The sequence below is a fragment of the Odocoileus virginianus genome, chromosome 2, assembly GCF_023699985.2.
Source record: "Odocoileus virginianus isolate 20LAN1187 ecotype Illinois chromosome 2, Ovbor_1.2, whole genome shotgun sequence".
In the NCBI taxonomy this organism is placed as follows: Eukaryota; Metazoa; Chordata; class Mammalia; order Artiodactyla; family Cervidae; genus Odocoileus; species Odocoileus virginianus.
In genome coordinates, this window is record NC_069675.1 from 40,786,114 (window position 1) to 40,930,292 (window position 144,179).

Genomic DNA, 144,179 nt, shown 5'->3' on the forward strand with positions numbered 1-144,179 from the left:
GAATCTGCCTGCAATACAGGAAATACAGGAGATTTCGATCCCTGGGATGGGAAGATCCCCTGGAGTAAGAAATAACTACCCACTTCAGTATTCTTGCATGAAAAGTCCCATGGACAGAGGAGCTGGGCAGGCTACAGTCCAACGCATCACAAAAACACAGACACAACTAAGCAACTAAATATAGCACACAGCACAGACCCAACTCGAGGGAAAGAAAAGATGGTGGATTCTGACCTCTGTTTCCAGGCAACTCCAGGGCTTTTCCCAGAGAGCCAGTGCCAGGAAGATGTCTGTTCACTCGTCCTTGAAAATCATCAGGGATGTGCAATTTGGAAAGGCCTGCTCAGGATGGACACTTTGAGGGAGAATCTCAAACCAGCTGGCCTGGTCCCTGAAGTCCACCACCAAAAGCTGCCTAAGGACATGCTCCTTTTAGCTCAAGATCAACCAAGCTAAAGAGCCAACCACAAGCACCGCTATCTTGAGCTATACAACTTCAGGGCAATAATAAAGGCGTGACCTTTCTGCTTCATTCCTTGTATGTGTTCTCCTCTGTCAGAAAGTCAGCAGCAGAGGCACTAGAATGACATTGAGCTGCAAGTCTAGAGACCTAGATATTTATACTGACTCATCCCATGCAGTTGTGTGACTGTGAGGGAGGCATTTAGCCTTTCTGAGCCTTAGTCTCACAGTTCTCTTCATCTAAAAAAAAAAAAAAAAAAAAAAAACCTGGCCTAAAAACTCACATAGTTCTCAACTTCAAAAATCCTATGAATAACAATGTCAGAAGGTAACATGGACTGAGCTCTTCCTTAATGCCAGGCACTACTGTGCATAATTTAACTCATTTCTCAATAGCCTTATAAGTGTTATTATCCTCATTTAATATATAAGAAAGCTGAGACCCAGGGTGGTTAAGTCATTTTCCTGAGTTGGTAAGTGGTCAGGTGGGGATTTGAACCCTATGAGAGCATATCAATGGTATAGCATTTCAATGAAAGCCATGGGCTGTTTGTCCATATGCTGTTCTGCCTAGGCTAAAGACTTTCTAATCTAGTGCTTCTTCCACTACGCCAAACAGCTTCTTGTAAGTTTCCTGAAGGAACTCTGTCTCCAGATCAGTCTCAGAGAAACCAAAAAGGGGTAACATGACCTCAGATTTCCAAACAAGTTCTGATGATTGTTCCATCTTCAGTGGGCTGATATGGGCAAATGGAACTTCTGGTCTCTGGTTCAAGCATGCAAATTCCACATAATAGATGCTCAGCAAACATGGCACATATATTGTACACAACAGATGCTTGATAAAAGCTTAGCATGATGCCACACACACTTAGGGCTCTACAGAGTCCTGGCACTGAGATTAGGAAACATGGCAGGCTATGAGTTGAAGTGGATGGGAAAGTTACCTAAACAGCATCAAAAAATAAAATAGTAAAAGGAAGCCTACAAAGATATTCTCAATACCAGGAGCTTCAACCCAGAGGATCCCTCTCGCATGTCAGCTCCACCACTATCCCTACCAGCACTACCCACCAAAATCCACAGTACCTCCATGTGCCTGAGGGGAAATGTGTCTTCTAAAAGGAAAGTGTCCTTGAGCCTAGGCTTCCTGCCATATTTCTGCCTTGGACTTTGCATCTACTTTTTAACTGGGGGAGGCAGGAGCTGATTGGATTATAGGAATACAAATGGATTAATTTGGGGTGGATTAGATACATCACAAAACATAAGTTTGACTTGCATTAACATAAAAATGTCATAAAAATGTAGATGCTGAGGCAGAGCTTATTTGTGATGCTGCTAATGCATTGTTACTCCAGCAAAAGATGTACACAATATTTACACCATATCTGACCACATAAAACATGTCATATACATATGCAATTTTTCATTATGTAGACGGAAGAGAGCCAGAGGGCCCTTCAGAATTCCAATTCTTGAGCTCCTGATTTTCCCTTCTTTTTTTTTTTTTAATCTTTTTTCCCTTTTCAAGAAACAAATACAGTTTTAAACCATCATTACTGTATTTTGAACAGTTAATATTTCATATCGTGACATCTCTACTCAGAGGTAACAGGTTTAGTTGATTACTATTTGTTTATAGAGTTGGAGAAACCTGCAATCACAGGGAACATGGAAGGATTGCAATTAGATCTATTGGCTGAGAGCTGCACCTCGCCGACCCACGGTTAAGTGGTTAGCGCTATCAAAGAGAAAATGCCTACTGACAGCTGGCACATCTGCACATAATAACACGGGCAGAACTGACATGGCCACTGAAGGCTGCTGCTCTGCTCTGTACCCAGAAGCTGAAAACAGATCATGCTTTTTAATAGTGCATCAACACATTTCTTCTGAATTAGCATAATCATGTGAGTTCTGGGAGGAAGCGGGCACATCTTGGCTAAGCTGCTGTGAATTCCTCAAATTATCCAAATAAAAAAGGATATTTTCCCCCACAAACCTGAGTCTATACTCAGCTTCTAGTTTATTAAAAAGGGAAAGGACAGGAAGAGAGCGATTGAAGAAAAATGGTTAATCTAAGTGTTTTTAATAAAACACCAATGTCCCATGTGTGACAGCATGGACACACAACACCTGAGGCGAGAGAGGCAAGGGCAGAGAGGGTGGGGAAAAGTAGTTAGCATAAATACACAAACAGGATTCTATAGAAGTGGAAATGATGATGAGAAGTAAAGGTTCACTATGTGCCTGTAGCTTCATAAAGAATCTACAGAACCCATCACCTCCACAGGCCAACACTTCTCTCTCCAGGCACCCAGCTCTTCTTTCTCCACCAATCACTTTAGAGATGACCAAACAATCAGGATTGAGCAGCTCAACTGGGAACTCTATCAGACATAGAAAGTGAAAGTGTTAGCCACTCAGTCATGTCCAACTCTTTGCAACCCTGTAGGTTTTAGCCAGCTAGGCTCCTCTCTCCATGGGTTTTTCCAGGCAAGAATACAGGAGTGGTAGCCATTCCCTTCTCCAGGGGATCTTCTCAACCCAGAGATCAAACACGGGTCTCCTGCATTGCAGGTGGATTCTTACCATCTGGGCCACCACAGAAGCCCAGGTCAGCTCTAAAGAGCAAGTCAGCAAATCCCGAGGCTGCCCTGGGACGGGAAGGGTGTCCAGGGTCCTGGTGGCCTCTACTCCCAAAACAGGGGCATACAGTTCCCAGAAATCACAGTTTCCCTTCCTGCAGCCAACTTCTGTGAGACTCAGGCCATACCAGCCTGCAAAGAAACTTTCTGAAAATTAGAAAAAAGGCACACACTCTTGACAGACTAGTTAGAACAAGGCAGCTCATTCAGTGGGAGAAAAAAAAAAAAAACAAACAATAAGTAAACTAAAAAAACCAAATGAAGAGTAAGAAGAAAATATTTAAAGAACATAAAAACTCTGTGTGTGTGATTGATTGAATAAATTTTGAAACACAATGAAGTACTATGCAACTATTAAGAAAAAAGCAAGCAAAAAAGGGAGATCTACATGAACTGGTGTAAAATGATTTCCAACATATATTATTCAAGGAAAGAGAAAAATACAAAAGGCAATATTCTGTATGCTATCTTTTATGTAAAACTGGGGGAGAAAATAAATCATACACAAATCTGTTTTTCTTTTTTTCCAAAAAGAAACACAGGGAAATCAAGTCAGAAAACAATGAAATCAGTTACCCATCACTCCCAACTAAAAGAAATCCAGAAGTTCCTTGAAGAAATGGAAGATAACAAGGTTGAGAGAGAGAAGATACAACAAGATCCCAGAATATCCGCTTAATCAGAAAGTAAGAAAGTGCTTTTAAAAATGATGATGGCATGTTCAAATAGCAGGCACTTGAAGTGTAGAAGCAAAAAAAAAAAAAAAAGAAGTGTAGAAGCAGTTCCCCACTGGCCAATATCTGATAATTTGAGAACCAAAATAAATAACAGATTATAAACCACTGGAAAGAAAGAATGAATCCATGAGTCAATATTGATTAGAAAAAGCTGAATGAGAAAATGAAGGAAACTTAAGGGCTCCTCCTTTCAATAGAACTCTGACCAATAAATGTAAAGGAAGTGGTAGATTGCAAAACTGCCATATGCAGTGATTGGTAAATAAGAATTGTCAATGGATGTGAAATCTTGAGGTCAAAATTTGATTAGTTGTAAGATAGTTACATGCTCAGAGTGGGTCCCCAACAATGCTTATTAGTTACAAGGGTAAAAACAGTAACAATGCAATGGAGAAACCAGACAGTAGTTTGATTAGATATCAAAGCATTAGTTTCGCAGTCGTGCCTGACTCTTTGTGACCCTATGGACTATAGCCCGCCAGGTTCCTCTGTCCATGGGATTTTCTAGGAAAGAACACTGGAGTGGGTTGCTGTTTCTTTCTTCAGGGGATCTTCCCAACCCAAGGATCGAACCTAGGTCTCCTGCATTGTAGGTAGATTCTTTACCATCTGAGTCAAAACTTAATATCAACAATAAGGGTTGCATATCATGTGTCTGTGAATGTGTTAATCTGAGAAGTACCTATACACAACATCGTCTGTAAAATTCTGGCCAAGAATGAATAACCTGAGCCTAAACCAAGAGGAAATATCAGATAAGTTCAATGAGGAATGTTCTGTAAAATAACTGGTCTACATTGTTCAAAAATGTCAATGTAATGAAAGACAAAATAGCATCAAAGTACTGCTTTCAATTAAGAAAAGAGAAAAGAGACATGAGACTGGACTGGATCCTGTAACTGAGGTAAAAATAATGCTATGAAGGACATTATTGATATAATTAGCAAAAACTGAATATGGACTATAGATTAGATAAAAGCATTGCTTTGCTTTCTTATTATTTGATTAAATTTCCTATTATTTGATGACCGTATTACTTGAAAGAAGAACTTTGCTCATAAGAAATATATATTGAAACATTAAGGCACAGAGTATGACACCTACTGTCACATGATTCGGGAAGTGCTACCCATGATAGATTGATGTACAACCAGGGAGCCAAAACATTAAAAACCGGGGAATAAATAAAAGGCATATTTTTCTCTGTAATGTTCTTGCATCTTTTCTCTAAGTTTGAAATTTTTTCAAAATAAGATATTTTCAAGCTAGGAGAGCTTGAAGAAAAAGAGCCCCCTCTATAGCGCCCAAGCTAGAACTAGCACTAGCAGTGTTGAATTTCACCAGCACATACTTCTTCAGTCAAGAGCCTTCTCTTCGAGCAAATCTCTCATAGTCATACCCAGTAGCCCTAGGGAGGGGTACCTCCATCCTTCCAATTAACCCTCTACTTGAGCTTCTCTGAATGTCTCTGTTTCTTTACAATTAAATGACTCCTGACCAGTTAATCCTCAACCTACCAGAGGGAGGGAGCAGCCCTAGCAAAGGCCTTGAGTCGCTAAGTCGTGTGTGACTCTTGCGACCACATGGACTGTAGCCCGCCAGGCTCCTCTGTCCATGGGATTCTCCAGGCAAGAATACTGGAGTGGGTTGCCGTGCCCTTCTCCAGGGGATCTTCCCAACCCAGGAATTGAACCCAGGTCTCCCATACTGCAGGCAGATTTTTTACCAACTGAGCTACAAGAGAAGCCCCACGGTTGTACATGTCTCCTCTACTCTGGGAACTTTTGATGGCTGCATGCGTACATGCCTGTATGTGTGCTAAGTTGCTTCAGTCATGTCCAACTCTTTGTGACCCTATAGATATAGCCCATCAGGCTCCTCTGTTGATGGTTGCAACCATGTCTTATTCATCCTTCTATCCCAAGTGACTGACACACAGAAGATGCTTAACAAATATTTCAGTGCTGAGCGGAGTTAGACTATGTTGACTGTGGGGATTTATACCACCATTAGTGTTAGCAAATCAAGGGAGCACACTCCACAGAAGGCTTCTCAACCATGCTCATGCCAGCACTCTCTCCCCAGACATGTGCCAGGAAAATGCTGGCATGACAAACACTAGCATTATGTCTCCACCTGATGGCTTAGACACTACTTTGGTGTGTTTGATGTATTTTAAACTAAGTGTGAAGGTGGAAAACAGGTAGAGAGGAGCTCGAGCCTCCCTGCAACTATTTACCCTATACCTGGGTAGCAAGCACATCAACAAAACGGTATAAGCTTTCCAGGAATTGGAGAAGAGAAGAATCAGGTTAGTATCCTTGCAGATCCCCCCTCCCCAAAGAATTACTGCCCCATTATTACAAAGAGGGAGAGCTCCAGTTCCCACAGACAATCAGAAATTCCTGGGCTCTAATTCCAAGCATTAAGAATATCAAGTCCTTCAGATTCTCATTCTGACCAGGCTTGACCAGCGTAGGTAACCCCCATACTCACAATGGCCCAGAGAGAGTAGAAGAAAAACCAGTAATGGGCCACAAAAATAAGCTTCTCCATCCAACTGAGGCCTTTTCTTGGGATTCCTTTACAAGTTCCGAGTCCCAAGCTTTGCAGGAGTTAATAAAAACAATGAGAGTCTGGATAGAAGGAATGGTTCTTGAAGAATTTGGAATTGACAAGACCAGAAATAACATGAGTCAACCCTATTTCAACAAGGATATGTCACTACAAACTTGACTGGACCAAAAGCGACTAATTTTACTACCCACCCAGAGAGAAGAAACAAGCCAGTCTTGAGTCAAAATTCTCTTGGTTGAAGCCAAAATGCTTTTTCTATCACTATTTTAACCATTTTGAGGTTACACGGTAGTTACTACTTTTGCAAGTAGATAAAGAAACGTCCTAAGACAGTTTTAGAATCCATCTGTGTGATAAGTGGATGTTTTCCAAAATCTAGAACCCAGGAAGTGAATCCAAGTGAGAAGGACATTATAGAGGTCTTGAAAAGTTGAGTTATTCAGAGAGCTCTGTCAAAACACCTAGTTCCTGCTGGGATAGTTTTAGGGGAAATTCTTAATTGGATGGAGAAAAAGACACGTCCATGGAGCCTTTAATAGAGCTAAAACCTCCTTGGAATACCTCTGCCACCAACTCTGGCTTGTCACCTGAGGGGAAGGAAAGCCTCAACAGAATAAAAGAATGAATAGACCCTAACAGTGATTTTGATGAAAAACTAATTAGGAATATAACAAGGAGATTATTAATTCCTGCCAGAATCAAAATTACAGACCTTATCATGTTGGAAACACGAGCATTAGAAAAGAACAACTCTCAGACCACACTTTGAAAACTGCCACCTGGAAGGGAGCGAATGATGAATCTGAATGCCCTGAAGGGAATGGGAGACAAACAGGAAGGTTTCATGCTAAAGAGACTATGCCACCCAGACTTCTGAGAAGTTGTGGGAGTAAGAGGTCCTTAAACTGTTTAGATGATCTGGAGAGAATCAGAGTGAGTGATAAAGGATAGAATCAGAGCTGGCATGAGGCAAATGCTGACTCAGGGTAGAAGAGTGAGAAGAGGGATGGGAGGAGGGATAAATTAGGAGGATGGGATTAACAGATCCAAACAGCTAAACATAAAATAGAGAAGCAACAAGGGCTTACCATATAGCACAGAGATATACACAGTATCTTGTAGTAATCTGTAATGGAACATAATCTGCAAAAAAAAAAAAAAAACAAACCCACAAATCACTATGCTGTACACCTCAAACTAACACAATATTGTAAATCAATTATACTTCAATCTAAGAAAAAAAAAAATGAAACATACAAGAAGGGAAGTGGGCAGAAGAACCCCAATAGTGAAAGGAAAAGGAACAGAACTTCTCTTCAGGGTATCAGGAAAAGTATGCTTTTAGTTATGTCTTAACACTTTCCCAGAGTTAAACTGAATAGGTTTCAGGGTTTTTTCCTATTCTTTTCTTTCTAACTATAAGGATATTTTGCAATTATATGTCTTATGAGACCTGATATAAGTTTTATGGACTTTATTTCTAAGATGATAAACACTTGGGCTGATTTGATTTAGTCCTTAGTCCCAGGGACATGAACAATAAGAGAATTCCCATTTTGCATTTGGGCAAGATATGTTCTAAGACAAAATCAGTGAGACACTCATTAGCCACAGAGTCAGTCCCCTTTGAAGCTGGACCAGACACCAAGGAATCCTATACTGATGTTGGGTTCAGACCCCCACAAGGCAGCAGCCCCTTCTTGCTATTCTGTCCTTGTGAGCCTCAGAAACTGTATCTCTATTTTTTAAGATCATTTGTAGTCTCCTCTCCTCTCTTGCCCCTATCAAGAACTGGACAATGTTATAATTTTCTGTTACTAAAATTTTTATTTCTCTAAAGTGGTCATAAATGCTGGCTTGATGACAATCCAGAAATACTCCATATACTAAACACAAAAACTAGCTATGAAAATTGCTTGGTTTATTTTTGTTTATGTTATTGAGTTCTTGCAAATGACACAGCTGAATGTTTATCCTACCATAAGGAAATGCATTTTGGTATTTGTATTTTTGTTTTTTTGTTTCTTGAGGATTTTTTTTTAAGTTTTGCTTTAAAAGATAAGGGCAATAAAGAGGGAACTTAAACATGCGTATACCATATCACACACAAATGCAAGCATGCACGCACACATGCAAAATTTTAAATTTGGGGAAAAGTTATTTATACAACCTTCCAATGTTTTATTTTCTTCTCTTCTATCAAGATTAAAATACTTGAATTTATCAGTATTAAAGCACAAAATGAGACAGATTAGGCTTCCCCCATTTTTTTCTATATCCATTCAACCCTCCTCCTAAGATGGCTATAGGAGATCCCTGGGGCTTTACTCCACCCTCCCATAAGAGCTCTCCTTGGAAATGGCAGCCAGGGCAAGCTGGACCAGAATGGATGAGGACAAAGAGTTTCAGCGAGGAGCAAAACAAAGGGACTACAAGAGAAGGGCAGCTCTCATTAATACCATTAAGTTATATAAGACTTCTAAATCATAGTGGCAATAGGCAATTTAACCACATTTCATGGAGACTGCTGTGAAATGGCAATTAAATCTAGATGAATAAGTAAAGCAAATAATGGAGAAATAAGATATGAGACATATGCATGTAAGATTCCTTATTTTGTAATCAGATATAATAAATGAGAGCTTTGGGAGTTGGACTAATAATTTGAATTACACACTTCTAAGCCACTGTTGGAAGGCCTGTCTGCCCTGGACCTCAACTGAACCATTGTTGGGGCCTCACTTCTTCTTCTCCTTGATGAGAAAGAGGAAAGAATGAACGTCCACATCATCGTTTTATTCTCCTCTCTTTACAACTCTGCAGGGTAAACAGGTGCTACATCAGGTTGTGTTTTCTTAAAAGACGTTCATTAGTCTCCAGGCCTCCACAGCTCACAACACTGAGTGTTATAAAGAGATGGCTGCTGGGCTTCCAAAAGTTGACAAAACCCATGGAAAAAAAAAGTCCCGGCTGGACGTTGCTTTCTGGGGAGAACATGCAGTCGCAGCATGGAGGGCCCTTTTGAACATTTTCTGAGTAATAAAAATGTGTTATATCATGAAAACAAACAGGCTCGGAAAGAAAAAAATCTTAACGGACCACAGATCTCAAAGAAAAAGCACCAACAATTGACAGCCCCACACACCCCATGAGCAGTTTCTATTTTTGTGATTCCTGAGATTTTGATCACACGCCATTTTGAAAACATAAGTCTAATGAGGGCGTAACTACTGAACAGCATCATGTGGATCACAAAAAGCATGGACTTTGGGTAAAATTAGGTTAAAATCTTGGCTCCTCCTTTCCCTGGTGGGCATTACCTCTCCTGAGTTTCTATCTCTGAAGTAAAGACAAAATTATTGTGAGGATTAAATGAAACCATGTATGCAGTAGGCTGTCAATAAACACCTTCCTCTTGTGTTAAGTGAACAGAACTTTTCTCTGGGAGGATTCTACCTCCCAAAGATGCCTATGATGCAAGCACTAGAGTCAGGACTAGTTAACTAAGGAAAGGCACTAGGAATCTTCCCACAAAATAGAAACTGATGCTCAAACTGTAGAATTAAGATACAGACATTGAATCCTCTCCAATCACGGGACTGTGCCAGCCCCCTTAAGTGGAGCTTGTGGTCAGTGTTTGATCCTGGGGCAAGACACAGAATGGTGCATAGTTGGTTGGTTTGTTTCTCCTCAGTTTTTTCCTAATGCTACATTATATTTAAAATAAAATCAGGAAAATCTCATATTTAAAGTAGCTAACTAATTTTCATTGTTGTTTTTGTTTTAATTTTTTTAATTTATTTTTAATTGAAGGATAATTGCTTTACAATGTTGTGTTGGTTTCTGCCAACAACATGAATCAGTCAAGTTTTTTTGTTTTGTTGTTTAGTCACTAAGTTGTGTCCAACACTTCTGTGGACCCTAAGGACTGTAGCATGCCAAGCTCCTTTGTCCATGGGATTTTCCAGGCAAAAATACTGGAGTGGGTTGCCATTTCCTTCTTCCTGAACCAAGTTATACAGTATGCTATATTGCCACCATAATTTTCTCTTATACAGCAATCCTGTAGCTTACCCAAGAGCAGATTACCTTTAAGACAATTTCAGAACAGGCCCCCTCTAGTTTCAGTATGTGTTCAATGGATCCAAAGGGTTGTGTAAGGCTGAGTCAGGGGCATGACCTTCATATCACCAGACGGGCTGCCTGGGGTAGCCAGCTGCGTCCCTGGTAATGTATTTAACCAATCTTGGCCTAAGTTTCCTCATTTGTAAGTGAGGAAGGTGGTCTGCCATCTCTAAGTTCTCATACAGCCCAAATATCTTCTAGTTACACTTCTTTTTTTTAAAACGAACTCAATTTTAACCTCTTCCCTCAGTAATACAGGTTTGAACTAATAAATGAATCCTGATAACAATAATGTTTCTAAACTTCCAAAGGGTTGGAATCATAAGATAAATTATTTTTTTCTGGTTGATTAAAGAGTTGAAAATAAACTACTAATGTATGTGAGACCCTGAACTGGATATTTTATCTATTGCCTTTCTTTTAATCTGAGCATCCGAAAGGAGAGGGGTAAGAAATCAACACATGATAAGGGCTATAGATGCCGTGTACTAGGGTCGGTGCATTATACATATGACCTTACTAGGGGTGGGTAACAACATCCAGTGCTTACAGATGCTTAAAACGCCAGGTATGAAGCAGTCACAATTCAAATACAGGACTGAACTGACAGCCTCCAAAGCTCACAGTTTTTTCTGGACTGCCTGCAATGGAGTCAGAATAGCTGTAGAAATAATATCTACATATTATCTTATGTATAATGTGGAGCAGAAATTTACTCTCTGGCTAGGCCTTAACAATTACACAGTAAAATTCTCCAGTTTAAGCCTCAAAGTTCTCCAAGGATCTTCCAGCTCTAAAATGCAATGATTCTCTGGTCAACTCAACAACCACAAAAAGTAAATGTATTAAGTATCCAAGAAGCAGGGTTCATCTCTGTGTCCAGCTGGATATCATTGCTATCTGAATCCTGTCCATCCCCTAATTCTTCTCTTTTGTCTACCACCCCTCCAGAATACTAGATAACGTCCAAAGATTCAGATACCACAGAATAATTCAAATTAATAGAATATATATTGCATGACAATATATTTCACCATTAAAAAAAAACTGGGACAATCAGCCCATGAGAGCTTTACACTCTAGTGACTTCCTCTTGCTCTTACAGCTAATCAACCGGGGCTCAAGGGGCAGCTATTTGTTGATCTTTGAGTGTAAGGTGGTGTCCTCTCTGGCCCTTTCAATTCAGACATCAACCAAAAGACCTGAGAAGTTATTGTATTTCTGGGATTTTTCTTTGTTTAAAAAAAAAAGTGCAAGAAGATATTCAGCGGAAAAAAGAGAAGCATCGACGTTTCCATTGGTAATCTGGTCTGTGTGTTCCCTGCTACTGAGCATTTTCAGAAGGCCTGACTGTCTGGGTTAATTGTTTAATGCTTTTAGTTAGAATTAAACTTTGCACCTGCTCTGACAGTGATAAATTAAATGTGCTCCTTTTCCAATACTGTTGCCCTCTTTAAGTAGAGACCAAGAAGTGTATCTCCCTTCTTCCCCGGCATTTGAGGAATCTCTGCTACACTGGAGTGTAAACCAGCATAATTTGTCACCAGAGCTAGCGCCAATTAAATTGATTGCGTTGGACTGAACTCTGGGACCCCTAATGCAAGCACTAAGGGAAAAATGGGCTCTTTTCTGCCCATTCCCCCATGTGGCACTTAGGCATAGCTCAACAGTGGAAGGCTTTCAAGGTTCAAAAGGGTTTTATTTTCAAAAGAAATGGGCATTGATCAGCTGCATTTAAAGGCAAAGATAATTCCAGAGCTTGAAGGCTGGATTTGTGTTTAAGGTCTAAATCTCTTTCTTTAACCTTGGGGGGCCAGTATAACATAAAAGCAACAAAGAGATTAAGATTACAAAGGGTTTGCAAGTGTAAATGATGCGGTGGTATTCTCCAAACATAACACAGTCCCCATTCACAAGCCCAGGCACAGGCCGGCATTTGATCTGTTGGTTTTACACCTGTAAAAACAACTCGTGTTTATTTGTCACTCAGCAAACCATTTCAGGCAAGAGGGGATAAGAAAAAAAAAAAAAGGAAAGTGGAGGAGGAGTGAACTTGTTCATACCACAGAGTTCAAAGGGGCCTTCCCCAAACTGACTGAAAAGTAAACACACAGAAGGTCAGCATGGAAGAGACAATCAGAAAATCCCCTCTCTCTGTCGGCATAGCACACTTCACACAGGAATGCGAGGAGCAGGACTCTCTGCTCCAGCCCTTGGTCATTCCCCTCATTATCCCAGCTTCTGATGTTTGGGTTTGTTATGTCACGTTCCACCAAAGAAGGCAGTAAATAAGCTCAGAGCAAATATCAGCCCCTTCTTGCTCCTTTATTTATGAGCTACCAATTATGTGTCCCTCCATCTTGCCTTTTAGCTCAACTTCCCACCATCAGTTCTAGAGAACAGTACCATTTGAGAAAGATTAGATATAAATCAAGGCTACAAAGTTAAGAGACTCAGACTCCAAATTAGCTGATTCCATCACTGCACAAGGATGAAACCAGAGGTAAGTGCACCCCTCCCCTCAAGTTCAGGTCTCTTCTCATCCATCTGCTTTCTCCCTCAGCAACATATACCTTCTCCCTTCAACCCTATCCCCTGGTTCTTCCTGGGACAAGCTGAAGCCTTCTCAGGGAAATCAAACCTTATAGCTAAACCACCTGGTAACAATGGAATGCTCTGATTTCAGACAAAGGGGGAAAATTGATGTTTATTGATGCTTTCAAAGTCAGATCAAATGTCTGGGCACCCTGAGAAGGTAAACAGTTTGGTATGAACTTAGGTGACTAAGTTTTCAGTGCTCCTTTAAAGTAAGCAAGCAAACAAGAAAACATCATTACTTAGGAGAGAGACTATGCACCAGAAGAAAAGTGGAAAAGAATAATTCAGGTGGCAGCTCTCTGTCTCCCTAAACCCCTGAACAATTCAGCTCAGGCCCCAAACTTGCATACTCTACCCAAAAAACAAAAGCCACATCTCTCTGACCAGAAAAAATGTTTAGTGTAATTACTGCTACTTGATTATCCTTTCCAAAATACTGCTTCCAACAGGGCACTCTGTGGAAAGAAAATAAATGGGAACAAAAGATCAATGTATTGTAGATAGCAAGGGCTTTGGGGTTTTTTTTCTTTTCTTTTTTTGCGGGGGAGGGGAGCTGTGCTGGGTCTTTGTTGCTGCTCGGATTTTTTTCTCGTTGTAGCGTGGGCTTCTCATTGCAGAGGTTTCTCTTGTGCAGTACAGGCTCTTAAAGGCATGCAGGCTTCAGTAGTTGCAGCACTGGGGCTCAGTAGTTGCAGCTTTCGGGTTCCCACAGCACAGACAGACTCAACAGTTGTGGCTCATGGGCTTAGTTGCTCCGCAGCATGTGGGACTTTCCCAGACCAGGGACCAAAGCCATGTCTCCTGCATTGGCAGGCAGATTCTTTACCACTGAGCCACCAGGAAAACATGGGTATTTGGTTTTATGAAAATTTTTGTTTTGATATGTACTTGTGTGTGTATGTATAAACTGACACCTAAGTGTGTGGTATTGTGCAATGATGTAAAATATATTGATAACTCTGGATTAAAACCCTTTCATGGATCATACCTTGTTGGAGAAAAAAGGCTTGCATAACTCAGTGAAGCTATGAGCCATCCCATGCAGGGCCACCTAAGACAGACAGGTCATAGTGAAGATTTCTGACAAAGCATGGTCCACTGGAGAAGGAAATGGCAAAAAAACTCCAGTATTCTTGCCACAAGAACTCCAAGAACAATATTAAAGGGCAAAAGGATATGACATCAGAAGATGAGCACCCCCCACCCTAGTCAGAAGGTGTCCAATACACTAATGAGGAAGAGCGGAAGGCAATTACTAACAACTCCAGAAAGAACGAAGCATCTGGGCCAAAGAGGAAAAAATGCTCAGTTGTTGATATATCTAGTGGTGAAAATAAAGTCCAATGATGTAAAGAATGATACTGCATATGAAACTGGAATGTTAGGTCCATGAATCAAGGGAAATCGGATGTGGTGAAGCACGAGATGGTAAGAGTGAATACTGATATCTAGCAGTCAGTGAACTAAAATGGATGGGAATGGGAGAATTTAACTCAGATGACCATTATATCTACTACTGTGGGCAAGAATCCCTTAGACAAAATGGAGTAGTCCTTATAGTCAACAAAAGAGTCCAAAATGCAGTACTTGGGTGCAATCTCAAAAACAACAGCTTGATCTCAATTCCTTTCCAAGGGAAATCACTCAGCATTACAGTAATCCAAGTCTAGGTCCCAACCAGTGAGGCCACAGAAGCTGAAGTTGACTAATTCTATGAAGACATATAAGACCTTCTATAACTAACACCAAAAGAAGACATCTTTTCATCATAGGGAATTGGAATGCAAAAGGAGGAAGTCAAGAGATACCTGGAGTAACAGCCAAATTTGACCTTGGAATACAAAATGAAGCAGGACAAAGGCTAACCAAGATTGCCAAGAGAACACACTGGTCATAGTAAATACCCTCTTCCAAAAGACAACTCTCACATAGACATCACCAGATGGTCAAAACTGAAATCAGATTGATTATATTCTTTGCAGCCAAAGATAGAGAGGCTGTATGGTGTCTGCAAAAACAAGACCTGGAGATGACTGTGGTTTAGACTCTGAGCTCTTTACTGCAAAATTTGGCTTAAATTGAAGAAAGTAAGGGAAACCACTAGGCCATTCAGCTATGACCTAAATAAAATCCCTTATAATTATACAGTGGAGATGATGAATAGATTCAAGGGATGAGATTTGGTAGATGGAGTGTCTGAAGAACTATGGACAGAGAGGTTCATAACATTGTCCTGGAGGCAGTGACCAAAATCATCCCAAAGAAAAAGAAATGCAGGAAGGCAAAATGGTTGTCTGAGGAATCTTTACAAATAGCTGAATAAAGAAGAGAAGCAAAAAGGGAGAAAGGAAAAGACATACCCAACTGAATAAAGAGTTCCAGAGAACAGCAAGGAAAGATAAGGCCTTCTCCAATGAACAGTGCAAAGAAGTAGAGGTAAACAATAGAATGAGAAAGACTAGAGATCTTTTCAAGAAAACTGGAGATATCAAGGGAACATTTCATGCAATGTTTTTCATTTTCATTCAACATATCATGCAAGGATTGGCATGATAAAGGACAGAAATGGTAAGGACCTAATAGAAGCAACAGAGATTACGAAGAGGTGGCAAGAATACACAGAAGAACTATACAAAAATGGTCTTAATGACCCAGATAACCACGATGGTGTGGTCACTCACCTAGAGCCAGATAGGAGTGTGAAGTCAAGTGGGCCTTAGAAAACATTAAGTTAAGTAAGTGTTAGTCTCTCAGTCATGCCCGACTCTTTGCAACCCCATGGACTGCAGCCCACCAAGCTCCTCTGTCTGTGAGATTTTCCAGGCAAGAATACTGGAGTGGGTTGCCATTTCCTTCTCCAAGGAATCTTCCCAATCCAGGGATCGAACCCAGGTCTCCTGCAATGCAGGCAAAATCTTTACCGACTGAGCTACAAGGGAAGCCCTAAGGAGCATTACTACAAATGAAACTAGTGGAGGTGATAGAATTCTAGTTGAGCTATTTCAAATCCTAAAAGACGATGCTTTTAAAGAGCTGCACTCAATATGTCAGCAAATTTGGAAAGCTCAGCAGTGGCCACCAGAATGGAAAAGGTCAGTTTTCATTCCAATCCCAAAGAAGGGCAATGTCAAAGAATGTTCAAACTACCATACAATTGTGCTCATGTTGCATGCTAGTAAGGTTATGTTCAAGCATAAACAATCCTTAAAGCTGGGCTTCAGAAGTATGTAAATCAAGAAATTTCAGATATTCAAGCTAGATTTAGAAAAGGCAGAGGAACTAGAGATCAAACTGTCAACATTCATTGGATCATAAAGAAAGCAAGAGAATTCCAGGAAAACATCTGCTTCACTGACTATGTTAAAGCCTCTGACTGTGTGGATCACAACAAATTGTGGAAATTTTTTTAAGAGATGGGAATACCAGACCCATCTCACCAATACCATCTCACCTATCTCCTGAGAAACCTGTATGCAGGTCAAGAAGCAACAGTTAGAACTGGACATGGAACAATGGACTGGTTCAAAAGTGGGAAAGGAGTACAACAAGGCTGTATATTGTCACCTTGCTTATTTAACTTCTATGTAGAGTATACCATGCAAAATGCTGAGCTGCATGAATCACAAGCTGGAATCAAGATTTCCAGGAGAAATATCAACAACCTCAGATATGCAGATGATACCATTCTAAAGGCAGAAAGTGAAGAGGAACTAAAGAGTCTCTTAATGAGGGTAAAAGAGGAGAGAGAAAAAGCTGGCTTAAACTCAACACTCATAAAACCAAGATCATGATATCCAGTCCCATCATTTTAAGGCAAATATAAGGGAAAAAGTAGAAGCAGTGACAGATTTTATTTTCTTGGGCCCCAAAATCAGTGAAGATGGTGACTGCAGCCATGAAATTAAAAGATACCTGCTCCTTGGAAGACAAGTTATGACAAAACTAGACGGCATATTGAAGAGCAGAGACATCACTTTACCGACAAAGGACCATATAGTCAAAGCTTTTGTTTTTCCAGTAGTCATACAGATATGAGAGTTAGACCATAAAGGCTGAACACCAAAGAACTGATGCTTTTGAACTGTCGTGTTGGAGAAGATTCTTGAGAGTCCCTTGGACTGCAAAGAAATAAAACCAGTCAATCCTAAAGAAAATCAATGTTGAATATTCAGTAGAAGGACTCATGCTGAAGCTGGAGCTCCAATACTTTGGCCACTTGATGCAAACAGCCAACTCATTGGAAAAAATCCTGATGCTGGGGAAGTTTGAAGGCAAGAGGAGAAGCAGCTGACAGAGGATGAGACAGTTGGACGGCATCATGGACTCAATGGACATGAATTGGAGCAAACTCTGGGAGATAGTGAAGGACAGGGAAGCCTGGTGTGCTGCAGTCCATGGGGTTACAAAGAGTCAGACACAACTTAGCGACTAAACAACAACTGGATAAAAGACAGTTTTAAAAGCACTAGAAAGTATTGGGAAAAACCTCAATGTACACAGCTGGAGTTTAGCAAAACTCAGAGTGGGTCAGAAAGATGTAAAATGTTCTGCAGGGAATTACAGAATGAATTGCCTTAACAAATGGAATAAACTGCCTCAAAAAACATGGAGGCAGATCACACATCCTCCCTACTGATAAGGGAAATATTAAGAAGTGTTATCTATATATGCTTTTACTATTTCCAAAAGGTTTCACTCCTTTATGTCACCAGCATCCCAGAAGGAAAGCCAAGCATTCTTTTTTCAGGATCCTCATTTTTAAAAATAGGGGGCTAGAGTGGTTAGGTGGCTTGTCCTTGGCCTAGAGAAGGTCAGTGTCAGAAAATAAACTCAAATATTTGACACAAATTCCAAGTTCTTTCCTCTTCTTGCTTGGAAAATGATAGACTGGTTCATCAGAATCCTTCCCATCATTAAGGTGCAAAGGGCAACTGTTCCCCTCCAGAATGGCCTCTGATAATCCCTGTGACCTTGTCCACCACTTCCAGCACCATCCAGCATGGTTCTTATCTGCTCCAGGTGGGTAATGTTTTCTTAGTGGCTCCATTACAAGTCTTTCAAAGTTGGGGGCCAGGGCATTCCTCTTACTGAAAGTGAAAAGTGAAAGTGTTAGTCACTCGGTCATGTCTCACTCTTTGCAACTGTAGCCCACCAGACTCCTCTGTCCATGCAATTCTCCAGGCAAAAATGTTAGAGTGGGTAGTCATTCCCTTCCCCAGGGGTTCTTCCCGACCGAGGGACCAAACCCAGGTCTCTTGCATTTCAGGCCGATTCTTTACCATCTGAGACACCAGGGAAGCCCAAAAAGGAGACAGAAGCCCTTGGCTGATTGTGCTGGCACATTCCAGTCTCACTGACAACCCCGGAGCAGGACTTTTCCTAAAGCTGTGGTATGTATGCTCAGTTGCTCAGTCATATCCGATTCTTTACAAACCTTTGGACAGTATCCCTGCAGGCTCCTTGTTCATGTATTTTTCAGGCAAGAATCCCGGAGTGGGTTACCATTTCCTCCTTCTGCAGATCATCCCAACTCAGAGATTGAACCAGTGTCTCCTGTGCCTCCTTCATTGTAGGCAGATTCTTTACCCGCTGAGCCATTGGGAAAAGGCTCATCTTTGCTGACTTATTATTGATTGTTTAATCAATGGACTGCCTCAGCCTCCCATACCAAGGTAGGCGTTAAGGGGAAGAAAATAACCTTAGTGTGGGACCAGGAGTGGTCAAAGCAATTGGTAAAGTTGGAATACACCACTACCACAGGGCCCATCCTTTTATTTCAAACCACCAGGCATTTAATGGGCACCTACACAAGGCCAGCACAGTGAAGAATGCTGTGGAGTTTATAGCTCAGAGGTGCAAACAGGCAAGCAATGAACTGAAATGCACAGCAGAAAGGAATGAGGGCTAACTTGAGGTCTGAAACATAGGCTGGAGACAGAAAGGAATGGAAAACGGAGGATGAGAGAGGGCTTCATGGTAAAAACCACATCTGAGCTAAGCCTTGAAAGTTGGCAAGATGTCACCAGCACAGGCTTTCAAGACTTGTCATTTGCTCCATCAGCGAGACTCATTTCAGATTTCCTGGAGCAGCAGGATCAACAGCAACAGTGATTAAAACAGGAGGTCACACACAGTCCAGAAGGACGTGCCCTGCTCGCCTTCGAGACTTCTGCTGATGTCTCGGCTGTGGAGGAGGTCGATCAGCTAAAGATCAGAGAGCCATCCCAGAGGCTGGCTGCCCAGGTCATCCTGGTGATCAGCCCCACATTACAACAGAGGAAGCCTCCCCGCTGGCTCCTGGGAGCCCGTAAAACCAACTGTAATCACACTGCTCTTTTCCATAGTGTAGACTGTATTCACCAGCAGCCCTAAACTGTGACTGCCTGGAATGGGAATGAGCAGATTAGCCTTTCAAACCTTCCCAGATCAGGTCAAAGTCTCAGGGACCAGTGTTCAGAGTCAAGCTGGAGTCACATCAAGACACCCTACAGAAAAGAAGGTCTGTGTTTTCACATCAGCGGGTTTGGGGGAAGGAGGTCCCTCCTCCTCCTGCCCTCAATTTGGCAGTTTTTCTAGTTGCAAGACAAAAATATTTGCACATTTCTCAAGTGGCTCAGGAAGCCCCTGTGAAGCAGGGAAAAGAATCCATCAACTGAGCTGTGGTCCACATGGACCCGTCATCCGGGAGCCTCAGGCTGTCTCGTTCCCTGTTCCCAGGCAGAGGGGCATCCCAATCCTCTCTCTCTGTGGAAGGCCAACGTGAGCCCCGACAGCAAGTGCCATCTCTGGGAAGGACCGCAGGGTTAGGCAGCGGTGACAGAAACCTCAGCTTCCCCCAAACTCCCCTGATCAGATTTTGAAGGCCAAGCCGGTTCAGCTAAGGAGTATTCCATGCAAATTTGCCAAACACCAGCTGAGGGGATTTCCACGCCTCACTTCCAACACAGCAGGAGAATCCTGAGCGGCAGGGTCCAGTCCTATCTTTATTTTACATTCCGGAAGCCTGAGCCGAGTTTCCGCGGGTCCCTTCGGTCATTACCACCCATTCACTTTGACCTCTTTGTGGCCAAGGATTTAAGACTTCCAAGGTACTTCTGAGTGCGTATGGCTCCTTCCCACATACATTGCCCTCTCTTTCCCCAGAGAAGGTAGAAGGATTACACCCATAAGAGACACCAGAAGACTGAAAACTGGAAAATCAAATGGTCTGGCCCAGAACCGATAAAGGAAAGAAAACTCAAATTCCAAATTCACCTTTCCTCTCCTTTTATCAGAACTGCTGTCAGGAGCCACATTGAGATCTGAATTTGTATTGTAGGAGAGCATGCATTCCCAAGTGACTTTTTGGAGGACTGTGTATAAATCTTTCTAATGCCAACTTCTTCTTTAAAAAATAACACCTTTTGTTTCTCCCTGATATAAAAGTAATAAATCTTCATTGAAAAAATGGAAATATAGAAAAGAATAAAGATCACTCCATAATCCAATATCCAGATATAACAGCTGTTAACATTTTGATATCCCTTTTTTTGTGCACATGGATTTATTTTTTTCCAAACTAAGGTTATACTCCTATATACTTAAGAATTCTGCTGCTTTACACATAACATTCTACTGTACTTCTCTGTGTTGATAGCTATTATTCTACAGCATCATTTTAAATAACTGCAAGATAATGCATTATGGGCATGTACCATCATTTACCAATCTACTTTTTGGACAGTTGAGTTGCTTCTAAGTATTCTCAAATATAAAACAGGCTGAGTGGAAATCTCAGCTATATTAAGGAAAGGATGGGCAATATGATAAAACTCCTAAGGAGACTTCATGACTATTTTTAATTCATTCTTGCTTTTATGTACATGGCATCCAGGTAAGGTTTGGTATCTACGTTCTTGGTCCTTTTATGAATAGGATACACGGCCAACATGTCACAAAGACACAGGTGATATCAGAAAGGGGAAAGAGCACTAGACTAAGAGCTGAGAGGCCAGATTCCACTGCCAGCCCATAATTCACTGTGTGACCTTGAGTGAGTTACCTACTTCTCTGAACAACACTTTCCTCATACACTGAATAAAGAAATTGAACCAGATGACTTTAATATGCCTTCCAGTCCTAACACCATGGTCCTACAATACTTTTGGGGAGATAACACTCAAACCCAAAACAGTGAACCATATATTATTGTTGTTGTTTAGTAGCTAAGTCATGTCCAACTCTCTGTGGCCTCATGGACTATAGCCCACCAGGCTCTTTTGTCCATGGGATTCCCCAGGCAAGAACACTGGAGTGGGTTGCCATTTCCTTCTCCAGGGGATCTTCCCGACCCAGGGATCGAACCCATGTCTCCTGCATTGGCAGGCAGACTCTTTACCACTGAGCCACCTGGGAAGACTGAACTGTATAGGACTGTCTATTATCAAAGGTAGACTGTGTTGGAAACACAGTTCTCAACTCTCTAACAGATATGACCTAAGTCACAGGCAAATTGTGCCCATAACAACTTATGGTTTGAAAATAATTTATTTTGTTCTAATAATTGAGAAGAGATTCGAGACTTCCCCCATGAGAAGGTCACTGTCACTTCCATCCCAGTTTGCTCTTAAGAATGAGAGAGAAGTTAGGGGATTTGGAGTTCATGCACCTAAAAAAGCGTAGGACTTTTCACCTATGTTATTGAGAAGACCCCTTAGGACTCAGTCCTGTGATTTCCAAAGTGCCCTAAAATGACATTACTGCTCCTCCTCAGCCCCTTCTTGCTCCTTCCCCGAGGAAAAGCAGACTAATTGCATCCATCTGAGAGACGAGGATCCTGAAATTAAAACGCTCCTTCTCAAGGCAGTGGGGGAGCCTCTCATCACTCAGGGCCCTGGTCCTAGGCCTGCCCACACCAGTCTAACATCAACCCTTTACTGCCTGACGTGGGCATGCCTGTGACACATGCCCCCCACACCGGCAAGTACATGGCTGTGAGATCCACTGGGCACCATGACCACTGCTTCTCTGCCAACACAGGGCTCCTCAGCAGAACCAGGGTGTAGACTGGACCCAGAGAAAGCGGGATGTGAACAGGCCAAGAAGAGGAGATGAGAAAGGAAACCCTCTACAGGGTGGGCCAAGGCCTGGAGGCTCCGTGCACCTTCTTCACAGGCCCTCACCCCGGTCTCAGGAGCTGTACTTTATCTACATTGAGGCCCTGGGGCAGCCAGAGCTGAAGTGGCAACTTTGCTTACATTCACACTTATCTCTGCTCCTGGCACCCACATGCCCTGAAGTGAACAGGAGAGGGAGTCATCATCACAAAGCTCTCCAGGAGGCTGGCGCATGCATGAGGGGCTGGCTCCATCCCATCTTTGAAATATGCAGGGTATGCTGGGGTGGACACAGCTCATCTTAATCCCTGCATCAGTAAACTATTCCTGAGGGGTTCAACCTCTAGTGAGTCAGTCCCTCCCAGCCAGCAAGAATAAACTATATTTTATCCCTAGCTGAGACTACAGTACCAAGAAAACCAAAGAGAACTGGCAGTAACAACCGAGAGAAAGAAAAAAGCCTCTGGTGTGGGATGACAGACTGATTCAAACACTCCCAAATTACCACTAGGGCCATGTTCCCAAAGGGAGCTCCGCTGGGGAGGGAGAAAAACTCAGTGGTCCCAAAACAGCCATAAACAGACATATATAGATATATATATAGATACATATAGATATAAATATGTATATATAGAGATATCTGGAGTGCATGTATATGTACACACACAGACACTCTGCGTGTGTGTGTGTGTGTGTGTGTGTGTGTGTGTGTTTACGGAGGAGCGAGAAACAGCAAGATTTTCCTTTGCCCCATTCAAAGCCTGGCTTTGGTTGAGGGGCCCACAAAACCTGTGACACTACACTCCTCCTCCCCTCCTCCAGGCAGGCTCCATGCCATCAAAGACAATTTTCCCAAATCTTGGCCATCAGAAGCTGGGCCGTCTCAGGATGTTTCTTGATCAGTTTGGAGGGACCTGGACATCTGAGAAAGAATAACTCATGATTGGTCAGCAAAAATGAGGAAGACCTGGAGGCCAAGAAAGGATAGTCCTAATTTTCCATTTCACTGACCAACTCCTGGGGGAGGCAGTGAGAACAGGAGCCCAGAATCCTAAGCTCTGGGTGAAGCTCCACCAGAAACTCACTGTGGGAGCATGGGCCGCCCCAGGGCTCAGCCCAGCTCAGCCCTCATACTGTCCATTCCAGGATGGGAATGCCTGCCCAGCCCACCTATCCAGGTGGATAATGCTACCTGGGCACCTCCAATTCAGCTGGTACCAAGGGCCCTTCCATGTGATGCTCCTTGGAGTACAGACATGGGTACAGCAGGGTCGCTGCACGATGATGCAGTACAGACTGCATACAGGTGTTCAAGCCAACACCTCACAAAGTGAGGCAATGTACTGCAAATGAGATTTTTAAAAAGAAGAAAAACACACGTACACAGGTGTATTAAGAAAGGCAATCAAAACTATAAGAGCAAGACTTGACCAGCTGTGGAGCCAACACTACAGAGCACTTCAGCCAGAGGGGAAAGTGCCTGCAGAAGCACAGAGTGTCTCCTGACAGCATCATCCAGTCCTACAATGCTTCACAGTGTCAAAGGGTTTACATATGTATTTCTCATTTTGGCCTCCAAAAATCTGTGCAAGAAGTAACTTCCCATGTCACAGATAGCAAAACTGAACTCTTCCAAACCTCAACATTCATCGAGCACCAAGTATAGTCAGGCAGAACAGTATTGTGGTCATCCTCTGCTCACACTGCCTGGTTCCTCACTTATTGTGTGACTGAGGCAATTTACCTCTGAGAGCCTTGGTTTTCACACTTGCGAAATGAGTACAGTAATTGTACTGACTCAGGATTACTGAGGCTTCCCTGGTGGCTCAGATGGTAAAGAATCCACCTGCAATGCAGGTGAGCTGGGTTCCATCCCTGGGTTGAGAAGATCCTCTGGAGGAGGACATGGCAACCCACTCCAGTATTCTTGCCTAGAGAATCCCCATGGGTAGAGGAGCCTGGTGAGCTACATATAGTCCATGGGGTTGCAAAGAGTTGGACAAGACTAAGTGACTACGCACAGGATTACTCTGAGAATTAAATGATAATACAGGGAGATTCAGGTGGCGCTAGTGGTTAAAGAACCTGCCTGTCAATGCAGGTAGACATAAGAGACTCGAGTTCAATCCTTGGGTTGAGAAAATCCCCTGAAGGAGGGCACGGCAACCCACTCCAATATTCTTGCCTGGAGAATCCCACTGAGAGTGGAGCCTGGTTTCCAGCGCACATAGTGAACAACTGTTCGATAACCCTTGGAAGTAATTAGGGCACTTAATTGAAGTATACAACTGGCAAGTTATGTGATCCTGGGCAATCTTGTGTGATCCCACGACCTGGGTTTTTCTGAACTCCAGTTTCTCTGTTTGGAGAACAACTTGGTCGGATTAGGTCAGCTCTAAATTCCCATAACAGTCTATGATTCTAAAGCACATCAAAGCATGTGATACAGCATCTCAAAAATCACCCTTCAACAAAATCGTTCTGAACGCTCTCGACCTGCCAAGCTCTGCCCTAGAAACAGAAAAACTCCCTCGAGGACCACAGAGTTTGAAGAAGCAGCCAGACATGCAGAAAGATGCTACAACACAGTAGGATCAGAGCTATCTTACAGAGGTCACAGATGGAGTCAGGCAGCAAGCCAGGGCTCGCCCTGAGCTTCAGGGGGTCTTCAAGCACGGTCCCTGGGCCTGTGGAATCAGCAGCACCTGGGAGCTTGTTAGACACAAATTCTTAGGCCCACCTCAGCGCTACTGAATCAGAAACTCTGAGAGTGGGGCTCAGAAATCTAGGAGTAAACAAATTCTCTAGGAGATCTGGACAGGTGCTAAAATTTGAGAACTGCTGCTCTAGGGTAACAGGAAGACTTTAGAGGAGTTAGCCCTTATTATCACTCAGCTTTCCTTTCTCAAATCATGGAAACCTAAGCTGGGGGAGGCACTCAGCTGGCTCCACTGGGCCCTGTTTCCTTGCCCTGCGGTCTCAAGAATGAAGAGTTACAACCAACGTGGGGCTGTGGGCAGACCGGATCCTGGGAATGGGTGACCTTTTGCCAAATGGTTCTCATGGGCAAAGCCCTGTCCCAAGAACATTACCCGGCAGCCCCCCAGGAAAGGCCTACAAACCAGATGAATTTCTGCAGGGACTGGATGAAATGTGAGGCCACCTGAGAGAAAGGCCTGGGGAGGAATGACGTGTGTGAGAGGAGCTAACAGGAGGTGCTGTCTGCAGTCTCAGTTGTTTGGTCTTTACCTCAGTGGAACACAGGGTCTGGCAGCCTGGGCCTGTACCTCTTTCCCGGCTTCTCAAAACAGCACCTGAGGACAGTTGCCGTCATCACTCTCCTCCATTCTATCACTCGTCATCCCCTTTATGTGTCACAAGAAGGAGCAAAGCAGAGGTGTATTTGGTTTTTTGTTTTTTAACATCAAGAGGGGTTTTTTCCCCCCCTAACTTAAAGAGAATCTTCTTCTGCATTTGGATAGATTGCCAACAGGCTATAAGCTCTATCAGGAATATCAAGCAATTACAAGAATCCCAGACCCAGGCTTCCTGTGCAGAGCAGGACTGACATGCTTCAAAGCAGAATCATCCTCCCCCATCCCAGCTCCCAATCTCTCCCACTAATTCACTGCCCTTCTGTCCCACAGTCCACCATGAAAGCTGGTGAGCCAGCCCAAGGTAGGCACCTTCTCCTTCTATACAGTGGGCTCAGGTTCTTTCACATCAAAGTCAGGGTCACCCTCTTGGCTTCCAGACACTAAATATGGTATCATGGAAGTCCCATGGACCCATTCACACTTATCTACCCCTACCCTTAGTCCCCCCCACCCACCCATCCATGACTCAGGAGAAGAGAGATCAAGTAGGACGGATAACAAAATGATGACTGCTGAGATGGCAAGATGGTGGTAAACATACTAGAAAGAGAACATAAAAGTACTCAGAACTGGAAGCTGGTCCAGGTAAGAGGTCCAACTCAGCTTCATGTCCTCCAGCTAAATAGCATGGCCATCCCATTTTGGTTTGGAAAAGCTGATGAGCATATCTTCGGATGTAGAGACAGACTGATTATTAACACAAAGGGGCAGCCAATGCAAGCTTCTCCACCACCAACTGGAAGTTCCTCCTTCACCCCTTTAGCTCTCCTCCATGTTCTGGACAGCTGTCTTTTGAGGGGATCTCAGCCTCAGGAGAGCAAAACTAGACACAGACTTCAGACTTGGGACTAAATGATCAGCTTAGGCCATTAATAACCCACGATTCCAGCCCCATAGGCTATTAAAGCCACTTCACTATCACTTCTCATTTGATCTCATCTTAATTCCTTTCAAATGTTTAAAAACACTTGAACTAAAATGAAGCCAACCATTCAGTCCTGATCCACAGCAAGGACAAAATTTTCCCCACAGACAGTAAAGGAATTACTGTTTACTAACATTGTGCTCTGAACATGTGAACTATTTATTTCTAAGAGCTGTTCAACTTGGAAGGGAATGTGGCTGAACTTGGAAGGGAAGGTTTGAGAAATCATCCCAATCTCTTGGCACAATACTGTCACCTTGGTGCTGTACTTTTCCAAAAGAAAATGTATCCCATGGTTTCTTTCTCTTTCTCCCTTCCTTCTTCTCTTCCTCTCTTCTTCCTTCCCTTTCACTATTTCTTCCTTTCTTTATAGTCCTCCTTCCTTCTTTTCTTTTTCATACTAAAGAAATACAAAACATTTTGCTAGAAGAGAGATTACACAGATTCAAGTGGCTGAACTTTGATGCATTCCTTTCACTTAAAAAAAAGGCATCCCTAGGCGAGAAGAGCTAATAAAGTCCCGTATCTTTGATGATAGTGATGCAACAGTACAAACAAATTATAGTGCTCAGAAAGTTTGAGAGACTGAAAAGAAATGCACAATGTGAAACACCAAATTTACCTGTCAAGGTTTTTTTTTTTATTATTATTACTGCTTGTTTCATTTTATTTTATTCTTAAAGCTGAGGTTTGCAGCTATTTGCTTCACTATAGGAAATTCCAGATCCAAGAATACTGATTTACAACTTCAATCATCACCTGACAAATACAGCCCTTGCTAAGTGAGAGCTGATCCATAACAGGTATTTCAAATTTTCATAAGCCACAACATATCAACCCTAAAGTGAAGAGTTTCATTCACAGGAAACAATTTTCCAAAATCAGCAAATATTTTTTAAAGAAAAAAAAAATGTAAAGAATTAAAGGGGAAAACCTTCCCATAAAGATAACTTCTTCCCTGAATACGACTCTCTATGTTGAAATATAGTGAGTTCTGTGATTTTTATTATTTTTATTATACCTGTCTCCCAGATCCCAGATTAACTCTAATCTTCCCCTGCCCAGGTAGGTCTCTAGGAACTGACATAGATGGGCTGGTAACCTCAGTGGAAAACCCAGAGTTAACCCATAAGTCCACAGCTTCTGCTGAGGGCTGCTGGCTGCTTACTGTCACAAAACATTGTATCTGAGCCATTCTGACATTCTACTTCAAGTTTTCATGGAGTATGAGACAATTTAAGCATTAAATTATTGCCTCAGATCCATTATGTACGTTCCCCCCCCCCAAAAAAAAAATAGCTGCTGCTGCCTCAACTGTTAATCCCTAGTCTATTATGGAAGTACAAAGATTAGAAATGCCACTCTTGCAGTAAAAGTTCTTTTTTCTTTGGAATTCTTTCTGCTACTTTTTTAAAAAACAGAAAAGTATATTTTTACTTCTTTCAAGAAATTAAATTACACCTGAAAAATGTATGTGGTTGACAATAAAATCAAAATATCTAGGTGATTTCTAGTTTACTCAGAAAAGAAGCTAAACATCTGAACAATATAAAAAAAAATGTATTTCAAAGATAGTTCCCAAGTCATACATTTATAATCTATTTAACATATTTTCTTGTAAGAAAGATCTCTTTGCACTTAAAAAAATAAGCATTTTGTAAAAGTGAAATCTGATAGCATTCCTAGAATAGCTCAGTAATTTATTTTACAATAACTTATAAATGTCAGACTTGAAAATTCAGGTTAGGGTTGTGGCTTCGGAGATTTATTTAAGAAAAAATATTTCTTCAAACAAAAATGTATCAAAAAAAAAAAAAAATTTAAGTATGGGGTGCTCCCGTGTCCTCAAATTAGTTTGGTGTGTAGGGGAGTAGGGGAGGAAATTTAAAAGAGCAGCACCTAATGGTAAAATCAGGTATTGCAGGCTAGCTCTCAGAGGCATTGGAAGCTAAGTCTGGTAAAGGAACATTAAGGTCTCAGTTCTGAAGGCTTTAAATACATAAAAAAGGACAATTCTTCAAATAAAATGTTTTCCTTGGTAACTAGAGATAAAGAAGATGATAGTGTCTTGTAGTTCTAAAGTAACTGCAAAAGCACATCAAACATAACTCTAGGAGCTCACAGACATGGCCATAAAGTTAACATTATCTTCATAAAACAGCCCCAACTCATTATTTGATGACTTTTTTATGGATATCCAAGTAACTTTCTATGGAATCAGTTGGAAAACATGAGATTGGATATAAAGCAAATTTTGCTAAACAGCAACAATTTTGTAAAGGAAAAGATACTGATAGCATCAATTACTCATGAAGTAAAGAGGCAGGACAAGGACAGTGTAAAATCATACTTAGGCTATTATGCAAAAGCACAATTTCACCACACACAGAAACCGCCAACCCCACAAAATTCAGTAATAAAAATAGTTAAGGCCATTTAGACTCATAAAAATTTGACTCCTTTTTTAAAGAGAGATTTATTATTATTATTATTTATTTTGACTGCAGTGGGTCTTCACTGTAGCACACAGACAACATGTAGGATCTCAGTTCCCTGACCAGGATCAAACCTGAGTCCCGTGCACTGGAAGCAGCTTCTTAACCTCTGGAGTACCAGGGAAGTCCTTGACTCCATTTTTTTAAAGGGGTTTCAATCAACCTTTACTAAAACACACAGTCTACACAGACAAACCATTTTAAATAAAAACAACTTTTCAGAGAATGGTATCTTTGGTTACTTACCTCTGGGCTAATTTGAAATACAGGCAAAATGTGGAGAACAATTTTTGGAAATAAACAGAGAGACCCAGATATGCTTCCATCCAGACCCCATGCCCAGTTTGTCTTATGAATTAGCTTGAATGCTGGCAATGAAGTGAGTAGAAAGGAGTAAAGTGAAGGGAACTCTGACTTCTGTGAATAAGAAGCCATGATTAAATGCCAGTAGATTATAAAGAGCTGAATGCTATGGCCCTGTGGATTCAACAGAAACCAAACCAGAGACTACGCCTTTTCATGTTAAAAAGAGAGCTTCCTTTTCTCCTAGATTACAGTGTTGAATTTAGAATACTCCAAACCTAGTTCAGAGTTCTATTCTGTGAATATCCAAATGAAAGAAATGCATCTAAATGAGGGGTGTTACTTATTGCTAGATAAATTACAACGAACAGCAGCTTAAAACTACACACATTACTGTCTCACAGTTTCTGTGAATCAGAAGTCTGGGCCTGGCTTCACTTGGTCTTCTATAAATAAGGCTGCAGTGAAGGCATTATCATGGCTGGGGTCTAATCTGTGGCTCAGCTGGACAAGTAAAGTGCTTCCTGGTCAATTTCAGTGCCTTGCAGACTATTGGACTGAGGTCTGTTTCTTGCCGGACGTCACCTACAAGCCACCCTCAGTTCTTTGTCAAGTGATCTTCTTCATAAGCAGCTCAAAACATGGCAGTTTGCTTCTTTAAAACCAGCAAGAAAGAATGTCTTTTGGCAAGACTAGTGTCATAATCTTATTTAATGAAATCACATACATGTAACCATACATATGCTTTTACCTTTGCTGCATTCTGTTGGTAGAAGCAAGTCACAGATCATGCCTCCTCTCAAGGAGACAGAATTGATTACATAAGGATGTGAATACCAGGAGGAGAGGATTATGGGGATGCCCTTGGAGTCTGTCCAGTACAAGTTACTCAAAAGCTAACTTCAGTCAGTTGGTGGTAGCTATCTGGAAAAGGAGATTAGCAAAGATTCTCAAAGCAAATGAGCCCCATCTCAGTTCATTTATTCAATGGCATCTGTTTTTTGGACATGTACTATATCCTCAATAAATGAGGAGGATGTAATAGGGAAATAGAAGAGAACAAAGCAGAAACAGACCTAGTCCTTGAGAAGTTTATATTCTAGTAGGTGGAGATGGACAATAAATAAATATGTAATATCGGGGGGTTCATGAGGGGTTAGAGAAAAACATTATACCTTGAAGATTGTGAAATCCACCTCCTTTATACCTTCACTACAGAGGCTGAACTCAGTGAGTGAAATGGCCAAATAAGACTGCAACAACTTCACTAGCCCCACTGCTATCATTTATGAGCTTTGTGGACTATATGAGGCAGCTCCCCAATTTGAGAGAATCTTACTTTTTACAATGATAAAATGGAGAGTAGGTGGGAATATGTGGTCTCAATGGTCCTTTCTAGTTTTAATCTTCTACATTTTATGGGTAGATTTTGATTTAAAACAGCAGTCAATCTGTTAAATGTTCTTGGTTTAAAATTTTTTTGAACTAAAAATACAAATTTTAATTCTTATATATTTTTCTTGTATCAAAACATTAAGTGACAATCCATGACAACTTACACAAAAAAGCAAATGTTTCCCTTATAATTTCCCTAGGTGACTTTAATTTACTATCCTTAGCCAACAAGTAAGTTATTGATTTATCAAGGCAAATTCCTATCTATTGCTACACAGTTCTCTCTTATGGGTGATAATTTTGGTCTCTCCTAATTTTGCAAATATCCAGTTCTTTTGCCAACCCCAAACACTGACTTGGGGACAAAACATGCCATGATAAAAGTCTGCTCTGGGTGAGGAAGGGATAGGATATGACATTGCACATACTTCCATTCCTGTGATAGATGCTTCTTCTTTCAGTTAAGCAGCTAACTGTTTAAACAGAAGAATGACTAATTCAAAATCCACGCAGAAAGCTCAACACTTGGAAATATGCACCTACTTCTACCTGAACTAAGATTAAGAGAAATCATCTTATAGTACCATCATCACAAAAATAAACTGTATAAAGTCGCCAAGGTCCATCTACTCAAAACTATGGTTTTTCCAGTAGTCATGAATGGATGTGAGAGTTGGACTATAAAGAAAGCTGAGTGCCAAAGAATTGATGCTTTTGAACTATGGTGTTGGAGAAAACTCTTGAGAGTCCCTTGGATAGCAAGGAGATCAAACCAGTCAATCGTAAAGGAAATCAGTCCAGAATATTCACTGGAAGGACTGATGCTGAAGCTGAAGCGCCAATACTTTGGCCACCTGATGTGAAGAACTAACTATTGGAAAAGACCCTGATTCTGGGAAAGATTGAAGACAGGAGGAGAAGGGGATGACAGAGGATGAGATGGTTGGATGGCATCACCAATTCTATGGACATGAGTTTGAACAAGCTCTGGGAGTTGGTGATGGACAGGGAAGCATGGTGTGCTGAAGTCCTTGGGATCGCAAAGAGCCTGACATGATAGAGTGACTGAACTAAACTGATAAAGTTGCAAAGTATACACATCAGGCTATCATCATGATTAGGGTTCTAAGACTAACCTTCTTATCCTTAACAGTAGTTATTCAACAATCTTTCTTTAACTCTTTATCTTTTATCTATGTTATTGTTGCTGTTCAGTTGATAAGTTGTATCTGACTCTTAGACCCCATAGATCTGACCCCATAGACTATAGCACGCCAAGCTTCCCTGTCCTTCACTATCTCCTGGAGTTTACTGTTTGCTCAAATTCATGTCCATTGAGTTCATGATATCATCTAACCATCTCATCCTCTGTCACCCCCTTTTCCTCCTGCCTTCAATCTTTCCCAGCATCAAGGGTTTCTTCCAATGAGTTAGTTCTTCACATCAGGTGGCCAAAGTATTGGAGCTTCAGCTTCAGCATCACTCCTTCCACTGAATATTCAGTGTTGATTTCCTTTAGGATTGACTGGTTTGATATCCTTGCAGTCCAAGGCACTCTCAAGAGCCTTCTCCAGCACCACAGTTCAAATGCATCAACTCCAGCAATCAGCCTTCTTTATGGTCCAACTCTCATATCCATACATGACAACTAGAAAAACTATAGCTTTGAGTATACTGACCTTTGTTGGCAAATTGATGTCTCTACTTTTTAATACCTTATCTAGGTTTGTCATAGCTTTTCTTCCAAGGAGCAAGCTTCTTTTCATTTCATGGCTGCAGTCACAGTTTGCAGTGATTTTGCAGCCGAAGAAAATAAAATCTGCCACTGTTTCCATCTTTTATCTATGTCTTACCATAATGTGATCACCTATGTGAGCTTACACTAACAACCATACTATCTACCATAAACCTGATAATGTACTAACTTTTCAGGTACGACTTAATAAGGAATCACTTTGAAGACCCAGCTGTTCACATTCCCTTAGAAACTCTTTACAAACAGCAACAGTGTTCAAATCAGAAAACATTAGACCCTATGGCTATCAAAAAAGAAAAATCTGCCAAGAATCTCATCAAGTGTTTGACCCAGTTGGAGTGTGATATATTTTTTTTTAACTTTTAAAAATTCTTCAGTGTTTTTTTTTTCCCCCAATGGAAAAGATTTTATTCAGATTTATCAATAGTCTGGTTGGTTAATTGAGTCTAATAATAAACACTACCACTCCATTTACTTACATGTTCTGAAAAAAGGTCTTTTAATCATTCTTTAGATGAGACTTTTCTTTTTACCCTTTTCTTTGTTTTCATTAGACATATGTCAGTTTTTCAACTTCGTAACTCAGTAGGGATAAAAAATCAGTTCAGTTCAGTTGCTCAGTTGTGTCCAACTCTTTGCGATCCCATGAATTGCAGCACACCAGACCTCCCTGTCCATCACCAACTCCTGGAGTCTACTCAAACTCATGTCCATCGAGTTGGTGATGCCATCCAGCCATCTCATCCTCCCTCTGTCGTCCCCTTCTCTTCCTGCCCCCAATCCCTCCCAGCATCAGGGTCTTTTCCAATGAGTCAACTCTTCACATGAGGTGGCCAAAGTACTGGAGTTTCAGCTTCAGCATCAATCTTTCCAGTGAACGTCCAGGACTGATCTCCTCTAGGATGGACCTGTTACATCAGGCTGGTACTAAAATCTAAATAAGTTTTAGGTAGTCTAGTAATATAAAGTTCAGTAGGGATCAGACTCAGCTATAAGAATAAATTAATTTTTTAAATGATATGCCAACTTTTCACATACAAAAAGATTCTTAAGAAATTGTAACTACAGATATTTTGCCATAACCACTCCTTTATTTAATAAATTTTTTTTGAAAGTTTCCTCCAGGCTAGGTGCCAGAGTTGGCACTGAAGATATCCCTGCCTTCAAGAAATTCACAAGTTAATATAACTGAGTGCCTCCAACACACATTTTAAAATTATACTTCTCATTACCTAGCAAGTGTGTCCCCAAAAGTCACAATAAAACTCATCTTTGATAAATTGAGTCATTCTTGAATATGCCATTTAAATAATCCTGTGGTACAGTGGGAATCCTTTTATTACATAATGCAAATAACACTTCTAATTTGATATTTAGATTTTTATACCTTGAGTTTTCTAAAAGCTATATGTAATTTATTTAATCATTCAGCTATGATATATTGGAAAGAACACTTAGAGGAACTAAACTTGGATTTAAGCACTGAATATAATCTTAGGCAACTTACTGTTGGCCTTATTAGTAAAAAAAGAATAACATGTCACAGGCTGGATAGGAAGAGATATCAAATGGTAGATGTGGCAACCGATGCCAGTATGGCTCCCCCTGATCCTGGTACCCATGCCGTGTAGAGTCCCCTCTCAGACTGAATTAGGACCATTCCATATGACATCAGAATGAAGTGCATATGACTTCCAAGGCTAGGTCACAACAGACACTGCAGCATTCATCATCTTCTCTTACACCACTCTTTCTGGGGAAAGCCAGCTGCCTCATCCTGGAAACACTCAAGTAGTCCCACGGAGAACCCCTGTGAAAAGCAGCTGAGGCCTGCCAACAAGAAACCAGGAAGGGAACCATCCTGGAATTGGATCCTCAAGCTTCAGTCGAGCCTTCAGACAACTACAGCCCTAAGTGACTTCTGACTTCAACCTCATGAAAGACTGAGTCAGAACCATCCAGACCCACAGAAACTGTAAGAGTTAATACATACTTCTTATTGTTTTAAGTCACTGAGTTTTTGGTAATTTGTTACACTGCAATAGATAGCTAATGCAGATTATGAAAGCTCTGTGTATATAACAAGAAGAAAAATAAGTTAGAAAGAATATCTTCTCTCATTCTCTCAACAACTATCCACAAACAGATTCTGAGCCCAGTTCTGTGCTAAGTCTATAGTTACAGTTGTGAGCAAAACACAGACCCTGCCCTTAAAAGTTTACAATGAAGCCAGGAAGATGGCCAACTAAATAATCACAATAAAGTGTGAAAACTGCCATGTCAAGGAAATACAGCATACTTTCCTGTATCCTGTACAGCTAATCTTTTCCAAGAAGTCAAGGGAAGCATCTGGAAGAAAAATTTTTGAATCTAAGAAGATTGTTGAGATAAATAGAAGAGAGATAAAAAGTTGCCTTTTTCATTTAACCAGCAAATTTGGAATAGATGAATTTAGCATTGTAAAATTCAGAACTGCCAATATCAACTTCCATTCATTCTTCCAGCCAAAATGTTCTGAGTGCCTACTATGTGCCAGGGACTGTTCTAGGCTCTGGAGTTTCATCAAAGAACAAAGAAAGAACAAAATTCCTGCCCTCATTATTGGTCTTTAAAAAAAATAGGAAACTATACTTGGAAAGATGGTAGAATAATAATGGTCAGGGTTACAGGTTTCGAACTCAAATCTGTCTCTTACTGGTTTTGTCATCTTAGGTAATATTTTTAACCTCTCTGTGCCTCAGTTTCCCCAAGTATAATAAGAGCACCTAGCTCCTGGGTGGCTATAAGAAAACAAATAAGTTAATGCTCATCAAACCTTTAGAATAACATCTAGCACATAGTAAGAGTTCAATTTATTGTAGCTATTTTTTATTTTCTTGCAATCTTACTTACAAAGCCCTCCTGTTACCAGTTGAAGAAAAGGCACAAGGTTAAATTCAAAATACATGAGATCCTCACTAAGTAGGTCATTTCTATTTCAGCATAAGGTTGACATCCTGAGTAATTTATTGCCTGAATAATTCTGAAACACAGAAATGCAAATGTATGAGAGTTCTAACCATGTTGCAGATGGAAAAATGCTCCTTATCCAAGAACTTGTTTCATCTGTTAAACAACCCCTAAAATGGGCTCTTTCTATACAATGCTAAAACAACCTGTTAAGAAATAAGAAATTTAGTATGGTCTAGTCCCAAAGAAATTGCCTTTATATTCAAATACAAACTTTAAAATAGTTTTGCATTTGATCAAATATTTTGAATGAATAAATACAGACTAAAATAATAATGTCGACTTTGAGAAGAATAAACACTGATTTCTTCCTTGTTTCCTTTATCATTTCTCTCTGGCCCAGTTTTGAACGGAAAGAGGTGGCCAAGAACAAATGGTTCCTCAAAAATGTTTCAGCCCTGGATATCTTACTAACAATTATTTCATGTGTTTCAGGCCCCAGAGAGTAGCTACAGCTGGAGCGCTTCAGTGAAGAGCGGACGATCGCAAAATCGTAGACACTAAAGATGGAAAAGACCTTCGAGGTCATCTTGTCCACTCCTGTCAACTCAGTCCTGTTCCCCACAGCAAATTCTCAGGGGCTTTCTACAGCCGACTTGTAAACGATTCCGGCACCACTGGCCTGCCACTGTTCCCCTGGAGAGACCACTCCACTGTCTAAAAGACCTTTCTGTTAGGTAATTTTTTTCCGTGATATTCAGCCCAATTTTACCTTCTCTTAGCTTCATCCCATTATTCATTGACATACTCCATTGGACCAGGCTAAGCATCTCTTCTCTTTCAGAGTAGATACCTTGTCAGATTAATTGTGACATCAGTGGCTTCAGCCAGCCACATTTACAAAGTCCAACACAGTAGCATTTAGGCAGACAGATCCTGGCTTGAGTGTCTCATTGAAGAATCTATGCAAAGAATGCCACAGATGCAAGGAGATCTCTTGTTCTTTGTCCCTCATTATCTATTTCCACAGCTTTCATGTGTTTAAGAGCAGCAATGTTTGATATCTTTGGTTGTCCCTAAAATCCTTCTCTCTATATATATATTCCTTTTTCTGGCTCCATGATGATCAGAAGGGGCCTCAAGAATGGCCCTCTTTTCAGTTCAGTTCAGTTCAGTCACTCAGTCGTGTCCGACTCTTTGCGACCCCATGAATCGCAGCACGCCAGGCCTCCCTGTCCATCACCAACTCCCGGAGTTTACTCAAACTCATGTCCATTGAGTCAGTGATGCCATCCAGCCATCTCATCCTGTGCCGTTCCCTTCTCCTCCTGCCCTCAATCTCTCCCAGCATCAGGGTCTTTTCCAATGGCCCTCTTTTAGATAGTAGTTTACCAAGGCATGGTCTTTTACATCCTAATAAGAGATCCTAATATTGACTGCAGCTTTTTGCCCTAGGACAGAACATCCCTATTCTAACTCCCTAGACTGCCTTGGATTTATAAAACTGAGAATGAATTGGTTTTAACTGGATTTTGTTCATATTGCCATGTAAGGCTTTGGGGAAAAGCCGTTAACTTGTATGTGTGTGTGTGTGTGTGTGTGTGTGTGTGTGTGTGTGTGTACATGTGTGCATATGCATCTGTCTTTGTACAATCACTCTGTGGTTTATGAATTTTATAATTATATTTTGGTCATTGAACATAGTAGTGACTGTGGAGCACATCCTGCCACATCCTAAAAAAGAAACATTTTCAATCACAACTCAATGCAGAATATCCATGCATATACATACATACCTACATATATATATATATATGTATGTATATATATATATATATACACACACACACACACACACACACACATAACTGAAAGAAAATTTCAGGAAATAATATTTATCCTCACCTAACAGGAAATCTCTATTTGCTATTCTCATCTTTTTCAAGTATTTATAATGACAGCCTCAGCCTATTAGGGCTTCCCTGGTGGCTCAGATGGTAAAGAACCTGCTCACAGTGCAGGAGAACCGGGTTCAATCCCTGGGTCGGGAAGATCCCCTGGAGAAAGGAATGGCTACCCACCCCAGCATTCTTGCCTGGAGAATTCCAGGACTCTAGCCCTATATTCCAGGGGGTCACAAAGAGTCGGACACAACTGAGGAATTAACACTTTCACTTACGCTTTTTCCTCAACCCATTAGATTGATTTTACAGCCCACTAATGGGTGTTCATTGGAAGGACTGATGCTGAAGCTGAAACTCCAATATTTCGGCCACCTCATGCGAAGAGTTGACTCATTGGAAAAGACCCTGATGCTGGGAGGGATTGGGGGCAGGGGGAGAGGGGGAGAGGGGGACGACAGAGGATGAGATGGCTGGATGGCATCACCAACTCGATGGGTATGAATTTGAGTGAACTCTGGGAGTTGGTGATGGACAGGGAGGCCTGGCGTGCTGTGATTCATGGGGTCGCAAAGAGTTGGACACGACTAAGCGACTGAACTGAACTGAACTGAATGAGTCAAAGCCAAGAGTTGAAAATCCCTACCGTAAAGCCTGTCCCCCTGACCTCAGACCCTGTGGAGCAGCTGGTGTTGAGAGATGGCCTCTGCTCTTTGCACCTGTCTCCACTGTGACTGCTGCCCAGAACCTCAAGAAGCTTCATTTCACTTTTATCAACTGCCACAGGCAGCTCCTGGTTCCCTAACCTCAGCTCCCAGAACTGAAGGAGGCTGAGAGGTAGTTATGAAGCCTGCCAAGCTGAATGGCCACGTCAGCTTCCTCCCAAGAGGCTCAAAGTCCACCAAACACACTGCATATCAGGACAGGCGGCAGCAGATTCAGGGCTAGAGACAAAAGTCCTTCCGAGATCGATTTTATAATCAAGCTCTAAGATACATCTCTATGTGGTGGCCACGATTCAACAATTCTGTAAACCTATCAATGGCAATATCAATGCATATGCAAAAATACATCTCAAAAGGGCTTTCTGCTAAATAATGTCTAGTGTCATGATTGAGGTCCTCATGTCTCTTATAAGCATTTCCTCTCCTCAGAGGACTTTTGTGTTCCCTCAGTGTTTATTTCTTTCAACTACATTACATGAGAACTTAGGGAAATGAGTTAAAAGTTTTATATGTATTTCTCTTAAACTTTCTGTTTTTCCCTTGTAATTAGTTTCATTTACTGGTTCTCCTAAAATAAGTTGAGTAAAATCCCCTCCATAATGATAATTCACCCTTTTGAAAGGGAAAGACATTTTGGGTGACTTCTAGCTGTGTGGAGTGGAAGATGCCCATTTCTGTCACAGACCAACTAAGGATAACCCTGAGTCTGGGAAGCAGAGCACTCCTGATATTGGCATACAGGTCAACCTCTTTTCATGGCTATCTGCTCTATAGAGCTTTGTATTACATGGTAGCTTCAACTAAGTAACAGGAATCTGGTAAGTCCTATTTTGCAGCTGAAAAAGCCAAGGCTCAGGGATGTGGAACAATTTACCCAAGGTCACAGAACAGATGAAGGAACTGAAATTTAAACCAAAGCTCTGAATCCAAAGCCCAGTCTCCTTGCTCTTCAAAAAGACTGCCTCAAAGTAATAAACAAGAGGGACAAATAGAAGTCAATTCCATTTGTATCAGTAAGTATTTTAAACGTGAATACTGGTCTAAGTGAACCAAAAAGGTGGCCTCTCCATTAATGCACATTGGCTTGCACATTAAAAAATATTCTTATATTAATACTACATATGAGGATTCATTATCTAGACTTTTTTTTCCATGTAAAGACACATCAGAAATCAAAATTGCAGTCAAGGTTAAAATGCAATTTGATGAATAAATTTTAACTCCAAAATGTATGTAGAGTATATAATGAATGGCATGAAGGTATAAATTAGTATACTAGATAGGATACCTGACTCACTTTCTTAAAAATAAGCAAGGATATCTATACTTCAAAAAATAAGGGATTTTCTGTATTAAAAAGGAATCCATCACTGTAAGAGTGATGTATAAGTAAAAATGCAACTCAAAACATCAGAATGCAAATTGCAAAAAAAAAAAAAAGGTAAATTGTTTGCCCAAAACAAAGGAATTCTTACAGAAGCAAGTTCACTGTGCATTTGAAACATTTATTCAATTTTACTTTCAAAGAATTGCTATGTTTTTTAAAAAGCACTACTATGTAAAATATGGTTTACTAGTATCTTTACTCCATCAACTAACCACACAAGAAAATAGCAAGAAGTTCATCCATATTTAAAATTAGCTGGGCTTCCCTGGTGGCTTAGTGGTAAAGAATCTGCCTGCCAATGCAGGAAACACAGCTTCAATCCCTGGTCTGGGAAGATCCCACATGCTGTGGAGCAACTAAGCCCATACACCACAACTACTAAGCTCACAAGCCACAATTACTGAAGCCCGTGCTACCTAGAGCCCATGTTCTGCAGAAAGAGAAGCTACCACAATGATAAGCCCACCCACTGAAACTAAAGAGTAGCTCCTGTTCACTGCAAGTAAAGAAAAACCCATGCAGCAATAAAGACCCAGCACAGCCAAAAATAATAAATAAAATTAACCTATCAGCATAGGTCTCAGCATTGCTAATAATCAACATGGTGATGAGGATGGATACAGTTCTCTGCCCCTGAAGTTTTTGACTGAAGCCAGGGGCCCTGCATTAACGCTGGAAGGCAGACCCCTTGCAGATGGTAAGCAGTGCTCCCTCTGGACACGAGGTGGTCCTCACTCCCTTCCTTCCAAAAAGTGGCTTAAACCACTTATAAATGCTGCATAGGAAAATCTTCAGTCCAACCTTGACCCTTCTGCTGAGGCCAACATGCAACATGTTTATTCATTCAAAAAGCCTCGTAAATCATTTCAGCTTCAAAAGAAACCTAGTTGAAAAGACAAACTAGGGCTAGAGAGTGAAGAGGAAAATGAGTAGCCAAAGTAATCTGAGATGGAACACAACTATCAGACAGTTCAATGAGAGATTTGAAGTCAATCTCCAGCCAAAGACACTGACTTGCAATATTTACCATCCCAGGCCTTTAGATCATTTTAAAATAATGTTGACCTCCCTCTCTGAATCTTTTAAGCCTCAGGATATATGTGGGGTAATAAAAAATGTAAATGGATTGAGAGCTTGGTTCTTATGAAGTAAGACGGTTAACTTCAAGTTAACCTGTCTAGACATGTGAATAAAGTCTTTTAAAAGTAGAAGGCTCAACAGGGCCAAGATAGGTTTTTCCAGGGCTGTCCTGTGGCTGAATAATTTTCCATGAGCTCAACTCACTTCATGGAACAACTTTAAAAATAACAAAGAAATAATAAATCTCACCATATGGAAATCTCTTTGGCCTCCACTTAATTCTCTCCTTCTCTCTTTTTGCATTAATATCATAGCTTTCCATAGGTGGTATGCAGAGAGTATCTGAATCATCACACCCTGCAAAGACTGGCATTCCAGGCTATTTTTCTACCTTGACCTACTGAGGCTGTAACTGTCTAAACCCAAACAGAGGATATCACTATGGGGGCAATTTGGTGGTTTAGTTGCTAAGTGTTGTCCGACTCAGGCAACCCCATGGGCTATAACCCACCAGGCTCCTCTATCCATAAGATTTTCCAGGCAAGAATACTGGAGTGGGTTGCCATTTCCTTTTCCATGGGATCTTCCCCACCCAGGGATTGAATACAGGTCTCCTGTACTACAGGCAAATTCTTTACCAACTGAGCTACCTGAGCAATTTAGAAGAGCATTATGATGGAGAGAATCTTCTGGGCATAAGAGGATGACACCAGTGATCAGTAATACCCTTGACAGGATAAGAGGCCCCAGCACTGGGACCCATGCTTGGGGGCCAGCTCAGCACCCTCTCTGACCTGTCCTTCCCCACAAGTACCCTGAACTCCAAAATGACCTGCCCAAATAGCCCTTCTTCCTTTCCCATATATTAACCATGGAGGGCTCAATTACAGCAACGAGCCAGAGGGCAGGGAATATCACCAAGAAAGGAGAAGATGGGAATTCCCCCCACCTCCCATCCCACCAGAAACATGCTACCCATGAGGGGCTTTCTCCGTGTGGAAAGACATGACCTTGTATCATACTGGGACTCCAGATTACTATATAGGATTGGGTATTCTAAGGACAGTGAGAGAAGGACAGGTTCTCCCAAAATCCAATAGAATGTATTTATAGACATATACACATATATGTGTGTGCATATATATAGATAGGTAGACACATATATATGTTCATATATCTATATATACATACACATTTATAGAGATAGAGAGAGAGGTTTATTTTAAGAAATTGTGGAGGCTGTCAAGTCCAAAATCTGCAGGGTAGACCAGCAGACTGGAAACCCAGGGAAGAGTTGTTGCAGCTCAAGTCTAAAAGCAGTCTGCTAGCAGAGTTTAATTTTCTGTTAAGTCTTTTTCTATTAAGGCCTTCAACGGACTGAATGAGGCCCACCCACAGTATAGAGGGTAATCTGTTTACTCAAAGTCTTCTCATTTAAACCTCAACCTCACCTAAAAAATACTTTCACAGAAACATCTAGAATAATGTTTGACCAAGCATCTGGGTACTGTGGCCTCACCAAGTTGACACATAAAACTAACCATACACAGAGAAAAATATGTTTCTTTTTGATGTTGATCATATCCCACAATGCAGGCCTGTTTGATGTACCTTTTACTTACACACACACACACACACACACACACACACACACACACACACACACACACACGTCATTGTACGCTTTGTGTGTTCAATAGTAAGTCTACATAGATTTCTACTCACCAGTAGTAAACAGTAGAAAAAACACACCTTAGCTCCCCCAAAAGATCATAAGTTCCGTGTAGAGAGAAAAAGTTTCATCTTCCATGTCCTTGTGGCATCACCCTGGTGCCAACAGATACGTAGTCTATGTTTAAGGCCTCTGTACTGGCTGATTAGCCCTCCTTCTGCAACAGTAACGCCAAGCCTCCATCTAAATCATGTTACTGTATTTATGGGAGATCAAGTTGACAAGTGTGGAATCGCTGGGGAGAGAATTCCCCTTTTATCTTTTCTTTAAATTGATACTTTTATTGATAAATATTTTCTTTTTAATTTTTGTTGGGGTAAGCTGACTTACAATGTTGTGTTAGTTTCTACTGAACAGCAAAGTGAATCAGCTATATGTAAATATATATCCTTTCTTTTTCAGATTTCCTTCCCATTTAGGTCACCACAGAGCAGAATTCTCCCTTTACTTCACTTGTAGGCAAAGCCAGGAGCAGAGGGAAAGAAAGAAAGGGAGGGAAGGAAAAAGGCCAAGCAGAAAAGCAGAAGTATCTATCACATGAGCCATTGGGTTCACCCCAGAGTTTTCTCAAGCACAGTTATGGCATCTTTATGTACTGATTCACAAACATCTATTAAGCACCTACATTGTGGCAATGTCTGTCCTCTTAAAGTTATCATCCTTATTCTAAGCAATACACAATTATATGAAATCCCTTATAGTTAGGAGGGGTCTGCAGGGTTTCCCTCTGGGACACACTCATTTCTTCCCTGCTGAGGGTCACATTGAGAATTTTAGACTAGAAGTGACATCATCTGGCCTCCAGTTTCAGCTGTGCCACTGTCTCCCTCAGCGATGTCAGATCAGTCACCCTTTTCCCTTCCTCTACTAAATAGGATGGCAATTATAATGACTTAACTACTTGTGGACATGTTATGAAGATCAGTGAGATAATGCATATGAGAGCACTTTTTGTAAAAGTGAATACAAATATAAGGTATTTCTAGAAGCTGCCCTGAAGATTTTTCCTCCTTTTAGGAGAAGCCAACAGAGGTGACAGGCAATAGCATAAGGCAACAGCCACACTAGGGTGAGACTGTGGAATTTTCCATCTGCTTGATACCTCCGCCAAGGTCCCTCAAACATGCCAGCAAGGCCTGATCCCAAATAATCTGCTCATTAGCCTTCCATATATATCTGATATTCACCCACCAAAGTGTCATGCCTTTGGGTTAAATTTCCCCCCAAAGAACCAGCATATTAAGTTATAACTTATAGCCTTTTCTATTTCAATGTGCCTTGACTTACTGAGCCTCATTCTAATATCACTGAGCTTCCCTGTTGGCTCAGATGGTAAAGAATCTGCCTGCCATGCAGGAAACCCAGGTTCAATCCCTGGGTTGGGAAGATCCCCTGGAGAAGGGAATGGCTACTCACTCCAGTATTCTTGCCTGGAAAATTCCATGGATAGAGGAATCTGGAGGGCTATATGGAGTCATAGGGTCACAAAGAGTTGGACACGACTGAGTGCCTAACACTTACACTTTCACTTTTCATTCTAACATCACCACCAGAAGAAAAGGCATAGTTGGAAAGTAGAAGAAAAAGGGGTCAGTGAAAAACACTGTTTTACAGATTGGGGAATTGAGGCTCAAAGAAATGAAGATAGTTATCTAGCATCACATAGCTAATCAGTGACAGAACTATAGCAATCTCTCAAGCCACTGTCTTCCCTCCTGTAAGTACACTTCATGCTGACAATTTCTCTGTACCAGATGGATGAGAAAAAATGCTTTGTTATTACAAATCTACTAGACCAAAGGACTCTGTTTAGCACCTAGCCAAATTACAGGTACACAACAGATACTCAATAAATGCTTTTTGACAAATTATTAATAAGACTTTATGGTAGGGCATAGTGTTATTTTTTTTCCAACTGTTTCCACATTTATAATCTCAATTTTATTTGCATAACTAATAGGGCAGGGGTTATCCAATTCAAGAATAGGAAGCTAAGGCTCTGAAAGGTTACAGGCCTTCTAAAGTGGGAACAGAGTTAGCAATCCCACTATTGGGCATATACCCTGAGAAACTACAATTCAAAAAGATACATGCACCCCAGCATTCACTGCAACACTGTTTATAATAGAAAGGACATGGAATCAACCTAGATGTCCATTGACAGATGAATGGCTAATGTAGATGTGGTACATATATACAACGGAATATTACTCAGCCATAAAAGGAAATTAATTTGAGCCAGTTGTAGAGAGGTGGATGAAACTAGAGCTGTTACACAGAGTGAAGTAAATCAGGAAGAGAACAACATCATGTATTAGTGCACATATATGGAATCTAGAAAAAGATTGAACCAATTTACAGAGAAGAAATGGAGATGCAGACACAGAGAACAGACTTGTGGACTCAGTGAGGGGAGGAGAGAATAAAAGAAAGTGAGAAAGTAGCTCTGATATATATATATATATATATATATATATATATATATACTATCATGTGTAAAATAGATAGCTAGCAGGAAGCTGCTATATAACATGGAGAGCCCAGCCTGCCACTCTGTGATGACATGGGAAGGGAGGTTCAATAGGGAGGGGACATATATAAATATATATAAATATATATATATGACTGATTTGCACTGATGTACAGCAGAGACCACCACAACATTATAAAGCAATTATCCTCAAATAAAACAAGTAAAAAAACATTAAGTAGGCACAGAGCCTAGCTAGAACTCCGGTGTCCTGACTTGCTGCCTGGGTTCTTCCATGGGCCAGACTCAACAACACTGCAGGAGCCGAAAGAGTTAATGTGGGTGCAGCTGCAGCAACAACAGATGGCTCCTTGCCTACCGACCAAGGTGACTTTCTGTCCTGAGGAAGCTTTCTCCACCCTCATGATAAGGGAGGGTACAGGCAGGTACTGGCTTTATAAGTTCAGTTTATAATGAGGAAATGCTGGGCTTGCCACCAGGGAGGGCTCACAAGGCATCCTGGCCTCTTCCATCAGGATTCTTGGCATGTTGCCCTCAGAGAGTCAGCTCTACATTGTCATTTCTCCATGGGTCATCTAAAAATTCGTGAGCAAAATTAACACCTTTTTCATATAGGGTGCACACATACACTTTTTTTTTAATATCGTTTTTTTAAAGTATTTATTTAGCGATTGACTGTGCTGGGTCTTCCTTGCTGCGTGAGAGCCTTCTCCAGTTGCAGTGAGGGAGAGGCTACTCTCTAGTTGCAGTGTGCAGGCTTCTCATTGCACTGGTTTCTCTTGTGGAGTGCGGGCTCTACGCGTGGGAGCTTCAGTAGTTGTGGCCCATGGGCTTAGCTGCCCTGTTGCATGTGGGATCTTCCTGGACCAGAAATCAAACTCATGTCCCCTGCATTGGCAGGTAGATTCTTTACCACTGAACCACCAGGGAAGCCCCCATACACACATACTTTTTACATAGCTTTGAAATTAATTATTTACATATGACTTTTTTCTAATTAGACTCTTAGACAACAATGTCAAACTCTCTGTCTTGATTTTATCCCTGTATCTCTAGCATCCCACTTGAGTAACATAGAACTTCAACAAATGTTTGTTGAAATAAAATTAGGGTGGCTCAAATACCCCTGGGAGGGGTAAAACACTAAGTCACAAACACTTTAGTCTGCATTAGTTTGGCCTGGGTCTTTAGTGAGGACAGCTGGGGTCCTAGACACTTGAGGGCACAAAGCAATGAGAGAAAGAAGAGGAGCTGGCCAAGGACAAGTCCCCAGTGGGAAAGTCCCGACCCCAGAATGTGGATATATGTGTATGTATGTATGTATTTATATGTGTTGTATGTATGTTGCTCAGCTGTGTCCCACTCTCTGGGACCCCATGGACTGTAACCCACAAGGCTCCTCTATTCATGGAATTCTCCAAGAATACTGAATACTAGAAGAATACTGAAGTGGGTAGCCATTCCCTTTTCCATGATCCCAGGATACCAGGCTCCAACACTGTGGTGAGTTTTACTCCCTTCAGTGTCATTTGAAGAACAAAATGGTTCAAACATTAAGATTCAGGACCGAAAAGTTTCAAAATCTGGTATCAACTAAACTCACGGAGGACTGTCAAGGCAATAAGTCCCACAAAGGGGCTGACAAGATCTTCCCAGGCCTCACCTTCCCCTCCCACAAACAGGTGTTCAAGGAGCAAGTCTGGCCGGTATTGTTGTTCAGAAAAGCAGGTCACAAACGACCAGGGCTATTGGAGTATACAACTAATGTCTTCTCCAGGGATAACTGGGGTGCTCATTTATCATAGTTTCAGGTCAGTTTTTCCAAAAGAAGTACAATAATGTGCCCCTCCTGGGATGAGGCCAATCTTCAGTGATCTGGACACAGCATTTCATGCAGTCTGATGAGATTACTCAGTGAGTGGAAAAGGGAAGGAATTTCCCTGTCCAACATATGGAAACAAGATTGAGTTCTGAATAAATCAAAACCATCAAGTGTTTATTTTATAGACACAGGCCACATTTTTGAGAAAGGGGAATATAGGGTTGTTGTTCTTATCTCTATGGCTCATTGTGGCATTCTTGGATTCTGTTTCTGTTCATCTGTTTGTTGATTTTAGTAGTCTAGTTCTTACTATGTACCCAACATTGCTCATAGATTATCCTATTAAACCTTCCCCTTAGATCTATATATTAGACATTCTTATGTCCACTTTCTGGACAGGAATATCAAAAGAGACAAATTAACACCTAACAGCCAGCACAGCAAAGTGATCCACATTCAGCCTTAGTTGACTCTAAAACCCTTGCATTCTCCAGAATTCAAGGACATTTATGTGTCCTACCATCTCCCTTCTGCTAAATGGGAGGGGAATCTTTTCTAAGACCAACTAGGTACAGAACATCATGTTGGTCCAGGGGTGGGAAAAATAAAATAAGTGGAAGACCTGGTCCCATCCCCTCAATGGCATCATCATAATGAATAGAGAAAGTATTCAACAAATGTTCATTACTTGAACTATAGCATATGGCTAAGGGATCCAACTCCCTTTGTATCATCTGAGATATGACAATAAGTCAAATGCATGCCCTCTGATCCCCACAAGATGAAGACTGAAAAGGTCTTATCATGCCACCTGCAAGAACTTGGAAATTACTCAGTATGCACAAAATTACCATCCATGGCTATACATTTTGAGTTCAATCATTTTTTTTCCCTGTAGAATTTTAAAATCCAAGAATTAGGAGGGTTTTCTTCCCTTTGTTTGGGAAATCAAGGTATACAAGTCATCATTTTAAGCTAGGTCAAATTTTTCTTCTTTAGGTTATTAATGTTAGGACCTTAGAATAAAACTGGAAAAAATAGAATGAGTCTATACATGAAGTAGAACCTGAATCACACACACAGTCAGGCATTTTAAATACAACAAATATTACTGACTCTTTTGCCATGGAGCACACACACTTGAGTCCAAATGCCTTACAATGGGCTATAAGACCTTTCACGGGCCTGGTTACAATCTAGCCTCCCAATCTTACTTCCCCGCTTTTCCTAAAACACACACTGTCCCCCAGTCATGAACAACTTCACTCCATGTTCCTCCAGGCTGGTGTGGCTTTGAGCACTCTGCTCCTTCTGATGAGCTGACTTTTCCCCACTCACCATCTAGTGATTTACCTTTATAAACCTTCTCCATCACCTCCTCACTAATGTTTTCCTTCACTCCCTCAAGAAATATCTTCCTCTACTCCCTGATATGTATGCATGCTCAGTCATTCAGTCATGTCTGACTCTGCAACCACACGGACTATAGCCCACCAGGATCCTCTGTCCATGGAATTTTCCAGCCAAGAATACTGGAGTGGGTTTCCTACTCCAGGGGATCTTTCTGCCCCAGAGATCAAACCCATGTCTCCTGTGTTTCCTGCATTGGCGTGTGGACTCTACCACTGTGCTACCTGAAGAGCCCACTCCCATAATACTTGGGATATAACCAAAGTAGCATGGAGCTCTGGAATGAGGCAGGCCGAGTGCACTGCTGAGACTCAGATCTGTTTGGGCTTATCTGGTGAACAGATGGGGCCAGAGTTTCCTAAGTTAGAACTGTTCCTAAGGGAGATGCAGTCAGGTAATAGAACATTCATCACTAGGGTGAGCATCACCAAGCAGGGTGGGATGTCTCAACCTCAGCCCCCAATAGACTTGTGTCTGGTTCCCAGGGACAGAAATGGCTGTGAGTAAAACCTCAAAGCTCTATTCATTCCATTCACTCCGCAAGTTGGTGGACAGTTTCCTTAGGTTCCTCTATCATTGTATGCCAGTGCCATTAGTACCACAAGAAAGTCACAGTTGAAGCAGCATTTGGGGTTCAAGGAGGTAAGGGTGGGGAGGGCATCTACAGAGGGCAGCATTCAGCAACAAAGGCCCAGAGGCCAAGGCCCAGAAAGTGGCCATGACAAAACCAGAAGGAGAAGAGAAACAGGTCACTACCCATCAGCTGACTAGGCTCAGGTGTGAGTCCACAGGAGACAACTGGCAGATGGGGGGGACAACGTTAGGACAGACTTTCTATGGAGCTGAGGTAGGAACAGAGAATGGTGACATATAACACCAGTGACTTGTTTGGTGTTGACTGAGTGTCCATCTCCTTGCCCCTTCTAGAAAGAAAATGCCACAGAGATCAAAAGAGAAGTGATCTTGCCTAAGCTTTTTTTTATATCCTTCCAATGGAAACTTACATGACATCTGACACATAGTACCTGTTACTCAAGACATGAAGGAAGGAAGAAAGGAAGGGAGGAAGGCAGATCTAGGGACAATGTTAGGGATATTGTGATCATCTCAGAAAAAGTAAACAACGTGAACAAGAACACAGAGATAATAAGAAGGACATGGGGAGAAAACACAGGCCTGATTCAAGTTAAGAGTAGATATTAGGTCTTTCTGGCTTACTAACCCTATATGCAAAACAGAAAAAGAGACTCAGATGTATAGAACAGACTTGTGGACTCTGGGAGAAGGCGAGGGTGGGATGTTTCAAGAGGACAGAATCGAAACATGTATATTATCTAGGGTGAAACAGATCACCAGCCCAGGTTGGGTGCATAAGACAAGTGCTCGGGCCTGGTGCACTGGGAAGACCCAGAGGGATCGGGTGGAGAGGGAGGTGGGAGGGGGGACATGTAAATGGGGAATATATGTAAATCCATGGCTAATTCATTTCAATGTATGACAAAAACCACTGCAATGATGTAAAGTAATTAGCCTCCAACTAATAAAAATAAATGGAAAAAAAAAAGAGTAAATATTAGGGAGTGGTGAGAAAGTAAATCGGGGTGGGGGGGGGAATGTGGGGTAGGGATGAAGAGCCTGGAAACCAGAAGGAGAAGAGATTGGTTAGATTCTGGATGGGGCTTCCCTGGTGGCTCAGATGTTAAGAATCCACCTGCAATGCAGGTTCAGTCCCTGGGTCTGGAAGATCCCCTGAAGAAGGGAATGGCTATCTACTCCAGAATTCTTTCCTAGAGAATTTCATGGACAGAGAAGCCTGGTGGGCTACAGTCCATGGAGTCACAAAGAGTCAGACACAATTAAGTGACTACCACACACAAATAAGTAATATCATATAATATTTGTCTTTCCCTTTATGAGTTACTTCATTTAGTATGATAGTCTCTAGATCCATCCATGTCGCTGCAAATGGTGCTATTTCATTCTTTTTTAAGGCTAATATTGCATTGTATATACAAACCACAACTTCTTTATCCACTCATCTCTTCATGTACACTTGGGCTGCTTCCATGTCTTGGCTACTGTAAATAAAAGTGCTATGAACATTGAGGTGCATGTATCTTTTTGAATTAGAGCTTTTATCCTTTCCAGCTTTATGTCCAGGAGTAGGATTGTTGGAGTTATCATATGGTAACTCTACTTTTAGTTTTTTAAGGAAAAAAAATACTTCATACTGTTCTCCATATGGGCTGCACTGATTTTACATCCTGGGGGGATATTTTGAGGACAAGGCACAAATTTGTTTTTATTGATTTAATTGTACAGACATGATGGTCATGTAACACCTGTTTCTTAGATGAGAACAATGAAGACCAGAGAAATGAAAAGAACTTTCAATAAGACTTGGCATCAAATAGACTCCCATATACCCGGTCTCTTTGCTGGACCAAGAATCTTCTCCCACTCTGTCCCCTTCAATGTGGGTATTTGAGTGAGTAGCCTGCCTCCAACTAGATGTCCGTGCAGTTCTCAGGGCCTTTTATAACTGAATTGCTCTGTTTCTGGCTTCACTTTCCTCACACACCCAGTTATTGAAATCACTGGTAAGACATTAATTAAGATTTTTCAGAATTACCACACTTTATCAGAATCTGCTATAAGTTCCAAAAGATTCTTCTGCAATCTGCTTTACTCTGTTCCTTCTTTGACTTGTGAACGAAGTCTGGTAGGATGGAAGGAGGCAGAATGGAGGGAGGGAGGAGAGGAGGAGAACAATTTGTTTCATGCTTAGTTCGGCAGCCCTCTTACCTAGGTTTCCCCAGCTTTAGAGGCGGCATATTTCATGGTATTTATTTGGATACTTTCCTTCCAAATTTCTTTAAAAATCTCTGAAAATCCATTAAAATGGCAGAAAGAAAACGGAAAGAATGGAGAGAGGGAAGGAAAGAAAAAAGTCTCCCAGTTTTAGGTCTCTTTGTCCCTACGGAGACAGTTTCCAAATAATTCATGACCACTTAGAACATCTGCCCCACCTATTACATATGCCCTTCAAATTGGCTTAGAATTTTACTACATCTTTGGCTAATAAAATTTTCCTGATTCATAGGGAATGCTCTCTGGGTAGAGCATGCATTGCCCCAACTCCACTTCTGAAACTTGCCCACTGTAGATAGGTGCAGTATTATTGGCTGATTATATTTTATAGACGATTTCCCTTTCCCAAAACAGATGTTTACAAAGTCTTGTCTCCATGAAAAAGTGCCAAGGATGCAGTCCTCATAAACCATTTAAAAGGAGGCAATGAGAACATTTACTGTGCAAAGGGTAGTATATATCTCCATGCAGTCCTGGATAGTATTTTTAAGGTAAGATTTAATCATAATGATAATGACTTCATGGTCATATTTCTAAAAAGGGGGAAAAAATAAATTTTTAGGTACTTTATGGTCATGTGTTATTACACTAGTGAGAAATGGCCTTTTTATCCAGGTATCCAGGTACCTGATTATAATAACAAAAAATAATGTTCTACTTTTATAGGCCCTACATTCCAAAGGCCCTTCAGTGCTTCATATCATCATCATCATTACTGTAACAGTTAATTATACACAGACTGTCTGGGTATGTGAGTAAGAACACTTGACTATAATCTGACTCACTCATAATGTTGAGGTCAGTGGTTCAAACCCTCGGAAGGATGCTGGCAAACAAAGGGGGTTGCTGCTTCACAAACGCCTCATGTCAGCAGGAATGGAACTGATGGTCTCACAGCAAAGGGAAGGCTGCAGCATCAACATTGCTGCCATGGCTCAGGCCTGAAGAGGAGACTTCAGTGTGACTGGACTGAGCTGGCCGGTAACCACTTGGTTTAGAAACACATGTGTGTTTGTGTGTGTGTGAGTCACTCAGCCATGTCTGACTTTTTGAGATCCCATGGACTGTAACCTGCCAGGTTCCTCTGTCTGTGGAACGCTCCAGGCAAGAATACTGGAGTGGGCTGCCATTTCCTTCTCCACTGAGACTACCCCAATTTCAAACTTTTCTCTTTTGACAGCACATGAAATGCAAAAAGGCAAAATGGCTGGCTGAGGAGGCCTCACAACTAGCTGAGAATAGTAGAGAAGCTAAAGGCAAAGGAGAAAAGGACATTCGAATATAGAGTTCCAAAGAATAGCAAGGAGAGATAAGAAAGCCTTCCTCAGTGATCAATGCAAAGAAATAGAGGAAAACAATAGAATGGGAAAGACTAGAGATCTCTTCAAGAAAATCAGAGATACCAAGGGAACATTTCATGTAAAGATGAGCACAATAATGGAGAGAAATGGTATGGACCTAACAGAAGCAGAAGATATTAAGAAGAGGTGGTAAGAATACACAGAAGAACTACACAAAAAAAGATCATCATGACCCAGATAACCATGATGGTGTGATCACTCATCTAGATCCAGACATCCTGGAATGCAAAGTGGGCCTTAGGAAGCATCAGGATGAACAAAGCTAGTGGAGGTGATGGAATTCCAGCTGAGCTATTTCAAATCCTAAAAGATGATGCTGTGAAAGGGCTGCACTCAATCTGCCAGGAAATCTGGAAAACTCAGCAGTGGCCACAGGACTGGAAAAGTCAGTTTTCATTCCAATCCCAAAGAAAGGCAATGTCAGAGAATGTTTAAATTGCACTCATCTCACACATTAGCAAAATAATGCTCAAAATTCTCCATGCCAGGCTTCAACAGTATGTGAACCACGAACATCCAGATGTTCAAGCTGGACTTAGAAAAGGCAGAGGAACTAGAGATCAAACTGCCAACATCCACTGGATCATCGAAAAAGCAAGAGAGTTCCAGAAAAACATCTATGTTCTGTTTTATTGACTATGTCAAAGCCTTTGACTGTGTGGATCACAACAAACTGGGGAAAATTCTTCAAGAAATGGGAATACCAGATCACCTGACCTGCCTCTTGAGAAATCTGTATGCAGGTCAAGAAGCAACAGTTAGAACTGGACATGGAACAACAGACTGGTTCCAAATTGGGAAAGGAGTATGTCAAGGCTGTATATTGTCACCCTGCTTATTTAACTTATATGCAGAATACATCATGCAAAATGCCAGGCTGGATGAAGCACAAACTGGAATCAAGATTGCTGGGAGAAATATCAATAATCTCAGATAGAAAGATGACACCACCCTTCTGGCAGAAAGCGAAGAAGAACTGAAGAGTCTCTTGATGAAAGTGAAATAGGAGAGTGGAAAAGTTGGCCTAAAACTCAACATTCAGAAAACTAAGATCATGGCATTCGGTCCCATCACTTCATGGCAAATAGATGGGGAAACAGTGGAAACAGAGATTTTATTTTTTGGGGCTTCAAAATCACTGCAAATTGTGACTGCAGCCATGAAATTAAAAGATGTTTTCTCCTTGGAAGAAAAGTTATGACCAACCTAGACAGCATATTAAAAAGCAGAGGCATTACTTTACCAATAAAGGTCCATCTAGTCAAAGCTATGGTTTTTCCAGTAGTCATGTATGGATGTGAGAGTTGGACTACTGAATGCTGAAGTATTGATGCTTTTGAACTATGGTGTTGGAAAAGACACTTGAAAGTCCCTTGGACTGCAGGGAGATCCAGTCAATCCTAAAGGAAATCAGACCTGAATATTCATTGGAATGACTGATGCTGAAGTTGAAACTCCAATACTTTGGCCACCTGATGCAAAGAACTGACTCACTGGAAAAGACCCTGATGCTGGGAAAGATCAAAGGCAGGAGGAGAAGGGGACAACAGAGGATGAGATTACTGAATGGCATCGCCGACCTGATGGACATAAGTTTGAGGGTGCTCCAGGAGTTGATGATGGAGAAGGAAGCCTGGCGTGCTGCAGTCCATGGGGTTGCAAAGAGTCAGACATGACTGAGCAACTGAATTGAACTAATTGGCTAAGGATGCCCTAACAAAATGCCACAGGCTTGGCGGCTTAGCGAATTTATTTCCTCACAGTTCAGGAGGCTGGGTGTCCAACACCAAGGTGTTGACAGAATTGGTTTCTTCTGAGGCTTCTGTTCTTGACTTGTAGATGGCTGTCTTCTCCCTTCTTCATCTTCTCATGGTCTTCCCTCCATATGTGTCTGCAAGCTAATCGCTTCTTCTTATAAGGACACCAGCCCTACTGCATTAGAGCCCACTCTAATGAACTCAGCTTAGTTACTTCTTTAAGGACTCTATTTCCAAATACAGTCACATTCTGAGGTTTTGAAAGTTAAGACTTCAACATATAAATTGGGGGAGTGGAGCATAAACCAGCTCGTAGCAGACAGGATCCCAATTCTGGGCTCAGAAATCATGTATTGTGAGTATGACTCATACAGTCCCTTCCAGTCAATCTTCAACCAAAATCTGGCCTTCTCGTTAGAAAGGTAGAATTTGCCCTGTGATTTTTCATGGCTCCTTTCTCTTGGTTCCCATTCAATGTTAAGTCCAAAGTCATCTCCTCTTTGAAGAGGCCTTCTTTGATGGCAGAAACTGATATTGTTGTACAATCTACCCCAGATCACGTTGCCCAGTTTACTTTTTTCCCAGCACTTACCACTATCTGAAACTGCCTTCTTCCTTTGTTTGCTTTTCACAGTCTGTCTTTCCCACTAGACTCTAAATTCCAAGGCAGCAGAAACCTTATCTCAGTTTATAGCTGTGCAGTTATAGGCCAGTGCCTAGCAAAGAGTCTAGCACACAGTTGGGGTCAAAATATATTTGTAAAGTAATTGACTTTAAAGGGTAACAAGAAGATAAATGATAAAAGGGGACACAGTCTGCCTGGAGAAAGGACAGCGGGCTGTTTGCCATTAGTTTTTCAGAGGCCCCCTGCTCCTTGGTTAACATACCAAGACTCAGTCATAAAGGCTCAGGGACCAGTTTACCAGCACCCAAAGGACAAATGTATCACTCAGAGGAGGAAACACATGATACCAAGCTCACCAGGCTAATGTACTAAAGAGGGATGCCTTTGTAGGAATTCACACTGAGCCGGATTGATCTCAAGGACTGGGTACTTAAAACGCATGGGACAAGCACATGCTACCCATGTAGGTAGAAGATAACCACAAAGGTGATACATGTGATTGAATATTTAATCACATCAAGCTAGGTAAAGAACTCACCTGTCAATGCAGGAGGTTTACGAGATGCCAGTTCAATCCCTGGGTCAGGAAGATGCCCTGGAGGAGGGCATGACAACCCTCTCCAGTATTCTTGCCTGGAGAATCCCAAGGACAGAGGAGCCTGGTGGGCTACAGTCCATAGTGTCGCAGAGTCAGACAAGACTGAAGAGACAGCACGCACACGCGCGCGCACGCACACACACACACACACACACACACACACACAGCTAAATACTCTGGTCTCACAATAGGAATGGTCTTGTCAATGGCACTGGAAGATGCATATTCCTATAGCAAAGGCCCCTGACTGATGTTGGCATTTGCTTTGAGGGCTTTTCAGCCAATCCCCCTTTTCAGAAGGCATTCTTGCTTTTTGGCCCAAAGAGAAAAAAGAAGCTTCAGAAGTTAACTGATATATAAACCTCACTGTTTTCATTACAAACCATCGTCTCCCCAAAATCATTCCACCAGAAAGCACCAAATCAAGGATTTATTGTGCTATACCAACAGCCAGTTTCTGAAGTGAAGAGATTATAATTAATTGAGGAATGGAGATGGGATACGTATTCCCTGGGGGTTAAAAGATTTAATATTTTTGTTTGGTTGGTTTTTTCAGTGATTTTACTTCTCTCTTCTGTGTTTGACTCCCGAGCCACCAATTGCTAGAGAAGGTATCAGTTTGTCTAGGATGAATGGCAGAGTCTGCCCAGAATGTGTAAATGATGAATGTACTTATGTTAGCTGTTATCACTCCACAGCCAGCAAGCTGGAGGGGAGGTATATTAAGTCAGATCATTCCCAAACACGTTGGGAGAAAGAGAAGATGGAATGGAAGAGTTTATTTTGTTTCTCCCAGTAGGTCAGTTTTAGAATCACAAAGTGCTCTGGGGTCACTCGGAAAATAAAGAAAACAGAATGTATCTGACTGCCGCCCAGGCTGAGGAAGCAAATCCCCAAATCACACAGAACTAGGAAGGATTTGGTTTCATTAAAAGCAGCCACTGGCATTTAGCCCCTGAAGATGAAAGCCAAAGCCCCTTAAACAGACTTGAACACAAGCTGAATTTCCGGCCAAGCCCCCGGGGTGCCAGGATTGTTACAAAGGAAGGTACCAACGTCCAGAGGTTGGAAAGAGCAGGGACGTTCCAAACATATTTATCCCAATAGGAGGAAGAAACAACATGCTGGGTGCTGCAGAGACTCTTCAATTAAACACTCAGAACAACCATACCCGGGTTCCTATTTCCATTTTACTGGTAAGGACACCAGGACCTAGCAGAAACACAACAGATGTCTTTCTGACGTCAAAATTCCATGTTCCCTCAACCACTTGGAAAAATGAGTATGTCCAAGTCAGTGGGTCAGAGTCCCACCAGGCCTTACCTCTCACATCTTCATAAATCAGACCCTCAAGCCTTTTGAGTCCACCGAAGTTTACACTCTGCTCTAGCCAAGTTTTCAGAGCCCATTACTAAAAACTTATGTCCCAGCTCAATGTCTGGGTGAGGAAGCTCCTTTACCAATTCGGGTATTCATACTGGCCTTCCTCTAAAAAGGACAGAAGTTGGCTATCCTAGATGATGAAAGGGATAAAATATGAAGCCAGGAAAAATGTGTACCCTAATGACATATGCTTTTATGTCTGGTAGGCCACAGGTTGGAAGTTCTGAACTTTCTAACAAAAAAGAAAAGGAGGGGAGATGAAGGAAAGAAGAGAGGGAGGGAGTGAAAAAAAAGTAATGTATCAGATTCATTATATCCACGAAATTAAAAAAGAAAAACATCAAATGAAATAACAACACTATATCTAACATCCCTAGAATAACAGACTAAGCGCACATTGCACAGAGCTGTTAGGTCAGCTCTGCTCCTACAGAACATTTCAGCAAAGGCAGTTCTGTAAGGAGTCAGGCCACGCCTTCTCCTACCTGCCCTGCTTGGCTCCCTGCTAAGAACACAGCCAGTGTCTCAGGTGCAGAAGTCTGAGACCACGTTCCTGTCCAAGGACATCTCACACCCATTCTGGGTTGTGAGAAAGGTCACAAGAGAATGTGCATGGCTCCCTGCAACGCCACGCCGGGAGAAAAACATCAGCCTCTGGAACTAGGATGTCAGCCCCCCTCCCTTTCCAGGCCCAAGGTGATGTTGAGGGTATTCCTAAAGGCCCAGAGTCACACCTAAGGGGGTGAAAGCACCTTCCTTCTCTTAAGGAGTACCTCTGGTCCTGAAAAAGTCACTTCCTAAGGGTCTATCTGAAGTCTCCACATGAAAAAGTGCCCACCACCAAAACCTAGTTTCTGGTTTAAAGATTCTAGTTTTTTGTTTTTTTTTTTTCTCACCGTACTTTATTTATGGAAACTCTGAAATCTCAAGGAGTGATCTAGTTTATCAGATGATTTGTAGCCTGAGTTTGCAGGCTCAGTTTAATTCTACACACAACCTTCATTTCCTGCTCCACAATTATCCCCTGTCTTCCCTCTCACTAAACCCCACCTGGAATAAACAGCAAGGGGAGCCACTCTGGCTGTCCCTCCTCCACGCGAGGCCAGGTGAGGGAGCTGCCGGAGTGTGAAGCGCCAGGAAGAAGCACGTCAGCAGGCACGACTCCTGTACCTGTTGTCGGACAGGGCTTAACAGAACGCTCTCCTGGTCTGGCTTCCCGGCATGGTGCACCCTTGGAGAGGTGAACCTGAGCTCCTTTGCCAGCCTGGGTTTCTGAGTGTCTCCATGCTGAGAAGTGTGGCACTTGACACTTGGCGGCCATGCTGCTGTGAGCACGTCTGACTCTGCACACGCACATGGAAACCAGAATGTACCTGTCACAGGTGTCAACCTCTGTCTGACAGGTACAGATCTGGCGAGTGGTCGCAACTTGCTGTTCCCTCATTGCAAATATCTTCTTTGTGACCTTTCCTCTGCAGATGGGCAGGTACCAGCCTTTACATGCTAATGTGTCCCTTTATATTCCGTGGGTCTCCTTCTAGTTCTGTGACTGTATGATGGGGATTCGTGAGAGACAGTAACTGGGGGGTGGGAGGGGTGAGTGCTATTCACATGAAGACCACGTGAAGCCTGCTTGCAAATGGCACTGACTTTTTCTAGCTAACAGGACACCAGTAAAAAGTTCCAACTTTAATAGAATAAATTAACAGACCAATTCTTTCTTCACTTAAGAATATATGACCCGTAAAAACATTCTAATTTATTTTACTATTTATTTAGGTGTGCTCTGCCTCATTTGAGAAAGAATTATAGAGAATTATGACTTTTTGTAGAGCACAGACAATTCTATTGTATTAAGTTTCTGTAACATTCATTGGGTACAATCAACTGACTACTTTTTAGGAGACACAATTTTTCATTAAGCATACCACCACTGATAGTAACAGAGTTGTTTGAGCTGCTGGTTAATCCAATGGCATCAGGTCCTTTCTTTGATAAATGGTGGCTAGAAATTCACTAGTCTTATGAAAGTTTAGAGTTTTCTCAATGAGTTTTTAATAATTTTGATTTACTGCATTATCACTTTGGCTTATCAAGACAAAATACATTTACAGCCATTAAAAATTTTATTTAAATTTATGACCACAAGGTTATTTTGTAATCATATTTTCTGTGCATCTGAAACAGTCTAAACTCAAACCTTTACAGATGAAAACAGAGTCATAGCCAAGATCTGCCTACCTGGAGTAGAAATCAGTGGGGCCACAGCTAAAAGAAACAATTACAGGATAATTTTGACAAAACAGCTGGAGGCTTAATATGAACTAGCAGGAGAGTGAGAAAGTTTTGTGGGCCACAGTCTCAGACTCCCAAGGTTTTGTGGGTTTTACTTCTAGGAACCCCAGCAGGTTCTCACAGTGAAGACCCTAAAAGCTATGGGAAAAGGAGGTGAAACATGTCAAGGTTTTTCTCCCTACAAAGGCCTATTCTCTAGGAAAGACTTTTCCTTATTCTTCATAGAGCTTTATCCCATATACGGGAAAGGTCAATTATCCAACACCAGCACCCTGAGCCTTCCTGTCTCACCTAAGTAAGAAATTAAAACACATCTGCAAAGGCCCAGAGATACAGGTCCACTAAAATACTAATATTTTATCATAACATTATAAAACACTCCCCCACACATCTTGCCACCATATCAGGAAGACTCCAGAATAACATTACTATTGAAAGAGTTTCTATGCACACACTCTACTTAAGTAGGAATTCTAAGCAAAGCTCCTTCCCCCCTCCAAAACAGGAGAAACAAACACAAGTACACCAGAGAAATTTAAGCCTCTTGGTTCCTAAAGCTACAGCATAACCCAGCTCAAGGCTAGGTTAACTTAAAATCTCACACTAAAGGCCTTTTACATGTGTGTGTGCACGCCCAGTCACGTCCAACTCTTTGCAACACCATGGACTGTAGCCCTCCAGGCTCCTCTGTCCATGACATTTTCCAGGTAAGAATACTGGAGTAGATTGCCATTTCCTCCTCCAGGGGATCTTTCCAACCCAGGAATTGAACTTGCATCTCCTGAGTCTCCTGCATTGGCAGGTGGATTCTTTACCACTGAGCTACCTGGGAAGCCACCAAAGGCCTTTTGCCCAAGTTTATTACCCAATACATCACATCTAACTTTTAACAAATTACAAGATACCCTAAAAAAAAAAAGCAATGGGAAAAAATAGTATGAAGAGATAAAGCAAGAATCAGAACAAGACTGAGATATGAAACAGATTGTGAAATTATCAGAGAATTAAAAATAACTATGATTAATATTTTAAGGGTGCCAATGAAAAAAGCAAACAACATGCAAGAACAGATGGGCAAGGTAAGCAAAGAGACGGAAACTCTAAGAGAGAATAAAAAATAAATGCTGCAAAGCAAAAATGCTGAACAGGAATGAAGACTGCCTTTGATGGGCCCATCATTAGACTAGATATGGCGGAGGAAAGAATCAGTGAGTTTAAAGAAGTGTCAACAGAAACTTCCCAGATTGAAATACAAAGAGAATAAAGAATGATAAAAACAGAATATCCAAAATTGCGGGACAATTTTAAAAAGTGTAACGTAAGCATAATTGGAATTTCAGAAGGAGAAGAAAGAGAAAATGGAACAGAAGAAATATCTGAAGTACATCAGTTCATAGAATATGTTCTAAGACCCTCAGTAAATGCCTGAAGCCATGGACAATACCAAATCCTACATGGGTCTATCATGTTTTTCTTATACATACATACCTATAATAAAGTTTGCTTTATAAATTAAGCAAGTAAGAGATTAACAACAATAACTAATCAAATGGAACAATTATACAATATTCTATAATAGAAGTTATGAGAATGTGGTAGCTCTTGCTCTCTCTCAAAATATCTTATTGTACAATTTAACGCCTTTTCCATAGTAACTAAGTCCTACACACTGTGGCCATGACTTTTGCCATTTAGGTGCAATGGTAAAACTAGCACAGATTTCTTTTTCCTTCTTCACAATTTCACAGAGAGAAGATTCATCTTTACCATAAGGCTTAGCAACCTCAGCACACTATTTTGTTTTCTTTCCTTATTAAGCCAAGAACTTTCACTTTTTCACTTAAAGGGAGCATATTACAGCTTTTCTTTAGCATATCCAAATTGCCAACATTGCTACTCAAGCACTTTGGACTCATTTTTAACTAAAATAGGGGTTACCTAAATACAAGCACAATGACACCATGACAGTCACTCTGATAATCAAGAAAACTATTAAGGGACCAATGGGTGGGACATGCTTGTCAAAAGATGATCCCCATCCCAGGTAGGACACAGCAGGGCAGCATAAGATTTCTTCACACTCAGAACAGAGTGCAACTGAAAACTTATGAACTGCTTATTTTTGGAATTTTCCTTTTAATATTTTTGGATGGCAGTTGACCACAAGTAACTGAAACCACAGAAAGCAAAATTGCTGATAAAGGTGAACTACTATAATAATGATCAAGATTTAAACAAAATTAATGACTAAACTACAGATCAGAAACCTCAGCAAAGACCAAACAGGATAAATTTTAAAAATAAAAAAAAAAAAACTCTACATTTAAGATATATCATATTCAAACTGAAGAAAGCCAAAGAAAATAGGAAAAAAACTTAAAAAACAAAACAAAAAACCTTACCTCTAGAGGAACAGGACAAGATTTAAAAGAATAACAACATACTTCTCATCAAAAGCCATGTATGCAAGAAGAGAATGGAGTGAAGTATTTAAAGCATGGAAAGAAAACACCAAACTTGAATTACACGTCCAACAAAATTTTCTTTCATAAGTGAAGGAGAAACAAACACTTAGACAAACAAAAAAACTGAGAGAATTCACTACCAAACCTCTCCTCTAAGAAATATTAAAAGATATTCTTTATGGAGAAGAAAATTATATAGGTCATGAACTCAGATCTATATAATAAAAGGAAGAGTGAAAGAAAGTGAAAGTGTTAGTCACTCAGTTGCGCCTGACTCTTTGTGACCCAATGGACTATATAGGCTGCCAGTCTCCTCTGTCCATGGAATTCTCCAGGTAAGATTACTGGAGTGGGTAGCCATTTCCTCCTCCAAGGGATCTTCCCAACCCAGGGATGGAGCTTGGGTCTCCTGCATTGCAGACAGACTCTTTACTGTCTGAGCCACAGGGAAGACCAAAAGGAAGAATACAGGAGATGAAATTTTTAAATGTAAGGTGATTTTTATTTTACTTATTCTTAACTGACCTAAAATACACCATTTGTTTGAACTAATAATAGTAACAATGTATTAGGTGATTGTAGCATATGGATAAATAAAATAAGTAACTGGAATGTCATAAAGGATGGAAGGGAAGAATTGGGGATACTCTGTTATGTGGTACCTACATTATACATGAAGTTGTATAATGATGTTTGACATAAACTTATATTAGTTGTAAAAGCGTATTGCAAACTAAAAAAAAAAAAAATGTTTAAAGGTAATAATTGATATACCTTTAAGAAAAAAGAGAGAAAAAATAAAATGAATCAGAGAGGTAAAATAATAAGCTCAAAGAGAAAACAAAATGAGTCATATAAAATGCAATTAAAACAAGCAAAGGCTGAAAAAGAGAGGGAGAAAACAAGTAGTAAATAAGTGGGACAAATAGTCAATTCCACCTGTATCAATAAGTATTTTAAATGTGAATATTGATCTTAATATGTTAGTTGAAAAACAAGATTGTCAGAGTAGATTTTTTAAGAAACACAAAACTATAGACTGTCTACAAAACCACTTTTAATATACATAAAAACTCAAGTAGGTTAAAGGTAAAGGAAGAAACATCTACCATGATAACAGTTAATGTAGGACAAAGCTTCAGTAACTATAATAATTTCAGACAAAGTAGACCTCAGAATAAAAGAAATTATCAGGGATTAAGAGGATATTTCACACTGATAACAGAGCTAATTTTCCAAGAAGACAAGACAATCCTTAATATCTATGTACCTAACAACAGTGTCAAAATGCTTGAGATAGAATTGATAGAATCATAAAAAAAGAGACAAATCCACTATTATAGTTGGAGACTTCAACATGCTTTTTCACTTGATAGATCAAGGAATCATAAAATAAGTAAGGATATAGTTGACCTAAGCAACACTATAATCAACTTGATATAACTGACATTTATAGAATACTTGACTCCAAAACATCTGAATACATATTCTTCTCAAGCTCTCATGGAACATTCATAAAGAGAAATCACTTTCTGGACCATAAAACATACCATCACAAATTTAAAGGGACAGAAATCACATAAATATGTTCTCAGACTACAATAGAATTAAACTATAAATCAAAGAATAAAGATAGCCAGAAAATCCACAAATACTGAGAGTTTAAACAATTCACTTCTAAGTAAGACATGAGTCAAAAAAGATGTCTCAAGATAAAACATATTTTGATCTAAATGAAAATACAATTTATTAAAATTTGTGGGCTGCAGCAAAAGCAGTACTTGGAGGCAAATTTACAGCACAGAACACACATGTTAGAAAAGAAGGAACATCTGAAATCAGTAATATAAGTTTCCATCTTAGGGAAGTAGAGAATGAAGAGCATTTAAGCCTAAAACAAGTGGAAAAAAAGAAATCTTTAGAAATGCAAGCAGAAGTCAATGAACTTGAGAACACTTAAATAATAAAGAAAGTCAATGAAACCAAAAGCTTCTTCTTTGGAAAGACTAATAAACTTATTAAACATCTACCAGTTTGACTAAGAAAAAAGGGGAGAAGACACAAATTACAATGGAAATGAAACCGGGGTTATCACTACTAATTGCATGGGCATTAAAGTTTAATAAAGGAATACTTTGAACAACTCCATGCCAACAAATTTGATAATTTAGATAAAATAGAACAATTCCTTGAAAGACAGAAGATAATAAAGCCTACCTACACAAGGAGAAATAGGTAATCTGGGTAGTCCAATATTTTATAAAGAAATAGTTAATAAATCTTCCCAAAAAGGAAGCCGAATGGCCTGCTGGTTTCACCAAATATTCTACCAAACATTTAAAGAAGAAATTATACCAATTTTCCACAATATTTTCAGAAAATAAGAAGCAGAGGGAAGACTTCCTAACTCATTCTGTGAAGCCAGCATTACCCTTATACTGAAACCAAATAAAAACATTACAAGAAAGAAAAACTATAAATCAATATCTCACATGAACCTAGATGCAATAATCCTCCCCCAAATATTAGAAAATCAAATTCAAAAATGTATAAAAATAATTTTAATTATTTTTAATTTAATTTTTTAAACTCATAACCAAGTGGGATTTACTCTGGGTAAATAAGACTGGTTCAACAGTCAAGAATCAATTAAGGTAATCCTCCACATCAACAGGCTAATGAGGAAAACTCATATAGTCTTGACAATAAATGCAAAAAAAAGCATCTGAAAAAATAAGTTTTATGCAGAATTCTGATAAAAGAAATCAAAAAAGACCTAAATTAATTGCCAGGCATTCTGTGTTCATGGTCCAATTATTCCCAACTTGATCTACAGATTCAACACATCCCAACCAAAACCACAGCAAGCTATTTTATAGATAATGACAAAATGAATCTAAAGTTTATATGGGAAGGCAAAGACCTGTACAAACCAATACAGTACTAAGAATAACAACAAAGTAGAGGATTCACTATAAACCTACAGTAATCAAGACAGTGTAGTTTGGGCAAAAGAATAGATACACAGAGCAATAGAACACAATAGGAAGTCCAGAATTGACCCAAACAAATCTAGCTAATTGACCTTTGAGAAAAAGAACAAACATAACCCAATGGAAAAAGTATTTCAACTAATGGCGCTGAACAGTTGGACATTCAAATATTAAATTAAATCCAGCCATAGACTGACTACCTTTAATAAAAATTAACTCAAAATGAATCATAGACTTAAATATAAAGCAAAACTATAACACTTCCAGAAGAAAACACAGGAGAAAAATCTAGGTGCTCTCAGGTTTGGCAACAAGTTTTTACATAGAACCAAAACCACAGTCTATGAAAGAAAAGTTGTATTTCATTAAAATTTAAAATTCTGCTTTGTGTAAGACATCATTAAGGGAATCAATACACAAATCACAGGCTGGAAAAAATACATGCAAAATACATATTGGATAAAGGACTGGTATCCAAAATGTACAAAAACTCTTAAAATTCAACAATAAGTAAAAAATACAATTTAAAAATGAACCTAAGTTCTGGATACCTCAGCAAAGAAGAAATGCAGATGGAAAATAAGCATACAAAAAGATGTTCAACATCATATATCAATAGAGAATTACATATTAAAACAACAATAAGACACCACTAAATACCTATTAGGATGACTAAAAGAACCAATAATATCAATAGTAGCAAAGATATAAAGCAACAGGAGCCCTCATTCATTAGTAATAGGGATGCAAAAAGTTTCAGTCACTGCAGAAGACAGTTTGGCAGTATCTTATAAAGCTAAACATAGTCTTATCATACAATTCAGCAATGATGTTCCTGGACATTTTCCAAACTGATTTGAAAACGTAAGCCCACACCAATACCTGTACTCAAATGTTTATAACAGCATTATTCACAATCCCCCAAAACTGGAAACAACCAAGATGTCCTCAATAGGTAAATGAATAAACTGATATGCCAATTCGGCAATAAAAATAAATGAGCATCAAACCACAAAAGACATGAATGAAACTTGGAAGCATAGTGCTAAGTACAAGAAGCCAGTCTGAAAAGGCTACATACTGTATGATTCCAATTATATGACATTCTGGAAAAGGCAAATCTGCAAAAACAGTAAAATGATCGGTGGTTGCCAGGAGTCCAGAGGAAGAGGAGTGTGCTAAATAGGGGAAGCACAGGGCAATTTTCAGGGCTGTAACTCTTACCACATAATGTAACAATGGATACATGACATATGTCAAAATGTATAGACTTTTAAAGCACAAAGTATGAAATTTAATGTATGTAGAATTTTTAAAATCATACAGGAAGTTGGGTGATCCCAAGGATGGAATACAGACAAAGGAATATAAAGAAAAGAATCTAACTGTATGACAAATGCATGAAACAACATCACTGAAGAAGGCAGAAGGAAAGGTTACTGACCCAAGTAACTCTGGAAATGAGTGGAACTTTCAAGACTAAAGGCAAAAAGGAACTGTATATAAGCATTGTACTCCAGTTGATAATGCTGTGTTCCACAGGAATAAGTGTTAATAATTCTGATACGACTATACATGCATACTGGAATTGAACAATTAAGTAAAAGGATGGCAAATGGTGGGAGTCAAGTTTGTCACTGTTGAAGTGAGTATATAACAGATAAGCAAAGAAGAATGCTAGAATGATCCATGTGGCAATGAATTAGAGTTACAGACATCAATATAAACTTAAGTTTAACCTAATACAGACAGTTTCACTTAGAAATATATATAGACATATGCATATATACATGAATTTGTATGTGCATATATATTTCCTTGCCCTGCCAGCTGAGAGAGCCTAGGAAAAACATCACCAAAGTAGCAATGAGTTTATCTACCATACAGATCTCAGCTTTTAATACCATTCTCCAATAAAAGGAAAGAGAGATCCTTGGAGAAAAGCTCAATTCTATGAATGGAGCAGGAAATACACAAGTCTGGAGTACCTGGTAGTGTCAAAAAGTAGGGACACGCTAGGGTAGAGGTGACATTTTAAAATGCTGAGGCTATGTCACAGGAACACAGGAGTCAACTAAAAGAGCTCCCAGTGGCCAAAATTAAAGTACTTTGAAAAACAAAATAAAGTAGTATTGGATCATAAACCAAAGTAGAAAATAAATGAGTACATACTAAATAACCAAACTGGATATAATATATAAATCTCCTATGCAAAAGAATTCCAAATTATTTATAAATACTCCCCACCTCAAGCACATAGAGCATAGTTCCCCATTCCTTTAATATAGATTTCACATAGTGACTTCCAAAGAGGACAATATAGAAAGGGGCAGGGAGTAATTTTACAGTGGAGAAATTAAACAAGTATTACTTCAACCAGGTGACCAAGGCCAATATCAAGAGTGATTAAATTATATTGATAGTATATACCCTTGATGTGATGTGATATGATGTGATGTGATGTGATGTGATGAAAATGGCAACTTACTTCTGTGATGTTCTTTCCAGAAAACTATAATAACCTCAGTCCAACTGTGAGAAAAGCATCAGACAAATTCTTAATGAGGGGTATTCCCCAACACACCTGACCAAAATTGTCCAGGTCATTCAAAACAAGAAAGTTCTGAGAACCTGTCACAGAGAAGAGGAGTCCAAGGAGACATAACTAATTGTGTGGTGGTTATCCTGGGTGAGACCCTAGAACAGAAAAAGGACATGATGTTAAAAGTAAGAAAGTATGAATAAAGTATAGACTTCAGACTTTATTTAATAAGAATACATCAATATTGGCTCAATTATTATAACAAACATACCATACTAATACAAGATGTTAACAAGGGAAACTAAGTGTGGGATATACAAGAATGCTCTGTATTATCTTCCCAATTTTCCTGAAAATCTAAAACTATTCTAAAAAATAAAATCTATTTTTTAGAAATGTTTAACACATGATTGTGTACTTTTCTGTATATGTATATCTTTACCTCTAAAGCTGTGGCTTTTCCAGTAGTCATGTATGGATGTGAGAGTTGGACTATAAAGAAAGCTGAGCAGCAGAGAATTGATGCTTTTGAACTGTGGTGTTGGAGAAGACTCTTGAGAGTCCCTTGGACAGCAAGAAGATCAAACCAGTCCATCCTAAAGGAAATCAGTCCTGGGTGTCCATTGGAAGGACTGATGCTGAAGCTGAAACTCCAATACTTTGGCCACCTGATGCAAAGAACTGACTCACTGGAAAAGACCCTGATGCTCAGAAAGATTGAAGGCAGGAAGAGAAGGGGACAACAGAGGGTTAAATGGTTGGATGGCATCACTGACTTGGTGGACATGAGTTTGAGCAAACTCTAGGAGTTGGTGATGGACAGGGAAGCCTGGGGTGCTGCAGTCCACGGGGTCACAAAGAGTCAGACACGACTGAGCGACTGAACTGAATGGATTTATTAAAAATTTTAAAAATTAAATGAATTATGTAACCTTGATTATCTATAACTTTTTTCCTAAGAAACAAACCGGTTCAAGTTTTAAGAAACTCAAACTTATCATTGTGTCTACTTGTCACTAAGGTGATAATTAAAATAACCCTTTTATGTATATTTGTAATTTTATATTACCTCAATGTGACAATATTTATTACATATTTCATCCTACGATTCATTGGTTCTAAAAAAGTTGATGAGTTTCTGTAGTACAAGTTAAGGGGTAAAATTAGACAATGTAAAAATAAATACTAAGTCAACAGGCAATAAATACTAAGGCAACAGTATCCTAAAATATGCAGCAAAATCAATGAGAAAGGCTGTGAGCTCAGCTGGCCTGATATGATCTTTCTTCTTTCTGTTTTTGCTTAAGAATTTCATGCTACATTTTCTCATTTATTTCTTTAGCATTTTCTCCCATAAAGATACATATTATTTTATGTTTTATAATCAGTTCCCCCACTGAGCTCTTCTTTCTCTACTTCTGACCTGCTGGCCTCAAAGGATGAGTTTCAAAGTACCTAAGAATCTTATTTCCTTATATTAGTAAGACCAGGGTTTACTGATGTCGTTGTTTGCTTTTGATGTACGTGGCTGATTGGCCCCTGGGAAGGATGACCTGCCTCTCCTTCCTCCCTCTTCCTTCCGCCCTCTCTTCGCCTCTCACCAATCAGTCAACAGCTGCCCCATGGAAGCCAGCAGGAAGATCCTTTCTGGTTACTGCTCCTCTGAAGAAAAAGAAAGCAGAATGTCTGCAGTCTGTAGCCTGTAGTAGGCTTGGCATTGAGTCCTGAAACAGCCCTGCTACCTTCCTGAGACAAAATCATCTATCCTTAGCCCGCTATGACCCGAGTTTTGATTGAGCTCAGAAAAGTATAAAGGCCAAGTAGTAGGGAGCACAGCTGAGAAAATTTTGTGACTTTGTGGAGGAACTAAAGTGCTAGTGGGCCCTTACTCAATATTTGTTAAATGAATAAATTTATGAATTTAGAAGCCATTGCTTAGAAGCCATTGTAATGTTTCACTGATGTGTAACTTGCACAAATCCCTAGAATAATAGCATTTTCAAGTGGCAGAAAGGCGTCAAAAAGAAACACTGTCAACTAACCCTTCTACTTTCTAAAGAAGGAAACTGGTTCCAAGAGGTCAATTAACTGGTTTAAGGTCCCTCAGCTGGCTGATCCTTAAACAGGAAACTTTTTTATCATTACCAGCATTCTAGTTAAATATACCAGGTAATGGTACACACTTGTTGATGTTCAGCCTAGTTAATCCCTAGGTTTCATCATTTCATCATGTCTCTCAAGGAATCATTTATAACTCCTTCCTCTCTTACTCTGTCTCTCTCTTCCCCTTCCTCTTCCCTCTCTGCCATTTCTCTTATGCACTTTGTGTCAACACGTGTGTTTTTCCTTTTCCTCCTCATGTATCCTCAGTTTTTGCAGTATTACTGCAGATTTAAAGAGTTAATCTTGTGATTATTACACTCTACCCCCAGGAAGACAGCAACATAAACCTCCCTATGGCTTAACAAGGATATCCATGTGCATTTCAAATCAAATCAGCAAACTAATATTTGACCTCTTTTAAATCAGAAATTCTTTTGGATCAGTTCTTCACTGGCAATATAACTAATTCAATTAGCAATCAGTTTAATCAATATGAAGAAATCCAGCCCTGATGACACAAATCTCAGGTTCAGACATGGTGCTTCCCCGACATAAGTGCATTGTCATTGCCTCAAACGTGAATCATGTTGTTGATCAGTCGCTCAGTAGTCTTCGACTATTTGCGACCCCATGGACCACAGCATGAATGTGTTTACTAATGCAGCCCTCATCCAAGAACTTATTCTTGGTTAGGCCTCACACTTTAGAATGCATATGTGAACTGTCACTTCCGCCCTCTAAATGAAAACAGAAGCTTTCATGGAAGGATCCCTTATACTTTGATATGTTCATGACAGGATACAACACAAGTCCAGTCTGGGCCCAATGTACAACTACATACTCATGTCTAACTTCTTGGTCCTGATGCCCAAGAATAGAAAGTTTTAAATGGTTCCAAGATTCTGTCATGACAAAAATTCTCTCTTTACTAGCTTTGTCTAATAAGATAATTTCTCATTTTAGCCTCCAAAGGTTACTATTTAAATTGCAAGGCAACATCCATCACTGTCAGTCAGGAACCTCCCGGCTGTAATTAACTTATCCACACTAGGTCACATGATAGCTGAGCTTTGACAGGAGTGAGGACTTCATAGTCCAGAACAGACAGCAGTACCAGAGTAGGCCCTAGATAGCCACGGATTAACTAAGGGCATGGTGGGAAACCATCAGCATTCCGGGTACTCAATGTGCAGGCCTTTAGATAAAACAGCAGTATGGAAATAGTTGACTGCTTTGTTAATAGTCAATGTTCAATTAATATTAGCTAGAGTGAATTGGAGGCTTCCCAAGTGGCACTGGTGGTAAAGAACCTGCTTGCCAATGCAGGAGTCATAAGAGGCACAGGTTCGATCCCTGGGTCAGGAAGACTCCCCTGGAGGGGAGGGCATGGCAACCCACTACAGTATTCTTGCCTGCAGAATCCCCACAGACAGAGTAGCCTGGCAGGCTACAATCCACAGACTCACAGAGTCAAAAACAACTGAAATGACTTAGCATAGCATGAAAACAGAGCGAATTGAGAGGTATTCTTCCTGGCTTCAAAGAGTTTCCCATCACTGGAAATAGTATATACACAGAGGGTGGATGGTCATAATGAGACCAATTTGGGAAGAGAGTGGTCTAGTAGTACAGCTAATGACCCATGAGTGGTCTATGACATTAATGTGCGGGGTCATGGTCAGATTAATGCACAAGGCATTAATGTGCAGGGTTTAATGGAATTAAATGGGAAATTGTAAACAGTATTACACACAGCAAGGACAAATATTTTTTGAGAAACTTTTGTTTCAGTTGTCTGTGTATACCTATGTGCCTAATTATAACCCAGAGATTGTGGTAAGAAAAGCAAAACACTGGTTTAGAAGACATTCAGAAACCATGTTTCTATTTATTCTTCTTCAATTTAGACTTGAATTTATACTATCTGGTCCATGGTGGGTGCTCAATAACTGATATTCATAATATCAATCTTAGAATTTCAACAACAATACCAGGTAGGTATTCTGATGTCGGTTTTAGGGAAGATAAGATTAAATCACTTGCCTATGTTAAATGACTTGTTCAAGGCCACACAGCTGGTAAGTCTGCATGTCTAATACTTGAACCCAGTCAGCAGAACACTACAAGTCCAGATGTGGGTTGTACTCCAAAGCACTCTTCAGAAGACTGAAGACGGAAAGCAAACTTAAAAGTAGAAATTCATCCAAAAAAATTTTGAGGCTTTGCTAGAACCACCAATGATTTCAACTTGAAAATTCTCATTATTAAAATAAACAAAACTCTGAATCACATCATCTAAAGTGGCAGGGCCCAAATGCCATCTATAGATTGGCTATATCAAAATCACCAGAGAAGCTTTAGAAAAATACAGATTCTCAAACTCCTCTCCTAGAGAATATGACTGAAGAGGTGAATTTACAAAGCCCCCAGTGCTTCTGCTCAGACAGGTTTGGAAAGCATGGACCTAGTCTACTTCCCTCCACTGAAGATCTAACAGAATTCTTAATTGGAAGAAATGTTGGATATCATCTAGCCGTTGGGTGGCAATAGGTTTCATCTTCAGCGCCAACTGCAAGTAGTAAGTAATCCTGCTTGGAGGATCAGTAGAGATAGATTCCAAATGGCATTCAAACTTGATCAGACAGCACCCCAAGATTAATTAATAATGTCTGTTATGGATGAGGAGGTGTAGAGAGGGCACTGCTACGATCCAATCCTTTTATTTTCTAGTCTTGTCTGCCCCAAAACACACTTTAGTGACAGAGGACTGAAATCCAGGCTTGCTCATTCCTAGTCTAGTGCTTTATTGAAAACAATTTCCATTGTCCATAGTCAGGCTTATCAGAAACGCTGGTTTCTAGAGTGCTTCTAGCTAGTGTATGGCAGAAAAAGCCAACATTTACTTTACTTGAAAGATTAAGGCAAGTCTACCCTAATTGTTCCTACTCATTAATGCCTCAGCCACTAAGGCAGGTAGAATATTTTATTCCATTATTAGCTATAAAATTTTAAATACTGAGATCCCTTGAGAATTAATCAAGAAAAATCATGTGTTTAAAAAAAAAGCCTAGCACAGTTTCTGACTTGGGTTTAAATTCATACTAAAGAATGTAAGATCTTTTCTTGAAAGTAGGTTTTGATGAAAATACAGAGCATAATACATAACTGGATGCCTAAAGGATAGCGGAAACATCACTAAGAGAGGGAAAATATACAAGAGAGGGTGTCTAGGGTATCAAGGGAACTGTCTACTTCACAATTGTCCCTAGAACAGCCTGTTCAGAAACTATACCCCTAACTTCCTCAGCTGGGGCCTTAGGCGAGTTACTTAGTGTTAATTTCCTCTTTGGTAAAATATGGGTAATAAATCCTGCCTCTCAGGGTTGTTTTGAGAATTTACTGAGAAAAAGCTTATGTTCCAGAAAGGGCTCAGCACATTTCGTGGCATATACAGTTAATAAATGTTTATCAATCTATGTGTTTGATTTGCACAAAGAAGTTCCTATGAACTGATCCCATGAACATCAAAATTGAGGTCTGTTCAACTAAGGGCTCTATTTAAACTGAGATCTATGGGTCATCTAAGACTAAAAGCCAAAGACAGAGGTTATTGAGAGGCAACATTCACTGTGCAATAGGCTCAAGATGTCCGAGCTGGTCACTGAGTCAAAGAATTCTGAGATGGGAAGGTCCTTTTCTTTGCCCATCTGCTACTGTCCATCCCGCTCATTAACACACAAGGAAACTCTAAACCACAAGACACTCTCAGGAGGGTGGCCATGTGTCCCAGCTTCCTGAAGCAATTTCCTAGGTGGCACCCCCAAGAAAACAGTATTTCCTGTACTGGAAAGCTCCGTTTGTAAATTAAACACAAGGTTTTATAGAAAATTAAACATTTTGACTTCTCCCCTTCTCCAGCATGTCTGCCGAATATTTCCAATAGGTACTTTTGAACAACACCTATTCTGAGGTGATATGGGTAAATGGCAAAACATTAATTTACCATTAACATAATTATAGGGTTTTTTCTGCTCTCTAGAATTTGTTTAGTGCTTGGGGCCAAATCCCTTTCACTCTCACAATACCTTCTTTGTTTTAAAAAGGAGATACTACAGTGTCTGGTTGGTGGGGGGAAAGTGCCCTTTGAAATTTCCTGTTATCACAGTCATAAGCTGCCTCTAATCACAGGCAGCACAATAAATAGACACAAGACTTCTTTAAAATGCCTACAGTCTGCTAAGAATTAAAGGTCTTCCTTTGCGTCTCTCCTCAAAATATATTTCTAAATAGTTGCTCAGTCCTAAGCTTTCCCTAATAAGGTTCCATTTAAATAAGTTTGGAAATATTTTCCTTCTCTTAAAGAAAGCCACTCAATTTGGAAATGTCAGATAAAAATACATGTACATTATAAGGCTATCACCTATTTTCAGCTCGGTTTTTCCAGGCTGTCTCTTTCCTTTCTTTCTTTTTTCTTCTGTTTGCTGTTCCCAGCAGCTTCTGGGAGCTTCTTCACCCAAGAGGACACAGCTCATCAGATCACAAACAATTTCATCTGTTTTCCTGGCAGTAGCCATTATAGGAACGAAACTGGCCCCCATCGCCTGATACAGCCCTTCTGAGTAACCCCAGCTCCCCAAACCCCAGCCCAGGCCACGTGACTGAAATGAAACCAACTTGCCCTTAACTTTGGAAAATCAGCCACTCTCCTCCTTACTGCACCATGTCAAAATTAAGGAGTAAACAGAGGTCCCCCAATCCCCCTGATTGCATTAATCATTCAAATGACGTATTAGCATTCTTCAGACTCTTCTGTTGTGCTTCCAAATTAACACCTCTAGGTTCAAGGGAATAGAAATTAACTGAATTATCTGGCAGCCCCAGATGTCCTAGCACGCTCTTCCTTCTCGCTGATTTAATATGCCTGAAGAACAGTTATGAGGCAGAAACACTGCTAATGGTCAAGAAATAATTTATGACATATGTAACAGACAACCTAGCCCCCCACCCACATTCCAAAGTTGTCAAGATTCCAGGCAACTCCCAGCTGCCTCTGCCATTGGGCATGGCCACCTTGTCCACCCTCTCTCTCCCACGTCCCCTGAGTACTGGGGTGGCGGGCCCTGCTCTAAAGCAGGCAGTCTAAGTCCCCAGTACCAGCTTGGTCACACCCAGCAGCACAGGCACAGAGATGATCCAGGCATCTGTCCCAGAGCAGGACAAGGAGAAAGGGCATGAGGCAGAGCCCACAATCAGACAGGGACTCTCTGGCATTTCCCAGCCCTGGACATGGGCAACCTTCTTGCAAAGGCATGAAAAGGATCAGTGGTTCCTCAGTGCTGTGGAAGGGCCTTTTAGAACATTGATGTAATCCTTCACAACAGAAGCCTGTTTCCCTTGGGGGTTAATCCTGTCATTTGGGAGGGTCTCCAGGGCATTAAGCTGTAATTGCTTGAATAACTCCAAGAGGCAAACAGGAAGCTGGCTCATACAGGCATTCACAAGCTTCCTCAGAGCAGGCAGGTCCTGTCCCTGGCATGGCAGCCCCTCCCAGACCAAAGCTGCATCTCCCTACCCAGTCTGAGAGAGGGCCCCATTAAAGAGGTGGAAGCCTGAGGGGTCACCCAGGAACCTTGCCCCATCCAAGCTCCCAGCATCTCCCAGAGCAAGGATTAAGGAAACAGGTGTTGTAGTTGTTGTTATTGTTTAATCACTAAATCTTTTCTGATTTTATGTGACCCCATAGACTATAGCCAGCCAGGCTCCTGTGTCCATGGAATTCTCCAGGCAAGAATACTGCAGTGGGTTGCCATTTCCTTAGGTGATCTTCCCAACCCAGGGATTGAACCCACATCTCCTGCATTGGCAGGTAGGTTCTTCACCATTGAGCCACCGTAAGTAAAGTGAAGTCACTCAGTCCTGTCCGACTCTTTGCGACCCCATGGACTGTAGCCTACCAGGCTCCTCCATCCATGGGATTCTCCAGGCAAGAATACTGGAGTGGGTTGCCATTTCCTTCTCCAGGGCATCTTCCCAACCCAGGGATCGAACCTCGGTCTCCCGCATTGCAGGCAGACGCTTTAACCTCTGAGCCACCAAGGAAGCCCTAGGGAAGGTCAATGCCAGGCATCACCAGAACACAGAGGCCTCATAGTAAAAGGCAGAAATTCAGATGCTTTCTCCATGCCTTGGTGGGAATCAAAACATCAGATGTTTATTAAATGACATAGCGGTGGCGACTACTCTGCACAGCTAGCCCAGAAGTGTATGCTGTCACTTTAAAAAAAATTGAGCCGATGCCAGGCTAGTCATGGTAATGCTCCCATGGCATGATTAGATTCATGCCCAGGGTTGTATTTGCATATGATATTCAGGGCATGATTTTTTTATTGTTCTTAATCAGAGCCGAATGTCAACAAAATAAATGAAGTTGCGAGTTGAAGTGAAATTTTTATCACATCAGGGATGTGCTTTTTCTCCCATTTATCACAGCCCATATTGAGAGAGTGAAATTTTTTGAAAATGTGGTAATCAATGGAAGAGCTCCATATGGCAGGGATCAAAGGTGTTACATAGTGTGTGGTTCTGCTTTATTGCCAGCCAGTACTGTTAATTGGACAACAAGATCAGAGGCAATATTAAAATCCAATTAAATTGATATGAACAGATTGCCAAGTGATGTACACTAATGTATAATTGAGTATCAAGCAAATGCAAGTCCCCGTCTTCTGCTTCTACCTCCTGAATAAATGATGGCGCCATAGAGGACAGAAACAAGTTTGCACATTAGCTCCACAGCTCTGGGCTCTCATTTGTTACTTTCCAAGTTGATGACTTTTGGTTTTCCTCCTAGTCTGTCTTAAAGAGACAGACCCTTCCCCTGTTCCCCAAAGCCCCTACCCCTTGCCCCCCACCTGGGGTGAGTCTTCCGCCTCAAAATAATTTTCTCCTTTTAGGGGTTGGAAATGAAATCCATGTTTCCTATGCTTCATTACATGCCTATTGCATAGCAGGTCCTAAAGAGCGTGCATTGGTAATAGATTGTGCTAGTTGTAAATGATCTGTCCATCCGGACCAGAACGCTAACACATCCTTAATGCTGTTTCCCAGTTATAAATTAGATAAGATTGCTTCTCAACCCAAAAGGAAAGCAAAAGAGCAAAGCGCAGAATGAGCACTACTGGAATACCTCTTCACACAATGAAGGATCAGAGCCTCAGTTGTGAGATGCGGATCCCAGCAGTGGATCCCAGGGCCCAGCCGGCCACCACGCTGCCAGCAGGAGCTGAAGTGGGCCTCCATTCATTCCACTCCAAAGAAGGCCGGGAAGGGACAGAATCAAGAGGAAGGCAGCCCCTCCCACTCAATTAAAGCAATTAGCTCACAGGCCTTACCAAGGCCAGGCCTGGCTGAATAGGATCCCCCTGCCCCACAGTTTGTTATCCAAGCTGAGCTCACACAAATTAATGAGGAGCAGGAATGAGTAAAGCCAAGGGCTGTTGCTGGCAAACACTCTGGGGGCCTCGTCCCTTCCTCCTGTAAGAACAACCCCAGATTACCCCCAACAATAAAACCTGTTAACTTATACAACTTTGCTTAAGAAACAAGCCTGATGGGATGTTGGCAGACTTCCCTGCTGCCAAGCAAGAACTATTGCGGGCAGCCGCGAGCTTCTCAGGATTTAAGCCCATGATGGAATGGTAAACGAGGGAGCAGACTGTTTATTCCAGCAGCCAGATTGTCTCTGGCCATAAAGTTCTGTGTTTGGAAAGTTTTTTTTTCTTCCCAGTATATTATAAAAAAAAAAAAAAAAGGTGGGAGAGAAAGGTGGGGGAGGGAGTGTTGAGCAAAGATCATATTTTGCTATTATTTATTCAAGCATCTCAAAGAAAAGCATCAACCTTCCAGATTTTGAGTTGACTTACTAAACATAAATCCCTTTCAGCATCTCAGAGAAAGGAAGAGAAGGAAGAAGGCAGCTAGAACTAGAAGTGAGGGAGAAATGAGAAGATGGGAGATATTTAAAATCAAGACTAAGGGATGGGGTTTTAACTAGTTGCTAAGTGACATATATTTTAAATCTCATCTCTTTACCAACAGGTACACACTTTGAAAGATTAGATTTATTTGTGGACCTTAAAAGCACTGAGATGGTATCTATGCTCATAAACCAGTTTGAATTTTCTTTTTCTTTTTTTTTTTTTTTTTTGGCTTATAATAGTCAAAACAAGGGGGGGATTCCTGGTCAGCAACTACTCACTAAGCAACTGTTGAATCAAAGTGATGTTTTGTTTTCTTTTTCCCAAACCCTCCTGACTTTGGTCCAAACAGCCTCATTGCAATTCACCTGGAAAGTAGAGGAAATAGAAACTCAGAGTGAAATCAGACCGCCACAGCACTCAACAACACCGTTGAAACATGTGAGCCCTCCCACACGAACCACAACAGATGAAGTTGGCGAAGGTTGGCATCCTATTAATGGAAAAGGCAAGACCAGACCATCTTCTGCCCAGAGCAGAGTTATGCTTTTCAACAAGGCAGCCAGCTCGGGGCTGCAGCTCCTCTCTGCTTCCCCATTGTAAGAGTTCACCCACGAATAAGAGAAAGGCTCCTTGGAACTGGATATCTAAAAGTTTCTTGGAATTTTGATGAGGTAGTTTCTAGAAGCTGCTGTTTGACTTCAGTAATTTGTTGGTGTCTCCTTGCCTATACCATGACTACTGGGTTGCCCTAAAAGCTGTTCCAAGAATTGGGGAAAAAATAAGACTAAACAAAAATACCCTGAAATGTATGCAGGAACTTAGGACTTTATGATATTTTAGCAAAATAAGTTGAGGAGCTTACAACAGACAGAAATCAAGTTGTTTATCTTGAAACAATATAAGCCTTGCTTGGGAACAGTGACCCAATATTCCTGGGCCTGCTCTGGGGCTCAAAATGTAGACAACCAAAGCACTGAAGAATTAGGTAATGTTGTCCCACATACAGAACCTCTCCTGGACGCCCAGCATGGTGCTATGCCTTCCACAACCTTTCCTCTTTCATCACCACAACCTGCAAGGTGGAAAACATTATCCTCATTTTTCAGAGGAAGAAACGGAGTCTCAGACAAGTTACTTCCCTGAGGCCAAACAGTGGAGAGATGGAATTCAAATTTAAACCCATCCCTGCCTCATTTTAATCCAAGTTTTCTTTTTTCTAGGCTACACAATTTAGCCTCCCAGAGTTGTTCCAAAAGAAAAGGCCAATGGTTCAAAAATCCACTTAAACTGCAAACTCACCCATCACCACACAGAGACTTGGAATCAAGATATTTCAAAAAATGAAAGATACTCCTGAAGAGACTAAGGACAGCCATTTGCAAATGTGGCTCTAAAGATACTACATTAGAAATCTGGGGGTCTAGGTGTCAGATCTTCCGTGGCTTCAGGTAAGTCACTAATTCTTCCTCCCTATGTCCTTCCACTTCCACTTCCTCCAGGAGTAGTGATACCAGCAACCTACCTATCTCTCTTAATCGTGGATTAGATGTAAACACTGAGATCACTTTAAACGCTTCAGGGAAAAGTCCACACAAATCTCCATCATTACCTATAATCACACTGTGATCATCAGGGCAGTTTCCACTTACTCTGAGCCTGCTTCCAAACAACCTGATAGATATGGCCATGTGCCATATCTAGGTATGGCCATGTGCCTTGCCTTAGCCAATAGTGAAGGTGATAAATTTCTCTTCTGAATAGACACAATTCTTGGTGTTCTTTCTTCCTTACAGCAATGATGTGGGGTGGACAGGCTGAAATGGAGCCTCCAGCACCTTAAATCCTCAAGATGAGCAGTCTCCCCATTGCCCAAGATGGACATGCAGCATGAATGTAAAGTCACAGTGATGTTCGTCACTGTGACATAGTCTACCTGACAGATACTATATAGAAGACCTATTTCTAGAGAGTACCAACAGAGGAAACAGGTCAAAAAGTAAAGAAACAATGAACAAAATCCATTCATTTAGGAAATATTTATTAGGCACTTATTTTTGTGACAGGGTGTGCCAATGTGCTAGGGATAGATTATTATTCTTGAACTCAGGAATCCAAAAGAGCATCCTCTAACAAAGAACAAGCAGTGTTCTTTCAAGGAACTGATTTGAAATCTGAAAAATATTTGCCTCTGACAGATAGTTTCAACTACCAAAATCGATTTATAGCCAAGGGAAAAAATTTCCCTCCTGAAAATTATCCACAAATCTACCTTTCAAGTAAATCTCACTAGATGTTTTTCATTCTCTTTTTAATTCTCCATAGTTTTTCATTTGCAAAGGTATAGCTAACTATACCTAAAAGAGGAAACAATCCAGACGTATTAAAAACATTCCAAGATGGTGACTACCATTTCAATAGACTTCTGCTAAAGGCTAATATTAAAGACCAGGAGTGAAAAACAAAATAGACCCTCCAACTCTGGGAAGTCAATCTTTATTACCACTTAGAATCAAATAAATAAACTTGTGGTTTTGACATTTTAAAAAGTTTGTATTAACTTCACTTTTGTTTCTGAGAAAACAACTGTCCATTGTAATGAGTTCACCCTATAACTTCCCTCTCTTTTCCATTTCTTCTGGGCTTTCTTCCCAGGTCCAGTAAGATTTTCACATTTCTAGGCGGTGGCATTCCATCATAAATGACCTAACATTATGAGCTAGAAGGGGCATTATGTAGCATAAGACCTTAAGAAAAACATTATAGGAGATTTGTTATGTGAAGAAATACAAAATTCCATAGTCTCATGACTACTTTTCAGACCTTTTCAATTTTTATAATCATTTATGAAACTGGAGTTTGCTATAATTAAGTCTGTCCATATATTAGATAGCAATTCATATCTATAAATATATATTTCATATATATATGTATATATACACACATACATATACACACACATAAGTTGACGAGACATGTGGTGTTGAAGGCAAGTCTCAAGACTAAGGTAGAGACAGATTTCGGAGTTTGAAGAAGCAACACTGTTGGAAAAAGCCCCACCTCAGTTATTCCCAATCTCTGTCCTTCAGGCAAATCCCTTCACTTCTCTGGGCTTCTGCCACTTCAACTGCAGAACAAGATCAGGCCAGAGGATTTCAAATGCCCCTTCTAGCTCAACTATCCATGGATCTACTACTGAAGTTGCCTCCAATTTGCAAATTTTATTGAGTAAATTGGGTAAAGTCTGGGTAGCTAAGATTCCAACTGTATAGAAATATACAAGCCAACAGCAAAAAAAGTAAAAGTCAAACATGAAAAAAGTTACAACATACAAATAGTAAGATTGTTAGAGATTTTTCTTTTTTCCTTCTTCTAAATTCACTTAATGTTATTGCTACATTAGTTTTATAATTTTATAAATCAATAAAAATTTTAAAAGATATCAGTCTCTGTGGAGGGGCAGTGTTTATAATTACCTGCAGGGAGTGTCAACACATGAATATAAACCCCTTCTTTGGATTTATAGGCACATAACATTTACAACAGACAAATCCATATGATTATCAATTCTAATTTTTCAAAGCCAAAATTCTCTTAAGCAACACCATTTATTTGTCTAAAGATGTCAAATAAACTAGATTGGCAAACAGTTTCATTTTTCAACTGTCTGCTTGGGCATTGCGCCCACTATAATACATACCTAATGTCACTCCCATCTCACCCTGTCTGCCCAGGCACACAAGCCTGCAGACATGACAAAGTTGGCGCGCTCAGGTTAATCTTTATGCCAAAGGTCATAAAAGTCATGTTAAGCAGAAGTGCCCAGGGAATTTGGGTCTCTCTCTATTACCTTACTCTCTCCCACTGTCCAAGTTTTGACAACATAATGTGATTACATAATAACTCAAGCAGGAAGAAAATTAGACCCCATATAGGAAACCCAGGTGAGGCCCCCATGGAGTTATCTGAGTCAGTTATCCTGCTGCATGTGAAGTTCCACAAGAAACAAACTTCTTAGCATTTTGAAGCCCTGAAAATTCCTACTCACTCCCCCATCCCAGTCCCACCCAACCAAAAGAAATCTCTTCCATGGGAGAAAATCTCCCACTTAGAAGATGGTATCTTTTCCAAACTGTACACTGATTGTAACAAATGAATTACTTCAATCACAAAAAAACTTGTTGCTCCAAAGAACCAAAAGTCAGCTGCATCTTTCTCTGTGCATTCCCATTATATCAAATAAATAAATACAAAGTTCCATCTGACCTGAGAGTTCCAAGTGCCCTGAAAAGTTCCATCTGATCCCTGGCAATAAAGACCTAATCTCAGAATAGCATGCCCTAAGCTATTAGCACCAAAACCACCTATAGTCAAATCAAAGTTAATTTTAATAGCTCTTTCAGAAGAGTTGAATAGTTTTTACATGAATTCTACATCCCACAAACCTATAAGCTCACCAGAAAAGCAGGCTCTCCCAGGGGTTCTAAAACCCTTACCTGCAAGATCTCAAATCGGGTTGCTGCCAACACATCTCTGAAGTTTACAAGGAAAGAAAATGCAACTGACAAGGACCCTCCCCATCCCCACAGTGAGTCTGACTTCAGCATTGACATGCCTCCTCCTACTTCGACAGAATAAACCACACAGAGCAGGAAGCCAAACAGGAGTCCTTGGCAACAACCAAGAATGAGACAATAGTTTCAGCAGCACTTTCATAAGCTTCTCATAAGCTTTCGATCTTTCATCTCATTATCATTTTGAAGCTGGTTCCCGTTTTCTTCTCCAGCTACTGCTCTTGCTCTTATAATAAAGAAATAAACATATTTCTATTCATTTTGGAACATACATTATCCATCTAAGATTAGGAGATCCTTAAAGAAGACAGGAAACTGGTAAAAGGAGACAGTAACCAGAGCAAGAATCGCCTGAAAATCCCTGAGACCAAGGACTGTATCATCCAACATATGACAGCGGATAAGAACATAGACTCTGAAGCCAAGATTACAAGGGTTGTAATCTCAGCTCCATCACTTACCAGCTACAATCTTGGGCAGTTGATTTCATCTCTCCAAGTCTCAGTCTCCTTATCCATGTAACAGGGATAATAATACTGACTTCTTCATTGGCTCACTCTGAGGATTAAATAAACACTTAACAATAGTATTTGGTACAAGGTAAGTGCAGTGTATTAGCTATTAATAACACCAGTTTCACCAACGTAAGTTATCACTATCCCTCCTTGAGTGTCCAAGTTCAAAAGGAAATTAATAATATCTTTATCCACCAAACTTACCTCACAAGGTGGTTGAAAATATCAAATAACCCAGTTGGAATGAAAAGTTACTTGGGATGAAATATATATATATATATATATATATATATATATATATATATTACTATCTGTAATATATCATTTTTAATACAATAATATTATACCTCAGTCAATTAAAATTGAGTCTTTCATTTCAAAGAGGTGAAAAAAAAAAAAAAAAGGAAAGCTAGTCCTCGATTGGCCAGAAACAGTCCCGTGGGCCAAGTTGAAAGGAAGACTAGAAAGGGAACATGCCAGGCTGATTTTTACTTCCAACAGTATATTTCAAGCCCGTTCTATAGAATGAATTGGGGGATGTGATGACAAAGCTGTATCACTGTGGATTTATGGCTAGTCATTTGTGTTTGCTAAAAACATCAGGACAATACACTTTCTGATCAATCTGTCTTGCTACAAGCATATTCTGAGGTTAGAAATGTTTGGGGTGCTGCTAGTGATTGCTTGACAATGCAGATTCTGACCCCAATAATTGTGTGGGGGGGATTGGCAGATGCCACTGTCAGAACTGCCCAATCCCAATGAACAGCCAGCCAGGCTAGATGATGATTTGGAGCCTGGGCTTCACAAAGGCAAGCCATCAGCTCTCCTTGAATGTTGGTTGGACTGAACTTTTGGATTGAAATGACCATTTGTGCTGAAGCCAGGTGAGCATGGCTGGAAGCACTCAGATGCCAAATGAGTCAACTTCCACCGACACTCCTAGTCACTGGTTAAATGTATCTCTCATTTTTTAAATTCTGTCATCCCAATGCTTGGCTCATCCATGCCAATGGCTAAATAACTATATGTTTTCTTTATACTGACCCTTCTCTAGAGTGCTATGTCCTGGACTATCAGCATTACTTCTACTTACATCAGAGCCCACTTACATTTCCATGTAGCCCATGTGGTTTTCAATGACAAGAGTTTCCCTCCTAAAAAGCTCCCTTTTTTAACTCACCATGCATGCAATGACAATTTTACTACTACATATTTATAGAAATGATAATAATTACTGACATTTATTTAGGTTACTTTGAGCTACACATTGACCTAAGTGCTCTATATTACTTATCTCAATCCCAAAACAAGTCTATGAGGTGAGGACTATCATTATCCCCACTCATAGATGAATAGATTAAGGCATAGGGATGGCAAGCATTGTGCTGAAGGCCATAAAACATTCAGGCGGAACATCTAGAAACTGGTAGGACCAGGATATGAGTCCAGGAAGTGTGATTCACAGAGTCCCCAATTTTAGCAAAGTACAGTATACTACAATATACACACATGTGGGAATGTGTCTCTTCACAACCGTACAACCCAAAGTAATTTCATTTCACACCAGCCCCTCTAGGAATGGTGACTCAGGTAGTCATGTCTCAGATATTTTAAGAAATTCAAGGAAGAAACACTTTAAAGCTCTTTGAGTGATAAAGCATGGGCTCTTAAGTTGATTCCAAGAATACAACTATGGATCCTTAACTATGTACAACTACATATTCCTCTGTGCTAGGTACAAACTTTCAAAAATATAATTACACCTTCCAGGTAGGATGCAATATCTCTGTCAATCAAAATGTAGGCAATAGCTGGCCAAGAACTTACTGTGCCTCCCCCTGGGAATACAGTGATGAAGACACCACTCATGAACCTGTCCAGATGGAAATTGTAAAAGACTGATAGAGAAGACAGACATTCAGGGAATGATTGTAAATAATTAAAGGAACAATGACAAGAAAGCAGAATGTACTAAAGAAAAATATAGGGTGCTTTTGAGAAAATAGAAAGAGAGAGGTAGCTAATTTCCTTTAAACTCATGGCATCCTTCTTGGAATCTGAACTGAATGCTTTCAAAATTGCCCCAAATCCTGAAATCACTTAATAAATATTTCTGAATTAATATCCGAGACAAGGGAAATGAGGTAATGCTTGCAAACCAGAGAAACACGTGGCAGTTTCTTTATACTCCCAGTGCTGGGAGAAAGTTGAAATGAGCTCAGACAGAGAATGACAAGAAATAGAGGGCACACTTTGCTGTGGTTACAGCACTAGCCACACTAGCTGGATTGTTTGGGGCCTCACTTTCATGAGGCTTAATACAATCAGGAAGGGCTTAGACACCCAGCCAGGATAAATACCCCACCAGGAGCCTGATCAAGGAGAGAACCAAAACCCAACCAGCCCAGGCTCTCTTGCGGTGCCCAGACACACATGTGGGCGGCTCCATCAGCCAAAAATGCTGGCCCCCTCTGGGGGCTTCCCAACCCCCACCAATCAACACATTCTTAAAGAAGCCTGGGGCTGCTGGAGCTCATAATCAGACCTGGGTTGGATTGCAAACATCTCTATAACGCCAGTGCTGGCTAACGTGATTAGGCACAGAGCATTAGCCAAATAAAAGGGATGGGAAACAAGGAGCCAGAAAGACAGGGGGATGAAGAGAAGAGTGGAGTATGCAAGTCCACACAAAAGCAGAAAGGAAGTGAAGAAGGGTCCTGAGACACTCCCAAACGGAGGAAATTAAAAGTCAGAGCAGCACCCAAATCTAAATCTTTTACTGTTTAGCCAAGCGGCCAGTCAAGGGAATTCACCAATATTGAGGATGTTGTGGTGATCAAAATAGGTAGAACTCTGCCTTTAACAGGCCCACAGCCTACTGAAGGGCAGACCGAAAACAAATGCCATCATAGCCCAGTTCTTCAGACATTCAGGAAGACTGTACACACTTTTACAGTAGATATTTTGGAGGAGGGAATGAATAAGCCAAAAAAACAAACAAACGACTACCCCCACTGTAGTGGTTAATTCCATGTGTCAACTTGGCTAGGCTATGGTATCTAGTTGTTTAGTCAAACACTAGTCTCGATATTGCTGTGAAGGTCATTGTTAGGTATGATCAATATTTACCATCAGTTGACTCTAAGTAAAGCAGGTTACTCTCTATAATATAGGAAGACCCAATCAGATGAAGGCATTAAGGGTAAAGATTTCCCAAAGAAAAAGAAACAGTGCCTGAAGACTGCAACGCAAAAAGCCTGCTGGAGTTTCTAGCCTGCTGTTGTATCCCACGAATTTTAGGCTTGCCAGCTTCCATAATCACATGAGCCAAAAAACCTCTCTATATATACACAGAGACAGACATAGGATATAACTGTATAGATAGGATACAATATGTAACAGGATATATCGATATATATCCTATAGGTTCTATTTCTCTGGGGAACCATGTCTAATACATCCCCTAAATTTGCTGACTGATTGTGTGAGACAGGACCTAATTCAGAACTGTGAAAAGGTGAAAATGTGTGCTTCTTAGAATGGAGGAGATAAGATCACTACAATTAATTTAACAATTATCAACATACTGAGGATGGCAAAGAAGAAGCAGGATGCTGTGGGAGGGAGGGCAGGGCATGCCCACCCCACCGAAGGGGTGTCAGAAAGCTGGGCCAGCAGAAACATGAAGCATGAGGAGGCATCGCCACCAGGGGAGGACAGCAAAAAAGGAGGGATTGTGATCAACTGAAACCTGAATGTGCTGCCCACAGACTCAGTCCCGCCACTCAAAGCCATTACCAAGTCACATGCCCACAGCCCAGCGCCTGATCAAGCCGCACCCGTCTCTTCTCTGGGTCCTGGGGGAGCTGCCTTGGAGCAGAGCGAGTCACCCCCGGGCTCAGGCCTCCAGCTTTCCCAAGAGCTGGGAGCCCACACCCTACTGCACAACCCCAAAAGGGTTAATTCCCACCTCCCCACCCCCCCACTGTAAGTAGTGGCAATCTTTCCTAATCATTTCCATTTCTATTCCTCTTTAATTCTCCCATTCCCCTCTTTGTTTTCATGACCTGTGGGAACTTGAACTCCAGCTGGAGGTAGAGTCTGCCTTTATACTTAGAGCAGATATTTAAGCAATTATCCTGTCACTGGGCCTAGCCTTGCCTCCTCCATATGGGTCGCTCCTAAGCAAGGCATTTGGTTTCTCCTTTGTTCCTGGTGCACTGAGTAAAATTGTTCCAGAAAGTCCCTGCCCTTCAGCAACAAGGCTGGTAAGACGGGGGTGAACTGAGCCGGGCACCCTCAATGCCAAAAAGCAGGCAGGGCATGGGAGAATCAGTCCCTGCGGCTCTGCACCCTACCCCACCTCTTAGAGAGGCTGTCTGTCTCCTCCAGCAGAAGAGTCAATGAACGCCTCACATCCGCTCCTGGCCAGAGGCTTGGCTGGTAGAAAGCACAGGGGTGTGAGGATGAGGTGAACTCTGCCTGCTGCCCGTGCTACAAGAGCACCAGCTGCCTGCTGGCACAGCAGTAGGAGTCAGCAACCAGGCACCCAAAAACGATCCAAGCAGACCCCTACTGGGTGTGCTGGGACTTGAAAGTAACCCCCACACACAGAACTGGGGTGCCCACAGAGAACCTCTAGTGTTCCTTCCCTATGGCTATTGTAACAAATTACCACATGCCAGGTGGTTCAAAACAACAGAAATTTATTCTTTCACAGTTCTACAGGCCGTAAGTCCAAAACTAGTAACATGGGGCCAAAACTCGCTTCAGAGAGAGGAGGAGAGAATCCATTCTTCCAGATTTTGGCAGCTGCAGGCATTCCTTGGCTTGCGACCACAATACTCCAATCTCTGCCTCCAGAGTCACATCTTGTTCTCCTCTGTACGTGTGTCAAAACTCTCTCTGCCTTTTTTAATTTTATTTTTTATTTTACTTTTTAATTGGTTTACAATGGTTTTTAATTGGTCCACAAAATTGCTTTACAACATTGTGTCCGTTTACATCATTTAACAATGCAAATGAGTCAAAACTATACACAACAGATATATATATATATCCCCTTCCTCTTGAGCCTTCTCTCTGCCTTTCATATTAGGACACTTGTGATAGTACTTAGGCCCCCCACCCACCCACCCACCTGCAGTATTCAGAACAACTTTCTAATCTCAAAACCCTTAATCACACCTGCAAAGACATTGTCATATAAGATAATGGCAGGTTCCAAGAATTAGGACCTGATATTTTTAGAGGGTTATTATTTAGCCTACAACATTCTTCTAGAAGACTTGAAATCGCTCAGTCGTGTCCGACTCTGTGCAACCCTGTGGACTGTAGCCTACCAGGCTCCTCCGTCTATGGGATTTTCCAGGCAAGAATACTGGAGTGGGTTGCTATTTCCTTCTCCAGGAGATCTTCCCAACCCAGGGATCGAACCCAGGTCTCCTGCATTGTAGACAGACGCTTTACCATCTGAGCCATTCTTACGTCTACTCTATCTCAGAGAAGAGATGGAGCCAAGAGGGATGGTGACATAGGCTTCTCTCCCACCCTAAATTCCTAGGTGTTGAGGGGAAACCAGGGTCTTAACAGACCAGCAGCAGCAGTGGCCAGCTCATTCATAGCCACAGAGGTCAAAGGGGAAAGAGTGGGGTGGCTGGGCTTTAACATACCACTATTACAATAATGGGTAGAATTAGGTCATAAAAGGAGGTCTGGGCTAAATTTGCCAATAATGTGGCTCTGAACAAGTTAACTGGATGTGTCTAATCCTCAATTCCCAAATCTATAAAATGGGCACAATAATCCCTAACTTAGTGAAAAATTTTAAGGATCACATATGAGTATTCACCATGTACCAAGCATCACAGTCAGCCCTTTGCAAATATTTTCTTCCTTAATCCTTACAGAGATGTATAAATATTACTATCCTCATTTTATAGATGAGTAAATGGAGACCCAGAGAAGTTACATAATATGCCCTAGATCACACAACTTAAAAGCACTCATTGAGCCTTGTTCTGTTGCCAACATGTGTGCGTGCTAAGTCCCTTTAGTAGTGTCTGACTCTGTACAACCCTATGGACTGCAGCCCACCAGGCTCCTCTGTCCATGGGATTCTCTAGGCAAGAGTACTGGAGTGGGATGCCATGCCAGATCTGGCTCCAAATCATAAGGCAATCAGCACAAAGAGAAGTTAAGAAATAAGAACAAAGTTAAGAAATAAGAACCAGTACAAATAAGAACCCTGGTTCTTAACCCTGGCTGCACATTAGAATCACCTGGGAGGCTACACTACCTAGATACCCCAACCAACTGAATCAGCGTCTCTGAGGGTTGGTCCAGGCATTTGATTAAAGCATCCCAGATGATCAATGTGCAGCTTGGGCCAAGAACCACTCAGTTAAACATACCCCTTTCTCTCCTCCAACTGTGTGATGGCTGGCCTTCTTCCACTGAACACACCCCACTCCAGTCAGAGCACCTGCTATGATTTCTAACTGCACATCCTCGGACCGCTCTTCTTGATGGTCTTGATACCTGAAACAAAGACCTTCCTTGCTGAGCAAAGAATATCCTCAGTTATTCATTCATTCATTCACTATAAATGAAAGCAAACTTCGTGTTGCTTTCTTTCCAGCCTCCTTAGAACAGTACCTGGCACCTAGTAGGTATCTGATGAAAATCATTATTTCATTCAGTGTCTATTGTAATTCAGGCAGTTAAAACGTTTTCCTTATTATTTACCCTGTAGGTATGTTTCTTTCCCATCTTGCCTGATTTCTTCTCCCCACTGAGACAGTCCTCTGATGACTAATGCCTCCATTCTGGGCATCTCCTGTGTGGGCCTGTCTCCGGCTTTTCCTATGGCCTCCCAAATGATACCTCCCCTCAAAAGACAGCCTCACTCTAATCCCTAGAATCTATAAATGTTACCTTTGGGGGGGAAATGTCTTTGCAGATAGTGATTAACAATTGTGAGATGAAGACATTATCCTAGATTATCTGAGTAGACCCTAAATGCCATAAAAAGTATCCTAAGAAAGAGGAGAGTGAAAAAGTTGGCTTAAAACTCAACATTCAGAAAACTAAGATCATAGCATCTGGTCCCATCACTTCATGACAAATAGATGGGGAAACAGTGACAGACTTTATTTTGGGGTGCTCCAAAATCACTGCAGATGGTGATTGCAACCATGAAATTAAAAGACTCTTGCTCCTTGGAAGAAAAGTTATGACCAATCTAGACAGTATATTAAAAAGCAGAGACATTACTTTGCCATCAAAGGTCCATCTAGTCAAAGCTATGGTTTATCCAGTAGTCATGTATGGATGCTGGAAATTAATGCTGAAGAACTGATGCTTTTGAACTGTGGTGCTGGAGAAGATTCTTGAGAGTCCCTTGGACTGCCAGGAGATCCAACCAGTCCATCCTAAAGGAAATCAGACCTGAGTATTCATTGGAACAACTGATGCTGAAGCTGAAACTCCAATACTTTGCCCACCTGATGCAAAGAACTGACTCACTGGAAAAGACCCTGATCCTGGGAAAGATCGAAGGCAGGAGGAGAAGGGGACGACAGAGGATGAGATGATTGGATGGCATCACTGACTTGATTGTCATGAGTTTGAGTAGACTCCAGGAGTTGGTGATGGACAACGAGGCCTGGTGTGCTGTAGTCCATGGGGTCGCAAAGAGTTGGAAATGACTGAGCAACTGAACTGAACTGAACTGAAGAAAGAGGCAGAAGAAAGACAGAAAAGAAGAAAGCAATGTGTCCATGGAGGCAGAGACTAGAACAACATGGTCACTAACCAAGGAATACCTGTAACCAGCCACCAGTTGCTGGAAGAGGCAACGAGCAGATTTATCCCTAAAAGCCCTTGATGGATGCACGAGACTACTGACTAGTTGATTTTGACCCACTGACAGTGATTTCATACTTCCAGCCTCCAGAACTGTAAGAGAAGACTCTGTTTGGTAGTGTGTTACTACAGCCATGGGAAACTAATATATCACTTATCCTGACCTGGCTCTGACCACACCCTGTCTGGCCCCAATACCTGGTCCTTCCCATGCCACAGTTACTGTCCGCCTTGTCACTCCAGAGGGGCTTTTAACCCTCCTGCTCACTCCAGAGAGCCAGGGTCTGGCATTCCCTTGCCGGGTCAAATAGACATAATGCCAGACACCAAGTTCAAAGTCGCCAGGACAAGACCCTGAGAGAAGAGAAATGGAACACAAAACTTATCCTAAGAGACCATCAGAATCCCACCCACAGATGCCCAGCAGGATAGCTCATGTACTGGGAATGCCGAGACTCCAGTTTTGCAGGAAAGGAACAAGCTCAGAAACTTAAGTAAAACGTCGGAACCACACCCTTCCTTCCACTTCTGCAGCCTCTCCATTTATTTAATCCATCCCTACAAAGGATCACGGCCCTTCCATCACCATTAGTGACAGGCCCTCACATTTATACAGCACTTACTGCTTTTGCAAAAATGTCTACATCCATCACTTCATCTGAGATCCACCCTGTGATGTAGATGAGCATGTAACTGTCCTATGTTACAGGCAAGGTTTGAGGGCTGAACTGGGGTCCAAACCTTTTGGAAACTAATCTAAAAGCTAATCTAACACAACAGCAGGTCTCATGACCCTGAATCCAGCACTCTACCCATTTCACTTTACCTCAAGCCTTGTGGCTTACACACTCAGAGATGCAAGCACAGAAAGGCCAATACATCAGTTTTCCCAAACAACAGCTCACCCAACAGCTCACGCACTTCATATAAAGAAACTCATTAAACCTCACAACAGACCTATGAAGCAGGAAAACTGTCCCACATTCAACTACTTGTATGTATATGGAGGAGGAAGAATTTGAACCTAGGCTATTTAGCCCCAGATTCCGCATTCCTAACCCAAAAGGAGTTAATGTAGTACTGCCAGAACTTTTCCCGAGAGCTGGAATGGTACAGGAGTATATAAAATACTTATGATATTCTAACCACTCTTCAAAATGAAGAACCAGAGGCAAAATGAACTAAATTAGCCCTTTAGAATGAAAGTGATAGTGCTTTGAAATTCCTATTGGAAACTCTTTCCACCATATGTGCCCATTTGTAATGTGGTCATCATTAGGCACACATGTTTGGGGTGGGTGTGCGTGTGTGTTGGGGGCCGGGGGGTGTGCCTGTGCTCATGTAGACTAAGATGAGTGGCAGACCCTCCAGATGGTTCACCAGAACTCTTACATCAGGGCTCTCCCAGTGCCCCTGTTCCATCAAAGGGACTTTGAGTTTGGAGTCTGAGTAAATTAACAACATCCCTGTTCTTTATTTGTCTCTCTCTGACTGTGATAAATAACCCTGGGGAATCCTTCCTATTTCTGGGGTGAGAGAAAAATGAAACTTTCCTGCCTACATTTCACACCAGTATGGAAAGTAGGGTATTTATTGCAAGCTAGCTGTATTCTAGCATTATAGTACATGTTTTCAATCTCCCCAAAGTAGCAAACATGTTCATTGTCATCATTCCAAAGCCTTTCTAGTTACCTTGACCAGGTGGGGCAGGATGCCAGCACTATGCAGGCAGAACTAAGCCATCCCCCTAAAAACTAACAGTCTAACCCACAGGTCTCATGCATACAGACTACAAATAAAGAATAATGCTGAGGGATGGCTTGGGAATGTCTTCCAGTCTAATCTTTTTTAGCAAATAGATATGAAACCTGAGGTCCAGAGATGGGAAATGATTTGTCCAGGATTACACAGCAACATAATAGCAGTGCCTACTTGTATTGGCAGACTAGAAAATTTGGACAAAACTTCATGAAGAGAACAACCAGAAAATCTGGGCAATATATAAAAAGCATCTGAAACTGGAAATGTTTTAAGACAGGTTAGAATCGTAGGACCTAGTACCAAAATAAAAGAAAACCCAGAGAACTCAGTCTGGCATTTGAGGTTACTTCTACCCAGACTCCAGGGTCTGAGCCAACTCTAGGATACATGGCTGAGAAGTATGAAACTTAACAGACCTTCTGACGAACTGTCTTGCAAAGAGTGGAAAAAAAAGTATAGGACCCACCAAGACAGAGGAACTAGCAAATCCTTAAGCTTGGGGTTAGGACACAAAAGGGACACAACCCTATCCTAAATGTAAGGTTGAATCGAAAATCAACCAGTCCTCCCAGGGACCAGGAGCCATGTTTGACCCATCCACACTGATTAGATTAAGGTGATCTTGGATTTTCAAGGACATAACTTCCAGTGAGGAATAAATTAAATCCTCTCTAGAGTAAGATAGCATTATGCTAAGCCTCAAATTAACCCTAATTTTTTTTTCATATGCAATACCTGGTATTCAATCAAAAACAACCAAACATACAGTATGACCCAGAAAATAGTTATCAGACACAGGCTTTAAAGTAACTACGCTTACTTAATATATTCAAAAAATTTAAAGCCAAAATGGACAGTTTTAACAAACTGAAAACCACTTTAAAAAGATGAAAATAATGACACTAAAAAATGCAGTACTAAAAACTATAATAATTACAAATTTTAAATAAATTACAAATTTTAAATAAATGGAAGGTTACAACAACAGATTAAATACAAGTGAAAAGTTGATTGGTGAACTACAAAATAAGTCAGAAGATGTCCAAAACAAAGCACTGAAAGACAAAAGGATGGAAAATAGAGAAAAAAGTATACAATAAATCGAGACTTATTGCATGAGAAGAAAAGGTCTAAGTAATATAACTCCTGTCATAGAAGGAGAAGAGAGAGAGAATGGAGGAAGAGCAATATTTAAAAGCATTTTCCAAAACTGCTGAAATACACAAAGAAGCACAAATTCAAGAAGCACTTACTATGACTATTAAGCAGGATAAAAAATTTTTTTAACATCTGCTCATCAGAAAATAAAAAGTGATTAACAAAAAAGAAGGATCTTTAAATTAAACCAAGAAAAATTACAGAAGTAACAATAGAACTCACAAATCTGACTTCCCATCAGAACAGCACAAGCCTGACAATAATGTTAATAATATCTTACAAGTGCTAAGAAAATACCTGCCATCCTAAAAGCCTATACTCAGGTAAAATATCCTTGAAAAATAGTGAAATCAAGATATTTTTCACAATAACAGAGAATTTTTTCAGTAGACTTTAACTAATGGAAATGTCTATACATAGGAAAATGATTCCATTGTGAAAGCTTAAAGATGCAGGAAGATATGAAGAGTAACAGGAACAGCAAATATGTAAATTAAATGAGCACTTGCTATACAAAACAGTAACAATTTTGTTTTATAAGATTTTAAGTATCTATAAATTAAAATTAATAATAACATAAAAGTTGAAAGAGGGAAAATATACACTATTCTAGGGTCTTTGTTTTAACTAGTAAATGATGAACATTCTTATTTTATACTTGTTATGTCAAGCATGTTTGTATAAATTTCTTGAGTAACTACTATAGTTATCACCCAAAATATAACTATAATAAAAATGTACCAAGCTAATAGAAAATGAAAATAATTTAAAAAATCAATTCAAAAGAAAGGAGAGAGCATGGAATACTGTAGGTAAGATAAATATAAAACAAATATAAGAGTGTATATTTAAACCCATATATCCATAAATACTTTAAAAGGAAAGTGCATAAAATGTTCTGATTAAAAGAGGAAGACTATTAGGATAAAAACCCAAAAATACTGCCTACATGACACTCATTGAATATGATCATACAAAAAGGTTGAAAAGAAAAGATAGAGAAAAAAAACTATGCAAATGCTAACCAAAATAAAGTTTGTATAGCTAAATTATTAATATCAAAGAAGAATTTATTGCAAAAATCATTCCTTGAGATAAAGAGGAACATCTCACAATGCTAAATATATTCAATTAACCAGGAAAGTATATCATTTCAAACAGATACACATAGATATTAATATAGCCAGTTACCATTGAACTAGGTTCAAAGTGATGAAAGAAGAATGCCCCTGGCATCACAGGATCATCTTAAATGAAGACAAGTAAAGGAAGAAGGTGAAGAAAGCTGAAAAGGACATGAGCTGAGTCACAGAGATAGAGAGGAAAGAGATGGAGAGAGAGAAACTATAAAATAGAGCTGGATATGAAGGGAGAAGTCTAGGGAAAATGAGAGAAAGGAGAAGCAACAAAAAAACCAAGAGAAAACAACTGGAAGTAAGGTGGAAAATGTTTTGAGAGAAAAAGTGTGGAGTCAAAGAGATTCCACAAAGGAAATGTATCCTCTTCAAGGCAGCTCAGCTTTTTACCTCTGGGGATCAGAGCTTCCTGTGGCACATAGTGACACCGCCCATTAGACTCCTGCTTTCATTAATTTTAAATGTCAAACTCAGTAGTAAAAGCGAGCAGTCATGACCATGACCCGCCTTTCTGGCTTCAGAGCTTACATACAAATATGGTGCTCTCCACGCTGCAAGCGCAAAAACACTCTCATTTCCTGTCTTCTTGTAAAAGCCAGTAAGGCACAGACCACCTGACCACGGCCTATCCCAGCCAAACTGCCAGGAGCCCAGTCCTGCTTGGAGTCCTATCAAAACCAGAGAGGACTAAAGCCGAGCGGCTCAACTAAACCCTGCACTCCATTTTTGAACCCATTTTCTTATCTCTCCACAGTGGGGGTTGACTCCTGGGTGAACACAACCAGGAAGCTTGTTTGGTAGCAAATGTATATTTGCTGTCCTCTATCCACACTGAATGCTTCACCCTGCTTTCTTGTGCTTTAGTAACAATTTTGAAAATACTGATGGCCAAGACCTTCAGCTGTAAGAAATCTCTTTAGCCCATTGACATAGTGTTTGCAAAAATTAGGGGATCTTGGAGGAGCAATTCATTATTCTACCAATAATGATGATATTACAGTGAGCAAACCAGACATCACCCTACCTTAATAGAGCTTACATCCTAGTGAAGAGAACATAAAAAATTGAATAAGAAATATACAACTTGTGATAAGAGATGGGACAAAGAATAACTAGAGAGAAGAGAGCCATCTTCAGAAAGTGTGGTCAGGAAAGGTGTTCCTTAGGAGGTGACATTTTGATGAAGCATAAACCATGAAAGAAACCAGCCATACTGCAGCCAAAGAAAACTTTTAGGAAGAAGAAAATGCATGACAGATGTCTGAGGGGAGAAAGGACTTCTTGGTATGTTTAAATACTAAGAACCAAGTCCAGGGGTGGCTGGCACTTAGTGGTGGAGCAATAGGAGGGGCAGTTAGGGTGGAGATCACACAGAAGCTATAGGTCAGGAGTTTGATTTTAATCCTGCCAGCCATGGAAAGCCTCCCAAAGGTTTTAAGTAGAAGAATGATTTGATCCATTAAGCAACTAACAAATGATACAGCCCTCAAGGGCAGCTGTATGAGGAAGTCTATGAAACTCAAAAGGGAACTACTGATACCTAAGCCAGTAGGTAAGCAAAGCCCAAGGATGTCTCTGCCGAGTCTCCAAAGGCCGAGCCTTCTATTGTCTGAACAATAGACATGTTCATAGACATAGAAATATGTTCATTGACATCTGTTAATGGACATAGACATGGAACAACAAACTGGTTCCAAATTGGGAAAGGAGTATGTCAAGGCTGTATATTGTCACCCTGCTTATTTAACTTATATGCAGAACACATTATGCGAAATGCCAGGCTGGATGAAGCACAACCTGGAATCAAGATTGCTGGGAGAAATATCAATAACCACAGATATGCAGATGACACCACCCTTATGGCAGAAAGTGAAGAACTAAAGAGTCTCTTGATGATAGTGAAAGAGGAGAGTGAAAAAGCTGGCTTAAAACTTAACATTGAGAAAACTAAAATCATGGCATCTGGTCCCATCACTTCATGGCAAATAGATGGGGAAACAATGGAAACAGTGAGAGACTTTAGTTTCTTGGGCTCCAAAATCACTGCAGATGGTGACTATAGCCATGAAATTAAAAGACACTTGCTCTTTGGAAGAAAAGCTATGACCAGCCTAGACAGCATATTAAAAAGCAGAGACATTACTTTGCCAACAAAGGTCCATCTAGTCAAAGCTATGGTTTTTCCAGTAGTCATGTATGTATATGAGTTGGACTATAAAGAAAGCCGAGTGCTGATGAATTGATGCTTTTGAACTATGGGGTTGGAGAAGACTCTAGAGAGTCTCTTGTACTGCAAGGAGATCAAACCAGTCAATCCTTAAGGAAATCTATCCTGAATATTCATTGGAAGGACTGATGCTGAAGCTGAAACTCCAATACTTTGGCCACTGGATGCGAAGAACTGACTCACTTGAAAAGACCTTGATGCTGGGAAAGATTGAGGGCAGGAGGAGAAGGTGATGACAGAGGATGAGATGATTGGATGGCATCTCTGACTCAGTGGACATGAGTTTGAGTAAACTCCAGGAGATGGTAAAGGACAGGGAAACCTGGTGTGCTGCAGTCCATAGAGTTGCAAAGAGTAAGATATGACTTAGCAACCGAACAACAACAAGAATAAGTCAGTTAGCCTATGGAGAACCAAACACAAGCCAACTGGAAGAGAGAGAGGAGATTCCACTGTTGTTGAGATTTTGACCAATATTTCTCTGAGTGTGGTCCATGACTCACTTGCAATAGAATATCTTAGGGGGATTGGGATGGGGAATACATGTAAATCCATGGCTAATTCATGTTAATGTATGACAAAAACCACTACAATAAAGTAATTAGCCTCCAACTAATAAAAATAAATGAAAAAAATGCAGATTCCTTGTCTCACCCAATCCAGACCTCCTGAATCACAATGTGTCTTTGAGTTTGGCATGGACTTTCTATGGCAAATGCATTCCTGCCTAATTAATAGCATGATATAATGTAAAAGTTAGATAAACACTATCAGTTATATGCTGTGATCTTCTAGAACCCCCAGAGAGTTCTGAGCACCCCTCTTATTTAATGAGTCACAATTTTAATACACAAAAGTATAAATATTTGAATCCTGGCATTTATTTTGTTAAGAAATATAAGTAGCTTAAATATATTTTTATTGTTTCTTAACAAACTCATTCAGGTATAGCTGATATACCATAACCTCTACATGTTTAAAGTGTATAAATTTTGACATATACACTCTGAAACCATCATTAAATCAGAATATTGTTTCCTCATGCCACTTTAAAATCCCAAACTCCTACCTCTCTCCACTTTCACCTCATTCACAGGTAGCCACTTATCAGCTTTCTATTACTATAGTTTAGCTTGCATTTTCCATATTTTTTTATAATTGGAATCATATATCCTCTTTTTTTCTTTTTTTTTTTTTTTTTTGTTTTAATATCCTCTTTTTTTCATCTGGCTTCTTTCACTCAGAATAATTACTCTGATATTCGGCCACATTGTAGGTATCAATAGATAATTTTTATTCCTAAGTAATGGTCCATTTTATGGATATACCACATTTTTTTAATCCATTCAACTGTTCATGGACATTTGAGTTGTTGAAATTTTTGGCAACTACAAAACAGAGAGCTATGAATAGTCTTAGACACGTTTTTTCATGAACATATGCTTTCTTTTTTTTTGGATAAATACCTAGAAGTAGAATGGATGGATCATCTGGTAGATGTATGTTTAACTTTTAAGAAACTGCCAAACTGTTTTCAAAACTGTTTCATCATTTTACATTTCCATCAGCACTGTGTGAGGGTTCTAGTTGCTACATATCCTGCCAACACTCAATATGATCAGTAACTTTTATTTTAGACATTCTTTTAGATGTACAATAGTATCTCATTGTGATTTTAATTTGCCTTTCCTTTATAACTAACAATGTTGACTAATAAGCATGGACTTAATTGGTCATCAATATACACTTTTTTGGTAATGTGTCTACTTAAATCTTTTACCCAAGGGGAGAAGGATTATTTTCTTATAAATGAATCTTGAGATTCTTTAAATGCTCTGGATACAAGTCTTTCATCAGATGTGTGATTGATAAATATTTTCTCCCTATCTGTAATTTGTCTTTTCATTATCTTGAGTGACTTTTGAAGAGCAGAAGTTCTTAATTCTGATTAAATTTGATTTCTCAATTTTTTTCTTTTCTGAATCATGCTTTTGATTCATATGTTAATGAACATACAAGAAATCTCTGTCTAACCCTAGATCAAAAGATGTCCTGTATGCTTCTTCCAGGTTTTCTTTTAAGGTTTTATTTAGGTCTGCGATCCATTTGGAGCTAATCTTCGTATATAGTGTGGGCTGAAGTTCTTTTTGTCTTTCTGTTTTTTCATGTGGATATACAATTGTCCCAGCACTGTTAATTGAAAAGAATATTTCCTCACCACTCACTATGTTCTCTTTATAACTAACAATAAATTTCAGCCTTTGAAATCAGTTGACATGTATGTCTGCTTCTCAACTCTATTCTGTTCCAATGACTACCTGTTTATGCCAGTTCCACACTACCCTTATTACTGTACCTTCACAATAAATCTTCTAACATTGTTCTCTTTCAAAATTTTATTAGGTACTTTAGGTTGCTTGCATTTCATATGAATATAAGAATCAGCCTTGTCAATTTCTACCCTCCAAAAAAATGTCCACTGGAATTTTCATGGGACTTCTTTGAACTATGGTGTTGGAGAAGACTCTTGAGAGTCCCTTGGACTGCAAGGAGATCCAATCAGTCCATCCTAAAGGAGATCAGTCCTGGGTGTTCATTGGAAGGACTAATGCTGAAGCTGAAACTCCAATACTTTGGCCACCTCATGTGAAGAGTTAACTCATTGGAAAAGACCCTGATGCTGGGAGGGATTGGGGGCAGGAGGAGAAGGGGACGACAGAGGATGAGATGGCTGGATGGCATCACCAACTCGATGGGCATGAGTTTGAGTAAACTCTGGGAGTTGGTGATGGACATGGAGGCCTGGCATTCTGCGATTCTTGGATTCGCAAAGAGTCGGACATGACTAAGCGACTGAACTGAACTGAACAGATAGAACACTGGAAGAGCATCTTAGCAATATTGAATCTCTTGATCTATGAGCATGGTATATTTCTCCAGTTATTTGTGTCCTCCTTAATTTCTTTCTTAATTCCTCTTGGCTTTGTTTTGTAGCTTTTGGAGTATGGGTCTTGCACAACTTTTATCATATATGTCCACAGTATTTCATAGTTCTAATGCTATTATAAATGTTTTACTTCAATTTCTGATGGTTTGTTGCTAGCATATAGAATGTAATTGAATTATGTATATTGATCTTTTATCTTGCAGCTTTCTTAAATTCACTTATTAGTTCTAGTAGCTTTATGGAATTTTTCTACATAGGCAAAAATACTATGCACAAATATACCTTTACTTCTTTTCTTATTTGAAGGCCTTTTTTCCTTTTTCTTGCCATACTGTACAGCTTAGACCCTCCAAAAATGTTAAAATAGAAGAATGGACATCCTTGTCTTGTTCTTAAGCTTAGGGAAAAGCATTCAGTCTGTTATCATTACATAAGATGTTAGTTCTAGATTTTTTACAAATGCCCATTACTGTCAGGAAGTTTACTTATATTCTTGGTTTACTGGGTACTTATATCAGAAATGGAATTGAACTTTGTCAAAACATTTTGGGTTTGTTCTGCTTTGCATCTACTGAGATGACCATATTATAATAAATTGTTAAACTGGTGAATTCAATAGCTTAATTTTCAAATGTTAATTCAACATTGCATTCCTAAAATAAAAACCACTTGGTCATTATGCATTATCTTTTTATACATGATTGGGTTTGATTGCTAACATTTTGGTAAAAAATTTGTATCTTATGATCATGAAGACCACTGGTCTGTAATTTATTTTCTTGTAATACCTTTGTTATGGTATCACTGTCATACTATCTCATAGACTGAGTTGAAACATATTTTCTTCTCTTCAATTTTCTGTAAAAGTTTATATAGAATCATTATTATTTTTTTCCTTAAATGTTCAGTAGAATTTCATCATGAAGCCCCATGGCCCTGGGGTTTCTTTGTGAGGTTTTAAATGATAAAGTCAATATTTTATATAGGATTATTAAGGTTACCTATTTCTTCTTAGCTCAGATGGTAAAGAATTTGCCTGCAATGCTGGAGACTCAGGTTCGATCCTTGGTTCAGGAAAATCCCTTGGAGAAGGAAATGGCTACCCATTCCAATTTTCTTGCTTAGAGAATTCCATGTACAGATGACCCAGACAAGCTACAGTTAATGGGGTTGCAAAGAATCAAAAACAACTGATCAAATAACACACACTATTTCTTCTTGAATAAGCTTTGGTAGTTTGTATCTTTCAAGAAATTTGTCCATTTAATGTAACTTGCAGAATATACTGGCATAAAATTCTCCTTTATTACCCTTTAAATATCTTTAAAATCCATAATGATATTATCTCTCTCATTCCTGATACTGGTTACTTTCATCTCCTCTTTTCTCTAATGAGTCTTACTATAGATTTATCAAATTACTTTGACCTTCTCAAAGAATCAGATTTTGGTTTTATTTATTTTTCTGTATTATTTTTGTTATCTTTTAAATTGATTTCCATCATGATGCTCAATATTCCTTTATTCTCCTTGCTTTGGGTTTCATTTGTTCATTCTCTTTTTAAGTTCTTAAGGTGAAAGTGAAGGTCAATGGTTTGTAACCTTTTTTTTTTTTTTAAGATTTATTTATTTATTTATTTATTTTTGGCTGTGCTGGGTATTTGTTGCTACACACGGACTTTCTCTAGCTGTGGCAAGCGAGGGCTGTTCTTCTTTACTGCAGGACATGGACTTCTCCTTGTGATGGCTTCGCTTGTTGCAGAGCATGGGCTCTACATGTGCTCTAGGCACGTGGCTTTCAGTAGTCACAGCACACAGGCTTATTTGCTCTGTGTCATGTGGGATTTTTCAGGATCAGAGATTGGACCCATGTTCCCCCACACTGGCAGATGGATTAGTAATCACTGGACCACCAGGAAAACCCAGTTTATAATCATTTTTTTCTTTTCTAATATGGAAATTTAATACTATAACTGTCTCTTTAAGACTATGTTAGCTGCTTCTCACAAATTGTAATATATGGTTTTTCTTTTTGCTCAGTTCGAAATACGTTTTAATTTTCCTTTTGATTACTTCTCTGGCCCATGGGTATTTTTACATGTGCTTTTAATTTTCAAACATTTGGGGATTTTCAAAATAACTTTTTGTTATTTGGCACTAATTTATTTCCCTCATAGTCAGAGGACATACTTTGATTTGAATCCTATTAAATTAACTGAGGCTTATTTTATGGTCTAGAATATGTTCTATGTTGGTTTATATTCCATGTGAACTTGAAACGAGTGTTTTCTGCTGTTGTGGGGTTGTGTGAGCTACTGGGTTAGCCAAAATGTTCGTTCGGGCTTTCTATAACATCTTGCCAAAAAAGCCAAATGAACTTTTTGGCCAACTCAATACAAATGTCAACTAGAAAACATTGGTTTACAACATTTTCCCCTATCGTTACTGATTTTCCGTCCATTTGTGTCCTTAAGTACTGGGAGATGGGAGCTAAAATTTCTGACTATAATTATGAATCTATTTTTGCTTGCAGTTCTGAGAGAACTAAGAGTTTTTGCTTCTTGTATACTCGGGATGGTAATATCCCAGCGAAGAATTACCATTTTTACCTCTATGAAATGGCACTCTTTATTCTTGGTAATACTCTTTCTTTGGAAATCTATTTTTGTTCAATGATAAAATAGACGCTCCTGCAGGAGAACTCAATGTTAAAGTTAGAAAGATGAAGACACTGGAACCCAGAGGGTTCAGACCCTCATCCTGGGTCCCATAGGTGATAGAGCTTAATTTGGGGGCCTGTCCTCAAGAACAGTGTCCCAAGTACATCAAGGTTTGAAGTGGGTGAAATGTCTGCATATACAAAGAATATCTCTGAAAGGACACATAGAATGTGTGTGACTGGGGTTGCTTCTGAAAAGGGGAAACAAGTGGTCAGGACACAGAGACAAGAGGGAGATTTAATACTCACTAAACACCTTTTGGACCTTTTGAACCTTTTGAATTTGTACTGTTACCTAATGAAAAAATAGTTTATTTTTAAGAATTAAAAAAATTTATAGAATAAAAAAATAAAAGTCACTCTTCCTTTTTCTTTCTGATAAATGTCAGCATGATATATTTTTTTCCATATTCTCACTTTTGACTTATTCTTATCTTTAAAGGATATTTCCCATAGGCAATATAGAGGTGAGTCTTGATTTTTTTTAAATCAAGTCTGACAAATTCTGTCCTTTGATTGGAATTTTTGGACCATTTACATTTACTTAATGATACAGGCTTCCCTGGTGGCTCAGATGGTAAGGAATCTGCCTGCAATGTGGGAGATCCAGGCTCAATCCCTGGAGAGGATGATCCCTTGGAGAAGGAAATGGTTACCCACTCCAGTATTCTTGCCTGGAGAATTTCATAGACAGAGGAGCCTGGCTTGCTATAGTCCAGGGGGTCACAGAGTTGGGCACAACTGAGCAACTAACACTTTCACTTTCAATGATACAGTTGGATTTTAATCTATCACATTGCCATTGGTTTTCTATTTGTTTTCTTTTACTTCTTTCACACCTTCTTTTGGATTACTTGAATATTATTTTATGATTCTACTTTATTTGCTTTTTGGTTTATTAACCATAACTATTTTTATGTTATTTCAGTTGTTTCTTTACAGTTTACCTTACTTTTCTAACTCATCACAAGCTCCCTTTCAGTGATAAAACACCACTTTACATTTATGCTACATTACAACTATCAAGTTCCATTTCCCACTAACTTTTTCATTTCTAATGGAAAATTTTAACCATGATTTCCTCAAATATTTTTTTTCTGTCCTGCTTTTCTCTCTTCCCTTTTAAGGACTATGTGAAAGTGAAAGTGAAATTCACTCAGTTGTGTCTGACTCTTTGCAGCCCCATGGACTGTACAGTCCATGGAATTCTCCAGGCCAGAATACTGGAGTTGGTAGCCTTTCCCTTCTTCAGGGGATCTTCCCAACCCAGGGATCAAACCCAGGTCTCCTGCATTGCAGGTGAGTTCTTTACCAGCTGAGCGATAAGGGAAGCCCAAGAATACTGGAGTGGGCTTCTTTATCAACTGAGTTACTAGGGAAGCCCTTTAAGGACTATAGTTGCACAAATATTAGGCCACATGGAGCTGTCACACATTTCACAGGTGTTCTGTTTTTGTTGTTGCTGTTTTTCAGCCTGTTTTCCTCTCCATGTTTTATTTGCTGCAGCTCCTATTACTGTGTCCTCAGGTTCACAGATGCTTTCGTCTGCAATGTTTTATCTGTTGGTCATCTCATCCAGTATATTTTTCATCTGACATTATATTTGTATATATTCCATGTCTCTACCTTCCATGCTCAACAGTAATGCTAGTTTCTTTAATTTGTACATTTAAAGCACCTATAACTATTTTAGAGTTCTTACCTATAAATTCTATCATATTTATAATTTCTTAGTTGGTTTTGATAGATTTTTCTCTTCATTATGGATCATTTTTTCCCCACTTCTTTGCATATCTTATTTGTTTAAAAGCTTCCTTGGGTAGGACCAACATTTAATTTTTGCCTATTTTTTTCCACTACTGACTCAAAACTCTTCTGAATATTCTCCTCAGTGTCCTGTGATTTCTCTAGTTTTCTACTCCATATGATGATATCAGCAACCATTCCTGCCCTTGTATGATTTTCAAAGATATGCTTCCTCTAATCCTTTTAGGTGATTCTTTCTGCAGCCTTGTACAGCTTCCTCACATGCATGATCAGTAACACTCAGTTGACAACATGATGGGACCCTCTATAGATCTCTGGAGCTTTTTCTCTATGAAGAGCTCTCTATTCTGCTACTTTGCCCTGTGAACTCTAGACTCTGCCTCCATAAATTTCCAAGTTTTCTATTCTAAACTCAGAAAACCAGATGGGATCCACTGAGTTCTTCTTCCCGTACCTGTGGAGACTCTTTTTAGACATAAGCTGGAGTGATCATAGGATTCATCTCATTTGTTTCCCATATTTCTGTGGAGACTCTTTTTAGACATAAGCTGGAGTGATCCTAGGATTCATCTCATTTGTTTCCCATATTTCAGGGATACTGTCCTTTGTTGCCTTATAACTAATGACTTGAAAGCCATTATTTCATATATTTTGTCCAGTTTTACAGTTGCTTGTGTGGGAGAGTAAACCCAGCCCCTGTTATTCTATCCTGATTGGAAGAGGAAGTCCTGAAAATACCTTATCATAGCACTTTCCACATCTGTTTATATAACTGATCCTCATAAGAACATACCTTCTTTGAGGCTAGGGAACACACTTTACTCACCAGGAAACGTATAAAATACATTCCACTAGTACTGATTGAACATTGTTATTATGGTAGAGCATGTCTCAATAACTCCCACTTTAGTAATAGCATGGGAGAGACAATTCAGTCTTGTCTAGTATAGGGTATGGGTATAAAAGACTTTATTTCTGAGTCCTGATCCACTTCTGCCACTGACAGGTATATATAATTTTGGACAAAGTACACAATCTCAATAGGTCTCAACTGTGAAATAAAGATAACTGTCCTTGCTAATTTCACAAGATTGGTGGAATGAATTTTTTAAGGGTTAATAAATCAGCCCAATGAAAAGGTTATCAAAAGCAATAGCAAGAACTCCCAGGAAGTCTAAGAAACTTCCATACATGGAAATACATTTTTGAAGTTAATATGATTAAATATTTATAAACATTACATTCCAGAAATGTAAAATGCTGGAACTAGAAAGAATCCTTGTACATATTATAGATAGGAAAACTGAGGCTCAGAGAAGTTAAGTGATCTGTGCAAGGTCACACAATCAGTGGCTGAGCTGGGAATAGAACTCTTCCTATCACAATGCAATGTCTTTCAATTCAAAAGACACTTTCTTATTGTTTTTATTGATGATTGCTTTTCCTTATTCTTTGATTTCACAACCTCAGTGTGATGCATTTCCATGGATGGAGTAGATTACAATGTCATAATTTTTTTTTAATTGTGAAATTCAAAAGTCACTTGTATAACTGTCACGGTAGACAGTAGGAGGATGACTTACAGATAAAAAAATATATATATATTCAACAGCAAAGGATCCTTCTGGTAGTTAATAGTATTCATCTATGCTACATGCTGGAATTTGAAGCCAGAACATCCTTCGAGAAAGAAAAACCCAAGACCAACATGTGACTGTACGTTAAGCCATGCTCAATGGGAGTAAAACACCAGTCTATCTTAGGGCACCAATCAAGACCAAGGGTCTAGCAGACAAAAGTAATGCAGGAAAAGAACTGAAAGAAAGCCCAAAAGAGACAGCGGTTGGGTGAAATCTACTGAGCTCCCCCTATTGGAGAGACCCAGAAGGCACAGCCTACACAAAGGGAAAATCAGGAAACACACTTCTCCAAAACACAATTCAGTACAAATTTAAGGGGACTCCCTGGAGCTAAAGTTAAGGGCCAAATGAGAATGGCTAAAAGTATCAGGCACTAACGTTTTGCTTAACTTACACCAAAGATACAAAGTGGCAAGAATCCTCTCCTTATAGTTTTCTTGAGGACTTTAGACATTTCCAGTGCATCATTTGAATGAATTCTCTAGTTTTCTGTTGCTGGTGGAATGCAGTTACTCCCTTGCTCCCAAAAATTTCTTATAAATAGACCTTCTGCTAGAGGAACACAGCAAAGGGTTTATAAGCCATTCACACTGTGGTCTTTGAAAATGTCCTGCCCCTTAGTTGTTCAGTGCACAAACTTGCAACTGTATGTGGTGGTTCTCCTTTGATATCTTGAGACTTGAAATGCAGACGTAGGAGCTATCTGGGATCTGATGATGACATAAGACTCATCTGTCTCATTCTGCCATCTATACAAAAACATCTCTTTCTCTTTGGCCAGGATTTGGGTTTCTGATCTCTCCTTTCCAACGCTGAAAAGAATAGGGGGATAGCTAACTAGAAAAAGATCTTTCTTCAGAAGTAGGTAAAAAGTACATATTTAAAGTTTAAGGAAAAGAAACCACACTGGGATATATTCAGTTCAGTTCAGTTCAGTTCAGTCGCTCAGTCATGTCCGACTCTGCGACCCCATGAATCACAGCACGCCAGGCCTCCCTATCCATTACCAACTCCCGGAGTTTACTCAAACTCATGTCCATCGAGTTGGTGATGCCATCCAGCATCTTCTTCTTCACTTTCTGCCATAAGGGTGATGTCATCTGCATATCTGAGGTTTTTGATATTTCTCCCGGCAATCTTGATTCCAGCTTGTGCTTCTTCCAGCCCAGTATTTCTCATGATGTACTCTGCATATAAGTCAAATAAGCAGGGTGACAATATACAGCCTTGATGTACTCCTTTTCCTATTTGGAACCAGTCTGTTGGTCCATGTCCAGTTCTAACTGTTGCTTCTTGACCTGCATACAGGTTTCTCAAGAGGCAGTTGAGGTGGTCTGGTATTCCCATCTCTTTCAGAATTTTCCACAGTTTATTGTGATCCACACAGTCAAAGGCTTTGGCGTAGTCAGTAAAGCAGAAATAGATGTTTTTCTGGAACTCTTGCTTTTTCGATGATCCAACAGATGTTGGCAATTTGATCTCTGGTTCCTCTGCCTTTTCTAAAACCAGCTTGAACATCTGGAAGTTCATGGTTCACGTATTGCTGAAGCCCGGCTTGGAGAATTTTGAGCATTACTTTACTAGTGTGTGAGATGAGTGCAATTATGCGGTAGTTTGAGCATTCTTTGGCATTGCCTTTCTTTGGGATTGGAATGAAAACTGACCTTTTCCAGTCCTGTGGCCACTGCTGAGTTTTCCAAATTTGCTGGCATATTGAGTGCAGCACTTTCATAGTATCATCTTTCAGGATTTGAAATAGCTCAACTGGAATTCCATCACCTCCACTAGCTTTGTTCATAATGATGCTCTCTAGGGCCCACTTGACTTCACATTCCAGAATGTCTGACTCTAGGTGATATATTAGGTTGGTACAAATGTAATTGCAGTTCTGAAGCATTCATTATAACTAGGCTCAAACATATCTTTATCAGTTAAAATAGGAACCATTATAATCAACATATTTTTGCCAATGAGAAGTTTGTTTATTCCTATAGCATAAAAATCTGCACTTCAGGATTTGACAGATTCTTAGAAATCATTTTCTGCTTCCTGCTGGTTGTGGAAGCACTTTCGCTGCAAAAAGTTGTCAAGATGCTTGAAGAAGTGGTAGTCTGTTGGTGAGAGGTCAGGTAAATATGGCAGATGAGGCAAAACTTCATAGCCCAATTCATTCAAGTTTTGAAGCGTTGGTGGTGCGATATGCAGTCAGGCATTGTTGTGCAAAAAAACTGGGCCCTTTCTATTGACCAATGCTGGCTGCAGGTGTTGCAGTTTTTGGTGCATCTCATTAATTTGCTGAGCATACATTCTCAAATGTAATGGTTTTGCTTGGATTCAGAAAGTTGTAGTGGATCAAATGGGCAGCAGACCACCAAACAGTGACTATGACCTTTTTTTGGTGCAAGTTTGGCTTTGGGAAGTGCTTTGGAGCTTCTTCTCAGTCCAACCACTGAGCTGGTCATTGCCAGTTGTTGTATAAAATCCACTTTTTGTCACACATCACAATCCAACCAAGAAATGGTTCATTGTTGTGTAGAATAAGAGAAGACTACACTTCAAAATGGCATTTTTTTTTTAATTAGTGGTCAGCTCATGAGGTACCCACTTATCAAGCTTTTTAACCATTCCAATTTGCTTTGAATGCCAAATGACCATAGCATGATTACCACTGAGTTCTTTGGCAACTTCTTGTATAGTTGTAAGAGGATCAGCTTCAATGACAGGTCTCAACTGTCATTGGCAACTTCCTATGGCCAGCCACTGCACTCCTCATCTTTAAGTTTCTCCTTTGCAAAACTTCTTGAACCACCACTGCATTGTACGTTTGTTAGCAGTTCCTCGGCCAAATGCATTGTTGATGTTGTGAATTGTCTCCACTGCTTTATGACCCATTTTGAAGTCAAATAAGAGCATGACTCAAATTTGCTTTTTGTCTAACATCATTTCCCTAGTCTAAAATAAATATAAAATAAACAGCAAGCAATAAGTCATTAGCAAAAATACATAAAGCAAGAAGTGTGCATTAAAATGATATATAACATAGCTATATTTATTTAAGAAAGTATTCCAATATCAAGTGGCAAAGTTCAACAATGCAAAACCCCACATGATTACTTCTGCACCAACTTAATAAGTATATTTGTGTATTTGTGTATCAGTCAGGATAGGTTAGATTATGGTGCCTTTGTTTTTTAAAAAAACCAAGACCTCAGTGGCACAAAACTACAAAGGTTTATTTCTTGTCCCACTATATACCCATGACAGATCACCCAGGGCATCTCACTACAAGATCCAAGCTCACGAAGCAGCGACAACTGGAAATTTTGCCAGCAAAATTGGCAGAAGGAAAAGAGAATACTAGGTTCTCATAGCTTTCACCTGGAAGTGACACACATCAGCTTTAGTTAACATTTACTGACCACAGTCAGTCATGAACCAATGGCCAGGAAGCCGAATTCTTCCCACAAGGAGGGGTACTGGCAATCGACAGATAACTAGTCTTTCACAGTATGGCAAGAAGAGGTGTCAGGAGGCCAATCTGGGAAGAAGGTGGCCTACTACAGGGGAGGGGGGGGAGGGCAAGAACTGTTTCTATGCTGTCATTTATCCCCCCATGCTGTCATTCACCTGGCATCAGGCAGGGTTGCTGCAGTACCTTGCTCTATCCACTGTGCTCTGGGGCCTGCCTAAAGAGCCACTCCCCTATCTCACCAGAAGGACCCAGTGAGGAAGCAGGAAAGCATTTGGAATCAGAAGGGAAACAAGAGGGAGAGGAGGACACGGCCTCACCCAGGAGAGGCGGGACCAATCACAAAACTCTGAACAGATAAACAGGCCAGGGCTCAGCAAGAACACACAAAATCTTGCTGAACAAGGCAAGAGGAAACCTGCAAGGGATTAGCAGAGGGTGGAAGAAGAAGGGGAGTCCAGTGAGCAACAGTGAGCACAGCGCTGAGGAGGAGGGATGACATCAGAGAAGACACAGGGTCTGAATTGAGGCCTGTCCCCAGACATCAGCCATCCGCCGCCCAAGGGTAGGATCCTGCAAACGCAGATGCCTCGCCACACTCACCAGCAGACCAGTGCTTCCTGGCGAGGCTGTGGGCAACTCCACAACCCAGCCGCCCCTCTGGGACAGTCACCATCTTCCTCTCCCTTTCCCATCTTGAATGGCAATTAGGAGAAGGTTAACTGAGTGTCTTTCTCCCAGGAATCCTCTTCCACTTTTCAAAATCACAGCGTTAGCAAAAGAAAATCCCAGCTTAGACTAACAGGTAGGAGCGTGGTGCGGCCCTGGGAGCTGCTGTTGGAAGTGGGGAGATTGGGCGAATCTTCCCAGCGGGAGGTTAATACTCATCGTTCGGAGTTGCAGCTGAGGCCCATTTGAGTGACAGGCAGCCGGGAGCTGAAAGAACCGCTCGGATCCCAGAACTGCTGGCATGCGGGCTTGAAAGAGATTTATTTCAGGATAATTAGCTGGGAGTATTAAAGGTGGCCAGAAAGATCCGCAATTACTGTTTAGCAAACAGAAAGGAGACACACATGCATTTAAAATAAAGTCAAAAATCAAATTAAAAAGACCCAAATTTTTCTCCACTTGAAAGTTGTTAAATAACTGGAAAAAAAAAAAAAAAAAGCTCAAGAAACTAAGCAACTTTATTGTATTCAGCACACATGCAAAAGTGTCAGAGAGGAAACAAGGGAAAGAACACAGTCTTGGGTGCATAACTGATGGGAAAAATACTCCCTGCAAGGCTGGGTATTTGGGTGTGCAGAATCTTATGACAAATTGTTCTTGTATCAAAAGGGAACTTTCCGTACCTCTTTTCTTTGTTGGTTCCTTTTACTGACGCAGAAAGACCCGTGCCAACTAGCGTTCCTTCAGCTTAGAAAAAAATCAACTCAAATCAAATCATACTAAAGTGCAACTAGTTGAAACAAGAAGTTTGACAATTCCTTGATATTTGTAAAGAACAAATGAAAGAAAGAGGAAGGGAGGGAGGAAAGCAAGGGAAGTGAGAGGAGGCCCAGCTCCTTCACCCTTCGTGCCGTGTCTTCACCCTCTGGGGCCAAAGGAACTGACCCCTCCTCAGCTTCTACAGTCAGAGGGCTGGGGTCTTTCACCCTCTCCTTTTCCACTTATCCACCCTGGTTGGAAACAAGGTTGTCTGAAAAGGAAGACAGCATTGTTGCACCTCATTTTATCATGAGGGGACCAAGTAGAGAATTTTCTAAGACATCCCTGTCAGAGAGAGCCTTGTCCTGAATTGGGACAGTCACAAAGAGTGGCATCTTCCTCTCCAGGTCTGGGAACTAATGTTAGTCAGAGAGGTCAACAGAGCCTCGTCGCTTCATCTGTTTCACTCTGGAGCACCCCAAGGACAGGACCAAAAGGTTCCCATCCACCCGCCAAATTCACTCAGTGGAGATGCATTCATTCTTTAGCTTTTAAATGTTCACTCTCAGGTGTTTCTCCATAAACAGGCTCCTTGGAGAACAGACCTTTAAGCTTTTATGAGCTAAAGTCTTGGTCCAGAGTCTTTCAAAAGCCTTCAGAAATAAATGTCAGGCCCTGGCAGAGGGATCTGAGAAGAGAAAGGTGCATGTGAAAGGCAAAGCCACCTCCCAGGTTCTATCTTCTCCCATCTGGTCAAGTGCGAACACCACACGAACTGCTCACTGAGGTTGGCAGCTTTACAAAGAAAGATCAAGTCTCTGGCCATGTGTGTTTACATCTTGTTGAAAAGATCTGTGAAATTTTAAAATACATAAAACAATGGCTTACATTATTTATGGAAATATATATATATATATATATATATATATATATATATATATAGTAGAAGTCCAAAAGTATTCAGGGCAATGATATATACAAGCTTGTCAAGGGACTGGCGCCTGCGACTTTAGCTCTGTCAAGTCTTTAGTCTTTACAAAAGGTAATAATTCCAATGGGAAATAAGGAAAGGTAAACAGCTGGAGAATAACTAATAGAGGGAAGTCTGATCTGCCACACACTCATGTGTTCCAAGGAAGGTATGAGATTAATCAGGAAACATTTTGTTCCCATAGACAAAAAGCCTTCATCTCTTATGACTCCCCAAATTACACAGCCAGGCCTGATTTTTCACCCTATGAGGTCCTGTGGCTACAGAGAGGAGTCTCTTGTTCTTCAGGTCTTACTTTCTTCATAAGATCATAGACTCCAGCAGGGACAACGGTTTCTTCTGTCTGCTCTGTATTCCCTACCGAGCCCATCACAGAGCTGGGCTCCTGTGGGCATGTGAAAGTAGAACAGGATTCTGGGAGGAGATGAGGCTCAGTTTTCCAGGCAATTAGGAATAACTGCTCAAAATTAAAGGATGTTCACTAAGGCATTATTTATAATAAGAAACAATGGAAACAATCTAAATATCAATAGGAAATTATATGAGTTAAGACATATAAGTAATATGGAACATTTTATAGAATATTTGAATGAGATAAAATTGGAAACCTATTCAAGATGTAGTAAGTGAAAAATCTAAGTTCTACTTTAAAGACTTTAATACTCAAAAACTAAACATTTACATTTTTCACAGAAATGATATCATTTATGTTTATTTATAATTTATATTTATATAGCTAGAGAGCTATATATATATATATATATATATATATATATATATTAGGTTGGTGCAAACATAATTACATTTGTGAATTTTAAATCATTATAACTAGGCTCAAACACATCTTTATTAATCAAAATAGGAACTATTAAAATCAACACATTGATTGTATGAGAAACAAGTTTTTTATTCCTGCAGCATAAAAATCCACGCCTCAGGATTCGATGAACTCTTGGAAAGCATTTTCTGCATCCTGCTGGTTGTGGAAGCATTTTCCTGCAAAAATTTGTTGAGATGCTTGAAGAAGTGGTAGTCATTTGGCGAGAGGTCAGATGAATATGGTGGATGAGGTTAAACTTCACAGTCCAACTCATTCAACTTTTGAAGCATTCATGTGCAACTTGTGGTCAGGCGGTGTTGAAGAATTGGGCCCTTTCTGTTGACAAATGCCGGCTACAGGCATTGCAGTGTTTAGTGCATCTCATCGATTTGCTGAGCATACTTCTCAGATGTAATGGATTCAGAAAGCTATAGTGAATCAGACAGCAGCAGACCAGTGACCTTGACCTTTGTTTGGTGCTAGTTTGGCTTTGGAAAGTGCTTTGGAGCTTCTTCTAGATCCAATCACTGAGCTGGTTGTCACTGATTGTCATATAAAATCCACTTTTTGCCACACGTCACAATCTAATCGAGAAACAGTTCACTGTTGTGCAAAATAAAAGAAGACGACAACACTTCAAAATGATTTTTTTGATTTGCAGTCAGTTCATGAGGCACCCACTTATCCATTTTTTTCACCTTTCTGATCTTCTTCAAATGCCAAATGACCATAGAGTCGTCAACATTGAGTTCTTCGGCAACTTCTGTAGCTGTAAGAGGATCAGCTTCAGTGATGGCTCTCAACTGTTGTCAAATTCTAATGGCCAGCCTCTATGCTCCTCATTTTTAAGTCTCTCCTTTGCAAAACTTCTTGAACCACCACTCCACTGTACTTTCATTAGCAGTTTCTAGGTCAAAAGCATTGTTGATGTTGACAGTTGTCTCCATTGCTTTATGACTTATTTTGAATTCAAATAAAATCACTCAAATTTGTTTTTTGTCTAACATAATTTCCCTGGTCCAAAATATATATAAACAGCAAATAATAAGTCATTAGCAAAAAAAAAAGAAAGTGAGAAATACACATTAAAATTATGTATAACACAACCACATTTGTTTAGAATGTATTCCAATATCAAACAGCAAATTTCAACACTGGAAACCGCAATTACTTTTGCACCAAACTAATAATATCTGTCATAACTTTGACTTACATCATCACATTTCCAAACCCTGTGTTGTGCTATGGTTCCGGAGTCATACAAAACAAAACTTTGCACATGGCCCCTGCAGTCGCTGATCTACTCTGGTCATTACATTATCCAAACACACAGAAACTGCTGTATCATCTCTGGGAGAGAGAAGAACCTCCTTGGGTACACGAGATAATGTATGCACCGTCTCCCTGCTTAAGGAAAAAGTGAAGGTGTGGACAAGGTCTCACCCTATAGAACCTATCCTTGGTCTTAGGGCATCTCCCTACCTAAATATCTCAGGGCTTCTGCCTCTTTTCCCATCCTCTTCTGCCTCCAAATCCAAGTAAAAATTCTACCAAGTCCCTGGAGCCTTCAGAGAGGATGGAGGCAGACAATTTCTGCTTTGAATTTATAATACAAAGCTGGTTCCTTCATGGAACTGGGAGAAGATAATAAAATACGAATGGAACACGAATTAGTATCCCAGTAATTCTCCTGCTACGGATGGATGGATTGATGAAAGGATAGGATAGAATAAAACAAAGTATTAGTCAGGGTTCTCCAGAGAAATATAACCAACAGGATGTGGAGAGAGAGAAAGAGAGAGAGAGATTATGGGTAGTTGGCTCACAGGACTGGGGAGGCTTGGTAAGCCCCAAATTTAAAGGGAAGGCCAGCAGCCTGGAGACTCAGGAAAGAGCTGCAATTAGAATCTAAAGGCAGTTTGCTGACATATACTCTCTTCCAGGGAGATCAATGTTTATTGTATCAAGGCCTTCAACTGGTTGAAGGTCCATCCACATTGGTGTGTTGGTGAGGTTTAGTTGCTAAGTTGTGTCCAACTCTTGTGACTGTAGCCCACCAAGTTCCTCTGTCTATGGGATTACCACATCATGGGGGGGTAATTTGCTTTACTGGAAGCCCACCAATTTGAATGTTATTCTCATACAAAAACACCTTCACATAGCATACAGAATAATGTTTCACCAACTATCTGTGCACTGTGACCCAGTCAAGTAGATGCATAAAATTAACTATTACAGATAAATAGATAGGTAGGGAGACAGACAGATGGGCACACAGATACAGAAATACATTATAGACAGAAACAGAGATAACGATACAGATGAGATGGATATACAGACAGAAATGCGAAACGCCAGGCTGAATGAAACACAAGCTGGAATCAAGATTGCCAGGAGAAATATCAATAACCTCAGTATGCAGATGACACCACCCTTATGGCAGAAAGTATAGAGGAACTAAAGAGCCTCTTGAAGAAAGTGAAAGAGGAGAGCTTAAAATTCAACATTCAAAAACCAAAGATCATAAGATCAAGTCCCATCACTTAATGGCAAATAGATGGTGAAACAATGAGAACAGTGATAGACTATTTTCTTGGGCTCCAAAATCACTGCAGATGGTGACTACAGCCATGAAATTAAAAGACACTTACCTTTTAGAAGAAAAGCTATGACCACAGATAACATATTAAAAAGCAGAGACATTACTTTGCCGACAAAGTCTGTCTAGTCAAAGCTATGGTTTTTCTGGCAGTCACGTATGGATGTGAGAGTTGGACCATAAATAAAACTGAGTGCCAAAGAACTGATGCTTTTGAACTGTGCTGCTGGAGAAGACTCTTGAGAGTCCCTTGGACAGCAAGGAGATCAAACCAGTCAATCCTAAAGGAAATCAGTCCTAATATTCATTGGAAGGACTGGCGCTGAAGCTGAAGCTCGAATATTTTGGCCACCTGATGAGAAGAACTGACTCCTCAGAAAAGATCCAGATGCTGGGAAAGATTGAAGGCAGGAGGAGAAGGGGATGACAGAGGATGAGATGGTTGGATGGCATCACTGACTCAAGGGACATGAGTTTGAGCAAGCTCCAGGAGCTGGTAATGGACAGGGAAGTCTGGCATGCTGCCATCCATGGGGTGGCAAAGCGTCAGACATGACTGAGTGACTGCACTATACAGACAGAGACCCAAATGATAGAGACACGTGGTCTCTGGAAGGATACACTCCCACAGTGGTTACTCATGGGAGAACTGGGAATATATTTCTTAATTGTTTAAATTTTTACAATGAAAATGTACTCATATGTTATTTGTAGGTGTGTGTTTACTTTTTTCCAAGAAAGAATAAATATTCTGGAGGGGAAAAAGGGAAAAGAACACTATTTATGTCTTCAGATTGCTGACAAAGGAACCCAGCTATCCTTGGCTGCTTCTCTGTAGAAGAGGGTTAGCACTGCCACCACCCCTCAGACACAGTATGAGGCACTGGGTGGAGAAACGTGAACACATCAGAGCAAGCCGTCAACTCACAGAATCTGTAATCATATCATTTAATTCCAAGTCAACGCTGTAAGGTAGGTATTAATATTACAGATAAGAAAACCTGGGCTACATGATGTTAAGAAAATGTCCCTAGGTCACACGTACATCCATCCTCAAATCTCATGCCCCTCTTTGGATGAACACCGAACTGCCTCTGCAAAGGGAGTCTGTGTCTTAGAAATGAGCACAACCACCAGGATGCCCTTTTTTCAAAGAGATTTCCACTTCCCTCCAGCAGCCCAGATAAACTTTCCATTGCCTGCAGACCCTGGCCGAGGCTGGCAGCAGCTCCATCATAGGCGTGCCAAGCACAAATAAAGTTCGAAGGACAAACGCGGCCAGAAAGCATCAGAGGTTTCTATCCAGCTTCCAGACTTATTATTTCTTATTATTTCTTGAGAGCGTCCACTGCTCTTTTAAAAACAAGGGGCCTATTCTGTGAGCCGCTCAATGGTCTATTTTAAACTCGTGGGCTGTGTTTGTTTACGTTCAATTCCAGGCCTTGCCCTTTGCAAGAAACCGTCACTGGCATCGTTCAGAAAGCCAGTGGAGACTGCCATATCACTGTTTACAGCTTTCTCACTTAAAGAAAAGGGGTGGAAATCGAATATTTGCAATTGTCCCAATTCTGAGAGGGCCCTAGAGAAGACAGATGGTGCCAAGTCGGCGAGTCTGAGAATTCCTGGGGCAGCAGTGAGTACTAGGTAGGTGCTGAAATGGAAGAGAGAAAGACGCTGACGCCAAGGAAAAGAATAAATGTGTTCATTTGTCCAACAAATACTGAGCACCAACTAAGTGCCAGACACGGGTCTAAGTACCTGAATACAACAATGAACAAAACAAAGAAGTTGCCCTCTGGGAATATACATTCTAGTGAGAGGAAGCTGACAATAATCAATAACTGATAACATGTTATTTCTATTATACCAAGTATAACAAGTTAACAGTAATAGTGGTGATCATGTCTATACATCATTATGCCTGAGACACCGTCTCTGATCATTCAAACCCGCAGAGGTTGTCCTTTAAGTGCCCTGATATTTATTTTCCAGTACCTTCTTCTCTGGGCTTCCCTGGCAGCTCAGCAGTAAAGAATCTGCCTGCAGTGCAAACAATGTGGGTTCGATCCCTGGGTTGGGAAGACCCCTTGGAGGAGGGCATGGCAACCCACTCCAGTATTCTTGCTTAGGAAGATCCCACGGACAGAGGAGCCTGGCAGGCTACAGTCCACAAGGGTCACAAAGAGTCAGACACGACTTAGCAACTAAACAACAGCAACAATAATAATAACAAATAAATACACTGGAGAAATATCAGGTGTGTCACACAGAAACTCAAGACTTTCCTAAAGAGATGCCCAGGCCCTAAGGTGACATTGGTCAATCATTTAGAAGTTGCAGCATCTGAACTCTGAACACTGTTGGTCAAATTTTTATCAACTTCTCAGTGCTCCTCATCACCTTAGCCCAAATCTCTACTCACCAAGGCAGGGCTCCAGCATGACAGGCAGGAGGCCTCCAACCAGTCAATGGCCTCCAACCCCTTCTCACCTTTCCCCCACAACCGAGCTGCCATCTCCACACTGATACCCAGCAGACCCTCACTCTTTTGCTCTAGGACCCCTCAGGTCAAGGAGAAAGCAGTTTGATGCAAACATGTTTACAAGTGAATGGGCTCTGGTTTGCCTCCCTAAAGAATTAGCTTTCTAAATACAAGGCTCCTCTCTTGCAAGGGCGATCTTCCCGCAAAAGCCTGCTCCAGTGGAGGAATTTTATACTTTGTGAAACCTGAATCAACAAGATATTTTTAGGCCATGAGGACTTCTAGGGACTCTCCTGGAATCATATAAACCTCCATCTCTGCCCTCACATCTGCCCCTTGCAACCTCCATTTGCCAAATTTCAGAAGCATGTTCTTAAGGAACCAACAGACACCATTTAAAACAGAAGTGGGGAGGGAAAGCAAAGGCAACAAGAAACAGACAGACAGACATCAGAGAACCTGCAAACCAAGTAAGGCGTTTGCTAAGAAGACCTTTGCACCACTCGGACAGAAGGGACCCATTGTATATCTGATCCTGTGGTCTGTGTAAAGGGCCCATGCTGCAGTGATGTTTTTGACAAGATCTGTGATTGATTTGCCTGTTCATTAATGAATGGACCTGGAACTGCACACTGCTTTGGCTCTAGAGAAAGCATATGATTACAGCATGTGTGGTGGCAAATGCTATAATTAAAGATGCAAAACAGGGCTCATTACACACCCATTTTAAGTGCTTGGAACTTTTTGAAACAGTCTCCTTTTCAGAAGCACCATCTGCAGGTGATAAGCCTCAGGAGACTTTCCTCCACCCAGGACATATGAAAAAAATTGAAATGAGTAGGTTAGGGGTGGGGAGGGGAGCGTCCAAATCTTTAGAGTAATATATATATATATATATATATATATATTCAGAACCTACATTGTCCAGCAGAAAAGTATAAGAAAGATGGCCACATCTCTCAGAATGGGGACCCACAGAGCTGGATCTTGAGAGTTAGGATAAAATGCTGGTTTGCATTCAGAAATTATATCACTTGGAAATTATATCATAGCTCTGAAAGATCGCATCACATCTCAACAGCAGATCATTATATGATAGAGTTTGTCCTCCAATACAGGGTTCACAGAAGTTCTTACTGAGCCAATAAAAGTCAAGTAACTATAATCACATAAAGACAAAAAGCACCACCATGAATGTACAGCCTACTTTACTCACCAAGCAAATTGCCTGAATGTGCCTGAGATATTCAAGTCAGAGCAGGTAGAAAAAAGGGTCCTTATTTTTCAGGTGGGGAATGGAAGGTAATGAGACACAGAGAGGTCAGGTGAGTTGCCCAGGGAGAAGGAGCAGGTCAGGAACCAAGTCAGGACAAAAACTAGCACTCCCAATTCCTCATTCAGTGTTTGCTCTCCTCAGGCTGCACGTCTCAGAAATGTCAAACACATTATGCAAGAATATCAGGAGTCTGTGTGGAGGCAGAAAAGACTCGGTTTCCAGTTAATAAAATCATCATTACATGCACAGCACAAAAATGCTCTCCCCAGCTGAATGCACACTTCAGAGTAGGTAGGCCTGGAGGCCCATGTGCTCACCAGGTGGCACAGTCCTTTGAACACTGGTTAACATTGAAACTGTGAGATGCTTCTCCAATCACCCCACTCCTTTCAGGACACTTGATTAACGGAAGCTCCTTGGAAGGAAAGTTATGACCAACCTAGATAGCACGTTAAAAAGCAGAGACATTACTTTGCCAACAAAGGTCCATCTGGTCAAGGCTATGGTTTTTCCAGTGGTCATGTATGGATGTGACAGTTGGCCTGTGAAGAAAGCTAAGTGCCAAAAAATTGCTGCTTTTGAACTATGGTGTTGGAGAAGACTCTTGAGGGTCCCTTGGACTGCAAGGAGATCCAACCAGTCTATCCTAAAGGAGATCAGTCCTGGGTGTTCATTGGAAGGACTGATGCTGAAGCTGAAACTTCAGTACTTTGGCCACCTTATGTGAAGAGTTGACTCATTGGAAAAGACCCTAATACCGGGAGGGATTGGGGGCAGGAGGAGAAGGGGATGACAGAGGATGAGATGGCTGGATGGCATCACCTACTCGATGGGCATGAGTCTGTGTAAACTCCGGGAGTTGGTGATGGACAGGGAGGCCTGGCGTGCTGCAATTCATGGGGTTGCAAAGAGTCGGACACGATTGAGTGACTGAACTGAACTGAAAGGAACCTCCATATCTACAGAGGCCTACTGCAGGGTGGAGGAAGAGGGGGCACTGACGCTGGAAGCACCTACCTTGACTAGTTTTACTTTTGTCCTTTTCTTGACCCCAGAGATATAAATGGGTGAAGGGAGGGGTGAATAGGAAAAAGAATGTCAAATTTTATAGCTGCAAATCCATTCACAGACAGTAAGACTGCAAATTCCAACCAGGCTAGGCTGGGAACACCTCTTTATGAACATCCAGGCCCTTTGGTCCTCTGGAGGAAGGCATTCAACAGAGCCCTGGGATGTGAGTCACTTGTGTGCAAATTGCATACACTCATTACTATTAGAATCCCTCTGCCCAGGGAGAAGAAATCAGGTCATGGGTCACCACCTCTGGTTTGAACCAACCTAGAAAAGCACCTTTAAAGAACTCCAGAAGGAGATATATTAAAACAGCCTCAGTCACCTTTAGGAGAGTCCAGCCATTTCATTGCTATTAGCTTCTTTCTTAAGGAGAACTTACACCCTCTAAGCTGTGGCCTAAGCCAGCTACCTCTGTCCTATGATTTCCAAAAGCACATTTACTTTCTTTTGGCAAATTCTAACATTTCCCTTCAGTACTAGTAGCAACCAAGAACCACTGAGTAATAAGAGGCTAACATATTGATTTACGTGAAAACAAATCACAGATAAGGATCTTTTACTACAAACTAGACTTGCAGTTTTACCTGAAGTTGATAACAGTTTAAATTACAGGCTGGTTATTTTTACCTAAAATGACCAGTTCAAATTAAAACTACAAGTTTAATAATGGTTGGATGATAGAGTTTTGGGCATTTGATTCCAGCACGAATTAGTGTTTCTGGTATATACCTGAAATAAAACTGAAGATCCTAAAATTAAAGGTTCAGTTAACATACTGCTAAGGCCACAAAAATATTCAGGTGCCCCCACTGGTCTCATGTCCTTGTTGTAGAGTGAAAAATCCAGGCTTCTGATCCTAGCATAAGCACTAATTTGCTGGCAACCCTGGGAAAACCACTTAACCTCTCTGAACTTAACCTGTTTTTCCATCTGCTTCCTCTAAGAAGCAGAATAGAAGATCTCAAAAGGGCCCGGGATGTGTATGATTCTGCCTAATAAGGTTATGATGAGGATGAATTGAGATAAACCTTGTGAACTGCTTAGCTCAATGCCTGGAATACAGTAAGCACTCAATGTAAATGTTCACTATAATTATCAGTTGTGATATGCACAACCTGGGCTCACCAACTTGAAATGGAATTTTCAGTCCTATTCCATTGTCCTGTTAGAATACCATCTTTGAGCCTAAGATCAAGCAATAGGTAAATTCACACCAGCTGCAGAAAACTGTATCTATAGCCACAGGTGAGTCCGTGAAATTTTAGAATCATCAGGATGACATAAAGTAGGGCACAAAGAGCCCCCTGAAGTCATTAATTCAGGCGGTTCCTTTGAGGAGGGGCAACCTTACCCCCAAATCAGACCAATCCTACATCCTAATTACATGTTTGCTAAGCCTCAGGGTATCAAAGACCTGTCTGCCTAACTACTACCTTATGTGGCTTGTATCATCCACTTGGTCTCCTCAGCTTCCTTCTTCTGCACACACAGAAGACTGCATGTCCCAGACTTCCTTGCAGCCTGAGCTGAGTGGCTGTGGTTGGTGATACTAACTTTCATATCCAGTCATTAAAGTATCCATGAGATTCTCCATCTCTTTCTCTTTGGCTGCAACTTACATGCATGTATGTATTTATGCCTGCCAGGTTATGATGTAAATTGCATTTCTTAATGTGGTTTGTAGTCCAAAAAATGGAAAGCTTAGAGCAACCTCACAAGGTAGGTCTTATCTCCATTTCACAGCTAAAAGCATCATTCAGAAGGGCTAAGTGATTTTTCAAAGTCACAAAGCTACTAAGTGGAAGCACTGGTGCTTGGGCGGAGGTCGGGTTGCCACCAAGCTCTTGTGTATGCTGGTCTTCATCACAGCTGGTGGCCACATTGGCCAGCTCCACCCAGGGCGCTTGGGCAGGGAACCTCCACCCTTACCTGGCCCTTCACACATTTTTAGGAGTTATGTATGAAAGTTTCAGTGGCTTCTATTTGCATATATTTTAAACAGATGTCCACAAACACACACACACAAATTTTTCAGCCTATTGCAAAATAGGTCAGTTTGTATTTTATTTCTCCCAAGTGGTATTGAAAACCACAGAAAAAAAACCCCAGAGAGAAAGGCTGGCTGATGCCAGGCCAGTGGTGGCAAAGGGAGACCTGATATTTATAAATCACGAGCATCAGATGGAAAATAAAGAAGAAACAGAATCCATTCTTGTAAGGTTGGATGAGGTAAAACAGGAAAATCTGAACTCCAACAAGACCTATCCATCCACTTATTTTCACTGATTCCTTAAGTGCATCTATGGACAACTCAAAACCAAGATACTGTGTATCTTGAAGATCAGTTATAAAAATTCCTGGGAGCTTTACCCCCTTAAATATCAATCAACATGGTTATGGATTTAGATCCTAAGATGCTTATTAGGCCTTGATTCTTTGGAGAACATGAACATTTTGCCATTCAGTCCAAAAGCTGGAAGCAGCAGTCATGGTCTGATTCTGTTTTTAGACAATATACAGGCATAGCACTGTGGTCAGCCCACTGGGGAAAAGCAGGGACACCGCTACAAGTGTACAGATAACCAAAGTGCTAAAGAAGACCAACACCATCAGCTTTTACTTGGCAGTGACAGAGAGCACAGGATGGCCAAGCCCCAGGAAGGGAGGTCTGTGCCCAGCAGGTGGTATGGTGTAGGATCTCCGGCCTCCTGGCCGGTAGAGGAGCTTCCTGCCTCCAGGCAACCAGGCTGAGTGCGCTCGGGAGACAGGCACCAAAAAGAACAGGATTCTAAGAGCACTTCTCACCCACTCCAACTGAGGTCTCTTCTACTCCATCAGAGACTCGCCAGCATCACCACTACCCCAGACAGAACATTCTGCTTCTGTGAGAGTCCCCTGAAGAGTCCCCTTAAGGTCATAAAAGGTTAACAAGACTGACTCTGTAACCCCCACACGCTGCCCAAACAGTTCCATCCTCAAACCCACATTACAGGCACATACCGACTACTCATGGCTCCCAGACCCTTTCAGGCTGACGGAGAACTCCTTGAGGCAGGATCTTTCACATTGAATATTTCCAGCTCAAATATTCCATCAGAAACGTTTGGGCCCTATCTGAGCTCACACGTTCTGGCATGGCCTTGCCCACGCCCCTCCCTATCCACCCCCAAGAAATAGCAGTCTGATGTTCCCTCTCTTCTTCCCTGTCTCTTTGGGAAGGGAAGACGTTATGCACTAACCTAACGAGTGTATTTAAAAATTGCAGCTGACTGCCATAGTAAATTCATGTCATGTTTTTTTATGATAGATAATATTTCAGAGACACAGTCCTGAATGGAACCAAAAAAAAATAAAAAAATCTTCTTAGAAAAACAATTTCTGTTCGGAAATTCAGCTGCCCACTTTCAGCTGTTACTTCTATAGAGAAAACACAATCTGAATTCTACAGACAGGCGACAAAGCCAGCTAAGAACTGGTGCATAGGAGGACTTTGTGTGTAACTTATATCTAATGTGGGGAACTCCAGTCATGGTACTGCAACTTTAAATCTCATTAAGCCCCTTCTAGGTATCAAAGGTAGGCCAGTCATGCCATTTCCTGAGTCCTGTCAAGTACAGGTTACAGGAAATTGACAAAAGAGCTTCCATTATCTAGCCAAATTTCACATGGCCCTATTATTAAGATGCTGCCTAGTTTGATCATTCTCTTAATCTATCAAAACTCCAAAAGGATAATCTTTTAAAAGCTTCCCCCCTTCCCACCCTTCCAACCCCCAGCCCTTCCTTTGTTGCTTAAATCAAGGGAAGCTGATTTTGTGCAAAGTTTGGAGGAGAGACATGCTGGTGGTGACAAAAACAAACACGAGACTTTTCTACCTGGAAACTGTTCCCTTTGATTCAAGACTGAATGTCACCACTTTGTAAACAAAGAAGATGATTAAAAAATGCTGCCTTGCTTGCTTGCTTTTTTATTTTTATTTTTAAAGCCCAGAGTCTTCCCACAGTACCTGGCACTCTGAGAAACCCCTATTAGGCACACCAGAAGACGATTCAAAGGAATTGTGTGCTCTTCGCTGGTTTTGCTTTATAAGCCAGGGGCCACCGAAAGAAAACAGAGCCTCCCATCCAGGTGTCCCTGCTTGGCAAAATAAGGGATGCAGATTGATGTGATCTGGAGGTGCCAGATATTAACATCCTCAGACCTCCACCAGGCACACTGCCAGGCCAGCTCCAGAGAGGCCTTGAAGGGCAGAGCAGGACCCACTTGCACTCCTGGCCATCTCCCCACAAAGGGCTTCTATTCCGGGACCCCACTGGAAGGCAGGTGCCCCTCCCCCCTCACGCAGGATGAGCGGGGAGCTGAACGGGCATGCAAGATGGACTGACTGCATTATTGATTTAAAACGGCCAGCTGACAGTACACCGTGCCTCCTCCTATTTATTTCCACAAGGTACATCTTTCTCTAAACTGAATTGTCTTTGATTTAAAAGCCGGGGTGTCTCCCCCGCCCCACCCCACCTCCAAAGAAACTGAATCTCATCTCGACACAGCTGCTCAAAGGCAGCCGGGTGGCTGTTACCTACTGAAGAGAGCTTTTGTGCTTCCGAGAGGAAGACAAGGCCCGCGCTGTGAACGTAATTTTTGATCATCCTGTTTAAATACACTGTGTGTCAATCAGAGAAGTTTGAAGAGCATTATAATTACAAAATATATCCCTGCTCTATAATCAGTATTGTTTGTTACAGTGGCCTGCATGGTGATAACAGTTTCAATATGTAATTCGAGGAACTTACAAATACCCATTTTACTTGTGCATTTAGGAAACACACTAGAAAGAAGAGAACAAATAAAGGGGTACTACATTGGTCAATAGCACATTTTTGATGCTGGGTTATCCTCCCTGTGACGGCAACAGTAGTGCTGACTTTAATGAAACGTCCCACTTTGGGGGACATTTGGTGGCCTGAACCCTCTGGCATGGAACACTGGGGTCAGGACTCTGGGTTCATTAAATGATTAACTACTGCCTCAATTTTACTTCTACCTTGGGTGGGATGTTGCAGGACTCAGCCTGAGCCAGGCACACCCCCACAGTCACCTGCAGGCTCTGTGTGTGTGTGTGTGTGTGTGTGTGTGTGTGTGTGTTTTCTTAAAAGGCAAGAGCCAGAAAGCCTACAGAGACATCTGGATGGGAGAGGCAGAACTGACTTCATCTGCTTAACTTTTAAAGCCTTGTACCTACTAACAGGCAAAGTAAATATGAATTTTAAAAGAGGCCTCTAATACACTCTCAGCCTTTCCTTCACTTTGAAAACTGATTAGTAAATCTATCCATCCAACATCTCCCCACTCCAGGTGGGCTTTCTTCTCACCCACCACCCACAGGACCCTCTTCTTTGACAGCAGGGTGGTCTGCCAGCACTCCAGGGCCTAGAGAATGGACTGGACAAAACTGTGACCTTCCTGGGAGACCCTCGTGAGCCATCACAGAGAAGCGAGCTCCAGGCAACTGAAAGGGTTTGCTTTCACTGGCTTCCTTACACCTACAGTGTCAAAATGCAATACTTTTTAAGCTGCTCTCCCATGCTGTCCACCCCCTGGATCTAGCCTTGCAATTCACCCTCCCTACAGAAATCCTCTCAGTCACATGGTGTGGGGACACCATGCAGAATACTCCTGACCAGAATCATGCACCCACCTTTGACAGTGCCCCTTTTCCAGCCCTCCTGTTCCCCCCATCTTGATCCCACCAGGTCTGCCCCATATGCACCCGCCTCCCTGTGCAACAACACCAGATCTGACTCTCAGGGTCTCTCCTTTGACAGCTGGTATAAGCATCCTTCAAAAATTACTGTGGACGATGACTACAGCCATGAAATTAGAAGATACTTGCTCCTTGGAAGAAAAGCTATGACAAACCTAGACAGTGTAAAAAGTAGAGTGTAAAAGACAGTGTAAAAAGTAGAGTGTAGTGTAAAAAGACATCACTTTGGCAACAAAGGTCTGTATAGTCAAAGCTATGGGTTTTTCCAATAGTCATGTATGGATGTGAGAGTTGGACCATAAAGAAAGCTGAGTGCTCAAGAATTGAGGCTTTAGAACTATGGTGTTTGGAGAAGACTCTTTTTTTTTTTTTGGTGTTGAAGACCCATTTAATGTGGACACTCTAGGCCTGGGGAGTGGCAAGCGCCCAGGAGTTGGGCAGGCAGGCATGGTGGGTGAGCTGCTGGCCCACACCTGGCTCCAGGAAGGGATGCTGGGAGGTGTGGGCTGGCCCAGGCACACCAAGGGAAGTACCAGAAAGGTGGCCTAGGCCAGCAGACCCCCCACCCCCAGGAGATCTGTCGGCCAGGCCTTGAGAAGGTATCTAAGCCAGATGGTGAGTGTTCAGGCCAGAGCCTAGCCCAGCAAGGCAAGGTTGGGACATGGCTAGGGACTCCCAGAACCTAGAGGCTGGCATCACTGGGGGTCTCTCCAAGCTGCTGCTGGAACTCAAGGCATGTCTTCCAGTTGGATTCAAGCAGTTCCTGGAGACAGGCATGGGAAGTGGTCATTCTTCTCCAAGTGGTCCAGACAGGAGTTGATCTGGTCCAACAGGGAGTTGATGGCAATGTATTATGCTTCCCTGAAGCTGTCTTCCTCGCCTCTCGCGCTCGCCCCCACCGGCATGCCCAGGTCCCCGCTGGGACCCCACATTGTGGACTTGGGTGCCACAAGGGCCGTGAGATGATGGAATGCGGTGACAATCTCGCCGACAGCTGGCACAGGTCGGAAGCTGGAGGCGGTGAGTGGAACTCTGGGCCAGAAATCAGAGGAGACTCTTGAGAGTCCCTTGGACAGCAAGGAGATCAAATAGTCAATTTTAAAGGAAATCAACACTGAATATTCATTGGAAGGACTGGTGCTGAAGCTGAAGCTCCAATACTTTGGCCACCTGATTTGAAGAGTGAATTCATTGGAAAAGACCCTGATGCTGGGAAAGCTTGAAGGCAAAAAGAGAAGGGGGACACAGAGGATGAGATGGTTGAATGGCATCACCGACTTAAAGGACATGAGTCTGAGCAAACCCCGGGAGATAGTGAAGATCAGGGAAGCCTGGCGTGCTGCAGTCCATGGGGTCACAAAGAGTCAGACATGACTTAGTGATTGAACAACAACAATACTCATCCTTCAGCAAAGTTACAGAATTTTAGAGGAGAATGCAGCCTGACACATAATCTTAGTTGCAGCACCGTTAGTTCTTCAGGTGAGGAATCTGACTGCAGACTGTGGATTCACCGTCCTCAGATCAGAGATCCTGCCTCCAGGCCATGTAGCCTCATAAGCTTCTCGAGGGCAAGCTCCCAGCCTGCCGCTTCTCCCCATTCTCCCCAGAGCCTCCATGGTGGCCCTCCCCAAAAAGGAGCATGAAAGAGTTGGTGAATGAAATTCCTGCTGCCACACTCATTTACGTTCGCTGACTATTCTGAGGCTATAAGTTCTCTTTTTAGTATTTGCACAGTGTATAACTTTCTCCAAAGTAAATTACCTACTATTTAAAGGCCAGGTGGTCCTCGTCTCACCTTTTTCTCTCTTCCTCTATTTCCCCTCTCTTTAAACTGAATCCTTTGTCAAGGTAATAGACATCTTCCTTAATTGTGACCATTTTTCTTCACAATTGTCACAACACAGGCTTTCAGTCCCAGGTCCCAAATTCTGGATCCTGTTCCAGAGAAGGACAGATAAAATCGAAGGCCAGGAGAAAGCCTGCAGAGGGAAGGAAGCAGGAACCCTGCCACTCTCTGAGTTCTGGTCCTTATATATCAGACTGTACCACAGCCCATGCCTTGCAGAGGCCACGTTAGCCCTCATTTTCTTTCAAGTCTAATATTATCAGGTTTTGCCTGCTTCACTCTCAGAGTTTTTAATCAAAATTTTTTTTTTTGCTTTTAAGCAAGGCCAGGATAGTAAAGTTACATGAGACAGCACAAGCAGGTATACAGTGTATATTGAGTTCAGGGGTAACATCGGCTTGGGGTATACAGGGATGTGTTCATGGGGGAAATGGGATTTGAAATGGGCCTGAAAAGACAAATTGGATTTGGACAGTGTTTCAAGTGGGGAAGGAGACAAAGTCACAGGAATAAAATCCAACACAGCAGGAGGTAATTAACCAGGACTGAGGATGAACAATACACCTTCAGATGTCCACCAGTGACACAGTCAAGAAGGGTTTCCTACTATCACTAGGGTGAGTTGGAAAATGGGGACTGAGCAGAAAGAGAAGGATGGAAGGTGGAGAAACCTCTGGGAGGCAAAAGCAACCAAATGTTACTCCAGAGGCCCCGACCCTAAGGCAGAGGACCTTCATAAAGTTGCTCAAGAGTGTTGGGACGGGCCCTGGGGACATTTCCCTGCCTGTGTCCCCCTCCCAGCCAGCAGCCACCACAGAAGGGATCATGAAATATTAATTCTATCTGATCTGGGGCCACCCAGGCAGAATCATGTCACGTGATACTTTAATGACCACAATTCAGGCAACACAGTCTGGCTGTGAAGGAAGAACTCCTGTCCCAGCCCAAAGGTGCTCATGTAACAGGAAGGAACAGGAAGTAGGACTCAAAAATCTAGCATGAGACCCCGCTGAACGCTCCAGGGTTCCCTGAGAGCCTGCTCTGCTTTGGCGGGATAGACAGGCATCTACCACCTCTCAGCCATTCCTCATCACCACTAACGTGAGCTGTTCTTCTGTGTATGGTGTCACTCCAGAACTAATAAAATGTGAAAGTCTAATTGTATTAGCAATTTCCCATCATATTCTATTAATATGTATCATATTGGTATCCATTTTCACTAATGTGACATGAAAGGCAGTAATGTGATTACTTTTTTAGTGAAAACAAATGTTAATGTAATTAAATGTTGACCACATAGGCTAGGAGGTGCAGCAACCAGTAGGTATTTGAGACTTTCTTCCTCTAGGAAAAAAGGAGGAGGTGGAGGAAGAGAGAGGCGTCAATCAGAATTAGGAAAAAAATATTTTAAGTGTGCCATGAAAATTCATGGTCAAAACCTGCCAATAATAGAGCTCTTCTCTAGGACAGTGCCTGGCACATTTTATGTTAACAGGGAGACTATAGCATATAGCGGAGAAGGCAATGGCAACTCACTCCAGTGCTCTTGCCTGGAAAATCCCATGGACGGAGGAGCCTGGTGGGCTGCAGTCCATGGGTCGCAAAGAGTCAGACACGACTGAGCGACTTCACTTTCACTTTTCACTTCCATGCATTGGAGAAGGAAATGGCAACCCACTCCAGTGTTCTTGCCTGGAGAATCCCAGGGATGGTGGAGCCTGGTGGGCTGCTGTCTATGGAGTCGCACAGAGTCAGACTGAAGCGACTTAGCAGCAGCAGCAGCATAGCATATAGAGATAAGACATAATTGTTGACATCAGAGTCTGGCTTCATACTCTGGATTTTTCTAGCTGAGAACTTTGGCCCAATTAATTTCTTTAAGCCTCAGTCTCAGTATTTGAATAATGGAGATAATAACAGCACCAGGCTCAGAGGTTCTTGTTAGAATTAAATGAGATTATGCTTATAAAACACTTAGCCCTGTGGCTGGCACATAGTAAATGCTCACAAAATATTAGAAAGTACTGCTGTGGTGCACAAAGGAGTAGACTAAAGTTTTTATCCAATGATCCTAGCATCTGTTCAAGCATGTAGCCCCTTGGAATATGCCTTCATTGTCCTGGAATAATCTACTTTCTTAGAATGAGTGAGCTTTTAGGCTCAAATTTCCAAACAGAACAAGTTGGGCAGGGGTGGGGGTGGGGGGGTGGGGGGGGAAGCGTTGTTTTTTGTTGTTATTGCTTTCATCCAGGTCCTTTGTCCCTTCTTGCTAATTCAGAAGTGAAAACCCAAAGCTCTTTTCTATGCCCACCAGAAAATAAGGGAAATATTTAGTAGCAGATTCAGCTTATTCCAGGGAATAAGAGGGTAAGAATTGACCGCTTCTGACACCAGTTAGGTGGTCAGTGTCCAAGCAAGATGCGGCAGGTGAGCCTTTCAGGGTCTCTTCCCCACCAGGGCTCCTTGAGCAGGAAAGCCAGGGACAAGGGAGAGGTCCCGCAGGCTCTTGATGCTTGTCTCCGAGTGGGACTAGCACAAGATAACATGGATTCAGGCTTCCAAACACTCCCAGAGCAATTTCTGCCTAGTGTGGCACCACGTCATTTCCAAGCTCCCTTCTGACTGCAAGAGCCTCTGGCTCCACAACACTCACCCGAATGAATCAACCTACTCAGACATCGAGCTCAACTTCTAACAAGCAACTCAAAACTTTTCCATCTTCTGGCATCCCTAAAGAAGAACTTGCCCTAGGGTATTTGGAAAGTGTGCCTATGAAGTAAGATTGGAGAGGGAGGTGGGAGGGGGGACCGGGATGGGGAATACATGTAAATCCATGGCTAATTCATTTCAATGTATGACAAAAACTACTGCAATGATGTAAAGTAATTAGCCTCCAACTAATAAAAATAAATGGGAAAAAAAAAAAAAAGATTGGACTTGTCCAAGGTACCTAGTGTCCTTCAGTTCCAGTACATGATCAAACTTTCATTTTTACATCAAAGACAAAGATCCATGTATCAAAGCTATGGTTTTCTGAGTAGTCATGAATCAATGTGAGAGTTGGACTGTAAAGAAGGCAGAGTGCCAAAGAATTGATGCTTTTGAACTGTGGTTCTGGAGAAGACTCTTGAGAGTCCCTTGGACGGCAAGGAGATCAAACCAGTCAATCTTAAAGGAAATCACCCTGAATATTTATTGGCAAGACTGATGCTGAAGTTCCAATACTTCAGCCACCTGATACGAAGAGTTGACTCATTGGAAAAGACCCTAATGCTGGGAAAGACTGAAGGCAGGAGGAGAAAGAGACAACAGAAGATGAGATGGTTGGATGGCATCACTGACTCAATGGACATGAGTCTGAGCAAACTCTGGGAGATGGTGAAGGACAGAGAAGCCTGGCGTGCTGCAGTCCATGGGGTCACAAAGAGTAGGACCCGACTAAGTGACTTAACAACAATATACTTGGAGCCTTATGTAATTTAGCATTATATTGGACTGCTCTTTTCATAAGTGAGGTTTATTTATTAAGCATAATGCTCAGCACTGTATTTAATACTCACATCAACACTCTGAGACAGGCACAGTAACCCCACTTTACAGATAAGGCAGCTGAGATTCAGAGAATGGCCAGTAGGGGCAGAACCAAGAGTTAAATCCGATATTTCTCCCCAGAGAACCACCTGTCTTTGTAGGAAAATGCCTTTTATTGCCAGGGTTACTAGAAGCTCACTGAAGACAGGACTTGCCCTTGACCATATCCAGTGAAATCAGGAGCTCTGGCTTTCATTCCTGTCTCCACTTCTCACCAATGTCATGAACATGAACTGTCACATGACTGCTCCAAGCAGGGTAGCCATGTGATTTACAGTCCAGATCATGACACATCTGAGACTGAAAGGGGGAACTAATTAGACAGGATGCTGGCACAACAGACACATCAGGGCTAGCCTAAGGGTACGGCAACGTGTCTCACACAATCATTTGCAAAACACCACAAAGTAGGGAGGTGGGATGAAACATCAAGGTTACCTCCCAGACTGAAAACTTGGATTCCTTGAGTATAGTAAGGTGGCAGGGGTGGGGGGGGGGGGGGTGAGGAGAAATATATTCATTTTGACAGGTAACCATAAACACAAAATGGTGAATATTGAATACTGAGTGAAGGGTGCACAGGAAACAAGTGATACAACAGGAGGACATTTGTTTTAATTCTGAAAAACACTACAAAATACATAAAAGAAAAACCATCTCTAATCTCACTGACTATAGCCCTCTTGGTACATTTTTCTTCCTTGATTTGTACCTATGTTTAGACAACATAACTACATATAAACATACATCCTTGAAAAAATTTGAAAAGAGCCAGGTATAGTTAGCAGCTCTGGTTTTTCATTGCTGCTCCAAGGATTTGTCCCTTTCTCTCATACATACACCCGTGTGTGCACACGCTCAGTCGTTCAGACATGTCTGACTCTTTGCAACCCCATGGACTGTAGCCCTCCAGGTTCCTCTGTCCATGGACTTCCAGGGAAGAATACTGGATTGGGTTGCCATTTCCTATTCCAGGGGATCTTCCTGAGCCAGGAATCGAACCCAAGTTTCTTGTGTCTCCTGCATTGGCAGGTGGATTCTTTACCACTGCACCAGCTGGGAAGCTCAGTGATTCACCTTTAATAAAGTTTCTCCAGCTTAACTCTACATGGGTGTAACTACCATAAAAAAATAAAAGAAAATAAATAAATATACATCTTTTTTTAAGTGACACTGTCTGCCTGCACTGTGCTTATTCTCACATCTGCATATAAAGACTTAACTCATAAGATAATGAGGGTTTCCCAGGTGGTTTCCCAAGAATCTGCCTGCTAATGCAGGAGACACAGGAGACCTGGGTTCTATCCCTGGGTAGGGAAGATCTCCTAGAGTAGACAATGGAAAACTACTCCAGTATTCTTGCCTGGAGAATCCCATGGACAGAGGAGCCTGGCGGGCTACAGTCCATGGGGTCATAAAGATTAGGCCACGACAGCACCACACAACACAATACAGTAACTTCCCATCACACGGATGAAGCTGTATATCTCACCATTTTCCCTCTCACTGGACATTTAAGTTGCGATCAACTACTTCAAAACCAACTATAAAGAATGTCACTGTACATTAGTCATTATACAGACACAATACTCCTGCTATATTATACTTTTAGGTACTTAATATGGTCATCTTAAAGTCTAAGAAATTCAGTCCAACCACTCACCAGAGAGGCTGTACCAATACACCCATTTCCACCCACACTGTATGAGTCTGCCCATTTCTCAGCATGTTTGCCAGCATCAAATTGTCTCCATTTTTTCAAATCTCCCAGGTTAAAAAAAGTATATGTTACTGATTAACTAACATTTCTTCAATAACTTGGAAGGCTTTCTTCTCAAATGTTTATCAGTCACTTTTTCTTTAAAAATACAAAGTACGTTTTCACCTATTTTTTCTATCTATTGTCCTTTACTTTTTGCTTCATAAAACCTCTTTGTATACTAAGAATATTAATCCTTTATATGTGATACAAATATCTTTTTCCAAAAGTTGGTCATTTGTCTTGTGAGTTGGTTTATGTCATCTTTTGTCAAGTACCAAACTTTGCTTTTGAGTGTTATATTTCCATTTTTCTTTCTCCAAGGCCTCTGGGGTTCCTATCTTCCTTTGAAAAGTATCCTAACCCCAAAATTTATCAGAATATTATCCACAGAAGTTCTGAGGATGGAAGTCCCCTGGAATCAATCAGAAACAGGGCTGGGTAGGAGCCAGGTCTCATCTGCCCAGCGGGATTCCTGGCAAGCCCAGGGGAACACGTGCATCAAGACTGCTCCACTTCACTCCCCAAAAGGCCCAAAGGGCAGAGAAGAGCGAATCCACCCTGCCAGGGCTCTGGGGGCCTAGCTCAGTTCTTAGAAATCCCAGGCTTTAAGGATTCATTAGAATTTTGTTTTCTATTTCATAATTTACTGAGATGTATTTTGCTATAAAAGTAATATTTTGATTACTAGCCAATGAAATCATTTAACTTCCCCTCCTTGAAATCATACCCCAGATTTGTTTGGCAATACTGGGTACCTCTGGCAGTATCTAAACCCCAGTTCTTGGGACTCCCCTTGGTAGTCCAGTGGTTAAGAATCCACCTTCCAATGCAGGGGACTTGGGTTCAATTCCTGGTTAGGAAACTAAGATCCCACATGCCACAGGGCAGCTAGAGAAGCCTGCACACTGCAATGAAAGGTCCTGAGTATGGCAACTAAGACCCAAAAGAGTAAAATAAGCTAATAAATATAAAAAAATTTTTAATTTAAAAATGAGCCCCAGTTTGAGACGTTTTGAACACTGTCTTTAAAATGAGATCAAAGCAGAGAGGAGAGACAGTGTCCAGTTGACCAGTTCTACAGGTTAGGGAACTTTAAGCTACTGTCAGGATTGGCCATCATGGGAATCTGACCCAAGTGCCAAACCGGAGGGGCAAGGTCTAGACTTCCTCTTTATTGAATCTGTTGATGCTCCCGTTCCCTCCCCAATCCTGCCCTTTCCCCACAGTGGTCTCCCAACTCCTTTCCTTGCTTCCATTCACCCAGCCTTTCCTCACCATCCCCAACTCCTTGAGTTCCCCCACAATTTTCCAGCATATTCTCTGATGGGTCTGTTTTACTCTTGCCTATTTTGGAGCCATAGATCAGAGACATGCAACCAGCCATCCAAAAGGCTTCAGAAAATAAAGACCTCCTTTACTGAAGGAGTAAGCCTGGAGCGTGGCATCTTTCACTGGGACCAGTGCTGAAAAAGAATTCTGAGCACAGACACTACACTCAGGAGCAACCTAGTGACCCTCAGCCTCTGATCTATAAAATGAGGCAAAAACAAATATAATACTTCGAGGGCTCTACGGAGAATCAAATGGGTTAATACAGTAAATGTGCTTAAAAGAGTACCTGTCACAAAGCAAGCACTCAACAATGTTAGCTGCTGTCCACGTTATTACACCATATGTAAGGGCTCAGAGTTGTCACTAGACGAATGATCTTCCTGCTACTGCTTTTACCCGTAAGAATAAGCCACCCTCAGTCCCAAAGGAGGGATGGAGGCCGCAGTGTTGGGAGGGGAGGGTTGGAGCACGGTGTCAACCAAAAAGATCTGCTAGGATAAGTAACTTGCCTGCCTGTCCCGTGGCACGTGCATTCTAGGCTGCTTCAGAAAAGATCAGTGGGAGAACCGTGCCTTGACTTGTGTCACTTCCAGCAAAAAAAAAAAAAAAAGATTCAGATGAGAAACAGCAGCCTCTGGAGGCCTGGTTTTTCAGATGGATTTACTTGGCATAAGTTCATACGCTCCCTAAGTTTCACATTCCTTCTCTTGGGTTGATCCGGAAGTGGGGCTCCAAGCTTTTCACTCTCCTCTCAGTTCTGAAGCAGCATTGCAACTTGCCTCTGCTGCTGTGCCACTTTCATTCCAGCTGCCCGTGGGGTCCTGTTCCCAGCCTGGCCCTACCTCTTGCTAAATGACAAAAGATCAAAGCTTTCGTAAAACCACAATGGAAGGGAAGGAGAGATCAGGTTATCTGGGCCATTCACTATACACATGCACAGGCATGTGTGCACTCGCTCATGTACGCTCTCACACACCCTCTGCCAGATTATAAACTGCAAAGCCAAACAAGCCATAAACTCTTATGAGGGACGAGGGGGGAAACTCATGCCAGAGAGATAACAACAGTACCGTCAAATTTCAGACACGAGCAGGTTTCTGTGTGTGTGGGCTCCAAACCAGGGGTTGGGGAGGGAAAAGCTGACAGCCCCTTAGACCTAAAGCGGCTCAACTGGGTGCCACTATAATAAATCAAAACCAGTTATGTAAAGTGTAAAATTATCATTTGGAAATCACTCTCTCTGAATAATTCAATCATTGACTTTCACATCAAACAGCCATTTCAGCCACCCACACACACAGTTCAGTCTCATACTGGTCTTAAACTCTCTTTAATTATCAGCATTAACCTATCACATTACTATTTCATTCCTATTTCATCCTGGGGGAGGGGTCAGTGATTATGATAAATCACAATGAACGAGAAAGACTTTCAGCTGTCCTTCCACACGGTTCCAGAGTTCCCTTGATCTCACAGTGACAGGTCTGCCTTTGTCCCAGGAAGGGACAAGGACAGATAAGCATCCTCCCTCTTGACAAATGCACTACCAATGCCAGTCAGGACAAAGAGGCCAAAGAATCCAGCTCTGTGGCCGCGCATGGCTATCTCCCATGTCTACATCCCAGGCTAAGCAAAGATACCCACTTGCCCCTCTGGCTACTGGATGGAACATGAGAATCTATGTAACAAGGTTCACCAACAGCCTAGTTTTCATATACTTCACTGAGCAGCCAATACCCTAAAATAATAACAACAATTCTTTACACACACACACACACACACACACACACATGTCTGAAGCTAATCACCCCTAAAGAACAGTTTACTGAATCTCAGATGGTAAGTGTCCATTATATATTTTGGGGGACTGTGACCCTTGCCTTAGTGATCCACAAGATACTGCACAAGAATGGACCCGTGGTGAAATATTTCACTTAGGGAGTGGGGGTTTCCTCCATTGCTGGTTGGGAGTCCAACTTCCTAGATCTGCACATCTAGGCGTATCCTCTACCTCCACTTAACACTCTCTCCCCCTCACCTTTCAGATCTTCTGGTTTCCATATATATATATATATAAAACAGTGAAGGGATCACCATAAGGAACATGCAACAAGAAACTAAAGATGTTTGTACATAGATGTCCTCTGCAGTATGCTATGAGAGAGAAAGAAGAAACAAGCTAAATGTCAACTATAGCGCATAGGTTAACTCAACTGTGGCACATCCATTCAGTGGGATGCATTTCAACCACTGAAGATCATGCTGCACATGTGCATTTATAGGCAGTGGAAAACTGTCCATAGTACACTGTTAAGAAAAAAAGGAAAATCAAGTGAATCATAGGAAAGCACATAGATATGTTTAATTCTATTTTTTAATATGTAAGAAGAAGGAGGGCAAATTATGTTAGGATATGGCCAAAAGTCTAATAATGGTTATATTTTTCTGAAAAGTATTATTACACATGACATTTATTTTCATTTTCTACTTTATTTCTCTCTGTATTTTCTAATTAGTCTACAAAAGAGCAGGTTAATAGAGTGGTTAAAAGTGTGGACCTGGAGCCAGTCTTCCCGGAGTTAAATCTAGTTCTGCCACTTGGAGCTTCCCTGGTAGCTCAGAGGGTAAAGCATCTGCCTGCAACTGATGTGACCTCAGGTGAGCTACTCAACACTGCAGTGCCTCGGTTTCTTTATCTGTAAAATGGGGAGATAATGATATTGACCTCTCGGGATCATTACAAGGATCAACTGGCTTAATTGTGTGGAGCTCTTACAACAGTGGCTGGAACACAGTATCAATAAACACAATGGAAGTACGAGCCACAGTTATTCAGACAATCATATAATTCTCACATAATTAAAAAAAAAAAAATAACCTGGGGGCCTCAGGCCAATTGTCAGATCTCAGGCACATTCACATTTCTTGACCTGAGTTTCCTAACAGGAAGATGAGCGAATTAGACAGATGACCTCAAAGATCTGTGACAGCGAAATTCAACGAGGATGCATCTAGCAGACCCTGAGTGCAGCAAGAGGCAAGAGCGAAAAGGGGACACTTCAAAGCAGGCTGCAGCAGGGGCTGGGGGAAAGGGAGCCACGGGGCCCCTAAGATAGATCAGAGCTGGGCTGGGGGGAGGGGGGCCGCCAGAACACCAGCCAATGTGAGCTGCCTCCACACTCCACTCTGTGATTAAGTGACTGGCTTCTCTTTTTCAAAAAGCCAGACTCCAGCTCAAAAGACCTCGGGGACTATTTTAAAGAAAAAGTTATTTCTTTGTTTTTAATTGTAATTAAGTAGGCATTTTATAATTTTTAAAAGGTGTAATTTCCACGTCACTTCCGTGATGCGCTGGGTACCCTTCACCAGAGGGAGAGAGCATAAGTGTAAGAGGACTGCTGTGTATTATTTTGTGATTAGTGAAGAACGTTTATGCAATTGTGAGCAGAACAGAGATACCAGAATATTTCACGACTTCACTAAACATGTCAGAACTTTAACAAATTTACACGAAGCCAAAGTTTATTCGTGTTAAGATTTCATTCATCTGTCTTCCCATACTTTGACAAAATGTTTAAGTTAGTTTCTCATTTTATTTGTCTACTGAGTTCCCTAAGTTAGGGAAATTAGTATTGTGTGTGCGGTTTGATTTAATTAGCAATTGGGGAAATCGGCCTGGCATGTTTCATGGAAGCTTGGGGAAATTGTCAATTAGCATTGTGTTAATTGGTGTCTGCCATCCTTGCTTTTTAGTTTTTAACCCCTTTTACCTTGTTCCCTCTTTCAGTATGTAAAATCTGGCTGTTTATTATTCTTTAAATAAAGGATTAATTGCCTGAATTCCTGCCTCTGCTCCGTGTCCTTTCTCTCCCGAGCAGATGGGGAGCTGGGCAGGCCCGCGGTGGCGGCCGTGTTCCTTACAGGCCCTCGTCCTCCCTGGCACAGGGGGAGGTGCTCTCCTGCACTGCCCCCGCCCAGCCTGAAGCCTCCTCTCCGTGGTCGTCCGTGCCGGCTGGACCCCTTCTGAAATCTCGACTGCTTCTGGGTGACCCCCAACCTGCTCACTTTCCCGGAGTCTGTAGCTGATACACAATTTGAACAGCTCATGCAGTCTGCCCCAGTTAGCGCCCTCCTGGAGGAGACACTCCAAAAGCAGCAAGGAGGCTACACTTCAGGGCCTCCTGAGAGCCGGGCTCTTGTAATCTCACAGCATCCCCCAAAGGCAGGTTTACAGTAAAAAGTCTGGGATTCAACTTCATTTGCAGGATGCAAGAGGAGCCTCTGTCGGTCTTATTCAACAATGTCCAGCCCTCTGTACACCGTATGGTCCTTGGACCAGCAGTACTGGTGTCAGCTAGGAGCCTGACAGAAATGCAGAATCCCAGACCTCAGTGAGACCTACTAAGTCAGCATCTGCATTTAACAAACTCCCCAGGAAATTCACATATTAAATGTGAGAAGCACGGGCCTAACACATTGCTTGGCCTATAAAACGTGACTCTCTTGCTGGAGGATTTGCTGTACCTCAGTATCTACTGCCTTCTTTCCCATAGTCACAGAAGTTTGGACTAGGCACTGAGGTATCCAGGTAAAGAAGACACTTCCCAGATTTCCTGGCAGCTTGATTTTGACCAGGTAACCAAGTTCATGAGTTTGAGCAAACTTCAGGAGATAATGAAGGACAGGGCAGACCAGGCATGCTGCAGTCCATGGGGTGGCAAAGAGTTGGACATGACAGAATGACTGAACAACAACAATAAGCAAGTTCTGGCCCATCAAATGTAAGGGGAAGTTTCTAAGGGCAGCTTCCAGGATACTTTCTTAGTAACAGTCCACTCATCACCACCCCACCCCCCCCACCTCCATGAATCCTACTGCTTGGAGCATGGGTGAGATGACCACAGCACCATCTTCATCCATGGGGTTGGGGCATATACTTTGGGACTGGCAGAGTAGAAATGTGCAAGGAGGCTGGGCTCTAAGGGACGCAATAGGGCAGCGCCCCCAACTTTCCCTGTACTGCCTCCCCCAGATCCTGAACTTTACTTAAGCCTTTCTTGAGGAGGGAGGGTGGTCCTGTCTTTCATGAACCAATCTACTTCAGACTGATACAGAATCCAAAGCCCACCTTCTCTTACATAATACAAAGTAAAGAGTAAGTGAAGTAAGGATATTGCCCATGGTGTACAGAATAAGGACCAGCGGACAGAAGTTCCTAGAAAACAGGTTTCCACTAGCAGGGTGCTTGCCAGTAATTACAACTGTCCGACTGTGAAATAAACTGGCTACTTCACCCAGGAAGCAAGCTTCCTTGTCACTGGAGATGTTTCGGCAGTTACAGGACCATCTTCCAGTGCTTCCAAATGCTGCAGAGGATATTCCTGCACAAGGTGAGATACTAATCATTTCCAACTCTAGCACCTTTTCTCCAGAGAATTGTTGGAGGAAAAATAAAAAGAAACTACTCAGGGCACAATGGATTTTAAATCATAAATGCACCCTGGGCACCATACCAAGTTAGGAACTTCTCTTAGTTTCCACTTGCATGCCTCAACCCCAGAACTCGGTGTCCTTTATTCATCTGCTGCCTCTCAGTTTGCACAGACTCTTCTATCCATTCCTCTTTACTGCTGGAGCTTGGAGTCCAGGAGAACACTTCACAAACTCTCCAGCCATCTGGTTCGGTTCAGCCAAAGGGAGGCACTGGTGGGAGATCAGAAGGTGGGAGAAAGAGGAAAGCTCCCTGCTGGTTTTCCCCGAAGTGGGCGGTAGCTCCTGGCGCTGGCCCGCAGTTGCCATAGTGGCAGTGGATGGAATGTTCCTGATTCCAGCCTCCAGGAAGGTGGTGGCCGCACCTCCCGAGTCATTCCAGCAGCACAGCTTGGGCTCAGGTGCAGGTCCCGGTCCAGCGGGATTGGCAGCCTCCTTGTCTCTGGGTATTGCCTCTTCTTTCTTCTGCTTCCCCCCATCTACCTACCAATTCCCTTTGGCTCCCCAAACCCTTTCTTCCAACACCTCTGTAACCAATTCTCTGCATTAAATCTCCTCTGTGTGAAATATCTCAGATGCTTCCTGTTTTCCCGGCTGGACCAAGATGGATGCAACCACCAACCCTCTTGGGTCTCTCCCCTCCCCTGAGGCATCCTCCATGCATGTCCCGGAGGGGGACGCATATCAAATCATATCACCCAAATCAAATCACCCCACCACCAGCCTATCTAACCCTGGCTAACGCCCGAGCTGCCATCCATCACATGCAGGCAAGACCAGAGGACTGTAGGGTCTTCAACTTAACATCTAACAATCACAGCTGATGAGGCCGCACTCTGAGACAGATCTATGGCTTCAATTTCTCACCAGCATTTCAGCTCCCCGGGCTAGTTGTCATGTAGCTGGTCTCATTGAGAGGACATTAAAGGACCCATTTTTCAGGAGTTGGCTTATGCAAGCAGAACACCATTTCCACGTGATATTTATCAAGAAACTCTCAAACATGCTCCCACGCCCCAGTCCCCAAGCAGATTTAACTACTAGACAGCACCCATTTATAAACGAGCAAGTAAAATCCTTCTCTTTGATAAGGAGAGCAGGAAAATTCTCTGCTTCAGGGTTTCTTCAGGAGCTCCCCTGGGAGAGAGAGACAGAATTCTAGAGAGGAGATCCCTACCAGTCCCACCCCTCTCCTTCCAGCTCAGGTTCCAGAACAGGTTCTGGGCAAGCTAGTCAGTTGTGGGGAGGATTAGGATCAAGACGTCCCCTCGGAGACAAAGCCTGTTGTTTTTCAATAAATAAGTGACCACTTACAGGTTGACAACAGAAGCAACAGAGCACACGTGTGATGGTTTCCTGGGAGACTCAAGAGCAAATCAGACTGGACTGGGCAGATGTTGGTCTGAGAATGGGCCTGGCCTTGGACAGCAGAGGACTGCAGGCTGGTGAGGAGGATGCATGCAAACAAATAGCGTCATAATAATGATAGAACAATTGATGACGATAATTAAATACTGGCAATGATGCACACATCACTGTAGAAGTAGCGTCATGCTATTTTCTCTTTCATTCTTTCTCTTTCTTTCAACTTCTTGTTTTGTATTGGGTTTCCCAGATGGCTTAGCGGGTAAAGAATCTGTCTGCCAATGCAAGAGACTCAAGAGATGTGGGTTCGATCCCTGGGTCCAGAAGATCCTCTGGAGCAGGAAATGGCAACCCACTCCAGTATTCTTGCCTGAAAAATCCCATGGACAGAGGAGCCTGGTGGGCAACAGTTCATAGGGTAGAGTCAGACATGACTGAGCACACACACAAATAGCAAAGATAGCTGATTAACAAACAATGTAAAGATAGCTTCAGGTGAACAGCAAAGGGACTCAGCAATACATACACATATAACCAGTCTCCCCCAAACTCCCCTCCCATTCCCTTTTATTCTTAAAAGTTATTTCCACCCAATGGGTTAAAGTACATTCCAAATGCTCAAGTGCATCCACCTTCTCCTCAACCCATTTCACCTCTACTTTCATGCTGTTTAACACATCAACACCCTCCCAAACTGTGGAGCACAAAGCCTGGGAACATCTGATTGACCAACTGCCCCCTCTAGCTCTGCAGCTCATTTCTTTGTAACATGTTACACAGTCTGGTTTCTCCATCCTGTTACCAGCACCCACATCAGCAACTTCTCTCCTAGACAACTGTCATTGCTCCTCACTGGCCTCTTCATCCTGGCATTGGGCTCAATTCTCAACTAGGAGAGGGGCCAAAGGACTCCCCTGACCACAACTGGCAGTGGCCTTGGCATTCTCATCCCTGGAGGTCTTTCATCTCAGCTCCCAGGATAAAATGTTAGTGCCTCGTTACACCACCTATTAATACCTTAATGCCAGTGCACAATTCCTTATCCACAATTCCAAAATAGAAATGACTCTGAAAATGAAAAAAATTGGAACTTATGTGATGATAAGGCTTGCCATGAGGCTATCTAAAAGTTTTATTTACCTCCCCTAGAATTTTCATATTCTCATTAGAAAAATATTAATATCTTTGACTATGGAATAATTCCCAGATACCACAAGGGGTATTATTAATTATATTAGATACACACCATAATATCTTGCTAAAATCAGAAAAATTCTGTATTCCAAAACTCGTATGACCCAAAGGGTTTTAGATAATGAGTACAGGGCCTGCGTTCACTTGCATTAGAGTTATGACTCTTTGTGTCTTATGTCTAGTTATCAATCAGGGAATCCTCAAATTGAACACATATTATACAGATGGCAACTTTCCAGGGGATGGAATTAAAATATATGGTCCTTGACCAGAGTTCTTACAGAACATTCTGAAGACCTCAAGTAGAATTGACATGGTAGGGGCCTAATGAAGGAATCTGATGAGAAAGGCACCATGGCAGACTGAATGCCCAGGAAGAATGCTGCAGGCAAGGTTTACCTTATCCTGAGTGGTAAAGGAGAAAGAGAAAAGGCAATAAAGTCCTGGAAAACAGTCTGGTGTGGGCAGGTAGGTGAGAAACTCACAAGGGTTTAGACTCACGTACAGTCATAGGACTGCTGGCCACTTTTTACACTTCTTAGAAAACTATTCCTTCTGCTGCTAACAATGTCCCTACCATCACTGCAGCCAAAATGTCAACTGGATCCTCAGCAACACTGGATGAGAAAGCCTACTTCCATAACAAGTACTATTTATGGAAAGTTCAGTGAATGCCAGGGCTGGTGAAAATGCAGCTATAGAAGTAGCCAAGGTCAGATCATTAAGGGCCTATGTAGCAGGTGGTAAGTCTAGTGGCTGAGCATATGAGCTCAACACATAACAGCTCAGCAGCCCTGGGGAGGTTGCCTAATCCTTCTGTGCCTCAGTTTCTTCATCTGCACTAGAGGAATGCTGTTGAGGCTCATATTAATCTCTCCAAGTATCATGAGGATTCAGTGAGAACATGCATGCAAATCATTTAGTAAATACTCATGAATTTTAGTTGTCATATCACCATTCAGAGGAATTTATGGGCAAAAGAAAGCAGCTGAAGAGTTGTGACATAGTCAGACTAATATTACATGACCTCAGGTAGACATGTAAAGTTTGGCTTGAAAGGAAGGAGGTTGGAGGCCACGAGACCAGTTAGAAGGCTAATGCCGTGATCCAGGCAAGAAATGGAGCAAGGCTCCATTTCAACTCACAAACATGGCAATGGAATTTAAAGGTGACTTACAGGTTCAATAGAATAAACAGCCATGGTCTATGCTGATACAGGTCCATGCTGATATGCTGACAAAGATCCATACGGTCTAAGCTATGGTTTTTCCAGTAGTCACGTACAGATGTGAGAATCGGACCATAAAGAAATCTGAGTTCTGAAGAACTGATGATTTCAAACTGTGGTGCTAGAGAAGACTCTTGAGAGTCCCTTGGATTGTAAAGAGATCAAACTAGTCAATCCTAAAGGAAATCAACCCTGAATATTCATTGGAAAGACTGATGCTAATGCTGAAGCTCCAATACTTTGGCCACCTGATGCAAAGAACTGACTCACTGGAAAAGACCCTGCTGCCGGGAAAGATTGAAGGCAGGAGGAGAAGGGGATGACAGAGGATGAGATGGTTGGATGGCATCACACCCAAACTCCATGACATGAGTTTGAGCAAGTTCCGGGAATTGGTGATAACAGGGAAGCCTGACATGTGGCAGTCTATGGGGCTGCAAAGAGTTGGACATGACTGAGCAACTGAATAACAAAAATGCTGATACAAGGGGCTTCCCTGGTGGCTTAGACAGTAAAGAATCTTCTTACAACACAGGAGACCCCAGTTCAAGCCCTGGGTTGGGAAGATCCCCTGGAGAAGGAAATAGCAACCACTCGAATATTCTTGCCTGGAGAATTCCATGGACAGAGAAGTCTGGCAGGCTAAAGTTCATCAAGTCGCAAAGAGTCAGACATGGCTGAGTGACTAACACTTTTACTTTTCACAAGCTGATACAAATAAATAAATAAATAGATGAGAGAGAAGGGGCATCTATTTCTTACAGCAGAATTTCAGTTAATAAATGTGGAAGAAATTAAAGAAATAGAAAATCTCCATCAAGCAGATATACTGTAGTAACTAGGACAGGCAATGACCCCTGATGAATGTAAAACCTAGTAGACAAAAATACGATGGGAAAGAGAGATCTTGCTAGTAATGAAAAGGTGGTTCTCCATCAATGCTGAGCAGGGCAACAAGCAACTGCACTTGACCATTTGGCCCATCTTGACCAGCAGCATCACACACAAGTCAGAGGTGCTGGGGCCTTGGCAGAGCAACTCAACCTGCTCCAACCTTGCCTTCCAGGAGCTGCCAGTCTGCCCAGCACAAACAATGCTGACTTCAGCATCCTGAAACACAAGAGAGCCAAGCACATCAGCTGTCTCTCTAACCCCTCCTTCTCCTGAGCCCCTCTCTAGTAACATACATGC

General features: G+C 41.3%; 2 long non-coding RNA genes and 1 pseudogene across 2 annotated transcripts; 1 reads left to right on the forward strand and 2 right to left on the reverse strand.

Moving 5' to 3' along the window:
* Positions 1-13,239: 13,239 nt before the first annotated feature.
* On the reverse strand, positions 13,240-82,088 carry LOC139039004 (uncharacterized). The gene is made up of 3 exons (XR_011492108.1): positions 81,998-82,088; positions 66,830-67,038; positions 13,240-18,237 (listed from the first exon to the last, which is right to left on the reverse strand). It is a non-coding gene; the product is annotated as an uncharacterized lncRNA (long non-coding RNA).
* On the forward strand, positions 34,214-40,700 carry LOC110147523 (uncharacterized). The gene is made up of 3 exons (XR_002316881.2): positions 34,214-34,471; positions 35,941-36,182; positions 38,133-40,700. It is a non-coding gene; the product is annotated as an uncharacterized lncRNA (long non-coding RNA).
* Positions 82,089-125,859: 43,771 nt separating the features above from the next.
* On the reverse strand, positions 125,860-126,109 carry LOC110147532 (bublin coiled-coil protein pseudogene; annotated as a pseudogene).
* Positions 126,110-144,179: the final 18,070 nt, after the last annotated feature.